Source organism: Numenius arquata, chromosome 11 (assembly GCF_964106895.1).
Source record: "Numenius arquata chromosome 11, bNumArq3.hap1.1, whole genome shotgun sequence".
Taxonomy (NCBI): domain Eukaryota; kingdom Metazoa; phylum Chordata; class Aves; order Charadriiformes; family Scolopacidae; genus Numenius; species Numenius arquata.
Window position 1 is genome coordinate 27,472,060 of NC_133586.1, and position 121,896 is coordinate 27,593,955.

Consider the following 121,896-nt stretch of genomic DNA (forward strand, 5'->3'; position numbering starts at 1 on the left):
TGGGATGGGATGAGGCTTCCAGCAACTGAGATCCCCGGGAGAAAGGAGTGACTACAGATACTAAGCTCCATGCCTACCTTGCCTTCCAGTGAGCACCTCGGAAGCCACCCAATTCTGCCATGGCTCAACACAATTTCTCTGCTTAACACCAGTTTCTTGACGCCTCTTGTGTCTCCATGCCAGGGACACAAGAGTCCCAAGCTTGGCCACCTCTGCCCAAACCTCCCCCAGTTGGAACTGGGACATGGAGCAGCAGAGAGCTGAACCCAGCCCCAGGTTCTGCAGCAGCGACCCTTTGATCACATCTGTCAGTCTCATCACCCAGCAGCCCATCTACATTTGTTGCCTGTCTTCTGCCAGCACGCTCCTGAGGTGGAGGCGGGGGAAAAGCCTGGAGCCAAATACAGTGTCTGGAGCACTTTGCTCTCTGGTGGGATTAGGAGCAGGCCCTCTGCCAGGCAGGGCTGGCCAGAGCTGTAGGCTTCTTCAGAAGGTCTTGGGGAGGCAGACAGTCCCCTAAAGCTCCCTCCAACTCCAGGCAGGGCTGCATCCGCTGCCTGCTGGTATGTTGACAAGCCCAAAATTTGCCATTTGCACATCCCTGGTGCCTTTCCCTTCATGAATTAGAGTTTTTTGGGTGCAGAGAACAGACAACACGGACTTTGAGTTCATCCAGCTACACTCAATTACTTGAGAGCGAAAGCAAATGCACTTTGAACTCCAAGACCCCAAAGTGTCACTACCTGGTGAGGGTGGCCATGTGCCACAGGGGATGCAGGGCTCCAGCTGGTGCCCCATCACATTGTGGCCCAGAAAAAGGGATATTTCTCTGCCATGTGGTTGATGAGATGCTGGGAACTGCCTGACGGACAACTGCGTCAAGGATCCGGGTGGTCCAAATCCTTCCCAAGATGAGAGTCAGGGGGTCACTCACAGAAATGGAAAAGGGTTTTTTTTTTCCCTGCCCTCTTGTTCTATTTTAAGGAAAATTTATGACACAGTATGTGATTTAACATGCTTTACATACCAAAAATGAAGTGAGTATAAAAGAATCATCTGTTTGGAGAGGGAGTCTGCTAAAAAAGGAACCAGCGTGGGGCAAAGGAACCGCGTAAATAGTTAACTTAAACAAGACACAGTTTGGTGCAGCTTGGCTCTGTTCATAACCAACACATGGGAACTCTGGGCAAAACCATATTGCACTAGTTATAGACTCATCTCATAGACTTAGAGATGGAAAAGACTTATTAGGTCATTGAGTCCATCCCACCTGCCAGTGAAGGATTGTTCCCTGCAGAATTTTCTCTATTGCTTTGTACAGTCCAATTTTAAATGATCCAAGTGATGTGGTCCCAGCCACTTCCTCGGGGAGACTCTTGCACAGATATATTTTGTTTAACTCAGTCCTTTAAATGGTTAACCCTTTTCTTCCCCAGTTCAACTCGTGTTTTCACTTTATGTTTCAACTCTATGAAACATGAAAACTTTCATTTTATGTCTCTCATGTACTGTACTTTACTTACACAGTTATGGCCATACCACTATCACTGCTGCCTGCTCTGAAACACAGCATCATATCCAATGGCTAAAAACATGACAATAATGTAGCCAAGAAAAGAAAACAAATTTGCTTTAACCATGTATGCAAATGAGCTCCTCCAAGCCATCAACATTCAGGACATTCCAGTACAACGTGGCTACCAGCATGGCGTGGATGCTCAGCTATGTTCCTGCTTGGTGGACAATTAACTGATTTCGTCTTCATGGGTAGGACATAAAGCCAGTATAGTTCAGAGCCTGAAAACATTTTGAACGCTGGCGAATTCATCTGAGATTATTCCTAAATTCCAATGGGCAAAATTTAACCCAGCGAGAAGACTGGCTTGTATTTTCTTTAAGTAATTCTTTAAGAAAAATAGAATTCTAGCTAGCCACAGGCTTGTGCCAGGTATCAGGAAGAAAAACTCCTGACCTGGCTCCTCAGCATTCCTCTGTCTTTCTCTAATTCCTTTCTTTTGGCATTCCACTGTGAAGTGCACCATAAATACCCATCATTATCTACTGGTGCACGGAGCAGCTTCAGCTGCTGACGCAACCCAGCTCCCATGGCAGCGTGTGAAAATGGACCTGTGACGTGAAGGCGAAGGAAGGGACTAATGCAGGATGCTTGAATGGAGGCTTTGGGGTTTTTTTCTTACACGGCAAAACGCAAATAAATCCAAGCCATGCAGCGCTGCGACTTCAGGAGTTGAGAAAGAGTTCACGTAAGGAGGACGATGTATAGTTTATATAGGAGAGTTCATCCCTGGAACTCCAAGAACGTGACAAAGGAGGGTGCAATACCTTGCTGGTTTCCCACACATCAAAGGTCAGGGATTGCTCCTTTAATCTCATAATCCGTAGGAATTACGGAAATCGTGCAGTGTACCTTTCTGGAGAGAAAGTTTTGCAGAGATAAAGGTAGTATATTTTATCAGACAAACTGATGTGGACGAAAACAACCTACCAAGCCCTTAGGCCTACAGGAGAGGTATGTAGGATATTAATTCTCTATGAAACATTTAGGGTTTTATTCCCCCAGCCCATGGTGGTGGGAACACAACTGCCAATGCTTTGGGACAGGGGTTTTTTCTTACCCTCTTCCCTCACACACAAAGCAAACAGGTCCTTCCAGTTCAAAAGCTTTTTCCTGTAAGTGAGCATCACCAGGAGGAGCAGAGGATAACCTGCGAGGGAGGCAGCACGTGTTCTCTCTGAGGATCTGCAGTCTGGTTTGTGTTTGAAATCTTTGTAATCCATGCGGAAAATTCACACCACGAACAATTCCGGGCTGGTATTTGGGTTTATTGATACAAAGAGGCATGCAGGTTGGGCAAGGGATCAAACAGCTTTGGAAAAGGCACAGGAGCACCAGCCTGACTGTGCAAGCACTGAGCATTGCACCAGGATAGTTAATTCTGTACACAAACACACAATGAGCACAACTGTGGTGATACCAATTGAATTTTCCAGCACACTCTGGGCTGCAGGTTCGTAGAGGAAAGTATCTGAGGGGAGCATTGAGCAGGTCCCCACTTCAGGTGCTTCATGCCTGTAGGGGTTTGATGACCCGACCAAGGGAACACTGGCACAGCCATTGCATAGCTGAATCCATCCCTGCCAGACACTGACCTACAGCAAAAGGCTAAAGCAAGGAGGAAATTAAAGTGCTGCGGAACTTGTAAAGAAAAGCAAGAGGTGGCCAAAGCAACCTAATAACTGGGGCCGCCAGACAGTGAATCATGATCAGACAGTAACTTCAAAGGAATTTGTTCGGCCAATTTTTTCTTCACTCAGGGCTAGTGTGAATAAGGTGAGCGGGAGTTGGGCAGTTCGGTGAGGCCACCACTGCCCACCTCTTGCATGAAAGCCTCCTCACACCCAGCATAGTCATGGTGGAACCTTCTCATGCTATAGAGTCCTTGAGACTCCCACGTTTGCCCACCTCTGGAAGCAGAGACATAGGCTGTCAGAAGAGACCCTGGCAAGATCCAGAATGTGGGATTTTAATATCAGACAAGTTATTTTTCTGAGATATAATATTTATGTACATGCTAATATGTTCAGATTTTGTTGTTGTTCTTGCTTCTGAGACCTTTTCCCCAGCTACCCAGTGGTTGGTCAAAGACTGGAAGTGTCCCACTTAAAGACAATTCTAGTTCCTGGGCATTTCTATGAACATTTTATCTGCTTCCCAACAGCAGATGCCACCTGGAGTGCTCAATTCATCCCATGTTGCTTAAGCCTGTGGAGAACAATGTTCCTTACATCTGCTGAGGTTCTGCAAGCTGGTCTAATGACCACCTCTGAGTTTTGTTGCCTTTACCAATAATGGAGAGCTCACGTATTGCCATAGCTTGGAAGGGTGGGGATGGGAGAGGCATTATGAGGACTGTGCTCCTTCTTCTGCTAGGACCATCTCCAATGACACACACCATGGCCATGGTGAAGTACTGTGGCTTCTGTGTTCTTCACTGGCTTGGTTCTGTGCGATGTGGGCTGTGTCTTTGTGCGAAAGGTGGTTTCTCACCCTTAGGTAAGCGAAAGAACAGCAGTGGAAACCACAACCTTCTGCTGGTTTTCGCTTGTTTGTTTGTTTGGAAACTCCCAAACCACAGAGCCTATTTTTAGAGGAAGGATCAGGAAGCAGAGGAGAGGGAAAGCTGGAAGGTAGGAGTAAGGTGAGAGCTGGGTAGGGGAGGGGACTCCTGGGTGGAGACGAACAACCACGCAAGAGCCAAAGTTTGCAAGAGGGAGCTCGGCCACCGGCGAACACCCGTCCCTGGCTGCGAGGAGCTGCCGGCGGGGGACGGGGCCAGGAGGCCAGCGCTGCAGGAACTGAGCGTCGGGTGGAGAAGGGAGAGGGGAGATGAGGTCAGGGAGGTACTGGTGGGTGGAGTGGGTCCCAGGAGGGAGGTCACATCCAAGAGTGCAAGTTTATACAAGTCAGAGCGAGCGATGAATTATCCTGTTTAGTGCAACACAGATAACAGCGAAGGAGGCTGAGGCTGTCCCTGACTCAGGTTTCCTTATTCTGAGCTTTCTAAAAGATCACCTTTTATTGCCTTGTTCTACAGCCAAACAAATAGATAAATAACCCTATGCCTCTCCCCCAAGCCTTCTTATGATAAGGTTGTGCGTAAGCCTTGGTGCCTGCATCCAAATTCACACTCCCAGCCTCCTGGGATGCCCATCACACTATCCCATTCACATCCACATCCATCCTCAGGACTTGAACATACCCCCACCATGGGCTGTTCCATAAACCCCATACCACTTCCCATGGGAGACCTTCTAGGTGTACCTCAGTGAGTCCTCCTACAGTCAGTGGTAACCTGGTGGGCTCCCATGAGCTACGTAGTCAGAGAAGCCATCTATCAGAGGAAAGGAGGTTCTTAAGTTTAGCAGGATCCTTCTGAACTTCAGATCCAGTTAATGATCAGTTATTAATTCTGTCACCAAGGGGTGAAGATTGCTCATCCATTGACCAGTTTGTTGGTCATCAAGCAGAACAAACCTGCTACAGAGAATCAATCCAACACTTCCCTGGGCAGCCTATTCCAGTGCTCTGCCACCCTCAAAGTAAAGAAGTTCTTCCTCATGTTTAGGTGGAACTTCAACTCTCCTCTTGTGTAAGCCACAGGGCTGCCCATGGGACACTTCTGGGCATTACAACTTGTATTTGAGAGGGCAGGAAGGGCTGAGTGTTCTTCCTTCCTCCACCAAACTCCAGTGATTTTAACACAACTCAGATTTGAAGTATTCAGAAGCCAACCCCTTCATTTGTATGTACAACACCATGTCATAACAAACCAATGGATGACAAGCATGTTGCTCCTGCATTGCAAGTGATGTAGTTAGGAAGACCTATATAAAATTCACCACCCTTCTGCTAGGAGGTACCAACCTTCAGCTGAGATGTAGTGGCAGCAGTTTGGATCCTCCCAGCAGGTACAAATCCAAAGGAAAATGGGATACTACTGTGGCTCAAGGTGCACATCTCCAGTTGCCATATCTCAGCCGAGAAGCCAGGAGTCGGGAGCTCCTGACCTGATGCAAAAAAAAGTGCCAGATGCTCTCGATCCCTTCCAAAGGAAACGGCGGAGTCAGCACAATCCTACCTACACCCGGGCTCCAGCGAGTCAGCCCCGGATTGGAAAATCCCATTACCACCCATTGAGAGGCCGTTAAACAATTTCCCAGATCACTTAGGGGCTGCCGGGGAGCCCGGGCTGCAGCGGCGCTTCCACACTCACGGGCTGTGCCTGCCTGGGTCACGCGGAGACTTTCCAAACCCATTAAATCCACCCAATTCAGTAATGCACCTTCTTGGCCCAGTTGGCCCGGGAAACAAGAGGTCTCAGCACCCCCTACAACCAGGCTTGCCCTAAACCTGGGATTTTTTGGCCTGCTAGAGACTGGACCATGAAAATACCGAACATACCATGCAAAGTGCTGTGCATCTCAAGCGCTTGCTTGGCTTGAGGTAGAACTCTTCCCAAAGCAAGTATTCCAGGCTTGCATATAAATTAAAGCTCATAAATCAGCGGAGGAAAAAAAAAAGAAATCTTCTCTATGGAAATGGCCAACTTGTGAGCAGGGAGTGAAAGGCTACGGAGGGTTTTCAATGGAGCCTTGCTGGCTGTCAAGAATGCGCGAGGCAGCGGAGTTGTTTGGGTTGGGAGCACGAGTCGGATTTTTCTCCCCTCTTTTGAGGACAATGAAATGTAACAGCTTTCCTTCCCCTCCGAGCCACGCCGAGCGACCCGAGTCGGGAGACAACAGCACAGATACGATCTCTGGAAGTCATGCAGTGACTGAAGAATGGCTGAGGAGTTCTGAATAACTAAATAAAGTCCTCTGTGTTTTCTTTAGCAAGTAAAGAAAATACTTTTAGCATTTTAGTGTGACTTTTGGGGTCAAGGGGGAATCTCGAGTCCAAATACAACAAACCGGTGTGGAAATTACTGCCAAGAGTCTGATAGTTCGGCTGGGAGCTTGCCTTCAGGCTCAGATGTGCGAATACCACTCACGGAAGGCAAGCTGAGCTTGAGGTTTTGCTCAGATCATGGGAATCTAGGACTAGCTGTACTTCCTTGCATTTAAAAAGCTGACTGTGCTGAGTGCCCCTCAGCAGCCCATGGAAATGGCAGGTGCCGATGTTCTATCGTTCTCCAGAGACGGAGGAACACCCATGAGACTGGGTCAGGTCTTCCCATCTCACAGCACCCATAGACACATTAAGGACATGGAGCAAAGAGTCACTATTTTGCATCCTACAAACACACCAGCTCCCCAGGATTGTCCCTGCCCAGGACAAGGGGACTGGAACTAGATGATCTTGAAGGTCCCTTCCTACCCAAACCGTTCTGTGATTCTATGGTTCTTGGGTCTGCCTCAGCACACCTGGAAATTTACCATGGGGCAGCATGGGGAAGCTTGACCCACTGCAGATGATGGCGTCACCAGCCAACCCATTACATCATCACTGGTTTGTGAAATCCTTTTAGGAAATGGATAATCAGCACAGAGCGGTGGGATCAGGGTCACAAAGCACATTAAAGGAAGAGCCAGGAGCTCTTCCTCACACATAGGGAGATGGAGATCTGTGTAGGCTGAGCCTGAATATTTTTTAACGGTAGTTTCTGACTCCCATCTTGTTGTTTCCGAAAAAAACAAAGACCCTCCTGCTTTCAGCAGTCTTTGAGGTTTCCTTCTGTGTGTGCTGTGATGAGGGCAGCAACAACTGTGACAGAGAAGTAACAGTGTCTGGGGGGACACCGACACAATAGAGGTGTGAGCTGAGAGGAACTAAAAGGCTCGGCAAAGAAATAGGAAAAGAAGAATTCCTATTTCTGGTCTTCCTGACTTTTGATGCTTTTTACTACTGTAATTGCCATCTCTACCCATCCCACTTAAAGTCTTAACCTTTGTTTGGCTCACACTGCCAAAACAGAGCAAATCTTCCTGTGCCATATTCCGAACAAAGTAAAAATTAACAATTCTAGCTCCATTGAAGAGATTTTTTTAAGTTGTTTGGGTTTTTTTGTCTACTTAGGTAGTAAATGAATATTTGTATTAGCACATCCACCAGAGACACATCAGACCCGGTTCCAATTTCATTTACCCAACGTGTCTTCATCAGCATGGGTGGAACAACCCTGATACCATGAAGACCTGCACTTCAGAAGCACACACCTTTTATTTCTTATGCTAACAGTGATATTGCTGTAGCTGTGATGGGCTTTTGTTAGACCAATATAGCTGGAAAAAACAGAGAAACTTTCAAGCCTACAAGAGCTTCTTCTGCTTTTATGGTATCATCACAGTCAGCCTAATAAAAGATATTACCTCTCTCTTCAAAATGGTCTCTGTTCATGACATTCAGTCATATGAAATCTAGATTACAAGAAATAGCATGCTTATTTTGTCTTATTTTCTCACTACGTTACTATGTATGCAAATGAGGAGCACCTAGGGTTCCCCAGCATCGCCTCTGCCTCTCAGGCAGTTGTACGGCACAGCTTCATCATGGGGCCATCTGCTCCCACGGAGAAAGCCAAAATCTGACACACCATGTACCATGTACCACGGAGCAGCCTCCAAAGGACAGTAGTGGGCAAATGATACCCTGCATCTGTTCTGCTCACATTCATTTCTAGCCACCTCAGGTTTGGCTGAGACAGCCCTGCTAAACCCAAATACATATGTTGGCTTAGAGGCACCATAGTAAAGTAGCCTAACAAACCAAAGCAATTGGTTTTAATAAGAATCTTGGCTTGTTTGGACAATGCACTGAATCTTCATGTTGGCACCGCGAATGTTTTTTTAGGAAAATGTATGCATCTTTGCAGCACTCAGCAACTAAATCCTCTCTTCACTTCATGGAAAGGGTTTCCTGGCTATCCGCTTTCTAATGGATTCCAAGTCCCTCGCAGCTGATTGTTGTCTGGGCTGGAAATATTTTTATATTAAGCTCAACAGTTTGCCCCCGTTGCATACTGTGCTGGAGAGCAGGGCGTGTGGGTCAGACTGCATCCTTTGTGTTTTCCCAATGGCCTCACAAAAGTGTGCCAGGCTAGGCAGGCATGGAGATGCCTCCTGCCTCACATTGATGCAGATGTGTTTGGAATAGCTACGGAAGCGGCTGTCTCCTGCTACCCGGCCTTATTACAGGCAGTAGCAATACTCCCGGAGTTCAAAGGCATTTCATGCTCACTGAGCGTTTTTCAGCAAGAAATCTGAGATTAAGTAAACTTGAATCCTCTCTGAGGAGAAAGCAGAAGATGGAGGGAGAGGAGCTGACTCTCTGCTGCACAGCATGCATCGCGGTGTACCTTGGAAAACACCCAGGCGAGGTGCACCTCAAACCCATGCCTGGCCAGGACCTTTCACTGCTGGGGCCAGATTTATGCCTGCTGCAAGGCTGTGGATTTTAATGGGTTCATGCCAAGGCTGCCAACCTGCTCAAAATCTGAGGTTTTCTAGCCTTTGTGTCCTAACATCTCCAGGCTGACACCCGAGGGGCTTGCTGAGGATGAGATTTACACTGGATTTACAGCTTTTCTTCTATTTTCATCCATGAATGGTGATGGGTTAATTTGTCACCAAAAGAAATATTGAGCTTTTACTGAGTATAGGCACAAGACCATGTCTCTCTAGAAAGAGTAACTGCTGACCTTCTCATTAGCAGAAGACCATATTCTGCTCTTGTGCTAAAGAAAAGGTGCCCAGGGCACACCAGCAGCCGGGGACAAAAAGGTGACTCTGTGTGTTGCTCATCCAGCATCCAGAGAGCACAAGGAATTGAGTTGTTTGATGTTTTTCCTCTCCCTGACAACCCTGCCTCTGTGGGAAAAAGAAAACACTTGAGTCATACAACTGGCTGAAGTGTCATTCCCGCTGGCGAGGGATGTTGATGCAGTCTCAGCTGGTAGAGCACTGCCCTTAGCAAGCTGGAAGTGCCGTTTCTGGGCACCCTCCACGGCCCAAGCCAGGGGTGGGCATGGGATCCCTCTAGACAGCAGCCAATTGAGGTCCAGAGGTGAGACTGCTCCCCAGGAACTGGAGGAAAATCATGTACTCAGTTGCCTGGTTGGGCTCACCATCACCGGGCTTGTAAAGGTGCTTGTGCTCCTAAAGATGCAGATACCTGTGCAAGTGTGTCCAAGAGAAGGGGGCATGGAGACCTACACCCTCAGCGTGCTTCAGTGCTTAACTCCCATCAGCTTCACCCAGACAAAGCCATGTAATACCACCGAGGATCTGAGCCCACTGTAGTTTGGAAAATCCCTCTAGATGCCATTCTTCATCTTTAGGTGACTAAGTGCTTCCAAAATCCCATCCCAAATACCTTCCAAGACTTTAGATGGTCTGCACATAAGTCCTTCCTGGGCTGCCCAGTTGAAGGTCACTATTATGGTGCTGGAAAAGCTCTCCAGGTTAGGCCTGACCTTGAAAAAGCCATCAAGCTCCTAAGCTGAGACTGATGCAGTGGCAATTTGTGCATCTTCTCTGCTGTAGACAATACACTGGGAGTCCAGGACAGATCTAAAAGCCTGAGAGGCAGACATACAAGAGTGTTATGTCCTCTGTCTGAGAGCTGAATCCCAGGGAGGGTGGAAATAGCAATGTAGGACAGCTGTGAGTATGCTTAGTATTAATATCAAATATAATGGTAATTCAAAACAGAGTCTTTTGGTACAGATCTGAACTGCACAAGCCAAGTTATGAAATGATATTAGCATCTGGATCTGAGAAGCAGCTGAGACTAAGCTGGCCAGCATTTGCCATATGTCTCTTCTGCGGAGAATATTTAAATAAGTAAACACAATGAGTTAATAAATACATGAAATAACTCTGCAAGATAAGCACCTCTCTGCGCTAGTGGCATGGCACATTGTCAGAATGATCACATCCAGTGGAAAGTCTGAAAGGGGAAAATTTAGATGGTACAATACTGAGGGTTTTTTTGAGTATTCAATTGACTGAATAGCATAGCCCAGAATGGTGAGCATTTACAACGATCCTTATCTGCTGGCAGGTGAGAGAATCCTGTTGCCGTTGCCAAAGCCTTAACTCATCAGAAAATCAGTGGTTCTTCTTGGAAACATAAGCTGAAACCTTTCAAAGACCTTCTAGCTACATCCCTGTGTAGGCAAAAGGGACTATCATTTTAACAGCATCAAAGGTATAGAAAGTCATGCTGCTTTCCAGTAATTCCCTGATAACACCTAGAGGGTGAAACAAATCCGCTGGTGGTCTAATCTGAACAGAAAGGGGGAAAAAAATGCTAAAAGCTGATTCTGGGAAAGAAATTATTCCTTAAAAACAAGCCAGACAGTTCCAGTGTCCTCATTTCATTTTTATTTTTTGCATGTATCTAAACGACTCCAGTGAGGACTTAACCTAGAGAGGATTTCGGGACTTGGCCCAAGAGAAACCCTTGAGGGACCACCGGAGTTCAGGCTTTTTATTAAGAAATCTCTCCCCTTTGAACAGCGGATCGAGGGCTTGAGCACAAGGTCAATGGCATCCAGTTGCTTGGCCACATCCACAGGCTTCTAAACACATCCAACCCCCTGAGCAGTTCACTCTGACTCTAAATCACATTCTTTTATTGACGGAGATGGGAGAAAACTATTAATTGCATACCAAGGACATTTTTACCCAGATTTTTTTTTTGTAAGCTCAGCATCTCCCTAGAAGATGTCAACAGTTTGATTCTAATAGGCTCTGGCAATGCATCGTGCTATCAGTTTATCAGCCTCAGCATTTTTGCTTTGGGTGGTACAAAATGTTCCTGAAAATTGATGCTGTTATTAACAATAGGTGCTCAAAGTGATCACTTGCAGTAAGTTTTAGAAAAGTTCAAATACTGAGTTTATTTTGGCTCCCCAAAGTGGAACATGCAACATTATTTTAATTTAGAACGGGACCTCGCTTCAGTTCTTGCATGGATGGATACAAACAGGACTGAAGGTCCTAAAGATGCCACAGCTGAGTCCTCCTGACTTCATTCTTGTTCCCCCCTTTTTTATGGAGGACATGATAAATTGAGTCATTCAGTAGAATCAAACCACATACATTGAGGTTTCATGGGGTTTATTTCAAGCAGGTGTAAAATCCCTGTTTTACACACAAAACAGTGGTGCTTCTCTCCATTAAGTCTTCCACCTCTGAGAAATATTGACCCCGGGACAGACAAGGCAGGACGGCAAACAGATGCCTAAAGATCTGATACACCAAAGTGGCATGCATCAAACAAACTATCAATATAACTTTTTCCTTGCCTCTTGCATGTAATTCATGAACAAAGTTAATTTTTATACAGGCTGCTCGTGATGCCTAGTGGATTAAATGGTTAGAGGATAAACGCTTTAGGATTCAGTCTGAGGTATTAGCTGCACAAATACATTCAGTTGCCGTTCCAGCCTTCTTTCCCCATTTTTCTCCCTCACAGGGAGCTGCACATCTGCCAGGCAGGTAAGGCAGAAGAGCTCTGCGCCACGGTTCACTGCACCTTCCCACTTCTCCTGGCTCTTAGGCAGGAACAGGAAGGCTCCATACCCACAACAACTGACTTCAAAGGTAATTTGCACTTCCACCACCTGATTTGAAGACGCAAAGTGCAGCGAGTGGGATTTTGTTAGTGATACAGAGAGGTATAAAATATATTCTAGTGCATGAAACAGGAGGGTGAAACGGCTTGAACCAACTAGACGGAGCAATCAGCCCAAGAGCACAAACACACAGAAATATGATGGGTATGAAATCATTCGGAGCCAATCAGTAAGCTCCCAACTTCTAAAGCAATTTCATAATTGAGTAATGGGACACAGCAGGGTCTGAACTATTGTGTATTATAATCTGAATGGAATGCTGTGAGAAGGCTGGAGCAATCTGATCGCACCGAGCCCTCGCTCACCAGAAATGCCTTTGACATATTTCCTTAAAGCGCAGCAACGAGAGCGGAGTAACTGCTTGTTAATGACACCCTGATGGGTTGTCTGCAGCACTGAAACTGAGATAGCATAGATTGGAAAGCATGTGCCTCTCCTTGGCTGGAGTTAACACACCAGCCCCCACAGACTGCCCACCCACTTCAACCTTAATCGCCGGCGTGCCTGTACAATCACCAGTTTCACTTCACTACATATTTCCTCCCCCAGAACATAGCTTATAAAACAAGAGGCACTAATAAGCCGAGATGATACTGCGCCAGCCTCCTGTCATGGCTTAGTGCTCTTGCTCTGTGCTGGCCAACCCATGGCTATCTGCACAACTATGTAGGCTGGGCTCTTTCCCTTTCCTATTTTTCAGTCCCTCCTTGGATGTCCGTGCATTAACTCCACCAAAAAAATATCCCCTCTTTCTGTTTTTAAAGACGTCGCCCATTCTGCCTCCTCTTCGCCCCTTCTCTTTCCTCTGCTTGCAGACAAGCCTGGAAGGAGACAAAAGCTGGACTCTGGAAGTGTTTGACAGTGATACAGCATGGATGGTTTGGGATCTGGACTCCAAGATGTGCTGTGGGAGGGGGGAAAACCCTCGGGCTGCTGCGAGGTGAAGGTTGGAACATATTCTTCATGCTCAGGTCTGTTTTATAGAGGTGGTTCGCTGTGGAAAAGGCTATTACTGGGCATCAGACCTTGCCCTGGCTCCTGTGTTCCAGGCCAGCCGGAACCACTTTGAGGAGAGGATGCAGCTTTCTGGAGAGCAGGCTCTGCTGGAGAAGGCTGGGGTGACAAGGGTGGGTGCAGCAGCTATGGCAGAGTTTGCATCATGAGAGCAAACCGGGAGACTCCTGCAAGAAGCAGAAAGCCTGCTTGTGGTGGGGACCAGGCTCCCAACCAAGCCTCAGAGGTGATGGGAAGATCAGAAACCAGAAGGGACTTGTGCAACCCCTTGAACAAGCCGTTGAACCTTCTTGGGTTGCAAGAGATCCCCTTTTCCCCCTCAAAGATCAGTCTGTTTTTTCAGGGCTTACAGTGTTTCAAGAAGCAGCTTTGAAAGTTCTTGCTCTTGTTCAGCATTTCCACACTCTAAGAAGACATCTGTTTAGAGATCAGGAGTCTCCTGGCGTCCTCGCCGTAAAAAGGTCCCAGCCAACTCAGGCTGGATGAGGGTAGCCTCAAGGTTGACTCTCAGCACCCCCATGCTCTCAGAAACGGGTGCTCTTGTTGAGTGTGACCTACTGTCAGAAGGGCAATGATGCTGGGCTGCCCATGAACTCATGGGGACCATCCCTGCCCCACAACACACCGCAAACATGAGTGTATGGTGCATGAACCTCAGAGGAACCTTGCCCAGACTGCTGAGATCAGCCATATCCCATGTGTAATTGCAGCTCCTCTCAGGAGCTGCTGTAAAATGTTACCACAGTTGGGTTGTGGGCTGCAAGGAGCCTGACATGCTCCATCAGACCAAGCCCCATTGGACAAAGCACTAGACATGGGAATGAGGGAGATTTTCAAATGTACCTGAGCGCTCCTGAGTTGGTCAAAGGGATTCACTCTTGCAGAACCAGGCTTTCAAAGGTCCCTAAAGACAGAAGAAAGCTCCAACTGGGAGTTCATAAATGGGTTTCTAGCCCTCAAAACTGGTGATACCACACACTGGATGTCCCAGGAGCTCCACTCCCAGCAAGTCTCAGTGCCTCACTACAATGGGTGGGACCTGTGGCCCAGACCTATCGGTGCCCACTTCCTTCTGATGGCTCTGGGAGAGAGACAGCATGGTACTTCCAAGAGTTAGGAGTCAAGAATAAAGCCAACAATAAAAGCTGGAATGGGCAGAACTGGTGTAAGAGAATGGAAAGAAAGTGGGAATTGTGCTTTGAGACTGGAAAAGTACTTTCAAAAAATTTATCCCACATAATTTGAGTCCTCTAAATACCAGGCTCTCTTCTCTCCTCTGCCCAAGAAGTTGTTTTCACAAAACCTGGTGAAAAACATCTTGCTAAATTCTGAGCTTACAAGGATGCTGCCAAAAGCTCACTGGTGCTTATTGCCAGAGGAGTTACCGAATAGATTTGTTGCCTGAACTGACAAACTTTAAGCCAATATTGAAGAGTCTCAGCAAGCGCAATGGATACCTACAGCCAGATGCAAGCATGGGAGAAACCTGTTTCTGAGTAATGCCTGCATCCTTCAAATCAGGAGGTCCACTGCATGGGCCATCCCAGGACCAGCAGGAAGGCTCCTTCTGACTTTAAACAGACTTTAATCAGGCCCATGTGAGCTGTGTGCATATATGCAAGACAGTCAGGATTTGGACTATTGAGCACTCACAACAAACAATTCACTAATAAGCTGCAGACCAAGATTTTTATTTATTTTTTTTTTAGAGATTATTAAAAAAAAAAGTTTCCAAGTAACAAGTTTCTCTGGGAAAAATCTGTCCTTTTCATACAGACAACTCACATACAGGAAAAAAGGCGGCATTAATGACATAAATTATTCATTACGAATTACATACTCGGTTCTTGCCACCAGTGATGCTTTTCCTATACCTGAAGGTGTGGAAAAGCCAAGTTAGCATCACTTCAGAGAGAGCGGAAGGGTCGTTATAACCAGCCGTGAGACATCCAGCCAGCCAGAGTTCACTGTGGGACCTGGGACCCAGTTTGCCATAGAATGAATCATAGAATGGTTAGAGTTGGAAGGGACCTTAAAGATCATCGAGTTCCAACCCCCCTGCCATGGACAGGGACACCTCCACTAGAGCAGGTTGCTCAAAGCCCCATCCAGCCTGGCCTTAAACACTTCCAGGGATGGGGCATCCACAACTTCCCTGGGCAACCTGTTCCAGTGCTTCACCACCCTCACAGGAAAGAATTTCCTCCTAACATCTAATCTAAATCTCCCCTCTTCCAATTTAAAACCATTACCCCTTGTCCTGTCACTACATTTCCTGACAAAGAGTCCCTCTCCGGCTCTCCTGTAGGCTCCCTTCAGATATTGGAAGGCTGCTATGAGGTCTCCCCGGAGCCTTCTCTTCTCCAGGCTGAACAACCCCAGCTCTCTCAGCCTGTCTTCATAGGAGAGGTGCTCCATCCCTCTAATCATCTTCGTGGCCCTCCTCTGGACCTGTTCCAACAGGTCCATATCCTTCCTGTGTTGAGGACTCCAAAGCTGGACACGGTATTCCAGGTGGGGTCTCACGAGTGCAGAGTAGAGGGGTAAAATCACCTCCCGCGACCTGCTGGCCACACTTCTCTTGATGCAGCCCAGGATGCGGTTGGCTTTCTGGGCTGCCAGTGCGCACTGGTGGTTCATGCTGAGCTTCTCATCCACCAACACCCCAAGTCCTTCTCCTCAGGGCTGCTCTCCAGCCATTCTCCGCCCAACCTGTATTTGTGCCTGGGATTGCCACGTCCCAGGTGCAGGACCCTGCACTTGGCCTGGTTGAACTTCATGCAATTTGCACGAGCCCATCTCTCAAGCCTGTCCAGGTCCCTCTGAATGGCATCCCTTCCCTCCAGCGTGTCGACTGCGCCACCGAGCTTGGTGTTGTCAGCAAACTTGCTGAGGGTGCACTCTATCCCACTGTCCATGTCTCTGACAAAGATGTTGAACAGCACTGGTCCCAGTACTGACCCCTGAGGAACACCACTCGTCACTGGCCGCCAATTGGATATTGAACCATTGACCACAACCCTTTGAGTGCGGCCATTCAGCCAGTTCCTTATCCACTGAGTGGTCCATCCATCGAACCCATGACTTTCCAATTTTGAGACCAGGATGTTGTGCGGGACAGTGTCAAACACTTTGCATAAGTCCAGGTAGATGATGTCTGTTGCTCTGCCCTTGTCCACCAAGCCTGTGGCAGTATTGTAAAAGGCCACCAAATTTGTCAGGCATGATTTGCCCTTGGTGAAGCCATGCTGGTTGTCTCCAATCACCTCTTTATTTTCCATGTGCCTTAGCAGAGATTCCAGGAGGATCTGCTCCATGATCTTGCCAGGCACAGAGGTGAGACTGACTGGCCTGTAGTTCCCTGGGTCTTCCTTTTTTCCTTTTTTGAATGTTGGGGTTATGTTCCCCTTTTTCCAGTCAGCGGGAACTTCGCCAGATTGCCACGATTTCTCAAATATGATAGAAAGCGGCTTAGCAACTTTGTCCGCCAGCTCCCTCAGGACCCTTGGGTGGATTTCATCAGGTCCTATGGACTTATGCACCTTCAGGTTCCTTAATAGGTCTCAAACCTGATCTTCTCCTACTGTGGGCAGTTCTTCATTTACAGAGCCCTTGTTTTTGCCTTCCGTGACTTGGGCAGTGTGGTTAGAGCCCTTGCCGGTGAAGACTGAGGCAAAAAAGTTGTTCAGTAGCTCAGCCTTATCCATATCCTGGGAGGCCAGGTCTCCCGTTTCCTTCCAGAGAGGGCCCACAACTTCCCTAGTCTTGCCTTTGTCCCTGACATATCTGTAGAAGTTTTTCTTATTGTTTTTGATGTCCCTGGCTAGATTTAGTTCTGCCTGGGCTTTCGCTTGCCTGATCTGGTTCCTGGCCACTCGAACAGTTTCTTTATATTCTGCCCATTCTACCTGTCCCTGCTTCCACCCTCTATAGGCCTCCCTTTTGGTCTTGAGCTTGTCCAGCAGCTCCTTGTTCATCCACACAGGCCTGCTGGCTATTTTGCCTGACTTCTTTTTTGGGATACACCTCTCCTGAGCTTGGAGGAGGCGATCCTTGAATGCCAACCAGCTTTCGCTGGCCATCAGGATGTGAGGTTGCTCCCCACCCATTAAGTCCATCATTTGCGATGCATGTTCTAATTTCTCCAGCAAACCCAGCAGCAGATGTCCACTCTGAGATCGGGGCTCCTCCAGAGCATTTCATCTGCAGCGGGACGAGCAGGAACAACTGAAATGAGCAATAAAAGCAAAACTCACAACACAGACTGCAGAGAGGCATTTAGTGAGTAACTGAAGACGTTGCACAAGTTCACACCACTTCCATGGGATTGGGATGGCCACAGAGCAGTGGCAGGTCTACAGCGATACAGAGATGAAAGCATCTTTGGGACCCAGTGTGGGAGTTCCCTTGCTGCCCCTTTGGTGACTCTCCCTTGTGCAGCAGCTTCCACTGGGAGCAGCTGATCTGCTGCCTTGGGAGAGGCTTATGGGGAAGGCACAGAGTACTAGAAGCCACAGCAGAAACTGGAAGCATATTTGCATGCATGTTTGCATATAGATGCCTTATTTTGTAGGTCTACAACCCATTGTTGTGCACCAAAAATCTCCTTTTTTGCCCAGCAGTGGTTTCCCTGCCCACCTCCAACCTTCCATCCACATTGAGAGGCAATCAGAAGCAGCCATCCAACATGTTCCCAGCACAGTGTCTTAAAAAGAAAAAAAAAAAGAAAGAGCAGGCAGTATCAAAGCAGGTGATAAAACACCCTTTTATTGAAAGCTTCCCAAGGGACAGTGGAAGCAAAGCGATAGGACTTCATTGCAAAATAGAGCAAAGCTTAGCAGTTTTCCCCCTTGAAATGAAGGTTATCTGCAAGCAGTATCATTCACAATTGCTAGAATACTGTTGTTCACTGTCAATGCCAAAGTCATAACAGAAAACAAACACAGAGGGAGGGAACTCTAGGAGGGCTCCCTTGTCTCAACGCCGTGAAGGCAGCAGCCAGGCTGTGAACCAGCGTGGAACAACTTCCATCTCCCCATCCCAATTTTCCCAGCTCCCATGCACCACCAATGACATGGACATGACAAAGCTTCCTTGCCAGCACACACCTTCCTTGGGGTCACAGCATTACAGGATTTTACAAAACAACAAGGATTGTCTAATTTCAGAGTTGTGCATTTCCTTCTTTGTGCATCCAAAAACGTTCTTATCTACTACCACCATAAATCTATCCCAGGCATCTTCCAACTGAGAAACTCCTAAGAAAAACCCTCCTGTCATGTAATAGTCCAAACACACAACAGTTGAGGAAACCACAGAGTCAGGTGTTATTCTGCATCTGTTGCCTTCCTACATTTTTCCAGTGGAGCCACGGTCAGATTGTCCAGCGTATGTGGGTGTACGTGGTTGAGTTCAGCCTGGACTGAGTTTTTCACAGAAGACAAAGCAGCACGTTATTATGTACCCAAAAGCAGGGCATACATTCTTCTGACTGGCAGCTCTTCTTAACTGTTAAATTATTATTATTTTTTAGCACTTCAAGTATACACTTTAACTAGTTTAAAAGGAATTACTGGAAGTGAGGCAGTTGTGGACTTCAACATGTTTGTTTCAACTTGCTCTGGAGCTGACAACAGAGCAGTGTGGACTTTCAGACTTACCAGACAGCTAAGATCTGTGTGCCACGGCTCTACATGAAATCCCTTTTGAGGAGATTAAATGTCAGTTTGAACCAGCAGTTCCTCCGAACTAATGTTCTCCTTTGGCAGAGGCCCCTCCAGCAGAAGACACAAGCGCACGTTCCAGTGCGTCTGTTCCAGCGAGCAACTCTTCCTGCCATCTTCCTCCTACTTTCGCGCCTTGCATCTGCTTGAAATTTAGAGGCTGATTTAGCAGACCTGCCTTTGGCTCCTAACGAAGGCGTTCTGACTTGTCAATCTCTGCAATGGCTGCTGCGAGAAGCCTTGATAACAACTTGGGTCGCATCCACTCTTAGAAGCCAGCGCCTAATGCTGGGCCATCTGGACACCCACAAAGTGCCAAACACTGTCGTTCTTATTTAGTCCAGCTCCCTGCTCAAGTCAAATGGTATTTTGATGAGTGACTGCTAAAACGCTCAGGGGTTTGACCCTCACATGTTTGCCTCGCTGTCGCCAGGCTCTCTCCAGCAGTGACGATGGTCTGCTCATCAGCTGTTGACTCAGTTTGCAATAGAGCCAGCTGAAAATTTTTCAACAGAGCAATTTCTCATCCAGTGAAGTCTATTCAAAAATCAAAATATTTCTCGGCAGTTTGTCAATTTCAATGAAATTTTACAACAGGAGAATGTCAAAACATGGTGTTTCATCACCGCCGCAGTGGTTCTTTTCAATGGCATTGACGTGCTTCCTTTCATTATGGTCTTTTTGCTTCCACGGCTGCACATAGTTGAATATTGACTCAAACGTTATACAGATTTTGTGTTTTGCACTGCCTAATGTCTTAGTTTTTCCATTTTTGTATAATAGGAAAGTAGAAACAAAACCAATGTCGTTTAAATACGGCCTTTTTTTCTGAATAGTGTCTAAATTTACATTTCATGGGAAACTTCCAAATTTCGCCTTTTCATCTTGATTCATAACAAAAAGAAGTGGGGAGTGTCAGAGCTTCTCCTGGAGCGGAAATTCCACCTTCTGACCAGCTCTTGTTACCGCTCAGCCCTCACCCAGCTGAAACCCTTGGCTCCGTGGGAAGGTCCAAGGTAGATCTGATTCACAAGCCTAGCAACAGCCGGAGAACACAACTGGCAAACCAGCCCTTTGCAAAACCCAATGAATCATCCCGGCTTTGATGCAGCCTGCCCTCCTTGCAAGGAAAATGTACCTCAGTAACAGAAATAAGATCCTAAATCAAATCAGATGCAGCTTGAAATATTTATCTACTGTTCTTCTGGGAAGAGGAATTGTAGTGGAATAAATTCTGAGTTACTTTACTCCTAAGATGGGCGTGAAAAAAATAAATTCTAAACGTAGTTTGACCAAAAATCAGGGAGATACAGGAACGTGAAGAAATTCAGGCCACTGAAGTAATAAAGCCATGTGACATTGGACAGGCAGCCTCACACAGGCTTTGGTTGAGGAGCTAGAACACACATCAGATCCCACCACAAGCAGAGGAAACCCTTCCTGGAGTGAGTCACATCGCGAGATGCTTGTGAAACACAAGACCACTCAGTGCAGAGCGGCACGTCTGGGTGAGATTCAGCCAGTCTCTCCTCCTTCAAAGAAGCACTTCTTTGGATAGAGATGCTCCTTTCTTTCTGAAGGTACCTTCTTGACTGCATGAACTCGTCTGCCATTTGCTTGGGTTTACTGGTTTCAGATGATGTAGCTCCTTCCTGTGTATTTGGTGATCACCTGATGATGCAGTGAAGGAAAAGGTGGGTGGCCATATGGGCTGGTGCATCAGGGAGTGAAAGTCATCTGCAGAAAGACCAAGGAAGCATGAGTTAGCAGGATAACATCCAATCCAAAACGAAGTTGGCAAATCATCCGCTGTTTTCCCCTGTTGACCTTGCAGGTTCCACACTTCTCTAGTGGAGCCATCCCAGAAATCCAGTAGTACCCAGGGGAGTGTTTGCCTTCAAAAAAAAACTTTAGACCTGTTCTAAGGGTTATGCCTCTTTCTAAGAACACCTGTAAAATTACTTCGCCTCTACAAGGCAAACCAAGGGTGGTGTTGTAATCCTAGGAGCTGAAGAACCTTGCCCACCAATGGTAAAAGAATTTAGAAGATCACATAATTCCAGGTTGATCTTGACCAAATTATTCCAATTCCTTTAGCTGTTGCTCCTACACCCACCAATACTTGGTTGTACCTAAGCTGCAGACTTTGGATCACACTCAAGGAGAACATGTCCAGTCTATAACTTGCTCTTCTCTCCACTTTCCTGAGCGCCCTACAGCTTTTTCCACTTGTCATCCAACTGCATATGCGGCCAGTTGTGAAATGACCGCACTCCCATCACAAAGGCAGGGGCACTGGGTTTTTCAGCCCACAGATGCCCACCCCCAGCCGAAGGGCTATGAACTACAAGGTTAGATCATAAGTAAAACAGGGTGGTAACTTCCTAGCAGAGCTAAGAAGCCTCTTAGGTTCAATTTCAGTGCAAAGAAACAAATAATAACGCATTTAAAATGCAATTGGTGTGCAGCCCCCAATATTTGAGGCTGACTGCCCTCAGGCAGAGCCCCGAGGAGCAGAGGTCCCCCCTGAAGCTCTGTGATTAGAGTGCAGTGACCGTGTATGAGTCGGGAGCAGAGAGCCGGGGCCAGGATGCGGTTTCGCAGCTGCACGGCGCTGGCCTGGGCGATGAAATCAGGCCCAGACAGGAAGCAGTTTTCCTCAACAGTAAGCTGCTATTTTTACCCATCTCGCTTCTTTAACCAAGGAGATGCTTGAAGTCAGTGGGATCTGCTCTACTGCAAGTCGCACCAGCCTGCGGAGGTGTCCCCTTGCCCACTGTGGGGCTGGACAAGGGGGACTATTGATAGACCAACCAACACTCCTCTCATCATCGGTGGTGTCTCCAGTCAAGCCAAAAATCCAAGTGGAGATACCTGCCCTGTGTAAGAGGAGGAAGATGGCTTGTGAATGATCTCCCACGGGTCAAGTAGCCTACGGTGAGCACAAGAGCCAGCAACAGGGCAACTGGAGATGTGATAGAGCCTCCTCCATCGCCTCACCAGCCGCTGACCCTGCTGCTGCACCACCCAAGGCACAGCATTAGCCTCAAGGAATTACAGAGGAGGAGCTGCAGGGCACGGACGTGTCCAGTGCTTTACTATCACAGCTGCTGTGTGAATATCTCATGTTGCTATTTATACAGGGAGGCGAGGGTTTCCGATAGCTCCCCGCACGCCCCTGCCCCTCGGTCACGGCCCTGGGTCCCCACCCAGGGGGGCTGCAGCTGGGTCAGGCTCCATCTCCCGCTCCGTGCAAGGTGACAGCCCTGTTTATCCCCCATTTCTCCTTCTCCCCACCCCCCAACCCCGGGCAGCAATGTGGGCTGAGGGAGTGGCAGCACTTCCCAAATCCCAGAGCAATAGATCTGGAGTGAAGTCACGAATAACTGCAGCTTCACGGGAAGGAGCTGGAAAAAAGAGCTACGAGGGGGGAACATGCTGTTTATGCCAGAACCGCTTGACATCTAGTAACACCGAAAAACAAGGGGGGGGGGGGGGGGGAAATATTATCATCTTTTCCTCGAATGGTTTATTTTCCCCCTATTTCAGTGCCTGGGTGTGGGAAATCTGAGTTCAGCTGGAATAAGATGGAGCCAGATAGGCAAGGGTTTGCAGCTCTGGCAAAAAAGCAGCCCCTGGCCCTGGGTCCTGCAGAGGGAGGGTCGGTGGGGGCTGAGCATCTCGCTGAGGATCTGTGCCATCCTCCTCCCCGTTACCCAACATTACACACATTATTTCACCTCTTTGCAGCTTCCCCTGCTCTATCCGCACATGCAGGGCCCGGAGCATCTTGTCACATCGCCGTGACACAGCCACTCTCCTTTATAAGCAGATATTTAACAGGAGAAAATGCCCTGGTCCCAAGTGCTCTTGCCAAAGCTCCAGTCCCATCATTGTCTCCCCTGTTCACCCTGCAGTGCTGCACAGACAAATTGAGAGGCTGAAGACTAGACTTAATGAAAACATATAAATTAACATATACCTCCTAGGGGGGTTGTTAGGCTTAGCTCATTAGTGGTTTAAAGCATATCCAATGCTCTAAGTTATTTGTTTGTTTGTATTTTTGCAGCTGTCCTTAGTTCTCTTAGGTCAAGTAGAGGTGTGAGGTCCAAAATAGCATCGGGATGGCTGAGCTTATGTTTCCAGCCCTGAAAAAACAATGAAGTGCTAATAAAATACAAAAAAAAAAAAAAAAAAAAAAAAGCCTTGTGAGAAAGATTTCACTCCAAAGCCATTCGCAAACAACACACACAACAGCATGGAAATGCAGGAGCCTTTGCTCCCCAGGGAGGGGAGCTGCTGCCAGTTACTTTGGGAGGAGAAGTGGAATCTCGGTGGCCTGGGGAGGAAATTTTGGACACGGACACCAGAGTAAGAGAAGTGACTGCATCCTTACTCCTTATCTGCAGTCTGGCTGAGCAGCTGACATGGGGTCAGAGGAAGCCGTCCATCCGATCTGTCAGGTCATTACCACTGAGGACCAGCTCTGCCTCCACTGGCTCCCCACAGCACCAGGGGAGCATCACCAGGTCCTGCAGTGTGCATGACTCTCTCGAGCAGAGGCACTTCAGCGCAGGCTCATTTTCAGCTCATAAACCAGTGAGGGGATGCATGTTCTCAAAATACAGGGACCATGCTCGGGCTACAGGGAATGGCTCTTCCCCAAGAGAGCTGCTTTCCCCCCATCATCCTGTCTTCAGAAACGAAGAAGTTCTCGAAGCAGATCCAATCCTGTTTTAAAGAGTTACACCTTTTTCCAGCTGAGCGCAGCAGTACAGGTCTGGAAGTGCATGTAACGGCATAAATAAGGATTAGAAGCCTCAAAAAATGATGTTGAAGTGCTATCACCGCTCTCTGGAGTGCATTGAGTGTTCAAAGCAAACCCTGCGTATCCCTGTGCTGCCTCTGAAAGTGAAAAGCTCAGATTTCTTCTCCAGCTGGTGATGTTGGAGTGGACCTGCCTGTCTCCGCATCCTGAGACGGACAAACATCAAACCGGAGGAGAAAATCCACATTTCTGGAGGGAGCAGGGCCAGTTCTCCAAAGGTCTTGGTCTTGTTTGGATGGGTGACTGCACGTCGCGGGTTTGAGATCTGGTGGGTGAGAAGCAGCGCTGTAGGGAAGCAATGACTTAGAGCGCAGCATGGAAAAGGCATGCCAATTGCAGGGCAGCACACGGGTCTGCACGGCACGTTCACCATCAGATGATATAAAATCAGGCTGAGTGCTAAGGCAAAGCCTGCAAACCCACAGCAAGGTTACGTGAGGACCTCCCCACTTGTTTCACTCAACTCCACCAGGGATGTACCATCATTTTTTAGCAACGAAACTCCACTAAAAATGAATGACCCTTCGGCTTGTGATGGACTCTCCATTCCTGGGTATAAACATTGCTGGGAGGTGATGGAAGAACAAACCGTCAAGCAACACTCCGATAGAAACTTTATCCCTGAAAACTACCCTGAGCACAGCAGGAGTACTGCTCAGCATCCTGCCTTTGAGAAGAGTTCAAGGAGAGTCTTCCCACAAGATCCTGCTCTTTCTACAGCAATCATTAAATGCAACCATCTTTGCCGTAAAGAGAAAAAACTGCATCCTTAGAGCCTCAGAGGTAAAAAAAAAAGAGGCTACCCCAGCCTTTCCAGAGAGGGATAAATTGCAGTATGTGATGGGGAGACTTTTTGAGAAGCAGTGAGGCACTTGGACTGTCCTTTTGGTTTAACGACAGCCTCTTAACAAGCAATGCCTTTCCCCTCCCAGGCATTCCTGTCCCGGATTCCCCCTAAATTTGTAATCTTAAAAGTCACAAACAGTGGACTCAGCCCAGGAAAAGCCACCAGCACTTCCATTTTCTTTGGCGGAGCCAAGACCCCACCAGAGGGATTTAGGATGGGGCAAGAAGAAGTTGGCTTCCAAGCCCAAGAGATGGCGTGGGGTGGCAGGAAGAGTCGGATGAAGCCTCAGCCCGGGCTCGTTGGCAAGCTGCACACCCAGCCTTCCAGCCAAGGGGCTCTGCCGCTGCCTCTGGCTGCTGAGCCCCCTTCCAGCATCCAGGACAGAAGTCGGGAGCAGGCTTATCTCACGCCGGTCAAACTCAAGCCCATTCCAGGACAATTTTGTTATTTTGTTCCTTCTTCGAGGGAATGAGCTCAGATGAAACTGAAGCAGGTGCTAATTAAAACCAGGACTATTCTTCAAACTGGGCTTTTAATTACTGTAAAAATATGTCAAGGAAAGTTGCAAAGGGGAAGAAAAATAGTAATTTCTTGTGCTACCTGCCATTTTCACTTGATTACCATCACACTTTTCTGTAGAGCAAAAACATCAGTCCTTCATAACAAACTCCTCTCTTGGGGGCTAGTGTGAATTGAGAGCTGTGAGGCCCTGCCATGGGTTCCAAAACTAGCAGCATAATGTCTGTAACAGACATGCTACCTAATTAAATTGTTAGGGAACAGGCTTTTATATCTTTAACACCTAATTTACTATTGTTTCTTTGAAAGTGTTTGGCTTCCCTGTGGTTTTTTGGGCCTCCCTTCTCAGTTTTACGATGGCTTTTAAGTTTTTCGTGTGTGTTTCAACTAAATAACCATTTTGGAGGTTTTGTTAGGGTCCCGGCTCGAGTCGGACCAAGGGAAACAGGGGCCTGTTTTACTGTTGTTCATGCTGGGTGAGTTACCACTACCGTGCTAATTATGTAATTACCCTATTTTAATAGCTATTGTATACTGCTTTATTGCTAACAAATCTTATTTCCTCTTTCTTTGCTCGCTGATCGAACGGTAAAAGTATAAGGACACACACAAACATTATATTGCACTATAAACCACAATACAAGCCTTGCAAGGGTTAGCAGGGCTCTAGCCGTAAACAAGCATCTTCAAGGCAGCAGCGGGTTTATCTAAACCTCCACGACAGTAGCCATGATATAATTTTCGCTTACCAGGAAGGCGCAAAATTGGATCCGTTTCTCAAATACCAAGTGCTACGCTGCAGTGGCCGTTAGTCTCTCAATGTGAGTTTATATGGTGTTCACCACAAAAAAAAAAAAAAAAAAAAAAAAGCATGGGTTATACCTAAGACGTTTAGACTGTGCCGTACCAGAAATGAGTAATGAACACGTTAATCGATTACTTCCTCCCCGGTACTTGAAGCAAAATGAAATATATGGCCCCAGAGAGGTGGGGGAACATATGTTCCAAAATATTCCTGAATTCTGCATAGTCATTTGGAGTCCGTGGCTGACAGAACACGGTAGGATACCACGCAACACACCAACGATACCAAAACGCAGTGGGGCAGGATGGAAAGGGGAAACGTTACCAAGCTCCTAGGAGGCATCTGAGGGCCACTGAAAGCAGCAGATGTGAAGGATTATGCTTGAGGTAGAAAAGCAAAGCATTAACCAAGGGTATGAAATGAGAGGAGAACAGAATCCAGCATTTGTTGTCCGTAACAGCATCTGTGCTTAGCAGGTCAAACCAAACTGGCTTGCAGGCTCGGACCACTAGGACAGGAGCTGGAAATAGCTGCCGGAATTATACCTGAGGCCAGTACAGCCTGGGGAAGAGTTAAATATCCTCAAAGATGTTGCAGGTATTTAAGGGAATGAGCTGCAGGGTGGTGGGAGGGGGCATGGAAAGCTCCCAGGGGCTTTCCCTCAGGTAGGGGAGACTTTGATGGCAGAATCCAGCTCAGGCAGCAATCCCACATCCTGAGCCCATTTCCTGCAGAAAGAGCAGGGATACATCTTGGGGGAGCTAAAAGGTCCAGAGGGCTGAAATCTCAGCTGAAGGATGCTGCTGTCTTCCTGAGATGGTACCAAGATGAAGTAAAAAGCATAAGGCATCTGGCACACACAGCGATGAGGGAGAACCTCTCCGGGATGCAGACTAGAAGAGGGCAACAGACTGGCAGGGGTGGAGGGGTTTCACTGCACCTCGGGGACCCCGGCACACGGAGCTGAGGAGTGGAACTGAGAGAAGGACATTGTCCAGGAAGGAAATTCACTCCTATCTTGATTTCTGAATGCTAAGCTCTGCTGTTATATTCTGTATCAATACATATATGTACTGATGCTATGATCTCTTAAGATTAAAATAAGCTTATCCCATATGAAATTCCATCACTATAGCAAAACCTTCTTATTTTTCCCTCTCCTTGTTTTTCCCCCTCCTTGTTTTTCCCCACAGCTGGCTCCAGATCTCATCCCTCAGTTTATCTGTAGGGAATCCAGTCTCCAGGCAGGTAAAACGCACATTTAATTCAGTTGGACTTTCACCCACACGATGCTGTTGTTGAGCGCTCTAAACCATCGCGCCTCCTCATTTCCTCTCACCCCGATGAGCCCTCCTCCAACCAAATCCACACCGGGAGGATCTCTGCAAACAGCAGCAAGCTCTGCCGCTTCACATTCCTCCTTAAATCCATCCTTTGCCAGCACATCTACCGAAAAATTGACAGGAAAAAAAAAACAACCCTGAATTGGGCTGCTGGTGTGCTAAGACCACTGTCTATCATACTGAGCAATATTGGCTCATCGTCTCCCTGCGCTCGCTCGCTGTCTGCACCCATCTGCTGCCTCTCCTCTCCTGCTCGGGTTCGGAGAGCCGGGACTGCTTGGCGCCTGGGTCAGGGACAAAAGCTGCAGGATGCTGTGGTGGTAGCAATAAAGACAGCAGTAAGGACATATATACACATATATGTATGTGTATGTATATATGTGTGTATGTATATCATAGAATCATAGAGTGGTTTGGGTCGGAAGGGACCTTAAAGATCATTGAGTTCCAACCCCCCTGCCTTGGGAAGGGACACCTCCCACTAGACCTGGTTACTTATACTCATATGTATATCTATATGTACATGTATATGTATATGCCTATGTTTATGTATGCATATGCATGTATATTTCTATTTCTATTTCTATTTCTACTATTTCTATTATTTTTATTATCTATATGTATTCTGTGGGCTCCAGCCTTTGGCAGTCAGCGCCTTGTTTCTCCTGGCTACGTGGGCAAAAAGAGAAAAAAGAATCCCATCAGAAAACCCAATTTCATTGAAATCGAAATGTCTGCAGAGCGAGCTCTGTTTGAGCAGCTTCTTCCAGCAGGAAAATCAAAGTGTTCCATTTCATGCTGGACCAAGAGACACTTCCAGCCATCGCAGTGGCTCTGGGGACACATTGAGCAATGTCAGCGTGCCCTAATGAAGCACGAGATAATGAATTTGTGTAAGCTCTTTGTGTGGTCAGAATTTTCAATATTCTGAATTTTCACTGGGCATACCAGTGAATGCCCAGATACCTACCGGCATCTCTGTCAGAATGGAGGCTGCAGTCTTCTCTCCTTGGGCTGCGGACAGGCTGGGCTGGAGACCCCGGGCACGAGCTCACCGTCGTGCCCCTCCTGCCTCTCCCCCTCGGGCGCACCAAGGGCCTGACCCTGCCCTCCCCAGCAGGACCGCTGCTTGGACCCCCGCAGCCCACCAGCAAGCCTCAGGTATCGTTTTGTTATTAAAACAAGCTGCCACCATGGAGAGCCCTGAGTAGGACAAACAGCCTGACCCTGGGCTCTTAAGTCAACCTTGATCGGGAAAAACCTTTTTAACGTGAGCTTCACCCAGACAAGGGCTGACAACCGGACCTGTGGCACTGGACGTGGCTCGACATGCTTTGGCAGAGCCATCAGTGTGGCTTTTCACCCCAGAGTGGCTTTTTATTCACTTGGTAACTCTGTGGGTTAAGGACTATCCTGGCTTGCCCCTCTGACCAGCACCGGAGCACATAAGGAAGAGTCCGCTATCATTTAATGACTATATGAGGCAAAAACCACAACAGCCTATTAATACACAGTCATTAACGATCAGATCTCATTCATGCAGGTATAAATTCAGGACTACATTAAAGTTTTAAGGAGCCAGGCTAGCAGAGCAGAAAGCAGAAGCTGACCCCCTCCATCTCCATTTCTGATACCCAGCTCGGGTCTCAACCACTCTCACTGCCTGAAAACACCAGTGAATTTTCAGGAGAAGGTCTGGAGTGTTTTTCCCATGGACTGGGACATGGGCTCTTTCACCTAGCCCAAACCAGGTCGGTAATTACTGGAAGCCGTCTTTGGAAGACCCAAAAGGCAAGAGCTGGTGCGTAGAGCCCAAGGTCACAACATTTTAAGCCTTTGACCAGAAGCATCACCTCTCCAGGTGCTTCTCTGCTTAGTGCTTTGTTGCTCAGGAGTCTTGTAGAACAACCTCATCACCCCGTGTTGGTCTGCAGGGCATCATTGGTGTCACCACACCCACAGTCGTGCCATGAAGGGGCAAAGCCCCAGCCAACATTGCACAACCCACATTATTTACCCACAAGCATCTATCCTGAACTGATGACCACATATTAGTAGTTCACCACGATTTTACAGCTGCTGGCCCATACCCTGGGAGCTCCATCCAGACCAGAAGAGCAGCTTTCCACCAGCTACCGCTGTGAGGACATCGACTGAGATCTATCTTTGACCTCTGTCCTTCAGACCTCTCTTTCATTTCCCAGCCAGGCTTTTAGGCTGCCCCTCAGAAGGGTCAAAACCCGATCAGTTTGTCCCACCCTGTATTCCCAAGAGCTGCATGGATGTTAGGTCTCTGAGCTGAGATACCACCTGCAGAGCATCATTCCCCTTCCCCCACTTCACAAATGGTTTCCACCCCCTTCTGCCTTCCACCCCCTGAAAGAGTTAAGAAGAATTTACAATATTTTTAACTTATATTACTCACTTGTATTGAATTATTCTTGGATCAGATATTAAATGGAGGTTTTCCATATAATATCTGTCACAGATGGAAAAAACCCCATCATCTATGGATGAGTGTAATCCATTCATTGGTTTACGGATACAGCCCTCTCCAGGGATTGTCAGAAATAAACACGATGTCCCTGTTTGCCGGATTTTTGCATTTGGATTGCTGAGCTAGCTGAAAAAATGTGTGAAATCACATGTAAGCCGACAGCTCCCTATTGACTAGGCATACGAACAAGCTCCCATGTGTTATTTATTCCAGCAAGCCCACGGACTGTGTCGTGCACATGAAATGCTAGCCCGCTCTGAAATTCGAGGGGATAATAATCAATAACGCTTTGTTCAGAACGCAGCTTTCATCTGCAAAGCCCGGAGCGGTGTTGGGGGGCGCCGGGGAAGGGGGGAGCTGGTGCTGGCAAGGGGGTTATGGTGGGGGGTGTTGTACAGACCCTCACTCAAAAGGAAGAGCTGGAACCATTCCCTCCAGCCCAGCAAACACCAGGGAGAAGCTGACAAGGCACCTTCAGCATCTCTCAGACATGCTAAATACATGGATTTTTGCTTGTTTGTTTGTTTGTTTGTTTGTTAAGGAAACAGCCTCTGCCAGAGCAGCTTCCCAGTTACCTGCTATGATGTGCTGCAGCGGTTAAAAACTATGTGTTCTTTTGGGAATTCCCAGGAGGAATTCAGGATGCCGGCGTGCCCAAAGCAAGGATACGGTGAGACAGGGAAAAAGCCAAGCCTGTTTCCACCCCAGCCCTGCTAGCGCCTTGTTTTTATTCCTGAAGGCAGGGTCGGCAGCAGCATCCTCTTCCCAGGCTGGTCATGCCGCCTCCCCGGGGGTCACCCCCAAACGGCTCACCCCACTCTCGCCGAAGCGATGTCTCCCCGCTGCGTGGCACGGCTCCAGGACAACATCGCCCTCACCGCACAGCTACCGGCTCGGGGGATAATTAGTATCTCCCCCATCTGCTAGATTAGCTTGGGGAGGGAAGGCATGGGGAGCGCTGCCAGGGTGTGCTTAACTCTTCCATCCTCAGGCGTTTTCAACGCCCCACCGAGGAGGGCTGGGGAAGGTGGCCAAATCCTGCCCCGGGGACGGAGCTGCTCCCCCCTGCGCCATCGAGGGGGTGTGGGAATGGGAAGGGTCCATCCTGTTCCCATGGGGCCACCACCAAATCCCTCCAAAAGCCCATCTGGGGCAAAATACCCTCCATCGTTCCTACCACCTGGAGGAGCAGATTTGGGTTGCTCAGCTGTAAACCCCCTCCCCATACCGCCCCCCCACCAGGGCAGCATCCTCCGGGCAGCGAGGTTTGGGAGACAAGGGAGGATGCTAACAACCACAGCCCGAAGGCAGACGCAGGATTAATGCTGCTCTCGGCAGCAGACTCCTTTCCTGCATTAAAGTCAACACATCACCCAACACTTACTTCACACCCTCCCTGGGGTGGCCAGAGCATTCCCTTTATAAGGTTAATACCTTCTCCTCCCCCAGCCCCCCTAAAGAAACAGGATATTTCCTAGCTAATTTGTACGTGTCTAATTTTCATATCAACAAAACCAAAGTCATGGTTTGGGGCTTTTTCGGCTTTGCTTTATTTCTCGCTCTTACTGAGCCCGTTTCCACTCCTCCCCTCCTTTCCCAGATTCCCGTATCCACAGGTTTCTGGGCTAACAACAAAATAACACAGGCTGGAACATGTTCAGATTTTTTTATTATTATTATTATTATTTTATTTTCTTTAATGTGATTTTTATTTTCTTGCTTGGAAAACCTTTTCCCCTCTCCTTCACCCTCCCCACCGGGGAGTTCAAAGGGACATGTTCGCAAACACGGGCAGCGCTCTCCACACCCACACTTGCCACCTTGAGGGAGGGAGCGGCACGAAAAACTCGCTGGTGAACATTTGTGCAAATATTCACTTGGCATCTGCTAATGTCAAGTCTGGCTGGATTGGGGCTGGGAGCTGTAGAAAAGCATAAACGAGCCGGGCAGACAGCAAAAGCCGAGCTGCTTCATTATGCAAACAGGAGCCTCTCGCAGCAGCACAGAGAAGGGGCTCATGCTCCGCATCATTCCTTTCCTGCTTTGTCCTGCCCTTTAGTCGTGATGACTTTTCTCACGCAAAGACCCCGCTGTGCTAAACCTCCAGCCCCAAAAAATGCTTAATCTCCATAGCCCAAAGCACCGAGCTTTGCACCCAAGCACAAGCGGCAACAGCACCCGAAGGGGGGCTGCTCTTGCCCCTGTCCCTGTGTCTGTCTGGTTTATGGCTGTTATTGCCACGTAACTCTGCAAAGCGGTGCAGGGCTGAGCTCCTATGAAGCACACGGTGCCACAGGAGCCTTCGGTCCCGCCAGCCCCCTTCTTCACCCCCCCGGTTCAGCAGACGATGCAGGCGGCCGCTCTCCTTGGCTTGCAGAGCAGGTACAACACGGAGGGCTCGCTGCCAGCATAAGCAAAGCACTCAAACAACTGCAAATAACCCCACTATCTCAAGCCCTGGCACTAACGGGGCAGCCACAGCTGGGTTGCGTGTCTCATTAATAAAATGTCCTCAAGAAATAACGGAGCCAGGGCGCAACCTGAAAGGCTGGAGTCATCTCCCACTCACTAGCCCAGTGGCAAAGGGCATCAGTGTGGGACCTCATGTGACATGGTCGACCTCCTGCAGCCACAGGAGGGTATTCAGTGCAGAAACTTTATCCCTTCCATGTAAATTCGCCAGCGCAGTGGCTAATGGCCCTCACAATCCGTAATTTACTAGTAAATTAAATATGACCAGTGTCACTTTCTGGAAGTGATACCTGCAGCGGGTGCGGAGGGTCCCGGGAAGGGGGGGTCACAGCGCACCCCATTCTGGGGCTTCAGATGGGTGGTTCGGAAAGACCCCGATGGCAACAGCAGAATTGGCCATGTCAACACAGTCCTGATGCATTCAAAAGCCAAACTTCTCATTTCTGCCCCGCTCAGAGTGCGTGCCACCCTGCCACGGGTGATGCAAGGCTGGGGGCAGGAGGAGAGGTCCTGGCACTGCACGTCTAACCATGGGAAAATTCAGTATTTCTATTTCAAAAGTCACAAAGGGAATAATCCATGTTAGAGCTGGCTAGAAATTTCCACACTGTTACAGAAAAGCAAAAACTTTGCATTAAAGGAAATCTTTATTTTTGTCAAAAGTAGAAAAACTGGGACCTGAAATGCATTCTTTTCACATTTCAATATTCCTAGACTTTGTTTCTCAGCTGGAAAAATGCAAAGAACTTTCCAAGAAAAAAAAAAAAAATTCTGGTTAAAAAACACAAAACTTAATCCTTTAGCTGTACTTCTCAAGGCAAAAAGCTAAAAATTTCCAGTCGCATTTCACCGGACCCCTGGCTAATTCCTGATTTAGTCCTTGTTTAATTGTCTCAGTCCGATCCCAGATTCAGCTCTGGCCTGGGTGAAGGTATCTCCTGGGGTGGGTGCTGGCACTGGGCACCAAGCCAGGATGTCACCAGGCACGACAGGGCAGGAGGCTGCTCTGGGGCGTATGCTGTCATCTCCCTGGTCCTTGTCCTGGGTCCCACCATGAGTCACCAGCAGAAAGGGGTGCAGTCAGCAGCGACTCTCCCAGTAATCCCCAGTAACACTGGTTCCCACCCCGTTCCCTTCACTGTGCAGCTGGGGAGGACTGTGGCAGAGCTCGGAGGCAGCACAGGGGGAAAAAGAGTTAATACAGAGAAACCACCCACTCGTTTTCCAGCTTTGCAATGGGGGGATGCTGAGGAGTTGATGATGTCAATAATATTCCAGTTTGGTGGTTGGAAAAGCCCGACAGGCCCACTGTGCTCATCATGGTGCTGCATGGGAGACCCTCAGCCAGCTCCTGGTCCCCTTTTCTGATCCCCATCACATCCTCGGCACAAAGATCTGCAGCATCAGACATGTGTCAGGAGGTTCCTGCCCCAGAGCAGGACACAGCCCGGATGGAGAAGCCCTGGTAGAAAACCTAAGCTCCTCCAGGGAAGCATGGTGTAGGTGCCAAGCTGAGAGCAGAGGCTGGTTGCTTAATGATACACACTGCTAACAAGCTTGTGGAGCAGGACAGGCAGATGAGCCAGGTCTCCTCCTCTCACCCGCCAGAACATCGATCCCCGGGCTCCCCACCGACATCCCTCCCCACCCCGAGAGCTTCCACCCAAAGCAGCAGGGTCTCGGATTCCTGGGTTTGACTGGAAACATCGGGGAGATGAATCTGGATTCCTTCTCATCAGCCCAAAGACTTCTTTATTATTTATGACTGGGAACGATTCCCACCAGAAACGTGTAGCTGGTTATAATTTAAATGTTTCTTCTAACTCAGGAAATTTCCAGGAAGGTCTAATAGTAAACACAATAATGTGCCCACAAGTTACAAATCAGCGGTCCTGTTTGTTTAATTCATTTGCCCAGAAAAATAATTAATGCAAAACTGGTGGTGGTTTTTGTTTGTTCCCTAAAACAATGTTATCAGTACATGGGCACAGTGCATTTTTACTGCAGTTATAAAGGTTTTTCCAGCTGGAAAGTGAGTCAGCTTAACTTTTTTCTTTTAAACTAATGACCATTTAATGTCAGATAAAAGGTTTAGAGGAAAGGATTAAGTACCACTTTCAACAGAGATGGTGGGAGATAATCGACTCAATTTACCCCTGACATCGGTGCAGGACACACACATGTGCGTACGTGTGTTGAAATAGGGCAGAGCGAGGGACCCCGCCGGAGACCCAGCGCTCTCCCCGGGGGTGGGAGCTCGCATTTTCCCCTCCATCGTTCCAGCCCATCCAACTCGACATCCCTCGCAGGTGTCCCTGTGCCCTCCACGAAATTGCAGCTATTCCCAGACTGGAACTAACAACACCCTTCAAACAGCAGAGGAGAAGTCGCAGGACGGATGTGAAGCCGATAATAAAATCCCCAAAAGTAGATAACGAAACACAATGTTCCAGTTCAGGTATTTGCCAGCAGACACAGGCGTAGCCCTCCCCTGGTTCTCCAACCTCCGGCCACAGCCACATTTTCACTCACACCCACCACCGCTTCTCTGGAAACTTCCAGACCAAATAACTTTTGCTAATCTTTCATCGCCGCATGCTCCTTTGATCCATTTTTCTTTCCCCCCTCTGCTGCCATTTGCAAGGCCTTGGGGTAATTTCTCCTGGAGGGATGTTTTTTGCCGTTTGCCCACATGGATGTGCCTTCGTGCAGGACGTGCTCCTGCAGCGGGGCCACTCCAGGTGCTGATGTTCCCATACACTTGCCACCAAACCTTCCCTGGAGGTTTTTCCCCATGTCCCAGGGGACAGCATGGCCTTTTCCTCAGGCTGTGAAGCTGCCAGGAAAGGCTTTGATTGCTGTTCTGGTGTATGAACCACTTGGCTTTGGTGGAGAGGTGTTTAATGAAGCACATACCATAAAGGTATATGTACCCCATCACAAAGTCCTGCTCCTGGCTCCCTTGCAATGCAGCGCTACACAGGAGCCACCTATAAATTTAAATGTCGTGAATTCCACCTAAGGGCAGGGGTTTGGGTTATTCCTCAAGTCAGTCACTTTTCGGAGGTGACTGTGAGCTGGTATCTGGCTTGTCCCATGCGTTTGCAGAGCGATGCCCCAGGGAGGGAGAAGGGCTTCTCCGGGGCTCGTGGCTGAGCTGGTGGTGGTGGGTCCCACCACCCAAGCTGAGCCACTGTCGGCTTGGAGAAGCCAGCCGGGAAGGGTGAGGGTCTGTTTTCGCTGTCTTCTTCCGAGAGCATGACGTGATCCCAGTTCACACCTTGAAGAGGTACGAAGCAAACATCCAGCCCTGAATCACTTGGCTGCTGCAGCAGATCGTAGATTAGAGCAGCTTGGGCTGGGTTCAGACCACCTACCGCGACGTCTGACGACAGCACCCTGCGGCTGGGCTGGCCAGGCCAAACCCCCTCCCCGAGCAGGCGGTGGAGAGGACTCCCAGTTACTCTGCAGCGCCCCGGAGCCCTCCGAGCCAGACTCACCTCCCACCCGGCAGCTATTTTTTGATGCTTCCCAGCAAATCGTGCCGGGCAGCCCTTCGTGTTCCTGTAGCAAAGGGCCTGCTGCATGCATGGATCTCCTCCTGAAATCACGGGAGGGATCCAGCTGCAACATGCCAAATGGATGGGACTTGAACACCCAGATCCTCCAGGCAATGAAAGATCTCAGCCCCAACATATGCAAGGAACTTGTAAAATCAGGCTCCGAAACACTGAGCTCAAAACTTGCCATGTTCAAGATCAAACGAGTAATCTCAACTTCTCCACCCCTGGAAGGGGACCGCTTGCACTTGGTTGCCCAGCATGGCTGGTGTGAAAGGCAGCAAGGGTTGGAGAAGGCCTGGGTGACCCTGTGAAGGCAGGGGCTGATAGTTCTCCTCTCCAACTGCAGCCAGCTGGCACTGCCTCAATGGTGAGCCAATGGGATGGTGCTGGTGCAATGTGGAGAGGACTTTGGGACCCAAAAAGCACCAAGAGAAAACGCAAGCTAGGGTTTGCAAGCAGGATGGCTGCCACCTGGCCAAAGGTCTCCTTGGGAAGAGGTGCCTATGGAGCTTCTTGTGGAGGTGGAAATGTAATGGGGAGAAGACTGACCCTACAAAGGTCTTACAAGGAGCACCTTTGCTGCTCCTTCAGCCAGTACAGGAGCATGAGAAATGATGGGCCTATGTGATAGGACTGGGAAAGGACCCAAGGCACACCTGGAGGTATCTTGTGCTCTCCTCAGAGCTGCTTAACATGAAGGAAACAAGGACAAACCACCATGGCCTTCACTGAGTGGGATGGGAGAAGCACCCGCCATAAGGGGGTGTGCTGCCCTTCCAAGGCCAGTCTCCAGGCTCTCATAGTCTGAGCCCAAAGGTTAATCACCATGCCATATGTTAATTTTCCCAAGTCAAGAACGGCTCTCTTTCAGCAGTTTTGAAGTTTGCTGCCTTTCATTGAATTTCCCCGCCTGTGTTAGGCGAGCAGGTGAGCGGGAGATCCCAATTTACTTTCTCTGCAGTCTAGACTATTCATTACTTTTCTGTCTCTAAATGAAGCAGGCGCAGTCCTTTCAATACCTCCATAAAGCATTCCCTCACCAGGCCTCTAATCATTTTCATTGTCAGCCTCTGAACACTTATTATTTCCACTATATCCCCTTTTGAGATCAGATATCCAGAGAGGAGCCCGGCGTGTTAGCAAGGGTCTCCTCCGGATCTCTGCTGTGAGCAGGCAGGCTTTCAGAAATATTTCACATCCCTCTCTTTAACCATCCTCATATTTTGTTTTGCTTTCCCGACAGCAAAAAGGAAAAAAGACCCCAGAGTTGTTGCAGATAGCTCAATAAAAGTGTAAATGATTACAATTAATTTGGATGCCGACAACATGCATGCATGGCTGGAATTATTCCTCGCCATGCCTTGCCTTGCAGTCGTCAGGGGTGAATTTTATCTGCCATTGTGCTGCCCATTCACCTAGCTTTGTGTGGTCTGACAATATCTCAACCCAAGGTGGTATATGGTTGCAGGCACTGCCGCTCTCGTTATTTACAATGGCTAATTAAGATCCTGCTACAACCTTCATCCCACCCTTAATTCTTATGAAGCAGCCAACAAAAGGTTTTGATTTCCTTTTTGGCTGGAAGACCTTTTGGCTTCTGCAAAAAGGGGATTAAGAATGAAAGCACATAAAGGTATGTGCACAATCACAAAGTCATAACAGCTCTCCGAGTGCAGTCTCCCAGGAATGAAACGCAGCATTAGCAAGAAGGGCTAATTGGGACCGGTTTAAAGAGTGCACATTGTGTAGCCGAGTCCGGTAACACTTTTGATCAGGCAGACAACGCAGCCACAAATTGCTTTCTTCCCCCTCCAAAATACCTGACCCTGCAGGAAATGGTGTTTTACCTTTCCCAAGCAGCCCAGACAGACAGACAGGCAGATGGACGGTGCGCATGAGCTGGGTGAGCGCCCCAGGTCACACCAGCAGCCTGGACAAGCCCAGCTCTCTGCAGGCAGATGTCCCCCCTGTCCCCCACCCTCGGCCCCAGGGTCCCCAGGTGCTGGCTGTGACGATGATCACCAATGTCGCTGTCATCGCGACATTAGGACAGACGAAGCCGCACACATGCAGCTCACCCAGGCTTTATCTCCGGGGAGTATTTTGGGCACTGCCAGTGGCCACGGGTTGCAGAGCAATCACTCTCCATCTCCTCTTTGCCTTCCAGCAGAGATGGGTGCAGGTCCCCAGGCTCAGGTTGCCTCCAGAGAAGCCTCCCCGTTGTGATCCTTGCACAGGAGGAGGCAGCCCTTCCCGCTGCCTGGCTCTCCTGCGGGTGGGCACCCCTCAAAGGCTCTGCCCGGAGTGTCCCAGTCCCCAGAGCCTGTCCCCAGCCCAAAGGCCTCCCCTCTGAGTCCCTGCGTCACCGAGCCAGCTCCGCGAGCCAAGCTCGGGAATCTGGTTCGTTAGCTCTTGGCAATGCCACCCCCCAAAATGTCATGGCATGCAGAAATCTATGAAAACCAGAGACCCGAGACATGTGTTTTTGTTTGTTTGCATGTGCCAACATTTCCAATGGCTCAGAAATGTGTGCCTGTGAAGGCTGCATGTGTGTTATTCATTTAGGATCATTTTCAGCCCTTATAATAGGAGGCTCATTTTATCCTTTTGAAAGCTCTTGAGCAGAGATGATCACAGCCCTAAAGCCTGCCATGGCTGTAAACAACATTTAAGCTCCACATAGCTGTCTCCCCTTGGAAAATAGTCCCACAGAGGAGTGGAGGGGTTTTCACTATGTGCTCGTGTCAGATACGTGGATAGATAGGCAGCTCGCTCCTCTAGGCTCCTTTGTAAACCCCAGCCAAGATTTTTACATTCCGATTCATGCAAATATGATCATATGATCAAAGTAACATGTGCTACCTCCCAGGAACTAATGCACTAATCGTTGGCGTGCCGCAGGCCATGGTCTATCTCACACCATCGCTTTCCCTCCTTGTTCCTGACACTGCTTCCTCCTGTCCTTGCACACAACATCCCTCAAGCAGACAGCTGGCTCCCAACCAGCTGGGACGGGGGCTGCCTCAAGCCGGCTCTCCACACGGCCTCAGCAAACTCTCGGAGAACCTTCCCTTGCGTCCTTTCTGCTCCACTCATGGCAAAGGTTCTGATGGCGCATCTCTCCCAGTTACCGATGGAGAGGCAGTGTATCCCACAATGGGTCCAGGTCCCCGAGTTGGGAAGTTCTGGGGTGAAACCTCCCAATTGCAAATTTCTCCCATGATTTCCACAGCTCCTTTCATTTGCTTGGGGTGGAAGCAGGTTCAGAATTGCCTCTTTGGGTAAAAAAATGGCCTTTCCAAGCCTGGGACAGCACAAGCTGGCGAAAACACAGCTCAAGGCAGGAGCAGGTCCTCAGCACCCGGCTGGGAAGGGGGAACTGCAACATCACCTGTGGTGCTCCCCCTGGCCAGGCCATGCTGTCCTTCATCCAGGTTATCCCTCAAAATGAGCTGGGAACCTCATGACATTAGTGCTGCTTAACCGAGGAAGCAACTCCCATTAGAGGCTTCGATGTGGTTACATCTTCTGTTATTCCTGGCCGCCGCGGTTGTTTTTTTCAAAACAAAAGCAGTATTTTCTATCCTTTAGACCCAAGCAGACCAATTCATCTCTCTTCAGATTGGTTTGATGTGGCTTGGGAAACTCAACCGGCCGTTTCCCAAGCCCAGCATAACTCGGTTATGCTTCCTGTGGCTTAGCCAAGGGTCCCCCGGGCTGGCAGACACCGGGGACGTGCAGACAGTCACTCTTTTGTCTGCGCCAAAACTGGAAATCAGGTCTTGCCTGGGGAGGTGTCGGCCACCTTCGAGCTGCCCTGGGCGGACTACAACTTTCCATAACTTTCTGAGTAGAAACGAGTCCCACCCAAAACACACATGGCCAGGTACTGCAGCAATGCACGGTCACCACCAGCCTGGAGCTCACAGCTTGTCTTGTCTCTGCAGGCAACCACTAAATCCATGGGTCTTGACCCTTGGGGAGATCCCGGTATGTGCCAGACCTTGCTGTGGTACAGGGACTCTGCAGGTGACACACCGAAGGGGATGCTCATGGTCCACACCTCCTTGGGTTTGCACCTTAACATGGGCGTTGTGAGGTTAAAAAGCCATGGGAGAAAGGAAACAGTGTTATGAGCTTTCTTCCCATCAGTCAGGATTCAGCCTCTGGAGGAAAAGGGCTGGCAGCAGGGGGACAGCAGGAACGGGTAAGACATGGCCAACCTGGAGAATGCTTGGGCTGTGGACCCCTCGGCAGGCTGCGGGGAAAGGCAGTGGGAGTTATCGTCCAGGGCTCAACCAATGGAGCCGGGTGGCATTTGCTGAAGAAACAGCAAACTGCCACAAAAGCGGAGTTTTAGATGGGGACTGATATCTATTTGGAGACTTTGAAAACAGTGTCAACTGAGAAATAGGTAGGTGAGATTTTTTTACACATTGAATATTGCTTTCTGCTTTCAAAGTGAAGCTTCTGATTTCTCTTTTTCTTTTTTTTTTTCCTTTAAAATTACCTGTATTTATGAAGCAAATTGTTAAATAGAGTGAATTAAATGCTTTTGGTGAACCCAAATCTCTCCGCTCAGTACTTTGTCTCACTTAAAAAAAAAAAAAGAAAAGTTTCTGTTTGACCTGATTTTTCTTCCCTAATTTTTCAGCTCACACCGTTGGAAATAACAGAGTCTACGTAGGTTACATCATTCGTGAGGAATCTCCTCTCATCCGTCTCCAAATGAATAACAACAAACATTCAAAAAATAATTGAAGTTTTATATATATCCCTTGGCCATTCAGGTGGTAAGGCTGGCACGAGACATAGGCACTTTAAACAGCTGTTGTGAATCTTAAGTATAAACTTCCACCCTTTGGCGCCACACCAGGAAATTATGCATAGGAATATACCTGCTTTCCCTTGCAGCAGACAAAAATATCGGCGTTTAATACCTTGAGAGTGGACGGGAGAGAAAAGCTCTTTTTCCTGGGGGACACCCACGCTTTGTCTGGCCCTTTCTGGTGCGTCGGACGAGCGGGACTGAGCAGGGCTCTGGGCTGTGCCGAGAAGGGGAAAGGGCTTTGTGGGGGGCATTTACAGCTACAGGGACTCACACATGCTGCCTCCTCCTTCGTCAGCAGATACCTGCCTTGTAGAGTAATTCAGTGCCCTGAAAAAGAACAGCCACCACTCCACACACACTTCTTCACATATTACAACCTTGTTTTTCAAAGGCAGGAGCCAAATTCTCGTATGTTTTCTGTTACTCAACCTATTCAACCTAGAGCCAACTCCGTTTGCTCAGAATCAGGTCTTCCTTGGTGGACAAACTCTCCTAGTCAAGACAAAATGCTAGACCACATTCTCTAGAGGCTGAGGTCCTGGCTGAAATCTCATTCCACTGCTTTTGTGAAAGTAGGGAGACACCAAAACGCTCAGTGAATCTGGGATAGCTGATGGACATCCATGGGGCAAAACACTGCCTGTAGCACAACGCATGTGCCAGTCAAGCCTTGCTGCGAGAGCTGGTGTAGGCTGGGTGTTTGCTTAAACCAGACCTAACCTCCACCGTGCCGTGTTTCTGCCAGCCAAGGTAAATAAGCTATTGCAAAGACCAAGACGATTGGAGGCGGTGCAGCCGGCCAGGGTGAGCCGAGCTCAGGCCTCCCCGTGCTTTCCAAGATCCTCCCCAAGCTCCGCTCCCATGTGCGTATCCCTACAGACATGCTGGGTTCATGGGCACTAGAGCATCCAGATCATTGAGGATATGGCCTTAACTCCAGAAGTCATGGATGTAACAATTTGGTCTTTTCTTCTCGCCACTGAGCATTAGGCCAGCAGCCCTTCCCCAACTCATTATTTTTGTCCCGAGTGCTTCGTCCTCACCTTGCCTCACATTGGGTCCCAAAAGCTAGTACTAATTGTGCAGGTGTCATACACGCTGGTGTGTAAGAGGTGATGTAGCTGAAGGGCTCGATCCCTCTGCGTAGGGGGGCTGCACCTTTGGGCAGGTGGGATAATCCCCCGCTTGCAGAAGGGAGGGCACAGCTAAAACTGGGATCGTGCTCCTGGAGGAGGCTTCCTCGCTGCCTCACATCTGAAAAATGCTCATCTCTAACTGAGCCTGTGAACCAGAGCTATGGAGATGATCCTGAGCAAAACAAGATTGCAAGGACAGCCCAAGACAGCGAGCATCAAGTTTCACGTGCCCATGCTCTTGAAAGGCATATTGCCAAAAGCCAACTGTTGGCAAGAGGGGCAGATCAGGCTCAAACGGGGCAGACCAGGAGCGCCACGGCATGGAGCCTGCAATGGCACCTGCGTTTGCATCAACAAGGTGGAGGTAGAACAAAACTACTGGCTGTGGAGCAGGAAAGATCACACCAGCTTTGGGGCTCCAGCTGTGGGGTTGTCAACTTGGTCAGCTGCTCCCACTCGCTGACAGCTTCATGGTCCAGGAAAGGTCCCTGGTGAGCTGGAAGACACCTTGCACGGGGACCAGAATACTCTTTGTCTTCTCAGCCAGCAGTCAGCCCCACACAGGTCATGACAACGCCATGATGAAAGGCTTGTCCTACTTGGACCCAAGGCAGAGCCCGGCTGAGCTTTGACTGCCAACCCTTCACCATCACAGCAACAGCATAGGCGAACCCACCACCCAGAAGGTCTCACCAAACAGCAGCCTGGTCTATGAAACACACTCAAAGTATTGACAAGAAACTTCCCCGGACCTACAAAGGGGAAGGTCCCTCCTGGGATGGACTCACCTTTCAGCATGCCCGGCGGTGCCTGCGCCTGGCATCACGACAAAGCCAACCACGGCACCATCAGAGCCTGCCACTGTCTGATCTCAGCTATGAAAACATTGCTACAAATCCAGCAGTATTTCTGAAACAGTAGCTACAATATGCTTTTATTAAATCCAATTAAGCAGTGTATTTGTTTAAAATGTGCCCACCCAGAGCTCCACGCACATTAATGCCATCAGTTGCTTCAAGCAATTGTCTACCGTTACACCCCTCGCTGTTGAGGTTATTTCCACAATAGTAATTAAATCCTCATTAACTATTTTCAATTATAAAGTAAATCAAATGTAATAGCCTGCATGGGGCATCTCAGCTCGTATTCAGGGAGCCCGGAGACTTTCTGTAAGGAAATTGAACACTGCAGACAAGCTGCTGCTTTAGTCTGGAGGTCAGTGGAGAGACTTGTCCAACAGGGACGTTGACAACCACTTGCAGCCTCTGGCCTAACCACCAACCACAACCCGGGTGCACAGACACCACGTGCCTGGTGGCCACAAGCACAAGGCTGTCCATCACTGGGCACATGATGGATTTTCCCCTATTTCTGTTCATTTCTTGAACATCTCCTGCCCAGAGCACCCTTTTACCCAACGTGAAGGTGCGCTGAAGGGAACCTGGTGTGAATTCTTCTCATCTTTGCTCCTGCTTTTGTTGCTGTTAATAAAGCCTAAAGAGCAGATGTTCAAATACAGCTACTCAACGCACACCAGCCTCAGCCAACAAACCTCTCTGATGACACCTAACCCAGGTGAGCACCAGTTCTCCTCACCACACTGACTTTTCACAGCCCAAGGAACCCATCTCACTGCTGTCCAGTAAATACTCCAATGATGCAGGTGCCAGAGGACCCTAGTGACAATTGCATGTCCCCTAGTTGCCACGTGCCAGTCTCCAAACCCAGAGGGCATTGCAGGACAGGCAGCAGATCCTCCTTGGTTGCTCTCGGCCTCACAGGAGATCCCTTCTGCCCAGCCTTCTCCGGCAATTGCCACCTCCACCCCTTCGAATTTCCCCGATGGCAAACCAACCCTGTCATTCTGACAGTAAAACCATCAGTGCTATGGGCCATGGTGATATTTCCAGGAGAAAAAAGGCACCCATAAATTCTTTCTCACTCTGGAAACCAACTGGGTTTCTCCTCTTGGAGGCACTAACACAGCAAATCTCCAGCCGCTCCCAGTCCCCCACCCCCAGTGTTCCTCTGAACTTCCCCCAAATCTCTCCCACACGAATCAATCTGAAGGCAAAGCTGGCAAAGCCTTCCAGCCCCCACCAACCCATTCCACCACTGTGCCATCAGGTCCCACTTCCATGCTGGTCTCCAGGTGTGCCAGGAGAGCAGCTCCCAGTATATTCACTGGGAGAGGGGCAGCTCCAGTGACCGCCCATGAAGGCATCACCTGTAAGTCTGCCCAGCTTTTTGTGGAGCAGCACGAAGTGACCCTGTTTAGCACTGTTCATTTTTCTCTAGGCTTGCGAGGTTTGGAGATCGGTTGAGATAAGCATCCTCAAGCTTGCAGGCTTATCTGCACCATCTCCCAAACGGCTTTGATCTGCAGGATTTGGCTGCAGCTCTCAAAGTTATCTTGAGAAAGCTTGTTCTGGGGAGAGTCATTCTTCTGATTAACAAGAAAAAGCTTTCTTAGGGGCTTTGAACATTTGCAGCCCTGGCTGGAACCAGGGAGCGTAGCAATGTCTGCATACAGAGAGAAGGAAAAAAGTCAAGCGAGCTTCTCCTTAAAGCTTCGCTTGGACTCAGTTGTCGTTTCAGCTAAAATTTGAGGTCAGCTATTTCATCCTCCTTTTTGACCCACTCTCTTAGTGCGGCATCACCCAACCCACCGCGTGGGTCAGTCGGTAGATAGAGTCACACCTCGTGGCTTCACATCCTCTGAGTCCTGCCCAGAACCTCCTGGAGGATGGCAGGAGAGTCACCAAAGGGCTGGGAGAGCTCCGCGGGGTGAGGGAGAGGGATTTGATTCGTCTAGGGCAAGCTCTAAAAGCTACAATATCGAGTTAAAAAGCTGAAACAACTAGCCCCTCTCAAAACCTCCAGTGCAGGAAACACAAGCCACACATAAGTACGTGTTAATTGAGTCAGACACTAATTTTCCAGTTTACCTTCTGCTTGGCCACAGCTTTAGGAAATATTCGTTGGACTGAAAAGTATCAAATTTAGCTCCTGCTCTTGAAAAATGCCAGCGTGGATTCCCCCACTCTCAGCCCATCATCACCTCACGCAAGATTTCTTCCTTGTGGGAACAAGGAGGGAGGAGGAGGAGGAAGACGGTGTGAAGGAAAAGGAGGAATTACAGAATTAGCAATGAAGTTTATGCTGGGGGAAACTACCCCAAACACCTCCTGCTGCCCTCACATAAAAGATAAATATGCATTAAAAACACCACTACTCAGGGAGAGGAAAGAAGTGTGAACAGCAAAAATATGTACATGTGTTTTAAATAATTTTTTTAATTGTTGAGGCAGTAATACTTGGTTCATGGAACTGCAATATACAGAGAGGTGAAATAAATAGCTTATATATATATAATATATATAATATAGCTGGTTTTAAAATATTCCCTTATCATTGGTGTACTAGGTCATCTTGTAGTCACTTGAATGTATTTAGCAGCATTCTCCAGAACTGAGCATAATGCAGGATCACGGAGCCGTGACACCTTATGTCGTCAGAAAGGTTACAGAAGATCGATGCGTCGAGAACTCCACGGAAACTCAATCATCACTGCGGCACACACCATCTTGTCTGGGGCCGGCGTGCAGCAGACAATAAATAGATTACTGCAAAACCGGCACTTTTCGGGGCAGGGTCTCAGTAACTTTGGGAAAGAACTTTGGTTTTCTTTGGTTTTATTTATTTGTTTTTAATAATTACTTTTGTTTGTTTGTTTGTTTCTCCTCTGGGGATATGCTTGAAAAGTTGTCCTTTCCAAAAAAGCGAAATAAGCACCTGTGTGTCATCAACAACAAGAAGTCAATTTAAATAGAGCAGTTCATTTTGTTTTCAAGTCACAATAAATCCCTAACAGCTTTTCCCCAGCGTTTGCCATCTAGTCTTTTATTAATTTTTTTTATTTTTATTTTTTTTTAAACACAATGTACAAAAATAGAGCTTCTTCCTTATTTTTAATGTAAAAATATTCCTCTGGTGCAGTTTTTTTTTTTTTTTTTTTTTTTGTGGTTTATTATTGTGACACTGTTTTTGTCTATTTTTAACTGGGGTTGGTGGGTCGTATTCTCTTAGTCCTCTTGGTGACTGTTGTGTACTTGAAAGGTTTCTGTATCTCCACTTGCCCCTTTGGGTACCTCTTCATAAAATGTACGTCTTGCTGGTTTTCCCGGGTCTTGGGCCCTTTCCGTGGCCTCCCTTTTTTGGTGAATCCAACATACCAGCCGGAATATTTTGCTGACATCAGTGCCGTATAGTTGTTTTCTAGGACTTTTTCAATGAAGACACACTCCTTGCTGGTGCCATCAGGCTGAAAAAGAGGAAAAAAAATAAAAAAACCAAAAAAATTTATTATCCAAATGCAATCTTAGTGACCAAAACCCAATTTGGCATAAATTAAATCATCACATCTGGACCTTGGGTTCAGTTCAAATATTAATAGGAGCTGTAACAAACATCAGCTGAAATAGAAACTAATTTAAAAAAAAAAACCAACATGAAAGCACGAGGTCATCATTTCATTTTTTAAACACTCCTACCCAAGGAGAGAAAGATTTTTTTAAAGACAACGGTTAAGTTTATCCAGTCCAGCTCCTTCAATTGCAAGCAAAGCAAGACATTTAGCTTTGCTTTTTCCATTAGGAAAGGAGGATGAATTGAAATCCTGCCAGGGAAATATCATACTCAATCAGAAAAAATAAAAAAAATCAGAATTTCACATGGGCCAAACAACAGCATTGCCACTTCTGCTGCTCCCTTTTGATATGTTTTCTGAAATACTTTATGGGCTCGCATCCGTAACTACCCCAAATCCCACTAAAATCATTACAAGCCTTAGTGTAAGTCTTCCCAGGGCTTTGCAAACTCTTGCCCCGCAGCATCCCGACACCTGGCAAATTAGCCACACGTGGGGCTCTGGGGATGAGCCGGAGGGGTCCCCAACCCCACTCCAGTCCCTGAATCCAACCAGTTGTTCCAGACCCCCATCACACACCCCAGGCTTGGCTCCAACTCACATCCCTGGGCAACTCCAGCAGCAGAAAGGGCCATTCCTACACCAGAGCAGCTTCCCAGACAGGCCGGCATCCCACCGGCATCCCAATTCGATTGCAGCTGGAGGACTATGGGACAGCAGTGTCCTCAGCCACCAGACCCACCCCAGCTCCAGGTGCCCGATTTTACACCCCTGCTCCCTCAGGCTTGGGTTTTGTTTGGAAGAGGGTTTCATCTCAGGTGGCAGAGGGGACGTGGTCCTTCTTCTTTCCCCACATTTCAATCCCAGCCTAATAGCAGCCCACCCAGAGCTCAGGTACCTGGCTTCGAAAACCATGTCCCTGAATGACATTCTTCCTTGCAGAGGGAGCCAGGATTAGACACAGAACTGGAGGTCAGAAGCTCCTGAGCATGAGTGCTGCTCCCCAACCACCCTGCAGCAAAAAGCCCACCCTGCTGGGACTCCTTTCCCAACACAGCCTAGTGCAAACCCAACTCCCCATCACTGCCAGGGGCTGCTAGTTCCCCAGCTGCTCACTGGTCCCAGATTTCAGTAAACAGGGTGCATTGGGTTTGTGTGGCAAGATTTTGGTAGCTGTGGGGCTGCAGGGGTGGCTTCTGTGAGAAGCTGCTAGAAGCTTCCCCTATGCCTAATAGAGCATATGCCACCAGCTCCAAGACGCCGGCTCCATCACTGGCCAAGGCCAAGCCCATCAGCGATGGTGGCAGAGCCTCTGGAACAACATGTTTAGGAAGAGGAAAAAAAACCAACAACTGCACAACAACAACCAGGAGGGAGAAGTGAGAGAAACAACGGTTAATGAAGAAGAAGGAGCAGGAGGTGCTCCAGGCAGCAGAGCAGAGATTCCCCTGCAGCCCATGGAGGTCCACGGTGGAGAAGACATCCACCTGCAGGCCATGGAGGACACCACGCCAGAGCAGGTGGATGCCCAAAGGAAGCTGTGACCCCATGGAAAGCCCACGCTGGAGCAGGTTTGCTGGCAGGACTTGTGACCCCGTGGAAGAGACCCACACTGGATCAGTCTGTTCCTGAAGGACTGCACCCCATGGAAGAGACCTGCGCTGGAGAGTTTTGTGGGGAACTGTCTCCCATGGGAGGGAAGAGCACGAGGAGTCCTCCCCTGAGGAAGAAGGAGCAACAGAGATAAGGTGTGAAGACCACAGCCCCCATTCCCTGTTCCCCTGTGCTGCTCAGGGGGAGGAGGGAGAGAAATCGGGAGTGAAATTGAGCCTGGGAAGAGGGGGGAGGGTGGGGTGAAGGGGCCTTAAGATTTAGTTTTTATTTCTCATTACCCTACCTCGATTGGATTGGTAATAAATAAAATTAATTTTTCCCAAGTCGAGTCCGTTTGGCCCATGACAGTAATTGCTGAGCGATCTCCCTGCCCTTATCTCAACCCAGGAGCCTTTCATTATATTTTCTCTCCCGTGCCTAGCTCAGGAGGGGAGTGACAGAATGGCTTTGGTGGGCACCTGGTGTCCAGCCAGGGTCAACCCACCACGCAGGGTCTGTCTCAGCTTGGAAATCTAGACTAACAGACCCAGAGCCAGACTTTGAAAGCGGCAGCACGTGGATCTCGGGCTGGATTCAGGACTCTAATTTACATGGGGGCAGTTGCAGCATCACACAACAGCATCTCTAAGTGGTTCGGCGCAGAGGAAATTCTTCTTGCCTATAAGTTTCTGCCAGAAAATATGTTTTGTCCTTTAACTGCTGAGTTACTGGTGCTGCACATGGAACATCATGCATCACTGTGCACCAGCACTGTGCTTTATGCCTCAAAAGATATTTGGGAGTAGATACAGGCTCACTTCAGCCCTGGATGTTGTCTCAGCTCTGTGTGTTTTATGGATTCCAGACAGGGATAAGCGCGGTGTGGAGCATCATACAGGACTTCAGCTAATGCTCAGCAAAGCCAAAGGAAGGATTTCCATCATTAGCCCAATCCAACTCCCCACTGAAGTCAAATAATGAGTTTTTCAGCACTGCAGGCCTATGCTTACTGCTATGCCTGCTGTTAAACCCTCTCCGCACAGCCTAAGCAGCATCAGACCCTCTCAGCCATTTCACCCATCCCATCCCTGGGCAGGGGGACAGCAAAGCCACAGCAGCGTGACCAGCACAGCCCCTGCAGCGACGGCTGGTCCAGGCTGCTGCAGCTCTGCTCCAGGGCTCCTCTGGCCACCACGGCTGAGGCGAGGAGCCCAGCCCCGCACCCTTTCCACCCCTTCCCCAAGGCCAGGTCAAGCCTGCTCCTTCCTAGAAGCCTTCCTAAAAAAGTCCCGCACAATCCCAGCAGAGTTTGGTGCAGTCTGTGGGAAGGGCAGGGATTGTGGAACAGGAGGGAAGCCCCCATGCCAAGCTGGCTCAGGCTTCCCCACACCTCTGATCCCCAAATAACCGTGTACGAGCTACAAACAGAGCTGTGAGATGGGAACCACCGGGCACAACAACCCCAGAAGGGGAAAGGCTTCACCACCACCAGCCTCCAGGACCAGCCATCCCTCCCTGAGCACTTTTAGCAGCGCTTCAATTCAATCAGTGCGACAATATGTGATGTTTACCCTAAAATCATTAATGCACCATCCTGCCCTAAAGAGTTTTGTTACCATGGGCAGGTCCTATTAAGAGGGTGGAGGGACCACGGCAACTTCTGCATCAGACATGCTAATCCGTCCATGCTACCTATATGTGTCCCCCGTACGGGGGCAAAGACAGCTCTGCCATAGGACCAGCAATCTCCATAGGGGGCTAGGCACAAAGGTCCTAATTTTATCATCTACAGTTGGAAGCTCACAAACGCTTTAATGAACGGCAGAACTGGGCAAAGCTCAGTGGTTCCAGTTCCTGGGGTCGGGGGGGAAGGTTTTTCTCTGAGCCCTGGGTTTGATCAAAGCCACATGAGTGGGGAAGGGGGAAATCAGTCGACACCATGGGGTTCCACCAGGTTTCAATGGGAAGCCATAAAACCAGCCCCAGGTTGCTCAGGGCTCAGCCCACTACAAACCCTTCCCCAGTGAATGGAGAATTTTTAAACAATACCGTGGCTGAGTTTCAAATCCACCCAAACCCAGGTGCTGATGAACCAACCGGATCCGTACCGCAGGGGGAGCAGGTAATTGGAAGGGCCGTTTCCCCCACGCTCGTGGAAAGGTCCTGGATTTGAGCCCTGACCTTGTTGCTAGGAGAATTAAGGCGTTTTCATGCAATTTGGGAGGTTTCCGCTTGTGCTGCAATGTCAGTTTCTCATGGAAAACGAAGACTGGATGAAAAGAAAACGTGTGTGTAGGAGGGGAAAGTTATTCTATTAATAACAAAAAAGTATTTACTTATACCTTCAAATTTGCCAACAGAGCCTAAGACGGAGACAGGAGGTAGAGGAATAACACGGTGCAACTTCAGGCCAACCTCAGGGCTAATTTGAAGTAAACAAGGTGCATGAGATAAAATAACTTCGTTCTGGAAGAGGAAGAGCTAAACAATTTGATAACATGAAATTACAGTAACACTTACAAGTACCTGGAGATAAATCAGGATAAGGACCTCACTTCCCCAAACAGAGCATTCCTGTACGTGCTAAGACACGTCAGAGACAGACAAATGATTTTCAAATACTTACAAGATGATTTTACAGCATCTGTTATAATCTCCAATAGAATAAATCACTCGCACACGTTACCTATACTACAGACAGCTGGACCCCTGGTAATCTATTAGGGGAAAAAAGAGATTTATAAGGGGTTTCAATAATTTTTATGTGTCATCTTGTTTTCACCAGGTGCCCATCGCTTAAGGTCTAAATCATGTCCTTAATTTAAACGGTGGCAAAATTCTCACTGGGTCTGTCACCCATCCCCTTGTCCTTCCAAAGAGAGGAGGATGGAAGGGACAATGGAGACAGCTTCGGCCGAGCATCAGCCCCTGCTTGCCCTTCCCCAGGAGCTCTCAGGGCAAACACTTGCTGCCGACACGGGGCTGCACCCTCCGCCACCGACGTCAGCCGGGAGATGCTGCCAAGCCGCATTTCACACATACTTAGCTGTCAGGATGCACCTTGCAGAGCGCTCACCCTTCGAAACCTGGAGGTTTATCTTTCAAACTCATTCTTTAAAATAAAGAAGCATTCTTGAAAGCCTGGGAACTGCGCAGGACCCGCCTGGGCCGGTGCGATGGCACTGCCACATGATGGGAGAAGGACCCGCAGCCAGCCCCGCATCCCCATCGGCCCCACAGAGCAGGGCTTTGTGGCCCCGGGGTGTCCCACACGTGCTCGGGTGACCAGCTGCTCCTGCGAAAGGCATGTCAAGTCAGCACCCCCTTATACTTGTGAAGGGCCACGGATGGCCGGATCACCAGTTTGGCTCCTGGGAGCTGGTGTGACAAGGCTGTGCCACCACAGAGGGGACAACTCACAACTCGGCTCTTTGCCCAGAAAGAATTCAGAGTGTTTTTTTGTTTAAACACGCCCCTAATAGCTGTGGGAAGATGCAGTAGCTGCTAGCCAGACTTCTGATAAGCATCTTATAAAATGCCTGATCTGATAAACATCTTATAAAACACCTGATCTAGACACCACCTTCCACAGAAGCCCCTCCGGCATCACCCAGGTCTGCACCCAGGTGAGGGAAAGCACAGGGGGGCCAGGAAAGCCCAGGCAGCATGAAGCACTAGCTCTGGTGGGTCATCTCCAGTAGCTCATGGCTGGGGGCACCAGCCTCAGAGACAGCAAGCATCTGCCCAGTGACAAGGCGGTGGGACCCGAGCGGTGCCAGTCCCTTTTCCAAGCAGGGTTAGAGCGGCAGCAGCCGCCCAAGGGACATCTGGAGCATGGGACCGTTGGCACACCATGGCATGGAGGCACAGCTGAAGGATCTGTGCTGGAGCCAGGGGCTCTCCGAGTGCCCTGGGCTCACCAAGGAGCAGCACCGGATTGTTTGTGCAGAGCATTTGGCGCAGGGCTCTCCAGTATTAAACCTGAAACATGCTGAACTGACACTAAAGCGGAATTACGTGCCAAAGCATTTGCTGCTTCTACAATTACACTCTGGAGCGCTTTGGTGCTCCTGCTCTCCTTTTTTTTTTATGACCCAACTTGGTCTTATTGTAGTTTGGCTTTCTCGTTTCAAGTTCTCCAAATGGAAAGGATCAAAGGGCTCTTTGTTGTCGTAGCAGGAGCGCTCTCCTCCGCGCGAGGCATTACTGCCACTAACAGCTTGCCGCTCGGGGGGAATTCGCGGCAGCCTCTGTGCCACCAGCCCCAGCCAAAGCATCAGCAGGTGCAGCGGCCGCCTCCGCCTTCTCCCCATTAGCCGGCCACGCTAAGCCACCTGAGCAGCTTTTTTTTTTTTTTTTTTTTTTTTTATGGGAACGGGAGGCCAGGGCAGGTTTTCTCATTTATGCTTCACAAATCTGGCTCAGTGGGCACCGGCAAATCCAAACTTCACTCGGCTTTTACAGCAACAATAAGCTGGGGCGAGCGGCTCGGGTAACACCACGGTGCGGGGAGAGATGCCTCCAAGACTGAAAGGTTTCTCTGTTTGCAAAGATGGGGTCACAAATTAAACCTTTTGAGTGATGCTGTGCTAAGCTGCCGTTAGCTAAGCTTATGTTAAAACACTTCCCCCCTCCTCGAAGGAGGCTGCAATTAGAAGCTCTCTGGGTAAGGTGACTGAACACGCCAGTGATGTGCTGCAAATAATAATAAATGCTAAACCACAGGAAACACCCCTGTGACGGCCCAGGAATGCCGGCTTGGCACAGGGCACAGCGAGCCCCAGCCTTTCCAGTGAGATGGGGATGACTCTCCGCTCTAATTATCACCTCTCTGCAAGCTCAGCCCCCCCACCCGGCTCAAACTGTGGAGATAGAAGCTCTCCCTACAAGCGGGATGGCTTCCCTCTGCAAGGAAAGCAAGCCCTCTCTTCCTAAAAATCCTGGCACAGGGAAAGCTACTGCTCAAGGAAAAGGTTGCCAAGAGGTGTATGCACCTAGGTTTTTTAGCAAGGAAAAACCCTCAAAATCAACCATTTCTACATCCCTCCCCCTCCGCAGACAGAGAGAGGGGGTTCCCGAGCACCCTACCGTGCTGGATCTCACACCACCCCCAGGCGCGAGGGACACCCACTGAGCTCTGCAATTATTTCCAAGGCTTGCTGAACACTTCCCGCCAACGCCGGCACTGGGAGAGTCACACTCCGCATTATACAGAAGAACTCCTGCCCTGTATTTCTTAAATTTCGGAGCAGGGACAGCATGGAAGGCTTGGGTTTTCAGGAGGTGGGTGGCTCAGCAGCCCCCGTAAGCCGCTCCTGAAGCATCCCCAGCTGAGGACCCAGCATCTTGGATACCCCCTATAAAGCCCCAGAGCTGTTCACACAACACCTATGTGATTTTTGGGAAGCATATTACTTCTCTGTGGTTTTGCACAAGCCCAGCTCCAAGCCAGAGCTCAGGATGACTCCACATGGCTTCGAAAATCCCCGGTGGAAAAAGGTAAGGCAGGAGCTATGTTAATGTGGCAGCTTTTAGCACTCCCCCTTTTAAAGGCAGGTCAGAAAGCGCAACAAGGAGGTGGATACAGCAGCTGTCAGGTCCAGCAACGCTGTGGGAAATATTTCCCTCTCGCAGGATGGCAAATCTGAGTGCTCTGACTGCTGGTGAGCTCAGCCCAGCCATCCTCCTGCACTTCCTAGGCATTACCAAGACAGATCCATCGTAAGCATCCTGATGTTCAGCATCCTGGATTTATGGCAAGGCATCCTCACCACAGAGACACCTCTTGACCCAAATGCACATTCTTGCTCCTCGACTGGGCTGTAAATCAGGGGAAGGCGCATCTATAACTGCCAAGAGTTACTCAGCCTCGTGCACGTTTCCTCCAGCTCTCTGGCCTCTGAACCTGCGCAATCCTCCGAGGAAAATACTTAGGAGTCATGATGGGCAGTTCAATAAAAGTGTCTGCCAGCGCACTGGAGAGGTTAATTATGTATATACAGGACATCTAAGTGCATTCACAAAGCAGGGGAAGTAATACAAAACCCTTGCGGAGGAGGTTCTCTGAAGAGAGGGTACATCTCCACTCCGAGGCCCAGCTTCAAAGCCGCGTTGCCCATGTTTGCCCCCACTTGCCCATAGGCACTGGGGGTACATCCCATCTCTCCTGAGGGCACGGTCCTGCACGCACAGGATGGGACCCACGGGCTTCGCAGAGCCCTGTCCCTCTTTGTGCCCAACACAGCACAAGCTGCAAGAGCCAAGGAAGGAAGAGAAAGCTTTAAAATTTTTCTTTCCTTCTATGTCTCATTGAGAAATTCCACTTTCCTCACTAATACCTGTTCGGTAAGCCTCACACTGCCCTGGGAGAGCATTTTGTCACAGGATGAACAGGAGGATACAGAGTGTAGGGATGATCCAAGCAAGGCTGAGGCCATGCCAGGACATGCCTCCTAAATCCTGGTCTTTCCATCACAGACACATTTCTTGCCAGCAGGACATATCCATAATTAGAGCAAACCAGGCTGGCTTCGTCTGGAAAGACACACATTTCGTTAATAGAAATTCCTAACGGCATCTCAGAGAACTATGTGTACTTACTACTAATGATGGGAAATGTCAATCAATCACTTTTCAAATGAAATTTATGAAATCAATAAAAAAAATTTAGGAAAATTTAATTTAACTCAAAACTGTGGTTTTCCCGCAATGGGAAGGTACTGCTTCAGGAGATCTGAAACCACAGGCAGGTTTCTGACCTGACATCTGAGCAGATCTAAGACATCTACTGTTACCTGCACCTACCTGATCCAGTTGCACATGTGCTTCTAGGTGCTACCTGTGGTAAGAGCTGGGAAGGCATTTCTACCCATCCCTACAAAGCACAGCCTGTTGATTACACGTGCTGCCACCACCGAGACCCACAGGCTACTCCTGAACCTTCCGTAAAAGCCAACTTAAGAGCAGCAGCATATTTCATGTAGGCTTAAATTGATTATATAGAGACTTATGCCACTATAGGAAAAGTAAAAAAGAAGAAGATTGCTTAAAACATCAGATCTAGACAATGGCAAGGACACAGGACTGTAACAGTTGTTGACCCCATAGCAGGTCTGGGAAACCCCAGGTTTATAAGCATTAAACAAACATACATACACTGACTTTTTAAGTTAACGTTTCAAACGGGTGCAATCCCATTCAGCTGATGTTCCGGCAGTGACACCAGTTTCCCCGGGGCAAGTTTAAATCAGTGGAATTTAGGACCAAGAAAGGTCATTGATTGTCTGCAGGATGACATTACTTCTCTTCATGTCAAATTATATTAGTAAGAAAAAAGAGAAATCCATGATCAAATCAAGTGCCATCCATAAAAAAACGATCATCAAGAATTGCTCCAGTCTGTGAATGACAAAATTCCTTCTGCACACAGCAAGTGCAAGGCTTTTGAGTCTTCTCCTCCTCTAGGAAAACCTAATATCTTTAAGTACCCAAAGACAATGTAAGAAAATGTCAAGAACAAAAATATATTTGAGCAAGATCTACTTTTCTTTGACCTTAAATGTATTGTAATGGCCATATCAAATGGACTATCTTTTGCTACTCTTGGAGCATAGGTTTTATTCTCCACTTCATAACTAGCCTCCATTCTCACTTCACCCCCAAAACCAAATTGAGAGTCAAGTAGAAACAGTCCTTGAAGAGCAGGATCCACCTGAACGTGGATCTCAACTGCATCCGTTAAGGAAGACAAGGCTGCATTGCTTTGTTTCTTGCTGCAAGTTAAACACATCACTGTCTCCGCAAAGTAACATTTAAAAGAAACATCACCCTCATCTTAGAGACATTCAACACCAACAAAAATTGCACTTGAGAGACAAGATGCTCTGAGGAAAGGAATTAAATTTAACTTGATGCAAATGTCAGCACAAGACGCATCCAGCACCCCCTTCTCTACCCAAACAGGGTGAGGTGCACCCAGAGCTCAGGGTTCCCCTCTCAATAATTTCAATTAACATTTAACCTTAAGGAACCGAAATATTCCATCACCACACACAGCTGCAGCCACGAAGAAACACAGGGGACAGGACATTAGCAGCTTTCTGTTGACACTTGCTCCTTGAACACAGAATGGATTTAATTAAATTGTCACGTAGCTTTCAAGAAGGTGACATTTTTTCCCTGGAAGGGGATATACAGCTTCCAGCCACGGGATAAGAAAAATCCTTAGAGGTCAAGCTTGGTCTGCATTGTGAACCTTGACTTTGCAAAACTCCAATTTGAGAGACAGAATAGGTGCTTTTTAAGAATTTCCAATTGAAGTTTGCTAAAGAGGAATCGCTGGAAATCTATAAACCTGTTACATAGACACAGCCCAGAGACAGAGTCCAAAGCTCACATCCTCAGCTGAGCAACTGTGACTCTGTAGGATAAAACTAATATAATGAAGAAATTTATTTTTTAAAACAAAAGGACCTTTTGTTTTATTTTAGAGCAAACACTTAAAGCATTGGGGCTGTGCTGAGAAGCTTAAGTTATCTGGAGATGTTCAGCTAAAATGTGACTACAAGAACCTCTTGACCACCTGGCTTGGCCTGCGAAATGATGTATTAAGCACCAGTCCCATCTCGGATGCTCCTGCTACCATCCAAGGAAGACCTGTTCAGAGGATTCACAGCTCATGTCCCACACAGTTCCTCTACCCACAGTTTGGCTAAAGCCAAACCTCCTGTCCTTGCTCCACCTGAGAGGATCAGCGTCCACCCGGGATGCTTAGAAGATCACAAGAGCTGGTGGCAGCAGAGAATGACTTAGCACAGAGCTTAAATAGTCACATTATAGGATGGTAGTTGATGGCTAATGAACACTGTGGATGTTCTGCCTGGCAAAGCAGCTAAATACGAATCCATCCTCTGCAGCACAGTGTGAGCTTAAATGTGCTTAATAATGTGCTCCATTTATGAAACCCGTGACCAAAATGCATCAGACCATGCAGGTAATGTGTACACACAGCACTAACAACCCATCAGCAAAGGGAAGACGTTGGTAAATGGCCTTGGTTGGTAAATGGTGGCACAAGACCCTCTCCCCATCAGTGCCATGAATCCCACAGTCTTCTGGCTCAGAGAGCCTTCAAGGCTTTGGCATCCAAGCTTACACACACATAGACCACGAGGCCATGAAATGTAAAGAATAAATGCAGTTTCTAACCATTTGTGAACTAAAGGGGTCTTCTCCACATAAACATCTCCCCAACACACAATGAGCTGAAGTGCCACCAGCATCTCCCAGCTATTCCCTCTGCAAACTCTCCCATCTCTCCTTCCCAAGCCTTGAGCCCATTCAGTGTTTATCGGTAGCCACCAAACTGCTCTCCCTCCTCTGAACACACGGAGCTTCAAAATGACCTCTTGTCTCCCTGACACACCGAGATCAGCCACCTGCTGTTCCACACCACCACAAAACATCTCAACTTCTTCCGCAAAATTCATTACCCACATTCACGACATTTTCCCCTCTTCTCCCCACCTCCAGAGAAACTTCTGTGCAAAACACTGCTGTAAGCAAATGGTCACAAGTACAGAAGCAGGACAAGGCCCATTGCTCATCGCAAATATTAGCACTGCAAAGGTCCAGTGAGCTTGCAAAAACTCCTACCACTTTGAAGGAACCACTGCAGCATCAGAGCCTATCCGCTTTTGTGCCAAGGCAGCCTCAGGGCAATAAACACTGGTAAGTAGTTTGACTGGGCTCAACCATGAATGGCTTCTTGGGGATCATCCCACAGTTGCACCATCCAGAGCCAGGAGTCCTGGAAAAGCCGGGCAACGCTCGGTGTCAGCCTCTGCTGAAGGACAGGAGCTGTGCCAGCGGGGCTCCTGCTCGCTGGGTGTGAAAACCCAACGCAGCTGGACCCACCTCAGGGTCCCACCTCACCACACCACCCCTCTGCTGCCCACAGCTTCGCAACGGAGGGCAGAGCCCCCTACAGCCCCCACAGGGAGGTGCACGATGGGGTCTGGCCAGCTCTTAGCACATTACACCCACCGAGAAAAGACATGACAAATGATTGTGTCCACACACCCCAGAGACTGTCTGAGAACAACATCCCTACCGAAACATCTAGCAACCCCTCCTGGGGGAATTCTTCTGATGCATTTCCAGCACTGTAAAGATCCAAAACTGCAACAAATGAACCAGAGGATACCAATTCCACCAGCATCCAGAGAGCTCTGAATGCAATGCTTCAGGTAGCCCAGCAACGGGAAACGAGCAGCTGTGGAAGGTGTTACCAAAAACCTCATGATAATTGTGGGCTGAGAATGGAGGGGGGGAGACTACCGATTTTAGCTTCTGCTTCTAATCTCACGAGAATCTCCGCTTCTAAATTTTCAGAAAAATAATTCAAAACTTTTTACACCAATTGCAGGAAAATCCTAGTTAGGTGAATGCAGAAGATTCAAATGGCTCAACTGAAAGAAAACTGGGTTTGTCATCTCATTGCTTACAAGACCTTTGCAATTCTGCAGGCCCTGACTCAAGACTTTTGGACACTTGAGGCTGGTTTCAGATCAGGTCCCTGTTCGAAGCATGACAGGTCCAAGGTTGCTTGGCTCCAGGTTCCATTGGAGACATTTATTTAGATGACTTAAACTAAAGCAAACTCCCAGGGGAGTGAAAGCCTGGGAACAGTTCACTGTTAAAAAGCACCGATCCCACCCCATATGAAGAACCAGACTACAGTCCAAAATGAGATCTGAGCAAGATCCAGCAAAAGCCATGTCAAGTTTTGCTCTCACGTGAGATGCCAAGTCAGAACAGTTTACGGCTGAACATGTCACAAAGAGATCTGCAAAACGCACACTATTAAACCCGACACCCCACTAATTCTGGTCGTGTCTTTGTTGCAAATTCAGCATCCAGCCCCAGAAACTGTTAGGTTTTACAAGCCCCTTTCAAGAACCCAAATACTGTGCAACTCCGGGAAAAATTCTGGATAAGCATCAAAACCCTGTGAAACTCAGAGTTCTGCCCCAAATCCAAGATGCAGTTAGGCCTGGTTTTAAATATACAAGCTGAGGAGCGTAAACACCTCGTCTGCTGCATCGAAGTCTCAAACTGCAAACCTCCAAGTGCCCCTCTGACCATGCCACCTCCCGAGGTCTTTGCAGCACATTCGGCTGGTGGGACGGACCCTGGTGCAGGCAGGCACCAGGGAATACTCACGGCCAAATGCCATGCAGGACCTGGGCATGCGAAGGCCATGAAGCTCGGAATCATCCCTGAGTCTTCTTGTTTCAGGCTAACACAGACCCCCTGGTTTCCCATCATCGATCTTTAAAAGGTAGCTTTTCAAGAAAGCTCAACCTCAGCCTTGACCAAAGTCAACTGATGACAAAGCTGGTCCAGACACACTGATAAGGCTTTGGAGAACCCACCTGGTGTCTCCTACCCAGGTAAGTCCCCTTGTCCTACAAAGGGTGGCTCTCACTGAACCACCTGGAGCTCCTGTAACACAACACGCCTCTTCTCTTTGAACAACCTGGTCTAGTGCGAGGTGTCCCTGTCCATAGCAGGGGGTTGGAATTCAATGATCTTTAAAGTCCCTTCCAACCCAAGCCATTCTATGATTCTCCTATAAGGCCAGGGGTATTATAAAGGGCCAAGACCACATGCATGGGCCGTAGCAAGCACCTTCACCCTTTGATGCCGTCAGAGTGTTTTTAGCCAACTTTCCTGACTAAACACACACATGCTTCAAGAAAACCCCTATTTTAAAGCTGCAATGTAAACAACCCCAAATTATTAGTATCCCCCAAAGGCTACTGCTGGCAGGCATCAGTGATAAAGCTCTGCCAGAGCAGTCTGGCATCTAGCAACAATTTGTTTGTTGTCCTGCAAGAATACAGAGAGCCTTGCCATATGGTATTAGCAACTTTCTGGTAACATTAAGAAATGTATTGGCTTGGAAAGTGGTTATCACACCAGAACAAAATCTTACGTCTCGGAGGCAGGTCTACACCGTAAGAGGTATGGGCCCAGCGGTGCTGGTCAGAGGTGGGAGAGGTGATGGTGGCCAGCAGAGCCGTGCTACCTCCGGCCCCTGGCACAGCCATGCTTTGGCTAGCAGAGCTTTTCTGCAGGAGCCGGAGTCCTGTGCTCAAGGGCACGAGCTCAGCACTGCTCGCCTGTGCCCCGCGAGCGCCAGGAGGGCTCCAGCACCACAGACACGGCATCAGCAAAACTGTCCCCAGAAAGCACCCGAGTTACCTGTCCTCAAGCTGCAGCAATGCCTCAGCCACCCCAAACGGCTAAGGGCTTCCTGCCTTTCCATCAACAGCTTTTTCCCACTGCTCACGTTAAGCACAGAGAAAGAAGTAGAACCAAACTCATTAAAATGCTTTTTCAAAAATAACGTGTTTATGTTATAATGATTTTCTGACAGCGTGTGTATACCAGCTCACTGAGGATTTTTGAAAGAAAACCCAAAGAGAGATGGCACAGTCAGTATGCGGATTTGGTGGAAAATCACCTATTTTACAGTATCGCATGTTCTCAGGCTTGAATTCTTAGAAGGGGCTGAACTAATGTAAAGAGCAGGGACTTCTCAGGATACAACTTTACTGCTCTCACTCTCTGTAGAGCTGGCAGGGACAATACCTGTGATAGACACCATTCTGCCTATCGCTTTTCTAACTCTGCCCCTATTCCTGGGGTTTTCTCCGTAGCCACGTCCTACCTCAGAAGAAGGACTTGCCCCCATTTATAGTGGTGCAGGAGCTCCCTGCAGACTCGCAGGGTCACAATTACAGCCACATTACGTGGAGCAGCATCACACGGGAGCACAGCACACAACTGACAGTCCCCACGCTGTCCCGACTCTACCTGCACTCCAAGTCCCATCTCACCCCGAAGAGATGGCTTCAGCACCCACCACCTGCTTCTCCTTCCTGGAAGAGCTCAAGGAGTGACTCCGTGCACTGAGAGATGTTCTCAAAATGAAGCCAACAGAGAGAATCAACAGGGAACAATATTGCTGCTGGGTCTGGAAAAGAAGTAATCCACCTAATGCCATGAAAGAACATTAGAGGAATTGCTTGGAGCATCTTCTGAAGAACTTTCTGGATCAAATCGAAGATGTACTTGGCTCTTTCCCCATTCTTCTCAAATCCTCTGGATTCCTTCCAGTCATTACTTACCTTCCCTGCTTCTATATCTTGCTCTGAAAACTGATGTTTCCCTTGATACAGTCTGCAATAAGCAGCCTCTCCTCCCACTTGGCAGCTTTGCAGGAAGCCAAGGTCCATTCCCCTCTGCCCTTGGTCAGTCCAGAAAACAGGCCTTTTCTCTCCTCTGCCTTTAGAGCTGGGAGTGCAAAATGCTCCCGTTACGGATACCTGCTATAACCTTAGTGCTAGTGCTGACCAGGCTGTGGGATCCTCTAAAGAACCACAGGAAAACCCCTGGCAACAGTGCCTGGGGACTAGGAGATGCTCGGATCTGCATGTAGCAGCCCTAGCAGTGCCTAAGGGGAGGAGCGCTTTGGTGATCTCGTAATGGCACTGACAAATCCAGTTTAAGCTCCTCAGAGATCGCTGACCTCTTGCAAATGTTCTCCTTTGGAGGGGACTGGATTGGGGCAGGGAAAGGAAACTTCCGTGGCCTCCTGCAATTCTAGATAGCACAAATTTGCTGTAAGGACAGGCACAGCAAGAGCAGTTAGAGGTGGCCAAACTAATTAACAGCCACTTGCTCACAACCCAGGGCTGCTATTCTTTGCTTAAAAGACTTAAAAGACGTATCTTTGACAGCCTTTTACAAACATGAAGCCCCCACTTACTGACCTCCTTATCTCAATGCATGAGATAAGAGAAGCTGGGGCAGAGAGAAAAACCACAGGAGGACTCACCAAAGAACCAAAAGAACTACCGACCTGTCAGCCTCACCTCTGTGCCTGGGAAGATCATGGAGCAGATCTTTCTGGACGCCATGCTTGGGCACATGGAGGACAGGGGGATGATTCAGGACAGCCAACATGGCTTTACTAGGGGCAAGTCCTGCCTGACTAACCTAGTGGCCTTCTATGATGAAGTGACTAGGTCAGTAGACAAGGGGCAACCTATGGATGTGATCTATCTGGACTTCTGTAAGGCCTTTGATACGGTTCCTCACAACATCCTGCTTGCCGAATTGGAGGGATACGGATTTGATGGGTGGACGGTTTGGTGGATAAGGAATTGGCTGAATGGTCACACCCAGAGGGTGGTACTCAATGGCTTGAAGTCCAGATGGAGAGCAGTGACAAGTGGTGTCCCTCAAGGGTCCGTCCTGGGACCAGTACTGTTTAACATTTTTATCAAAGACATAGAGGGATTGAGAGCACCATCAGCAAGTTTGCAGATGACACCAAGCTGTGTGGTGTTGTCGATATACCAGAGGGACAGGATGTCATTCAGAGGGACCTGGACAGGCTGGAGAGGTGGGCCCAGGTGAACCTCATGAGGTTCAACAAAAGCAAGTGCAGGTTTCTGCACCTGGGAAGAAACAATCCTCAGTATAAATACAGACTGGGGGATGAGGTATTAGAAAGCAGCCCTGAGGAAAGGGACTTGGGGGTGCTGATGGATGAGAAGCTGGACATGAGCAGGCAATGTGCTCTCGCAGCCCAGAAGGCCAATCACATCCTGGGCTGCATCAAAAGAAGTGTTGCCAGCAGATCCAGAGAGGTGATTCTGCCACTTTACTCTGCTCTGGTGAGACCTCACCTGGAGTACTGTGTGCAGGTCTGGAGCCCTCAATATAGAAAGGACATGGACCTGATGGAGCGGGTCCAGAGGAGGGCCACCAAAATGATCAGGGGGCTGGAGCACCTCTCCTATGAGGACAGACTGAGGGAGCTGGGGTTGTTTAGCTTGGAGAAAAGGAGGCTCCGGGGAGACCTCATAGCGGCCTTCCAGTACCTGAGGGGGGCCTACAGGAAGGCTGGGGAGGGTCTGTTTACAAAGGCCTGCAGTGACAGGACGAGGGGCAATGGTTTTAAGTTGGAGAAGGGGAGATTTAGGTTGGATATTAGGAAAAAATTCTTTACCATGAGGGTGGTGGAACACTGGAACAGGTTGCCCAGGGAGGTGGTTGAGGCCCCTTCCCTTGAGATATTCAAGGTGAAGCTCGACGAGGCCCTGGGCAACCTGGTCTAGTTGGGGGTGTCCCTGCTGACTGCAGGGAGGTCGGACTAGATGACCTTTAGAGGTCCCTTCCGGCCTGGACCAATCTATGAATCTATGAATCTATGAAACACAGTTAGGAACTCAGAGCTCTTCCAAAGAGACCATTAGTTCCTCTTCTCCCCTAACACCGAATTACTGCAAATATTCGGAGTTTTTACATTCTACGTGACAAATCACACTGTGCCTTGTCACAAGTGGGCAAGTCACATCATACATCTCCTTCGAGGACAGCTGAACCTTTCAGTCCCCTTTTCCCCTGTGTTTGTAAGAAGCCTGAGATAAATAAACAGTAACAATAATTTCTTAAAAAGACAAAAAAGTTCTTAACAAAAGTAGCTAGTATTCCTGGTTCTGAGTTTTCATATTTTAATCTCTCTCCTTGCAATATAACTCCACCATAAAGTTCAGTGGTACGTAGATAACTTCAGCAAAATCAGAAAACTCAGGACTTAACAGTTTCTACATGTGTATACAGAGAGGCACCAAAATCCCACAGGAAAAAATAAAAATGGTCAGAAGGAAAAAATTAAATTGGAATCTTTCTTGGGCCTTCTTCAACATAACACCAAGAATCAATAAAGAAACACAATCCAATTTGTTTTCCCCCGAGGCTGCTCGCCTTTAACAGAAAAGTCACTCCCTGTACAACACCTGCCCTGCCTCCAGTTTTCATAAGCAGCACGTAGAGCGTCAGTGACCTCAGCAGTTGCATGCTGTGACAATAAATAAAGTGAGAAGCCTGCCCAAAACACCTCCGAGCCCTTTGGCCAACGTTGGCCAAGAATACACATGCGGTAACAACCAAGGGAGGGAGCAAACCCAAGGTTTGGGGCTCCTGAGAAAGCTCCGTCAGGTGGCCTCCGCTCAGAGAAACACTGGTGTAGGTGCAATTTCTGATTAATTAATGAAAAGAGATGCAAAGGCTGCTCTTCTCAGTCCCACGGGTTAGTCCATTGGCCCGCAACACAACCGGCTCTGAGGTGGGGAGCGAGCCCCGGCCCTGGAGCTCCTGCGTGGGTCACCAGTTCCAGCTGAGAGCAACAACAACCTGCTCTGGTCTGCAATACCCTTTGTAGGTGATTATGGCAAACAAAAAGGACTAAATTCAAAGCAGGTTTTCAACTGGGGGGCATCCAAAACTGCTGACTGAGGAGGAGAACAAAGCCAGATGGCATATGCTGGTATTGTTAGGGATTATGCAGTGTAAGGCAATAGGAAATGAGCAGAGAAAGAGACCCGGGTTGGTCCCATGGCTCCTCTCTTGCCAAATGAACATACCGGGGCGACCGTGAAACAATCAGTTTATGGGTTTCATTCCCCTCCACCCCCAGACTGAACTTAAATATTTGTATAAGCCCAGGCGTAACTTTTATCTAATGTTTTCCTTGGGGTTTACTAGCTGTTTAGAGCATTCAGGCTAAAAAGCATTCCCTCAAACTCTTGCCACAAAAAGAACTGAAACTATGATACTAATTAAAACCACACTCTTTGGTATCAAGAAGACATGCTATTATTTTCTTTTTTTGCTCATGAGAAGCTGTTAATATGGGCAACGCGTCTGGAACATTTTCCTTCCAAACGCCATGCTCCGTACCCCCTCCTGCTCAGGTCGGCTGGTTTATGAACTTGTCAGCAGTCTGGGGTGGGAAGGCTCATATTTACAAGAATAGATTTAGTACTTTTTTTTATAACAAACCATTTGCCAACTTAACATTATGAAAAGCACAACAAGAAAAAAAAAAAAAAATGAAAAGCTTTACGCTGCATGAAAGGTAACAAGCTGAAGAACTCTCCTGCCTCGGTGCCCAATGGGCCAAATCAAAGGATTAATTTTGCCAAAATATACTATACGTTTTGAAAAACAGCCTCTGACTTTGCCAGGATGCTCCTGGACACTCAGCGCAGAGCAGGAAAGGATGTGGGTTGCACTGTGTACCTCCCCTGACCCACCCTGGGGTAAGGTCTGTTAAAGAAAAGGGTAAGATTTCATGCTCATTTTACCCCATCTAATTTGGATGCTTCTAAGGTCTCCATTACTGTGGTATCAGCACCTCATAAACATTAACAAAATTATCCTTATAACATTTCAGGGGAAAATGTTATTATCACATTTAAAGGATGGAAAATTGAAGCAAAAAAACCCAAAAGAACACCAAACCCAAGGGCCAGGTTTGGACTCAGTGCAATATTGAAAAACATCCTGAGAGGTCTAAGTCTGGTTAAAAAACCTATTTCCTTGTCCAAGATCAAACGGCAGTGCCTCACGCTGAGCAGTAATTGCACCGCAGAAGAGCAGGAAGCAGAGAGAACCAGCTGCCATGGTCCAACCCTTCCGCGGCACCAATTTCCAAGTCCCCCCCTGGATTTCGAGCATCACCTTGGATGCTGCCCGCTTCCCTGGCGCAGCTCCGGGCTCAGTCTGGGCAGCAGCATCCACCCTGCTCCCCAGGAAAACAAAAGTGGCAGGAGGGATCCTCAGGGCAAGGCACTTGTCCCGCAAGTGTCACTCTCGGGACCACAAAAGTAAATAATTGCTCATCAGAGCAATTTGGTTTCTGGTTTCTGCTTGGGAGAGTGGCTTTCGCTGTGTTGACTCAAAACAAAAGGCGGCTTCCCTTTTTCACAGCCACAAAGATGCCAGATTTTAATTCCTGGTGGTGCAAAGTGCGGGCAGTGAAGGAGGCGGCCTTCGAGGGCTGGGATATTTGATTTTATTTTTATTTTTTGGCTTTATTTTATATTTATATCTTAGCTTTCAGCAAGCTCCTGCCTGGTTAGCAAGCTTCTAGGTTCGCCAACAATACAGAAGAACTGCCTAAGTTATGAAAACAAGTTAATACATAAAAAAATATGACTTCAGCAAAGAAGTTAAGCTAGATGGGTGAACACGCTGTAATTTGTTACATGCTTCCATTGTGTGGGGATCCAAAGTAATAGAATATTCCTGTAATGCTAGAAGCGTGAGGCCCAGCCCCAGCACAACGTTCGGATTCCAGCATTAGCTCTGCCACACCACCCCCTGGGCTCGCCACCCAGAGGAGCCTCATGCTCCACCAACCTCCCCAGCACAGCGCTCCGCTTGCCCTTTCCTTTGGAATTTCACCCCAAAGGAAGACCAGGTCACGAAGTTACTGTGGAGGTGGCTGGGACGCTGGGATGACATCTTATGTCAACGCAAACCCATCACCCACCCGAAGCATCACCAGAGGAGCTCAGGGCTGGCTGCAGGGCTCGATTTTATGGGTGCGGGGGAGGGCTCGGGAAGCCCCACATCCCCTCCCTCCTGCTTCTCATTTGAGGCTGACAGGCGGAGCCCGAACACATCGTTAGGGCCTCGAGGAGGCTGCCGAAGGTAACACTCATGTTACAAATGAATTAATAGGAAACACTTACCTTCCCCACTAGCTTGCCTTTCCTGTTCATGCAAAGGTAGAAGTCTGTCTCCTTCCCTTTGATCCGGACTTGACTGCCAAAAGTGTCTGTTTCCACTAGAAGCTGGGCTTGTAAAGGAAGAAGAAAAAAAAAAACAAGCCTTTACCAGTGTGGTCCCATTAAGTCAGAGCGTGCAAAGCTCATCAACGCCTTGTCCCATTACCTCTACCTGACCCACACCACACCGGGAACAACCCAAGGAACCAACCTCCAGGCTTGGTCACAGGTGGAGATCTGACACGTCCCCACCAACTCCTATGCAGATGCTCCAGATTTCATGCCAGTTTAGCATAAAATATGCATATAAGTGTGTGTGCTCCATCAGTCCACACCAACCCATCACCAGTACAAAGCCAGATGCTCTTCTTTGTGCTGCAGGAGGGTTCTCAAAGGGTTGGAGCATGGATTTTTCTTCTCATGAAAATAAAAGATAAGCACAACAAGAATGAAAACCTTTCCCTACAGCCGGCAGCCCTCAGACACTTCACAGAACTGGTCCAGCCACACACTCATGGTGCAAAACATCTCAGTGATCTCCTGAAGATCACCGCAACAGCTAGCAGGGGAGAAATTTGGCCCTGCTCATTCTCTCTGATGAACACGCACCCTGCAGATGTCCTCTGTGCATCTAGCTATGTTCCCAGGAGGTCACCAATCACCTTCTGGCAGTCCAGGTCCATGTTTCCTGCTCCAGCTGGGAGAAATATGACCAATCTCATAGTGCCTCGCACATTTATTGAGGCCAGAGCTGGTTTCCAGGAGCCACGGTAGAGGACAGATTTCTGCTGCATCTTCATAAACCACCTGCCCCGACACAAATGTATTTGCAGAAGTGGCCGAGCTGCCACCCAGACGTGTAGGGTGCCATCATCATCTTGAAAACCTAGCCACGTCCAAATTCAGCGCTTTATTTTGCCTCTGATCTAAACACAAATTCCAGTCATGCTCAAGGTTCGGATTCCAGGAATTTCCCTGGGGAGGCAGGAACGGGCAGACTGGACATTTTGGTTCAGATCCATCTCCGATAGGGAGGGGGGAGAAAGGAGACATGGTCGAAACACAATGCAAGAATGTGTAAGTGTCAGCAAGTGCAAATCCACGGTCCTGCTCTGGAAATACTCACACTTGTAAGAGCCGAGCCTCACCGTAGAAACACGGCTTTTGCCAAACTCTGGAGAATGTTTGATCTGTGCTGCAGAAAGTCACATTCTTTTTGGCATTCATATTTCAAACTTTAAAACCCTCTAAGAGCAAATATGTTCGCTGTAAGGATTTACCATGGGGATAGAAATAGGAGTTTGTTTCATTTAAACACATTAATATTTTTCCCACTTGTAAAGTCAGCTTTTGGCTTCTGCAGCAGTGCAAATATCACAAACCTTTAACTCACAAGGGCCCTAAACGGAGTTTTCCCTTTGCAGCTCAGTCACATATGCAAGTTCAGGGTTTTCCAGTTACTGGCTGTTTATATTTATTTAGGTATATTTGTTAAACCTGTTATCACAGGGGGTACTTAAAGAACAACTTCTTTCTGACAATAAGTGGGATAACGCCTGTATTATAGGAGAATATTACTTGCAATCACGAGTAAATATGGATATTTATTGAGGTCTTTCAAAAATGCACCATGTTTTTGGGGTACCTGTGGTGGAGAGCAGGTAGAGAGCCCCGGGTGCCGTGGGCTTTCCCTCCACACCTCCCAGGGTGGTATCGAAGCAGCGACTACCCACACACCAGCCAGAAATGTCCCATCATAGTAAGGATATAAAGATGAGCCAGGATGAGGGGGGATGGCGCAGGGTCAAAGATGGGTCTTCAAGGGGAAGACGAGCAACACAGCGCGTAACTTGGTGTATGCCCATGCCTTCAACAAGTTCAGGGAGGCTGCTCAGATGCAACGAACCGGGGAACAGCCAGAGGTAGGGCTATCTTTAAAGAGGTGACTGTGAAAGGTCTTCCCCTCAAATGAACAAGGGCATTAGAGAGGACTGATGGTCAGCCTCAGATGGGGAGAGCAGCAGCCTGTGCACGAGGGAAGGTTATGAAGCCAGCCCCAAAGGTTGGCCCAAGAACCACAGCCAACACCCAGAGCGCAGAGGAGTTGCCCACAGATCTACAGTGTCAAACCCACCCAGGGACGCAAACAGACCCGGGGCCACCCACCAAAGAGGTCAAGCGAGGGCTCCACAGCCTGCAAGAACAGGACACGGCAAGTTCCCGTCTAAGCTGCAAGGCATTCCCGGCCGTTCCAGCCTCAGTGCTGCGACGAAAGGTGCTAAGAATAACCCCGAGTATCTGACAGGGGTTTTGGCCAGCCGAAGTAGGAGCAAAGTCAACAAAGCGCTCCAACATGAGAGCCTCCATCTGCGGGCGACCCGCACCCCTCTGGCACAGGTCCTCCCGGCAGCCCGCGCTCAGATGGACAGACACGGGGCACGCTGGCTCACGCTCCCCACCCCCTCGCTCCGCAGCCAGTATGAGTAATATCCAAGCTGATTTTAATTTGAAAAATATCACCTTAAAAAGATGCCGGTTCCCTGCTGTGAAAATTAAAACCATCTGGATGGAGTGATTTCAAATAATTAATCTAGGTCTCCTTTGACACCGCTACTAATTAAAATATGATACCTTCCTCCCCCTTTTTAAATAAAGAATTTAAATAAAGTTTAAAGATCTAATAAAATAATGTCATTATTTAGAACTAAATGGAAGTCACCTTTCCTGCGGGCTGCAAAGGTTATACCAGCGCTGAGATCCCTCCCGGGCTAGTGCCACAGCACAGACCGAGCAGCAGCAGATGGGCAGCACCTCGTGCGACACCCACACCAGTAAATACACTGGCATCCCTACCCCAGTGCCCCAAGGAGGCTCGCAAGCCCCAGAGATCATCCTGCACCCAACGTCTAGGCGTGGGGAGCAGAGGGAAGGAGGTTCAGCAGATTCTGTCTGCTCCCTGCTGTGATCCTGGCTGCCCAAGTACAGGCTAAGGCCACCTGTAAGTACCCACTTCTGAAAAATCTGAGTCTTAAGATGCTGGAAACATGTTCTTATTTCTAGGGATCCTTGACCTCTTTTCCGACAAGAGAGATCAGTGCGGTTTTAGGGTTGGGTTCATAACCCGGTTGGCTCCCACCTGGTTCCTTACAGCTGATTCTCCTTTTTACAACAGGCATCCCCCTAAATTCTCTCAGGAGCCAAGACAGGAACATTGGACAACACACCTTGTCAGCTAAAATCAGCTCGAGTAAGTCCTAATCTGGCCCAGCAGAAGGGGCTGCTGAGGTCTCCCACCCCACTCCCACGCGGCAGGAGAAGAGCTCAGTCACACCAAGCTGAGCTTGGCTTCCCATCTCATTTGTCTCTATGATAAAGATGGTACAGCCACAACGGAAGCACCAGGGAAAATCCAAGGGAATTTCCACTGAGAGCTCAAGTAAAATATGTCCCACTGAGCTGGAGCAGTGTCCCCACGGCAGTCTGCTGCTCAGGACACCTGACTTCCAGCCCCATTAGTTCCTGGTTACACCGTAGAGAGATTACCATCTTTATTTTCAAAAGCCCTGCACTCCAGCCTTCAGATCAGGTATTATTGTTTAAATTCTTTGACAGCTAGATATTCTGATATATTTTCCAGGGGGAAAAAAAAAAAAAGAAAAAAAGAGCTAGAGAAAAGATGTCTTTAGAGGGTGAGATCTTCTGCTACATGCTTTTGCCTTATTGGCCCATTTAACCTAAACCTTCCTGAAAACTCCCACTGGAAGAGATTGGAATTCCTCACATGTCTAGGTGAAAAGGATTACATATATACGTTGAAAAGCTATCTTCCAGCTAAGAAAACATGAAGTCAGGGAGACATGTGAAGGTGGCAGAAAATATGCCAAATTATCTTTCAAATATTTCCTGGGAGTGGGAGGCCAGGAGCCAGGAAAGCACGGGGAAAGAAAGGAGAAAGAGGGCACCTAAGAGGTGTGAGGTTTACATACACCTATCACAAAAGCCTAAGCGCCAGCCAGTTCCAGATAAACGAAGAGATAAAGGGGAGAACACAATGAAGGTGAAGGAGGACTGGATACGTTGAGTTTACCCACCATTAATTTTTTACATATATTTTTTTTTTAGGGTATAGATCCTGCAGAAGGAGCCACAGAGAAAAAGAAACTACAGCCGCTTGCGCTGCCCACTAGCACCTTGAAGCAGGCCGGCTAAAACAGATTTCCTGGGCAAAAGGCTCTCAGAGGGGACCGAGGCTTTGTTGCTTTTATTGTACTTTTTTTCTGATGCAATTACGAAGTTGGGGAAACCACTCTCAGCACTTGAAACTATTTTAGTTGATGAAGAAGAAAGACGTAGAGACACACCACAGCTGGGACCACAGCATTTGTGATGGAGGGCGGCTTTCCACTTCAGTAATTTGGATGCTATGAACACAGACAAAGCCCATTTCCAAAGTTCACAGGGTATATCGCATCTGACGGGAGGGTAAAATTTACTCTCTGGTAAGACTGAACCTTCCAGTGGGACCCCCGGCATGGCCAAGGGTGCTTAAAACAGCTGAAACCTGCTCAAACACAGCCTGCCCCCTTCCAACACCATGTGAATCCTTTACATGGCTGCAACCTAGGAGAGAATGACCCTGTCTCCACTTCACATCCATGACGTAATGACAAGGGAATAATGCCAAAATTAGGTAAAGTCTGGAGGGTCTAATAAAGCCCGTAGGCTGAGAACGAGTGAGGGAACCCAGGCTGCATCCTCAAGTTTTGTTTACACGCTTGTATATTCCTCCAAACTGTACCATTTTAAACAGCTATAACCCACACAACCCAATTCCCTTCTTAATTATTCAGGTGCAAACCAGGAGTAACTACTGAAATCAATAAGGCTGGTGCTCAGGAGGGCAGAGCTCTGACCCACATACCACTGCAGTTAGCTCATCCAGCCCGTCTTGAGCGAGCATAGGACAGGTATGTCAAATTGTTAAAAGGGATGGTCATGGGGAGGTGGAGGAAGAGCAGCTCCAAGATCCAAGCTCCAGGTATTTTCTTTTTTAAGCCATGGCTTTGCACAAGCAAAGGGACAATGCAGTGTCAGAGCAGGGGGACTGCACGGGGAGCGAGCTTTTAAAAACACCATCTCTCTAAATGGCATCTCTTTTAAATCTCAGTTAAACGTCATATATTTTATTTGGTCAGCTGACGTCAAAAAGACATGATTTGGAGCACACAAGCCCTTCAGAGCATAAACACATCAATATACAGGTGTATATTGTGTGCCAGGCCACACTTCTCCATGCCTGATTTTGGGGTGGGAAGGGAGCAGGAGCAAGGGCTCTGCGTGAACAAAGGACAACCTGCCACCCGTGTAACAGCCTCAGTAGCTCTCAGGAACCAGGCAGGTTAAATATTTGCATGGGAGACATCAGAAGAAAATCTATAATGCAGCAAAGGCCTCAAAGGCACTTACAGTGCAGCAACCTGATCCTGCAAATACTTCCACACAAAGGACTTCACACACATCGGAAGTCCCTGGAGTGCTGATAAAGACCCCTACATGGCTTCAGGGTCCTCCCTCTGCCTCTGGTGGCATGGTTGGACATGCTGGGAGAACAGCTTTGGACACGGAGTTGTGAGCTTCCCCCCTCCCCAGGGCTGTCTCCTTGCCCTGCCTACCTGCAACCACCCCCAAGGGCCTGATGTGACAGAGAAAAGTGCAGGATCACAGCACTTTTAACAGAAACAAGGGCTAAAGTTTTCCTTCCTGGCACGCTCAGGGACACCTTCCTCGGGGTTTCACCTCTGCATTAGCTGGTAAGACCTCCAGGCTCCGGGGGATGCTTTCAGGCACTCTCATCTGCAAACAACCATCGGACACCCAGAAGGTGTCCTGTCCCATTTCCAGGACGCTGAGCTACCCCCTGCTCCGTGCCTACTGGCCATATCTATGTGACACGAGGCCAAGATGTGCAGAAACATCTGCGCTGGTGCCAGCCACGCCAGGCTGTACCCGGCCCAGGACAGATGTGCAGACAGGACACACCGCCCCAGCAGTTAACCCGACGGGGTGCACAGACCGAGATACCCAGGAAGTAAAACATCACGTGCACGCTCATGACACCTCCGCTATTCCAGCCTGTCACACCATCACAGTGGTCTCGCCTGTAGGGACACCCACCCAAACAACCCCACTACCAGTTCAGCAGCGGCTGAAAGAACATGCCCTGGGAATGATGCTGATGCTGAGTGTTCCCCGAGCATCTCAGGGATGATCCCAGGGGGGTCCTGCCTCCCCACCTTGTAGGAGATATGTTGCTTAGGCCAGAACAGCAGAATCAAGGAAAAAAATGAAGATGCTGAAACAAAGAAGTGGTCTTATCAGGACTGCCCAGGCTCCTAAAGGAGACAAAGCTTCCAGACAGTCCCTATTAACTACCTCCACATTCACCACATCTTGAAGATTAAATGAAAATTCGCTAATTTGAGGTGTTTTATCAGTCCCTGCATACGAAAATTGTTTGACAGTTTAGCTGACGTAAGACCAGAATAAAGACCAAAGTAGGTCTTAGAGATTTTGCCCAACAAATAAAAAATTAATAAATCCCTGAATCTGCGATTCTGTGAAAAACAAAAAAATACAAAAAAATATCTGAGGACAACATGAAAAATTTAAGTAGCATATTCCTGGACCAAGCCTGAAGTACCCAGAGTCTGGTCATCGATTACCCACCTGAAAAATGAATGTAAAATACTGTCATTCTGACACTGAGCCATTTGCACCCATTTGTAGATCTAAGAAAACAGGATTAAGCAGTGGGGAATCAGAGTTGGCCTCTTGCAGATGTTTTATACATAATTCACCATAAGAGACACTAAAAATATTTTGGCAGTAGCTTCAATGACAGTGAATAAGCTTATTTAGACAAGATTCAGTAAAACTGGAGGCGATAGGTTGTGTGCTCTAAAAGCGCCTGGGCGGGGAGCGGCAGCGAACAAATTCTGCACTGAACTCTGCCACCTGCACCCTGGCAGTGACTAAGAAGTAGGGCTGGAAAGAGAAACGTTAAAAATGTTAGCACAGAAATTCCTCTATCTCACCAGGGTGTCTTGCTGCCTCCAAACACAGCTCAAGTGGACAGTATTTCTACAGAGGCAGGAAAACTGCTTGACAAGCTGCCAGGCTCCAAGTCTGGAATTAGTGAGGGATGAGCCTCAAAAAAAAAAAAGTTCAGAAGCTCTGTTATGCTTGAAAAAGCACCTAAAATGAAAAATAAAGGGCCAAACCCTGATGCCTTTGATCATTCTCATTTGAATAAATTCCTACCGACGTAGTCAAGCCCAACAGACAAGGACCTCAGAACCTGGCCTGGAGCACCTCGCTGAAACGCATCCAAAGCACTGGAGTCTCCTGGGTCTGGAAACAACGTGAACGTTCCCCATCCCACAGAGGGTTAGAATTACCACAAGAACAAACCCTGCTGAAGTTATTTTGACTCTCTTGTTCCCAGTCTCAGCTGAACCCAGAGAAAATCATAGAATCATAGAATGGTTTGGGTTGGAAAGGACCTTAAAGACCATCCAGGCCCAGCCCCTGCCCTGGGCAGGGACACCTCCCACCACACCAGGTTGCTCCAAGCCCCGTCCAACCTGGCCTTGAACCCCTCCAGGGATGGGGAAGCCACAGTTTCTCTGGGCAACATGGGCCAGGGTCTCGCCACCCTCACAGCAAAGAATTTCTTCCTGAGGTCTCATCTCAATCTCCCTTCTTTCAGTTTAAAACTGTTCCCCTTCATCCTATCACTGCACTCACTGATAAAGAGTCCCTCCCCATATACTGATCCCCAAAATACTGATGTACACAAAAATAAGAATAAGCAGAGAATGACAACTATGGGAACCCCATGTGCCCTCGCTTCTCCGAAGCTGCTTTATCTGTGGCCAGTAGCGTAGGAGAGACCACGCTTACTCTGAAGCACTTGCCCATCTCTCGTGGGTGACCTGGTGGTTGGCTGCTCGTCCTCAGCCATGAAGTAGGTGTGATGTTAGCACCACCATATCCTCTTACCGAGGAGTCCCAAACACATAAATTCTCCCCTGTACGCAAACACCACGATGGTTTCACATACTCCAAAAGTTACTCCATCCACTGTTTTATTTGCGAGTACTCCAAAATGGGGCTAACCAGCAGAAATGCAGAAAGCATTTGCACTATTAGTTGAATTAAGATTATCTTGACGTTAAGTTCTACCAAACAGGTCTCTTACTCTGTGCCAGTAAAAGCTGAAATTATGACAATTAAATTTATGGATAGGAATATAAGCATGCTCACGCATTTTCTCAAAGGGGTTCATTGTAACTTTGCCTTCTTCCAGCAAGTAAAAAATATGCTGAAAATAAAGTTGCAGGATGCTCCGGTATTTTCAATGGGATTCTTGTGGCTCTGGAACCCAGAGGAGCAGAGGCAGCAGCGAAACCTACCAGAAAAAAAACGTTCTGGCACCTGGGGAAAATTCCTCTAGGTTTTAAGATTTTAAACAGGGTTTGCTCTTATAGATGAACACAAACACAATTTCAAAGATACCTGCCCTTTTAATGCTTGTGCTGCTGAAGCTCACTTTTGCCAAATAAAAGATAGCATATCATTAAATTAAGTATAGAAAATTGTCGCTCTTAGATAAAAATATGAGAGTGTGATTATTTTGGGGTAAGGGTTGAAAGAGTTGGACAAGAACTGATCTTCTATAGCACCTGGGGGGACACATCCTCTGGAACCACCTGCAGCCAAAGCGAGTCCCTCGAGTGAAGCACCTTGGAGCAGGGTCCCTGCATCAGTCCCTTTGAAAAGGTGTCTGCCTACACACATAGCACAATTCTTTCAATTATTCTCAGAGCAGTGGCAACAGAAATAACAACAAAAAAAAGTAATCAGGTATCACATTAACTCTGCCTTCAGCACCTTTGGCTTCATATATTTATTTTTGGAAACACATTCATCACGGGGCTTTGCTTAAACTATTACCCCCCCGTCCACAGCATAGGTAAGACTACTTGCCTTTTACTGCATTTTAATTGCATGAGAAGTTTTAAAAGTTTGTTGGTTTTTTTTTTTCCCTGAAGTCATTTGGGACAAAAGGCATCTGGCACTGAGTATTTAAATAAGACCTGTCAGAACTGTAAAATTAGTTTTACGTTTTAATAAAGGTACTTTAAAAATCTCAAATATAATTCTGCATTCAAACCAGAAGTGTTTGGATTAAGAGAAGGAGATCCCATGTTAAATCTTAATATAAAAATAAATCAAGTACAGAACTAAGCCAGTCCTCATCTGTGGCGTTATAAACAAGAGCAGCAAAGAAAAGAGGGGTATCTCTAATAGCTTATTTTGGGGTATTCTGGGTTTAAAGAATCAGCATTGACAGTGTAAAATCTGTGTTATGTTATTTGTTATTTATGCCAGTTCCAGCTTATCTAGAGACCCAGCTCAGCTATAAAGCTCAGGCTCAACCCCATGTTTCCATCCAAAATTTTCTCGGCCCTTTTCCCTCCTCCCTGCGCTAGAGCATCCTTCCCCCCTCTCCCCACCCTGGAGGGGATGGCCCCGTGGTCCCTCGAGGTGGCGGATACCACACTGGCAGGTGACACTGCCACTGTCAGTGTCCAGCCTGTACCCGTCCTCGCACAGATAGAGGTTTGCTTTGGAGGGCTCTTCAGCCAGCTCTTTAATCAGCACATAATTCACTTCAACAGTCTTCAGACATACAGACAAAGGACAAAACCCAAAGGACAAACCCTCCTTCCAGCACTCACTACCCCACCACAGTGACCACATCTCTCCTCCCTACCAGGACACCTTGTTACTCTCCTACTTTATCTGCCTCTACAATCTTCGGAGCAGACAGGAGAAGGAAATTCCCCACCACTATTCATACATGGCAGACTTTGAAATATTTGCAGGCAGTCCTGATGGCCACATCTCCATACCAGGCCTGAGAAGCAGGGCTGACCCTCACCTTTGCCACAGGAGGATTAAGCCACCTTAAAAACCTGCCAAGGTGGCCAAGTGACCCCAGGCATCCTGCTACTACCCGAGCTCAGCCAACCACTGCTGCTGCCAGTGCCCGTGACACATCTCACCACCAGAGTCACCAGCACGAAGGAGCCTGAGGACACACCACAAACCCGTGGGGCAAACCCCTGGCAAACAACACCTAATTGGCAAGGACTTTATGGCCCAGCCACCCTGGGATGGACCCATGGGAAAAGAGAGTCATTTCTCCATCCAGGACCGCAGGGGAGGAAAGAAACCAGCTAACTTGGACTAAGAAAGCTCCTGGTGGGGAAAGCTTCCCCCAAATCCAGGTGCCCACCAGGCCTGACCCTCTACCGAGGTCACAAAGTAAGCAGAGACCCTTTGTGGATGAGGGGAGCAGGAAGGGAAGAGCCACGGGTGCAAGCAGCCTCCAGCCTCCCCAGGACAGCCACCACGCTGCCCTCCTCCTGCCACCGGCGGCCCCGACCCAGTGCGTCACCGCGGGTCCACCTCCGGTGGGAAGAGTTAACGCTCATCCCCCGACAGGCGGGAATGAAAAGGAGGCAAAAAAAAAAAAAAGCAGGATATTGGTGAATGAGGGCAGTGGGTGGCCGGGGGCTCGGCACACAAGAGGCACAGCCGAGTGTGTCTGGCACCAGACAATGATCTCGCTGGAGGTGTGCGAGGCGGGAGCGCCCAGAGCCATTCTCACAGCGAGGCAACCAGCCATGTCGGCGAACAAAACCCCTCGCCGGGAAGCGGCCCTCGCCTTGCTCCCATCTCCTCACCGGGATTTGGGTTTGTTGATTGTTGTTTTGTTTAGTTTTTGGGGTTTTGTTTGTTTGTTTGTTTGTTTTTTCCACCCTGTGTTGTCCTTCCTGCTGGAGCATTTGCAGCACTGGAAAAAAAAAAAAAAAAAAAAGCAGGTCAAACATCCTCAAATGGTGTATTTAGTGCTTCCCCTCGGGTTCCCGGACATTTTCCTACTGGACCTGGGAGCGCAGCAGTATTTATGGGGTAGCGAGCTGACCCCTCGGCTGCGGTGGGTGAGAGTGCCTGACGTTAAGTGCTGCTAATGCGTTTTGCATTTGTGCTCGGGGGCAGGAAATCTCAACTTCCAGTGCCAAGGGTTAATTATAATTTATATAGCAAGGTCTCAGGCTGTGTTGGTTTTTGTTTTTTTTTCTTCCAGCTAATTAAGAGGTATAATTACCTTTGAGAATCAAAGGGATATTTTGGTACCCAGCTCTTAGAAACAGATTACAGGCACTTAAAACGTAAGGACATCTTTGCTTTTCTACGCATGCTTAGTTTTTGATTTAGATCCTTAACAAGAAACTGTCATATTCCCAATCCACCATCACAATGTACTGGAGACCACCTATGGAAGCCATTCCAATAGGGTAAGATATAACATTGCTGCTTTTCCAGTGATTCCTACATTTCCAATGACATGTTTTGCTGACACATCACCTCAGGGCTCTGGCAAAACTTTCTGCTTATTCATTAACAAAGCTTGATGATAAACTTGAGGTGGGTAATACCTAAACAGATCAGTCTGTGCTCAGACTGCAAGCCCAGGACTATTTACTCCCAAGACAAGTAGCAGGTTGACTAATATTATTGCTGTATTAATAACAACTATTAGTAAATTGTCCCAGGCAGGCCTTGGGAACTGGAGCTGAGGGATAATTAGCAGCACCGGTACCCACGGCAGTCAGGAGCACCCAGTGTGGAAGCTGGTAGGCAGCACCCATGGGATCCACCCGGGGCTGAGGGGTTGCTGGGAGCAAACCCATCGCCCCCGCTATCTCCCTCCGTCAGCTCCTTGCCTTCATGTTTGCGCAGAGGTTTAACAGTTACAGGTCTCTCTTTCTCACCACTCTCGGAGGTGTTCGCTGAGCCATTTGCAAAGGGTTCATGTAATTGAATATTCAGACGTAGGAAGAGGGGAGTTTGGGCTAAAGATGGCAAGAAAAGGTTCTGGGGAACCCTTAAAGTCCTGCTCCGGGGAGTCACTAGTTACAGATGCATCACAGACTGCAACCTCAGCTTGACTTGGCACAAGCTGCACAAATGTATCTTCCACCATTCTTTATTTTTTAGGGATGCAGCAGGCTATCTCTCTCTCTATTATTGCCCAAAACACAGCTCCAAGCAGACATGAGGCTGGCAGTGGCAATGAAGACCAACCCTTCCTCTAAAGGGGGGGTCAGCATTAGGACCAAGAGGAACGTCTGTCCATCTGGGTTAGAAATGAAGCTGATGCTGCCCAAGCCAAGAGGGGAGCTCAGCGACTGGTATCCAGCATCAGGCACCCTCTGCCTACAGCCTGATTACACCGCGGTGGGTTTATGGGCCGCCCTTTGATGTGCCAACAGCAGCAACCTCGCTGTGCTGAACCGGTCGCAAAGCACACAAACCAGAAACACACCGTGAGAAGCACTGCTGTTAAATTAGGAGGAGATAACGCAGTCGACACCTCGGCATGGAGAGATGCCGACTGGCACTGCTCATCTCACAGAGGCTCTGAGAAGTTCGTTTAGAAACCTGACAATCAACATACCCCACAGGTATTTCCATCCCTTGGAGCCACTCCTTGACAGGTGATTGCCGGAGAAAGGAAGGGCACATCAGTTGTCATAAGCCATTTTACAAGAATATCTACAAAACTATGCAGAGCTGTACCAAGCAGAGCCTTTCCAGTATTACAGGAGACACCGAACAGAATATTCTGTTCTGCTGCAGGAGAATTAAGTATTTATTCAATGCCTATAAATACTTAAAGGGTGGGTGTCAGGAGGATGGGGCCAGTCTTTTTTCAGTGGTGCCCAGTGACAGGACAAGAGGTAATGGGCACAAACTTGAACATAAGAAGTTCCACCTAAACATGAGGAGGAACTTCTTCACTTTGAGGGTGGCAGAGCCCTGGAAGAGGCTGCCCAGAGAGGTGGTGGAGTCTCTGTCTCTGGAAATATTCAAACCCCACCTGGACACATTCCTCTGCAACCTGCTCTGGGTGAACCTGCTTTGGCAGGGAGTTGGACTGGATGATCTCCAGAGGTCCCTTCTGACCCCTGCCAGTCTGTGATTCTGTGACTAAGCACAAGTCAGGAATGCTTTCCTATGTAAAGGTTGAGAATAACCAGGGTAGAAGAGGGGATGGTATTTTTTAGAGGGTTTATTACAGTGTACAGGAAGGCATCTCTCTCCTCACCAGGTACAGCAATGGGTGCTGGTGCAGGCAAGAGGCTGGGAAAGGACCCGGCTCAGCACTGGGAAAAGCAAGGCAGGGATGACAAAACTGTTGCTTGTAGTCCCAGCATAAGCCACTAACCTGTGTGACACTCAGTGAAAAGGACTTTCACATGCTTAATCAGCAACACGACCCAGTTACTTAGGAAAGAAAAAGAAAGGAAGGGCAGATCCTGAGGGAAATACATCTATACCAGCGTTACCTTTCCCTACAGCTTGCTATTTATTGAAGCAGCAGCAAAAGCTCCAGTGCAGTTCAGAATACAAACGCTGACACGGAAATTCAGAGCCCTGAACCGCTTCCAACAGGGAAAATATACTGACCGCAGTCTGTTTGGAGGTCAAACAAAATCAATAGCCTTTCTCTCCAGTCTGTCTCTAAACTAAGCTTCTTTCAAAGACATCCAGAGAAAATGGATCATCTTTTGTTGTTGTGTGTGGTTTTGGGCTGGGCTTTTTTTGTTTTGCTTTTTTTAAGTGGTCAAACATTCATACGAGTATAAGAAACTCCTTCCTCCCTCAACATACTGAAAGGATTGTATAGAGGTCAAAACTGCCCATCAGTTTTACTACACAATAGATGAGTTATCCACTTCTCAGGGAGGAAACCAAGCTGGAAGCCGCTTAACACTCGGTAAGAGAGGAAAAAATAAATCAGTGTATTCGCTTGATGGGGGTACGTTTAAAGCTGGTTGTCAATTAGTTCAACACAGTTTGCTGTTACAGAGCACAACAATTTAGCCCCAGGAGCTGAAGTTTGCTGCGTTTCCTCAGATTCCTCCTGCTGAGAGACAGATATTGGCTGCAGCCAGGTCAGGCACCGAGGAGGAGGAGGAGGAGTGAGGCTGGAAGTCACAGCCGCAGAACGGGAGCCCGTGATCAGATACAGCAGGACTGGGGACTCCTTCCTTCCTTCCTTCCAAAGCACGCAGTAAAGCAGATTCATGGCCAGAAAGGAGCAGAGATGATAACTGGTTATTGCATGGGTACAAAGTGTGCCTCGCCTCTCCGCAGCACACACCTTTTAAGATAACTATATACCCCAAGGGCTTACATACCCTTGTGTAGATGGTATCATCTTTACAGACATAAGAGGGTCACCAGAAGCTGAGGGAAAGGGCAGAAGAATTAAAGTGGTAGAATGTAAAACTTTGCCTACATCCAATTTTTTAAATAATATAAATTCTTAAAAATCTCAATACAAAAATCACAAGGAGAAACGGGAGGGGCAAACAACAAAAAGACACTTCCTACAGGTCCCACATCCAAAGGATAACCACTGCCTTCAAAGCAACAGATCATTGATGATGTTATCTGCCAGTTCTGTTCTGATAATCGGTGTTGAAAGACACCCTCCAAATCACAAAATGATTCAGGAAAGGCTCTCCAGAGGTCATCCAGCTCAACCCTCTGCTCAGAGCAGGACCATCAGGGCTAGAGACCATCGCTCCTCAGCTGCGCCCCAGCTCCCCTGCAACAAGTTGCTCTCCCCAAGAAACCCGACATCCTTGTCTACGGCCTTGTCTAAGCATTCCTACGGGTACGTGGTCACCATGACCGAGATGTGGCTGGAGAGGGACAGATACGCCCAAGCAAAACTGAGAACCAAGTATGACAGGGGCGAGATGCCCATGGCCACGAGCCTCTGCCGTCCCAGCAGCCACAGCCCATGGAGCCACATGGATTCACGTTTACCTAATGAGCATCCCACCCTGCTGATGTGTTTGCTGCTATCAGTACCTATACTAGTTATATTAAAGCTACTATATGCCTCTAAGTCCTCTTCCACACGCAGCACGCCAGCACCGGCAGGGAGGCGCATCCTGACTCATCCTGCACTCACATATGCTGCAGGAAGAAGGGTCTGTTCCACCAGCCACCAGAAAGGGCACCTCATTTCCGAGAGAACATATTTAGCGCCTTCTTAGCTTCTTCTCCTGCCCACGCAGGTCTAAGAGTTCCAGCACTAGAAAATCCTGGCGAAGCTCAAAGCAGGTTACAGCAATGGTGGCTGTCAAATGTTCACCCAAACTCATTATGGTTGCAAGAACTAGTAGCTAGACACAAGAGTGCAGTTTCTTTGCAATGCTTTTTCTCTCACCTCCTCCAGTTCCTCCCAGGTGGGACAATTTACCCCATGACTATGCAGCTCTTACATTTGCTTGTTAGCACCCCCAAATTAGTAGGTGTAAAGTCAATATCCTTTTGCCTATTTACTTCTAATGAGTCACCAGTCAGCAACTTAACTTGAAAAAGGAAAAAAAGAAAAAAAAAAACAGCCACAGTTACAAATGCAGATGCAAATAAAATAAAGGCAAGAATCACCACTGAGCCAACGTCGCACAAAGGCAAGGGGCAGGGCACACCATGCAGCACCCTACCATTGTCACCGGCTAAAACCTAACAGCTTTGATTTGCCTCCCACGGACTAAAATGGTTTGAAATGCAAGGTCTGAACAAAGGTGCAAGACGCAAGAGGAATGGGAGGCACTGCTGGGCACTTAATCTCCTTTCAGTCTCACACAGGAGCTCCAGCAACGGCTGTGCTGAAGGCGGTGGAGTTTCTTGAGTGTCAGGAAGAGGATAATCAGGCCTCAGTTGTTACAGACATTCAGCCCTGTGATCCCTCCACGCAACCAGCAGAAACGTTATTTGGGATTTATACTGAAGTTCGCTTTAGGCAAGCTCCTTTGCTGCTGGAACCCAGGACAACATCACTGATCCCAACAGGACAAGACCAGCTTTAAGCAGCTGTGGAGTTCACCCTCTGCCTCAACACAATGTATGATTTGGAATTAAGTACCCAAAGCACCCTCAGCTTGCTTCAATACACATCCCTGTAAAACCTGCCAGAGCAGCAACAGGGGTTTGTGGTGAGGATACCCCCCTCACACCCATACCACCTGGGGACATAGACACATTGTGAGCCTCACAACTGGCCCTGGCCAAGCGTTGAGGCCATTTGAACATTATTTTTTTAGATTTATCTTGTAATTACCACCTTCCTATTCTTAGCCCTTCCCTGCTGCTTCTCCACGCTGAGGGCTTTACCACCTCCAGCAGCTGTGGGTGATGTCCCCTGCTGCTAGAGCTCCCTTCCAACCACCCGTTCCCTCTTCTGCTTCTCCTTCCAAAAGTACTTGAGAACATCAGGTATAAACCAAACGATACCAGTCATGTCAACTTGAAGCCAGGATCCCAAGCTTCCCATATGCTCAAACACCAATGGCTTGCATCACCATCCGCTCCTCCTCCATTCCACCAGCTGAGCTCTTGGATGAGGAACAGAAGCTGCCAAGCAGCATCAGAGAACAAGGACTCCTCTCCACAGCACTACCTAGGGCCGGATCCTTCCAGCCGGCACAGCTGCCATCCAGTTGTGATCTCCGGGAAACTGCTTGATGGAGAAGACCCAAAACTCATTACAGCTAGAAGACTGGGTCATGGCAGATGGCAGGATTTTTTTCTTATTGCTGTGGGAAGGCAGGCGCCCTTTTTCGGCAGCTGCAAATGCAGAGGAGGAGAAGGCCTCTTAGGCACTGATTTCAGATCTTGGAGATGAGGGCATAATAAATTTGAGGACTACCCAGTGATTCTTCAGGTTCAACCACCCAGGTAGCACCAGCAAAGGACAGGCACATCCCCAAAGCAACTACAGCAGAAGTCAGGGACAAAGCTCAAGAGACATTTAGAAGGTCTCCGCTCCTACATCACCATAAAAGCAAGAATTGCCTGTTACGGGCATCCAGAAAATACTTAAAATTCATCAGGGACCAAAGCATGCACTATTTATTGCCGGCACAGCTCATTAAAAGGGATGCTCACAGAGTGCAGCCCCGCGACCATCTCCCTCCAACCCAAACACCCCCTCTCTTCCTCACAGTAAGAAGAAAATGTGTTGGTTTTTTTTCACTGGGTCTTCTCACTCCCTTTACTTCCAGCTCGCCCTCCCCTTCTTGCAAGCGCTGAGACCGCAGACGCTCTACACGTGTTCTCCTCTGCATCCGACTGGCAGGCAGTCTGGAAAATGCCAGTATTGGAACGGCCTGAATTCAGCGGTTTCTGAATGCTGATCGGACACTATTTCGTTCAAGCCACAGATAGTCATTTTTGGGGGGTATTTTCAGCTCCCTTTTTGGACTCCTCCAGATTTCCAAGCGTCATGCATCAGCAATTTCTCGTCTTCGGAGCTTCATTATTTTTCACCTTTCCGCCCAGCCTGAGGCTCGGTGCAGTTTTGCAGGGGACCGGGCTCTTCCCTCCTCTCCCAGACGGTCACGCAATGCTACTGGTGTTGTGAATGTTTGCTGTGCTCCACCTCGCAGCTGTGGAAATTCCTGACTATCTGGTTTTTAAAAGAGCTGAGGTGAAATCTGAGCGATTAAAGTGCCCTTTTTTTTTTTTTCTTTATAAAGTCCAACACCTTTCTTGAGGAAACCCCAACCTGAAAACAGAAGTGGTCTCACAGCATCTAAAAACACCAAATAATTATTTCTAATGTGGTGCCCATTCCCACCATCTCTTTATCATCTCTCCATTTGCAATGCTTTAATCCTGATGGCACACCTAGGAGGCGAGGGAATGGTGCAATCCTTGCTTTGGAGATAAGAGAGGGACACACGAGGAGATTGAGAGGCTTAAATTCATGCCACTTCGTTATACGTGAGGAGCAAAGGCCCTTCTCTTTCCACTGTCTAGTGGGTCCAGCCTCAGTGTCTCACTGGGCAAAGCGGAAGATGCTCCAGCTGAGGGACCAGACTACACCACCAACATTAAGTTTCCAGCAAAGCAACCTTTGCTGTCTCTCAAAGTGAGATGCCATGTTCTCTTCAAGCAGAAGCGTGCTCTTTACACACCAAGTTTTGAATTTCCCATCCTGTCTTTAATTAGGCATGTTCTTAATAGGTTTATTGACATTTTTCATTTCCTCCAAACATTTCTCATGAAGGACAAATCTCAGTGGCCACTTGACAACACACATGGTAATGTACACCAAAGCCAAAACTCACAAGACAGCTTGTTGACAATGTTTTCCTTCCCCTCTCTCCAAAGTAAAAGCAATTAAAAAGCCCTTTCAGAAACGCAGAGTAGCCTATTTGCAGGGTACTTTTAATTGCATCACAAGAACTGACTTGAATTCATGACTGGCCGAATGCTTAGATATGGGAAAACCTCAGGTACCAGGATACAAAGCTTGGTAACAGGCACTAAGATAAAACACTGCCATAGACTCAAAGGAGCTCTCTCAGGATTTGTGCACAGGATCACTCATGGCCTAGAAATATTTTTCAAATTACACAAACTTCATCCAGAACTTCATCATAGAATGGTTTGGGTTGGAAGGGACCTCATAGATCACCTCCCGGTATCCACCCAGCAATCCCCAGCTACAAATTTCAGATAAAAGTGATCTTTGTACCAATACGCACAGCGCGTTTTCAGAGTCACAGAGGAGAAAGGAAAGCCCTAACTTTGTTTCTGTGCTATTTCATCGCAGGCAGGGAAGAACATTGAGCAAAGCAGCTGCCTGAGCTTCATGGGAAAAAAGCGTAATCACAGCAAGGCAGGAACAGATAATATCATATTGACCTGTCTTCAGGGTCTGGCATTCACATTTTCATAAAGTGTCTCGGAAGATGAATCACTATACTAATAATATTTGTATTGATTATCTAAACTGAAGCGGCAATCGACTCCATTGTCTCACTTCCTCTTAAATTGCTCACAGATGGGATCCTATTTCCTATTCTGCATTTCTAATGGGAACACTTAAATCACAGCACAGAATTATATACACACACAAACTGTTAACAAAAACCCTTTTATGGCTTGCACGAAAATAAAGATTTTTTTCACTTTGTAGCTCGCTTTCCACTCCACACAGAAATTAAAAATGACAAATTATCAGCAGACCTCTAAATTACTTCTCCTCGTTATTTCTGCGTCCCTAATACTTACTGACAGACAGGCCTATGTTTTCTAAACCCTGATCAGTGATTATGGAGACCTGAAGTTTAGACACAGACCTAAAGGTGATACTTTTTTTTTTCCATCAAAGCTCTTTAAACTATCTCAAGGTCTAGAAGTAGGGAAATAAAAAATAACGATAGTGTCAGAGGAAAAATAAACAGCAGCTCCTGCTGTTGTTGTCCCAAAGCTCTAAAGTACATCACTTACTACAGACACAAAACAGGGACTGCTGCAGAAAGCTGAACTTCAGGTGTGAACCTGGCCACAGTGGGACTCTGGGGTAGCTGCTCTCCAAACCCAAAGTAAAGGAAATTGGCAACAAATACATTGTTTGAAATAGGTTTGCTGTGAATCGGAAAGCAAAAGGCTTGGGTTTTCCTTCCCAAACTTTTCATCCCGCCTAAGCAGAGCTTTCCCCTACCCTGGCGCGGGCACAGGATAGGGCAGAATTAAAAAAAAAAAAAAATAAAAAAAAAAATGTTTTAAATGTACAGATGGTTCATCGAAGATGATGGTTCATCGAAGCGCATTTCAAATGGCTGCCGAACCTGTCAGAGCCACCTGGAAGGTGAGGGCAGCCGAGGTTCCTCCCTGCCCACCGCAGCCTGGGACCTCCAGCCCCATCTCCAGCCCCACGCCTGTGTCAACCTAGCAGCCCCTCAGTCCATCCCCACGCCTGCTTTCAAACAAAAACCTCGCCACTGCCTCACTGCAAATGAGAAGGGGAGATATTTTAAGGAAAAAAAAAATAATAAAAAAAAATAAAAATAAATAAAGCAACAAGGGGATATTGGGCAAGGAGGGGAAAAAACCCGGAGCCACAACACAGCAGCTGGACGGCGAAGGTTTCTCCGGCTCAGGCTGGTCCCCAGGACCCATCTGACTGTACAGCTGCCACGGTGAATGATCATCCCTAGCGCTGAGGTCAGCTCTGCCCCCGGGCGAGGTAAGTGAAAATAAATGGTGGAGAAGATAAAAGGTCTTTAAAAAAAAAAAAAAAATTTGTCTTGTTGTCATGTCAAAACTGTAATGGGAAGAGACTGGAGGCAGCGATACGTCGCTTAAATAGGAAACAGCCATCCTGATGGTTCAGCAGAATAAATTACAAAGCAAATCACAGTTCATGAGGGGTACGGGGCTGGGCTACCCCAGGACGGACAGGCTCTTTGCACATACCTGCTTCCTGGGAAGAAAAGCACATTTCTGAATGTCCAGCCAGTGGAAATACAGCTATATTTAACTAAATCCAATTGCTACTTGGGCTACATCTCCCATATTTCTTGCAGCTTAATTCTGCGCCTTCCCGTCACAACGAGTTTAGGTTTTTTCCCTTCCTGATCTTCCCAGGAGGGGGATCAAAATTGATTTTAACTATTCTAGGAGGGGAAAGGGTTAATCAGGTTTCCCAAGGCAGCTTGCTGTTAAGGTGCCAGAAATACTGAGGGGAAAGAATGACTTGCTAAAGATGGGACAATGGCACTGGTATTTTGCATTTTTTTCCAGGCTTTGAGATAGAACAAATGGGAGTCATTAGTGAAATGAGTTTAGGGAGTTCTAAATTAGCTGTCAGGCTGCCAAACCCGAAGAAGTGCTATGTCAGCTCATTAATTCTGGAGAGCCCAGGATTACCCAAACCTAGGAAGGAATCCTGCAAAATTTAGAGTCAATTAAAGGAGGCTATTTTGCTATAATAATATTTTCCACACATATTACACCTCCTCATGGAACCGAGCCCATTTCTACCACAAATGAAAATCTCTGGCGGGCTGGAGTGTGGCTGATGTCTAGACAGCTGTAATGTGCTCTCCATGGGCTTCTCCACTGGCATCCCTGGGAAGCTCCAGCTAGAACAGAAGGCAGGGACACAAACTGCAGGGCACATCACCCAGGCTGGGGTGGCCCCAGGAAGGAGGCACCCATCTCCCCGAGTCCCTTGGTTTCCCCATACCACCCAAAAAAGCACATCTGTACAGGGCATGATGTTCTGTACTAGGAACGTCCATGGGACATGGAGGTAATGCCTGGCATGGTGCATGCACACCACCTCTTGAATTGGCTTCCCCTCCTTGGGCTGTCTGACCCCAGATTTGTCAGCACCCTTCTAGTTAATCTCCCCAAACCTCCTCTCTCAGGGGCATCTCTTGAGTCCTGACCTAAACCCCCACTGAACTCAAGGGAAGTCTTCGAGAGGACTTCACCACCTCAAGGTCCATCCCCCTGGGATGCTGAGAAGGAGAGATGTCATACCTTAATAGCAGCTTTCCAGTATCTGAAGGGGACCTACAAGAAAGCTGGGGAGGGACTTTTTACAAGGGCATGTAGTGACAGAACGAGGGATAACGGCTTCAAGATGAAAGAGGGGAGACTTAGATGAGATCTCAGGAAGAAATTCTTTGCTGTGAGAGTGGTGAGACCCTGGCCCAGTTGCCCAGAGAAGTTGTGGCTGCCCCATCCCTGGAGGGGTTCAAGGCCAGGTTGGACGGGGCTTGGAGCAACCTGGTGTGGTGGGAGGTGTCCCTGCCCAGGGCATAGGGTGGAACTGGATGATCTTTAAGGTCCTTTCCAACCCAAACCATTCTATGATTCTATACCTGTGTGCTGCCCCTTGCATGGGGTGTCCTCAAACAAAGCCTCCCATGCTGTAAGACTGGAAGGTTTATAAAGCAGATGGTTTATAACCTCCTAGGGGACTCAAGAGTTTTTTTAAACTGTGATAGACTCAGTCAGTGGACAAAACACCCCTGCAACCTGACTAGTGACCTACCCGCACAGAGCGCATCCCAGCCTTTAGGACACCCAAGCACTCGCTGCAAATAAAAGTTACCTCCGCAGAGAGGGCAAGCCCAAAGACCTCTCACACCCCCCTCGCCTCTCTGCTGATGGCTATCACTTCTCATCGCCCCGCCGGACAGCAGTAGCCGGGGACAAATTAAAACAAAAATCACATGGCTGTGAAATACAAATGAGGCAAAAAATGCCTTCACCCAACCAAGAGAGCTCTGTCTCCCCAACTGCGCCGGATACAAAGATCGTGAACAAACAGGATAGAATGTCTTCTGCCTTTTGTGAAATGAAAATAAATGAAAGGATCTAAGGTTTCAGGTCACTGATCCCTCTCTTCCCTATCTGTACCATTTATCGGAGGTAGAATATAAGGGTTCCAGGTCCTTTTCTTTTTTTTTGTCAGCACTTTAATGGTTGTTTTTCCTCCTTCCCCCTTTCATTTTCTGAATGAAAGGACCACTTAGGAACCTGTAAAGTAATAATAAGCTTATAACAGGAATATTGTTTTTCTGGGCCAGTGCAAACTTCTTCTGAATAGGTTGAAGAGATTAAAGTAAAAATGCAATCTGTAAATAGATCAGTCTTTTAATTAGTTTATAGTCTGTTAAGAGATAATATTTTGCTCACATAGATCGTCTGTTATCTAAAGATCTCAGAGCACTTTAGGAACATCAATTAAGCCTTAAAAAAAAAAACCAACCTTGGGAGATAGGTAAGTGTATTTAGATTAATTAGCGTTGCTGTGAGCAGCAGGCATTATTATTAGATTTAATTTAGTCCAATAATTGACTTATCTGTTAATGGATTCTAATTCATCTGAGAAGGGATCAAATCCATCTGATTAAAAGGATTACATCGACTCAATTAATTCTATTAACTGACTTAATTTGCCATTTAATAATTTGACACATGGGGCCAGATCTTGGCCCTGAAGAACACGTAAACCAAAAAATAGATACCAGAATTATCATGCCAGCAAAACTACGCATTGCAGAGCATTAATTTTTCCTTGCACAGGGCATTTGCAGACCTGGATAAAACATTTAGGGGGGGCTTCCTCTGGCCGGATTCCCCCAGCCCTGTGGTATCTTCTCTCCCTGACCCAGGGCTGCTTGGTCATTTTGCTGTACTCACTGGTGGCTGCCTGGAAAGGAGCAATTCCCTGCCTGAGATCTGCCACCTCCCCTCTTTTCTGGGCATTCTCTTCAACCACAGAGGTGAGAAGTTTTACAGAAGTCAATAAAACCTTGCAATAAAACTAACCTCCCTTCAAAGGCAGGGCGACCCTCCCACGCCAGCCATTTGGATGCTGTATATGTGCAAAAAAAAAAAAAAAAAGAAGAAAAAAAGAAAAAAAAGCATCTCTTCACTTGGACATTGATCTTTAACCAGTTGTGAATGTATGGGAGGAGACGGGAAAGAGGTGCTAAAATGTTATTAGCTCCCCCATCCTTAAAACTGGCTAGTGCTAATTGCTGGTGATGAGTACTGTGGACCTTCACTACAGCCTTGCTGCTACATTAAGATGGAGTCTGCGCTGTCCCTGCCTGATGTCACCTTCTCTTAATGGGACTGAGCTGTTGGGAGAATTCAGGGAATTCTCACGGGCACCTTTTCCTGCATCTCTTGCCTTTTCTCAGCTTTCGGCTCTTGCTCGTCCTCCCAAGGCCTTCCCCGGGCTGTAATCCTCAGGACATGGCTCCACATCACCTCCACCACCATCTCCTCTGTCAGTGGGGACAGGGTTAAGAGGGTGGAGAAGCTGTGGGAGACAGGGCACCGTCTGCAAGGGGGAGGTAGCCAAGAAAGGAGCTGGGCGCTCCCCGGCACTCAGCATCCTGCCAGCCCACAGGCAGCGGGAGAGGGGAGACGAGAGAAAGGACAGGAGGAAAAGCAGCCATCTGCTGCACCGGAGGAGAGGTGTCCTCCCTCCTTCAGATCCGACCAGCGAGAACGGAGATGGGGATCAAAAGTTTGCAACTGTTGAGATCCCCAGACCTGGTTTAAGCCTCTCTCTGGTCTTGATCAAAGGTTACTCCATCATAATGCCTCGGGGGGAGGGGTTCCCAGCACATAATGAATCCTGTGTCATTGCCTTTGTATCCAGTTTTGGCTGTAACGCAGATGGTTCTCACTTCAGTAACTCTGACATCTCTCCCCCCCTTCATTATCACAGCTAGGAGCTCTGCGTGGTCACATCCTGGACCTCCATGTCCCACCTCACTGTCTCCCCGATTATCATGCTCGAAGCGTTCCCGTGCCAAGCAAGACGACAAACAGATTTCCATAACCTTTCAGCAGGGCTAGGGATGGGAAGGCTTTGCAGCTTGACGCGTCAAGGAGTTTTATTAGGAGCTGGGGGGGAGGGAAGCAGGCGGAGGCGGGGTGTCAGCAAATGGCCTCCAGGGCCGGAGCCCTCCAGGTTGCGAGGACAATTTGTTAGAAGAGAGGATTTTGGTGGCGAGCAGCGAGGGAGGCAGTGGGGAGCTCCCCGGATGGGAGATGTCGGGCTCTGCGATGGCGCAGCATCGCCACCGGTCACCGACACTGGGATTCGCTGTTCAGGCACCGTTGCATATGTATGAAGGGGACAAGATGGGCTTTGACACATAAATTAGCACTTGTCAGCTGCTCACGGGCACAGTTCCCTGCTGCACCCCACTGTAAATGCTGCCTTCTTTTATGGGAAGGGAAAAGCTACATCACGTTACCTGACAGTCACTGCGGGCAGGAGTGCTCCCCGGGCAGCCAGCAGCCAGTGACTAGTTTACATATCAAACCTCAAGACGATGAATGCAATAAAATGACACAATAATTAGCAGCCAAGTGGCACTTTCCACTCTTGTTTTATCTGGAAATTTGAGAATGACAAAGGACAAGGTTGATGAGACCTCGGGGCAGGGCTTTCCCTGAGACATAGGGCTACACAACAGCTGTGGGCGTTCATTTCGTTCCAGCCAGGTGCTTTCTAGCCATCACCTCCCCGTGGCACAGGTTACCCCGATCCTCCTGCTCAGCACGGCGTGTACCTCATCCCACCTGAAGGGAAAACCGGACCCAGATCTTGACCTGCCATCGTAGCGGCCCACCTCACCCGTGTAGTCAGCTTCACGTGAACCTGTACGCTGGCCACCACGTACACACACCTCTGCAGCGACGCATGGACGCACGGGGCTGGACATCCACAACAGAAAAAGGACCAGTGCTCTGAACGGCCCTAAAATCCTTCCAGCAACTGTATCTGTGCCACAACTATCTCAAAGTGTACCAGAATTACAGAGCTTTTTCGTACTTCAGGCTGCTAGCACATTGCCTGCATGCAAATCACCGTGAGAATAGTTGAACACTCTGCTGGCCCAGGGGAAGTTCAATTATTTGCGTCCCCGCAGGACCCAGATGCCCCAAGATACAACCGGGGTACTCTCAAAGCTCCAAAGTCTGCTTAATTTCAGCTCAACCCAAACATCCCCCCCCCGTGCCTAGAAAGATGAAGCACTGGATTCACCCAAACTCAAGCTCAAAGTTCATGGGGAAAGAACACCCCCAACCACCAACCTGGGTATCATTTATGAATTAGAATAGACACACTGTGAACTCGTCCGTGGGGCAGAAAAAGATTCTTCTCTTCAAGCACCATCATACACTAATAAACTGGGGCAGGACAGTACTGTGGGAACTGCATGCAGCTGGGAGCCAGGCTGACAGCCTGCTCCAACACAACAAAACCCATGTTCTTAACCTGGAAAGTTTTTTTTTCCCTTTTATCCTGTTTTTTTTTTTAATTTCTCTTCTTATTTCTCTCCCAAGAGGTTCTCAGCCCAACATACAGGATTAAAGCCTTTGACCTGGAGTGTGGGGGACCCCAGTAAATATTCTTACCATATTTATCTCCATCTTCTCCTTTGGCACTGATCCTCCTGCCGAGCACTTGGATGTGCTTCCCACTTGTCCTGCTGTAGAGCTGATAGAGCCGAAGCTGCTTCCTGCTCACGTCGTCCCTCGCTCGCGTCTGGTTCTCCACATGTATCCGAAAATCTACATTCTCCTCAGCAGCGAACATCTGAGAGCAGGTGGGGAAGGGGAGGAGGGGAGAGAGAACAGAACAGACCGTGAAACCAAACAAGCACCTTGGGCAGAAAGAGGGCACACCAACCTGCCCAGGGGCACATGGCACAAGAGGACTGGGATTTGGCTGCCCTTCCCTTGACAGCTGCGGCTGCGGTATCAGGCACTCCATGTGTAATTCTAGCCAGAGCTGGCTCTCGACAGCAATCCAAACCTGGGTTTTTACAATCAAACTGTGGAGGGTTTTTTTTTTTCTTTTTTTTTTTCTTTTTTTTTTTTTCTTTTTTTTTTTTTTTTTGAGTAAAAACTTCTGCTCAGTCCTGCTTTGATTGAATCCTGGTCAGCCATGCTGGCCATAAATCAGGTGTTCCTTTGCACGGGCATCGCCTCTATCCAGGTTACAGGGACACGTATGGGAGAAAGGGGATGGACAACTCCATTTCAGAGAATTTGTGCTTCACCTTCAGCCGCTGCATTGATTCCCTGGATTAACTGCAGGGAAGAAGTCAAGGGGTTTATCTATTTATGCTGACGTTAGCAGACTGGACTCCAGTTTCACACCAGCATAAAATCTACTACGATCAAAGTGTCATCTGTACACGGGCACTCTTCAGCCTAACTTTTTTGCCAGTGCTGCTTTTCAGTGAAACCAGCTCATTGGTGACTGTCTATGGATGCATCTCTGTCTGCCTCAACAGGGCCACAGCTTGGGGAGATGCTCATGAGAGCCAGCAAGAGCCAAACCAGCAGGTCCAGCCACAAGGCCATTATCAGCAGGGGTCTGATTGCTTGAGCCATTTCAACTGGTTTTTCTGGACGATGGATTAAACTAACCTTAGTTCACTTCAACCTTAAAATATCACCAGAAACGTTCTCTGACATATCTGCCCTTCTCTGGAGATCTTGCTTCCTATCTTAACTGTTGCCAAGAAACACCGAAACAGGATTCCTGCTTTTGCATCCAGAGAGTTATCCCACTTTGCCCAAGGCCAAAGGACCAGACAACCCAGACATTCTTGAGATGCCCTCCCAAAGGGGAGGCTGAGCAGCACGCACCCAAAAGCACTTCATGCCCAAACAATACAAAAGCCCAGAAATCACTCCACAATCCATCCCTGTGAGCGTTTGCACCACAACATCCACGCTGCACACTCCAAACTCACAGACAGACAATATTTCGGTGGCAGACTCCCTTCACAGGACAATAAGTTATTTGGAAACCAAAAGGAAAAGGTCATCGAGTGGCACACACGCGACACCACCGCACAACAGGCTATATTCAATTTGACCACGACAAAGACCACTCAAGGTCTACTTGCTGCTGGTGAGCTCTAATGTTGTGTACCATTTGTGTGCAAGAGACAAAATGCACCACAAAATAAGAATCTCATGGGAATTTAAAGATGCCTACGTTTGGGACTGGCAGAGGAACGACATTTACTCCTAGCAGGGTTACTACCTCTCCTCCTAACACATCCCCACTACAGCATGCCTGTCCTCTCAGCCTGCAAGCAACAGCGTTCTGATATATTGGTGTGGGGATGGAGCTGGCAATGCAAATGAAAAAGGGTCAATGAATCCTCATTCAGGTCCATTCCAGGCTAAAACATATGAGAGCAAGTGGCCACAACACACAAAACAGCCCCACTTCAGCCTCCTGGCATGTGTCATCTCATACCAGCAAATATTTCGAAGCTGAATGCTCCCTGAAAGTCAAAACCTCAGAAGAACTTTTTAGCATTTCAGGTTAACGAGTAGACCCACAGATCTGCAGCAGGAGGAAAACTTTGGGCAGGCAGCGCTGCTTAGCACCAGACCTTCACTAAGCAACCCAAACAAAAACATTATATTCAACACAGTGGCAACAGCAATGAGGTTCACGGGGATGTTGCAGGATCATCTTTGCTGCCCTTATTAAACGCTGGGATTATGCTATTTGAATCCCAAGTCTTAGGAGAGAAAGCTATTTAACTGCCTTACGTTACTGTCAGAAGTCAGGAGGAGGCTGCAGGAGCTAAACAGGCTGAGCAAAAGGAGATTCAGGGCAATGCTGGGTCTAAACAGGCATTCAAGGTGACAACAGAGGTGGCAGGCAAAAATGACACAGTTAATCGCAGCAATATTTCCCACTCTCAGAAACCAGTGCAGCAAGAAGCTGTGACCCAAAGCCATGGATGGGAGAGGAGAAGCAGCCCTGGCACCTGCCAGGAAGGCACCAGGGGATGCTTTGGGCATGAATAATATTTATTTTTTTTTTCTCCCTACATGTCTTCTTACTTTCTTTTCAAATGCTGTTGTTGCGAAGGATGCTAAACTACTAAAACCAGAGATGTTCAAGTAATGTTGACGGTCTGCCTCGTACCCACAAAAGCGAGGCTATTTGTAGTTAAGATTCTGGCTCCGTCATTTTAAGATTTAAAACAGATTTTAAATCAAGATGACGTCGTTACATTGCTTTCACCACATGTTAATGAATTTCACATTTTTCTAGGAAAAAAAACAAAACAGGTGGGATCTGAAGTGGGGGGAAGGGCAGGTTCCTCTGCTTTCTTAGAAACTTCAAACAGAAAAGGCAATCCCTTTTCCAAAGCATGTTTTAATTCTCTGTTTTAATTGTCTCTGGAGCAGTCATGCCGCAGAGGCCCCAGCCCACAGCCACAGTGCCCGGGTGGACTCTGGAGCACCCCTGGAGCCATCCCACGCTGTGGTCAGCCTTGAACATGCCACAAACCCGTCTGCACATGTTTGTCACAGTTCTCCTGCCCAAGATCAGCTAATTAAGTGTCTCCTCCCTTGGCAAGGAGAGCACAGCTGCAGCCCAGAGGGATGACATCTCCTCCTCCACCAGCCAAGGGCCTGGCTGGCATCACCCACAACCCCAACACCTTGTCCAAGCCCAGCTGGGACCAGCAGGGGACACTGACCCTGGGAATAAAGTCAGCCCAAGCCTGTATCACTCCATCACTTCTCCAGCAATAGCTCTAACGCAGGGAAAGAAATCCTGGAGGAATGTGCTAGAGGTTCTCTTTGCAGCTGACCTATCCCTTGGTCAAGCAGCAGTGGTCCAGAGCAGCAGTGAAATCACCAGGGTTTAGCTGCCTGCTTAAAGATAGGCATGAGCTTAACCACGCTGTTGAAACAGGATGCTCTGCTGGACCCTGGCCAAGGTGAATTAGCCGTGCCAGCCTGAGCTGCATCTGGCCCACAGCAGAGAGTATCAATACTCTAAAATAAAATTTCATGCAGTGTCGATTGCACAAGATAAAGCCTATTTGATCATCTCTGAAATCCATTCTCACAGTTTCCCTGCCCTAAAGAGTATACTCCCTCAAGCAGCTAACTTTACTGAGATAAGAAAGTCCATTTATATATACCATAAGAGAGACTCTCTTTCATAAATCTCAAAAAAATTAGTAACATATGCCTCCTTTGGTAACTGATCGCCAACACTCACTCCAGAAGGTCACCTAAAACCAAGTCCCTCCACCCCCAAATACATTGCCGTAACAATCACAACACACAAAAACGAATGCAGAAATGTCTTTAAGTCCCAGCCCTGCTTGAAAACTTAAAGGCTTCCACTTCTGTTCACCAAAGCAAAAAAGGAAATCTCTTTTTTCTCTCCCTCCCTCTTTTTTTTTTTTTTTTTTTTTTTTACTATTAATATGTTATTACTGCATTTAAAAACATCACACACAAAATGATCACTTTTTGGGGGGGGCTTTCAATCTCATCATCTGTGTATCCACGATGGAGGTAGCAAAACCTCCAGACTCTGGCTCCAGAGTTCGGCACAACAGGTCCCTGAAACAAACAGCTGCTCCCGACCAGCCACGTGCCATGTGGGACGCTCTCTGGGGACAGGAAAAGGATTTCCTCCATTACTTTATCTCCTCCAGCCTTTTGGTGGGATTTGGGGTTGTATCGTGGTCTATTCTGCCAATGCACCCAACTGGTATGGGCCACTGTCTATGCAGGACAACTTCAGCATCTCAGGAGAGCGGGTTTCATACAGCTCCATCTCGTTCTTTGCCAATGATTTATAGTCTGCAAAATCCCAGTCGTTAAACACAAGCATCGAATTTGGCTTCAGTTTTATTCTTGCTCTCTTTTTCTTTTCAATCAGTTCCTCATCTATTTATTATTTATTTACCACTACCTCTTTCAGTGACAATATACAGCTATAAAGGCATCCCAAGAGTACAGTTGGCAAGATAGAGCTTATGAAAGGGAATAAACAGCATTCCTTTAAAAAACAACCATCACCTCAAGCAACTGATGCATGAGAAATGCTTCACTCCTGAAAAGCAGCAGCTCTCCCTCCTCCCTGTTGTATGATTCAAGGTAGGTGCATTCAGTCCCACCTCCTCTCCAAACAGCCACAGAAGCCAGAGACGACATCAGTCTTCAGACAGCCCACACCGGGAGATTTTTCAAGTGCTTTTTTTGCCGAATGATTCTCAAATAGTGAGTGGATTTCATTTTAAATGGCTTTACAATGATCCCTCAGCTTAAGGAATGACCCTCCTATCTGTTAAATCCCAGATGGAGGGTGAGGGAAAGGCCATTTTGCTGATGCAGCCAGAGGTCTCACCATGAAGCAATCCAAGAAATGCTCAAGAGCGGCAAAAGCCTCCCACAGCAGCACTGGGATGTTAGTCCTACACCAGCTCCTGCCACATCTCTGCAGACACGGATGCCTTCTTGTGAACGGGAAGCACTCACAGTCCCATCAAGGTCACCAAATCCCTTGCAGTGCCAAGCCACATTTGCGGGATTTGTCTTTCCACCCATCCATCCACCCAACCAGCCCCTGTGCACTTTGAGTCCAGCTTTGGAGTCCTCAACACAGGAAGGATATGGACCTGTTGGAACGGGTCCAGAGGAGGGCCACGAAGATGATCAGAGGGATGGAGCACCTCCCCTATGAAGACAGGCTGAGAGAGCTGGGGTTGTTCAGCCTGGAGAAGAGAAGGCTCTGGGGAGACCTCATAGCAGCCTTCCAATATCTGAAGGGAACCTACAGGAGAGCCGGAGAGGGACTCTTTGTCAGGAAATGTAGTGACAGGACAAGGGGTAATGGTTTTAAATTGGAAGAGGGGAGATTTAGATTAGATGTTAGGAGGAAATTCTTTCCTGTGAGGGTGGTGAAGCACTGGAACAGGTTGCCCAGGGAGGTTGTGGATGCCCCATCCCTGGAAGTGTTCAAGGCCAGGCTGGATGGGGCTTTGAGCAACCTGCTCTAGTGGAGGTGTCCCTGCCCATGGCAGGGGGGTTGAAACTCGATGATCTTTAAGGTCCCTTCCAACTCTAACCATTCTATGATTCTATTGTGAGCTCTCCAGTAAAAGGGGATGTTAATCTGTTATTGTTCATGTCATAAAGCGTCACAGCATGAGATGTCTGAGACCCATGGCACGGCCAAGTTAGCTGGGAGCTGGACTTCAGAATTTCCTGGTTCTTTTGCTTTTTATCCTTGAGAGCCTCCAAGCCTCATCAGAGAGCAAACCATATGTCATTCCCCAAACCAAACGAGGAATACAAAATCCCTCTCGCTAAGGGCCGTACCGATTGCAAAAGATAAACAAATCAAGCTATTCAAAGCCCTTTCAAACCCCATCTGATAAGCAGGAAATACTTATTACCTTTCAGCCATCAAATCAACCTAATATTAATGATTTTCTCCATGACCTTCGAAACACATGAAAGTTAACTCGATAAGGTCAACAAGAGGATATCCAAAACAGATCTCTCTCAAGTCCGCAAAGGCAAGTAACAAACCACTTTGCTTCCATCACTTTGGCAAAATTCCTCTATGCCAATTACAGCAGGATTTGCTGGCTCACCATAACAGCCGTCCTTGACGTGCAGCGAAACACAATGCACCCCTTATTCGCTGCTTTTTCCTCCTCTTCACTGCAAAGTCAATCCAGCGCCAGGATACTGTTACCTCCAGGTTACAGAGCCCAGCTCGAAGCCAGGCAGGAGTGGATGTACACTGCTTTGGAATATTCACTTCTTTGGGCTTAGAAGCACATTCGAAAATTCATCTAACACAAAGTGGGTCCATATTCAGGTGCACAGCGGGAACCCGGAGCGAAGGGAGAGGGCACCTCAGGGTGAATCTCTGTGCATCCAATGGAGAGAGGCTATGGAGGGACACTGCAGAACTACACAAGTGTCACTAAGCCTTTCAAAATAACAGAACTTCACCCTTTGTTTTGGTGTTTGCTTCTCCTGCCATCCACAGAAAAATATTTTCTCCTTGAGAAATAAATATCCAAAAGTCTAAGTTGCACTCTGAGTCTTGGGTGGTGATGGTGTACACTCCAGGAGCCTCTGTGAGAAAGGCCAACGCACCACGGAAGCAATTGTTCAAAATGATGCAGACATTAGACGCCCAAACTCCACAAAAGACTCCACCAATGGCAGTTACAGAGTATTTCACTCGAAATGCTTTTTGATATATTTTTTTTGGTGGGGAAAAAAAAAAATATTTCACCAGACAAGCATGAATGTCCTACTTAAAACCCAGATTGCAAAAGATCTCATCCCACACGAGTTGTACCACTCTGTAGCCTGCTCATAAATCGAGTCATGAACTATCTTTTGTCTTTGCTTCCTTAGAAGGCGGTTTCAGAAACACATCCCTAATGCTGTCTGCCTTAATTTTCTACCTTGTATATTTACACCCACTTCACATCTGTTTGTTCTTGTACCAACAGTGTCCGTCAGCTTGAATAATGCTTTTCCCCCACTTCTCCTTGCAATGCATTCAGGCTATTCCCTTTCTCCGCTCCCTTCCCAAGCACCATTATACCATGCTGGGAAAGGAAGAGAACTAAGCACCAGACCACCTCCACCTCCCCTCGTCGCAGAGGAGCTCCTGCCTGCACCGAGGACGGGTGCTGAGCTCTCCCTCGGCATGGGCCCATGCAGGAGACATCAGGCCACCACATGGAGAAACCCTGAGCTCTCCTCGCTCCTGCACAGATATGCTTGGAAACCGAGCCCCTCATTTCCTTGACTCGAGCACTTTCAAGTTGCTGCAGTACGTGAAATTCAATGATGCTTTCTCTCTGTTTAATGCACTCCAAGAGAAGCGCACGTAGGGATGGAGCTGGAAAGAAGGAAATGGGGTGATGAGGGGGTCGAGCCTGCCTGTCCCTTTGGATTTCAGAAATGTTAAACAACACCCAAAGAGAAGACATTTCCAGGGCTTGGAAGAGGGGACATACAGCTCAGCGAGGTGACACATACTTGGATCCAAAAGCTGCTCTGCAAGCGGAGACTCCTTTTCTCCGGAGAGCTGCCTGCTGCATTCAGAGAGGCCACATATTAAATCTCCTCGGGCAGCGTCAGACCTTCGTTCCCTCTGGAACACCCACCCCCCGAGAAATAGGGCTCTCGTTCAGCCAAACTCCCCAGCATCTGCCCAAGATCCCACCAGCTCTCCAAGCCATGCACCACTGCTATCTTGCTCCCCTAAAGCAACATGTCCATCAGACAGCAATGTTACTGAGCCTGGTATGAAACCACGAGGAAAGCGGGAGGGAGTGCCAAAAGACTGGAACCTGAGAGAGTTTGAGGAAACGTATGTTTTATGGCCCATCAGTCAGTATTTGGCCATTTTCTAGAGAAAGATGATGCCACCTTTGAGAAAACCAAATTTCTCCTTTTGATGATGGAGCGAGCCTTCGCCAGAACTGTGAAAACACACCATTTGTGAGATGGTGACATTTTAAACTTGTTCCACCCTTGGGAATGGTTCAGTCTGGGGAAGAGCAGGGTTTCAGCCTTGATTAATGATTTTTGAAACCCCAGCCATACCCATGTGCAAGCAGAGGAAGGGAAGGGACTTCCAGCCAGCTCTGCCCACCAGTACAAAACCCAGCACAAGGGAGCTGCTGAGGGGCTCCAACACCCCCGTCCTCCACATCTCCACTCACTGAGCCAGAACCACGTCACTGGCTGCATCCCCCAGGTCATCATAGAATAGTTTGGGTTGGAAAGGACCTTAAAGACTACCCGGTCTCACCCCCTGCCCTGGGCAGGGACACCTCCCACCAGACCAGGTTGCTCAAAGTCCCCTCCAACCTGGCCTTGAACCCCTCTAGGGATGGGGCAGCCACAACTTCTCTGGTCCAGGGTCTCACCTCCTTCTCTGGGCAACCGGGGCCAGGGTCTCACCTCCCTCAGAGTGCAAAATTTCATCCTGATATCTAATCTAAATCTCCCCTCTTCCAGCTTGAAGCCATTACCCCTCGTCCTGTCACTACCTGTCCTTGTAAAAAGTCCATCCCCAGCTTTCAGATACTGGAAACCTCCTATAAGGTCTCCCTGGAGCCTTCTCTTCTCCAGGCTGAACACCCCCAACTTTCTCAGCCTGTCCTCACGGCAGAGGGGCTCCAGCCCTCTGATCGTTAATAGAATTAATGTGAGCAACAGCAGCTCAGCAGCCTGCAAGGGGGAGCCCACCCCTCCAGCATCCACCTTCCCCCCTCGTAGGACCCTGTGTCCTGCCATGGTGCAGCAGCACCCAAGGGGCCAAGACTGGCCACCTCCCAGCACCAAAAGGCACCTCTTTCCCAGTGGGACCAGTTCCTGCTACCTGTGCTAGCCAAAGCAAATCACACCCGGGCATCTCAGCTGCAGGGGTGCCTGCAGGATGCTGCCTCTCATCACGAGCTTTTGACAGTTTTGATTCTCTGGAAATACAACTCAGACCTTAATTCTTTTTCTTATTTTTCTCCAGTTGTATACTTTTTTTAAAAAAAAAAAATAATCGGGACTGGTATTATTTTACCACAGCTATCAATCAGGCAAGCAGCAAGCAGGGCCTTTTCTTTCTTCCTTTCTTTCTTTGTCTGTCTTTCTTTTTAATGCTTGTTATATCTCTGCTACATACTTCCTCTCCACACAGAAATATCCCTTCAAAGCTTGATATTATTGAGCAGCTTTCAACCATGCCCAGCAGAGCCATGTATTCTCTGCATTTGTCTGGCCTTTGTTTCTAGGAATGAAATACCAATGGCTGAACAGTGTGACTTCATTTCACTCCTTCATTCCAATACTTGTTCTATTTCTATCCCACTGGGTCAAACTCACCTATTGTGAGACCTCACCGATTTCAATTACATCAGGGATTAATTTGTTCCATTGCGTTGAAGCTGTTAATACAATCCTGGCTGGCTCTAGACGAGAAAAGGCACGGTGGAGACCTCCCTCGCAGGCAGTGTGTTTAACAGCGGTCTTGATCTTCATTTTTGTTCAGCGGTGGGGTTTTTTTTTTTCCCCCTTCCTTTTGTGCCCCTTTGCCCCTCTTTTCACAATCTTCCCCTTCCTTTCTAAATTGCCCTTATCAGAACTGGGTGGTCCTTCTGACTTCCACTGCAACTGGCAAAACGTTGCCTCTTCCAAAGCCGCTGCCCAGGGCTTGCGAGGGAGGTGGGCGCTGGAAGGAAGGTCTGACCCAAAGGCTCCTGACACCACGCAGACGTGTCTGCTCCAGCTTTGGCACCTCTTCTCCCCCAGGATGATTTCCAAGGGTCGCTGCAGGTCCCCACGCACCCAGAGGGATCTCAGTTCTGCAGCTCTGACTATTGGCCGACCCTCAATCGACCAAGGTCTCCAGGGGAAAACTCGAGGGGATCCTCCGTGTAGCAGATGGACACACTGAAATGCACATTTGTCAAGTAACTCTGGTTGTCCTTTCTGGGGCTCCCAAACTGGGACACATGATCATGACAGAGCTTTAAAATGTCCAGCACTGTGGACTCATAGGACATCTGTGATATCAGCCTAAGGCGATCTCAGCAATCCTGACTCCAGGTTGTCATTTATCCACGTGATTTTGTCTCAGGAAATAGAGATATTGATGCAGGGAGACTTAGGGCCCACACGGGTGCAAAGCAGTTTAGCTTTCCTTGAGTGCTACAACTCTGTCCCACTACTTTTCCATTTTAAAAAAAATCCAACCATATCTTAGTGAAACTACATTTTTAGGAAATAGCGTGATGATTCCAGAATAGTAAGAACGGGAGTTTCAAAAAGATAAGTAGGCAAAAAAATAGAGGATATTAAAAAAACCCCAAACAAACAGCTCAACAAACAGATTACTCCCTTGTATACTGAAATACGTTAAAATTCCACAGTGGTTTCATGAGCCACCCACTCAAGTCTCATCCCCTTTGTGCCACGTATCGCCTAAAGAGCACTGCCTTGTAACTACACAGCCTGGACCTGACGGCATACAAGCACGCAACCCAAACCTTGGTGCCACCAGAAACCCTCGCGCCTGCCCAGGACTGAGACCTCACTGCACGTACATTGCTCTGGACACGACCTACCATGCAGCTCAAACCCACCCTGAGACACAAAACCCACCAAGAAAAGACAGGAAGGGCTCTGGAGGATGTCTTACACTACAACAGCCTTCACAACAGTCCTGATCTGCAAAAATCACTGCTGACACAAGCCTAAGCTTTCCAAAATATTCCCCTTTACTGTCAAAATCTCCTACCATGGTTTCTCCCCATACAGTTTTGGGGAAGAGCTAAGTTCCCATCCTTACCACTTTGCTACAGCTATTTCCAACACCATCAAGTTAAATGAGGGCAAAACAAACCAACCCCAAAACAATTCCCCCCCCCCTTCCCACCGTGCCTCCCAAAGGGCACACTCTGCTCGGGGAAGCTTCAATATTCATTAATTCCCCAAACCAGTGGCAACGTCCTTCAGGCTTCACATGGGCCATGCATGACCCAGGGTCCCTGCATGGCTCTGTGCTACTGCCACTGCTAGCACCAGGACATAAATATCTTTCAGAAGTAGTTTCACGCCCATGTCCCTCCCCACAGCACGGGTGTCGCGGCAAAGAAAACTACAACAAGGCTTTGTAGAACAGCCCCAACCCACCTCGGTGAGATCATGGATCCACAAAGCCAACAGTTGGATTCAGGGAGCGTGACATGCTACAACCACCTTCACTACCTTAACAAAAAAAAAAAGTTTCTTTTCTTTGTGGAGAAAATACTCCTGCTGAAATAAACCACCCTGATACGCAGGAATTTAAGCCATTCAAACTGACACAAGTGGTTGTCTGTTAGTGTTTTTGAGCAGTGGAAACAGGCATTCAGGAAACAAAACCTCGAGAGGAAACCATAAGGTCTCTCCAGCCCAAGACACACCAAAAGCAAAGCAAACCAAACCCAATGCCCAAGAAGGCAGCAGCACAGTAAGCCGTCTCTGAGCAGACATCACCCGCACACCGAGGCACCGAGGAGGTCCCTTGTGAAGCAGACCCAACAGCAGCAGCCAACCTTCTCCCCAACGACTTAAAAGCCTTTGCCCAAAGCACATGGAGCTCTGCAAAGGTGAGAAAAAGGGTGAGGGGGCTGTCCCTCCCCTGTCCCCGCTGGTCCCCAGGATGCTGCCAGCCCAGCACACCGTTTGTCCCCATCGCCCTCCGCTCCTTGCCCCGTATCACACCCAGCACTGGAGGAGCCCAGCTTGGCCACGGCAGTTGGGTTGCAGCGGAGACCAGGGTTGTCCTCCCAGCAGGGTGCTCCTGGGACAAAAGCTGCAGGCACCCCACTAAAAATACTTACCGGCAATTTGTTCATCTCTTCAAACGAGACCTGAGTCCAATTACTGAAAAACCCACCAGGTTCAAAGCACTCCTGACCTTTTCTCTCCTTCCCTCTATCATCAGCATCTTCCTCCTGGGGCAGACGCTCCAGCTGCAAGCCCTTTTGGCCACAGCAGCAGGGCAGAGCCGAAACCCCAAACCCACTCCCCTGAGACTGGTCAGGGGTTTTCCAAACCCTGGAAAAAGGCAGAGTCGTTCACCCCTAGGACTTACAATGCTAGTTTAAAGCATGGGCCCATCAGGTCCAAGGTGACATCTCTGGCTCTTCTGCTTGAAGCCCAGCCAGGACCTCCACAAAAACAGGAGCAAAAGCACAAGACATGGGAAATCCAAGCGATACTCAGGAAAATGTTGCTGTCAGGAGGAGACAGAAGGTCACCAGAAACCGATCTCCTCGTAAAAGAAACAAACATTTGCAGTGGCAGCACCGCAGCCGCGATCCGATGTTTACCCTGGTAGCTCCTTTCATCCCGGTCCCCTGACATAGTCCAAGGAACACACAGATCCCGGCTCCCACTGCAGAAAAGCAACTCCCTCTAGGGTAAAACATGGCAACTGCCGAGCAGCGAACACAAGCTCAGGGTAGGATTTCCAAAACACCTTTTTCCATTGCATTTGCAAAGAAAATAGAGGTGTGGCTAACAACTATCTCCCTGGACAGTAGCTCCCAAGCACTGGTCTCACGTGGAAGGTGACTTCTCCAGAAGCACACAGCTGATTCAGCAGAGATGCCTGGAGACCCATCGTATTATCCCATGCCACTTTTGCTCTGTCAAATTTCCTCTCTGGAAACCTTTTACTAAGCTCCAACTAGTCCTGCTCCTTCTGGCAAGACAACAGCTAGTGACCCGACACGGGAACGGTGCCAAGGGGAAGGGGACCTCCTCAGGTGTCACTGCTCACTCAGCCCACGATTCGGCAGCCTCTACGGAGGGCTGGGATGTAAGAAAATGGTTGTGACCAAGGACAGGGAGGTTAATCCATCTAACAATAACTGGAGGCCGGGTGGGGGATTTACCGAGATTGCAGGAGTCATTCCGCTGGGAATGTTTGTGCTGCTGATACCTCAACTTCTGCCTCGCGTCCATTCCCACTAGCCCGCCTCTGGTTTTTTCATGGCTGCTTTTAGGACTGGCTGACATCAGCTGTTTGAGACCCCAAATTCCTCCGACAGCTTGCACCCTCTCATCCTACATTTGAAAGTTTGTCTTCATCATTCACCTGAGCATCTTCTTTGCTCCCACTGTCTCCAACAGCACCGCTCTGAAGGGAGACGTTTGCGGGTTAACAGCAAGTATCAAATCCATGTTATGGAAACTATGGAAACTACCAAAACATCACTGGAAACTGGTAAATACACAGCAGCCTCAATGGTTACATGCCTCCCGAATACCAGCCTGCTAACATTGGTTGTGGAGGGGGGAAAAGTCCTGTCTCTCTGGGCTGAGCTCTATTTCAGAGCCTAATTATGACACCTGATAGGGACGCCCAGGTTGGGGGGAGCCTTTTTGGGCTCTTCATCCTGACCCAGTGAAATGAAGCCTGTGACAGCAGGGCTGGTGTTGCTGGACATGGCTGACACATGACAGCATTATGAGGGGTTGCTGTGGACCTGCCCTTCACCAACCACCAGGCTGAGCCAAAGCTTTTAGTGTCAAAACAGGAAAAGGAGTTGTACGTAAAGAATATCTCTGCAAACTTCAAGCTATGGTTGACAAAGACAGTAACGCCTCCTCAGGTGTAAAAACCCAGTAAAATACCAACCACGACTGGGCATTTCCTTTTCTCCTCCCAGTTCCCACTCATCAGGGATGCTGGCAATATGTAACGACATATTCTCTGTCCTTGGACTTCACCCACTGTATCCAAATAGTCGATCAGACCAGCCCTGGTTTGGGATACTGTTGGGAGGGCCAGGGACACAACCCTTACTTTTTAAAAAGCAAAGCACACAGCTGTACCAAAACCCAGAATTCATAGAAAGGGGACAGAGGGGACACAAGATTCACCTGCCCTGTTCACGCGGGGGCCCAGAGAGGCTTGGTGCTGCCACAGAGAAGGCTTAGGTTTGGAAATGATGTTGGAGGGAACTGGGACAACAATAGCACAGTGCAATCCAGCAGGAGATCAGCTGCCAGGAACAAGCCACTGGAGCGCTCTGAACCCACTGGGACTTATTAAAGGCAAGGTCCTGGGGTAACAGTGTTGACGAAGAGCAGTCAGGGTGAAAAGCGGAGCAGGTCAGCAAATCACCTGAAAATAAATGGCAATTTGTGAAATCACAGCCAGGGAGATGAGCAGCCCCTTGTCCGTCAAAGAGCCTTTCCCCTTTCAGTTGCACACTTTGCCAACACGCTGCTGACGAGTTTCCTTTTCCTCTCCCCAAGTTACCATGACCAAGCACCTGCAATATTAGAGCTGTTCCTGCAAGTTCTCTTCCCATGTATGTGAAAAACATCTTGATTTACAGAAGTCTTGCGAGCTATTTCTGGAACAGGGCTTTCCAGAGATGATTTTGATCAGTAATTCACTTATTTGAAACATAAGATGCAAAATTTCCTTCGCCTCTGCAAGGGAGATATTTTCTTTTGATGTTGCTTTATGCTTTGCTTGCCTTGCAAAGCCTATTTCACAAACTGTAAGGCAGGAAGGTGCTCTCTGGATGTCCTCTAACCCCAAATGTATCACCACGGGAGCCCTGCTGATGCAGGAGGTGGACAGAACTGGTTTCCATTTGAAAATGTGCTACTTAAAGTAAATCTCTTAAAATCAACTTACCCGGGAAGACCCATTTTTATTTAGCAAAACTCAGCTAAAGTCATCATTAACAACAACCGTTTCCACTTCCTTTCTCTAAGGCGGCCCTACCTGAAACCATGCTCTGGGATGCTGCATAGCAACATGCTACAAAACTTCCAGGAATGATCAGCAAAGCCTGATTTCACACCAAAAACTTCCCCAAAGTAAGATCAAAATGTTCAAAAATGGCTTAGAAGTTCACATTCAGTGAACAAAACGTATGGCTGCCTCCAAAAGCTCCAAGAGAAAACAGAAGAGACGGGAACCACCTCTGTTTCAGTGTCGGCACCCAAGATGCTCCTCATCAAGCCTGCAGAGAAGTTGCCAACCCGTTCCCTCCATGCCCTGCCAAAGGTGGGCAGCAAACCGAGGACTTAAAGGAGGGAAGCACCGAAGCTGGGCATCCCCTGCACCCAGCCCAAAGGCATGTTGGAGATGTATTCCTGCACCTCCTGATTCGCTGATGCCCTCCCCAAAACGATGCTCCTGTACCATCACTACTGCTTTCAGCCCGCCGCATGCTGCCATGCACAGTGGCAGAGCCCTCTCAGCTACACGTGGTGACAGGCTGCAAGACCTGCCGTCACCGTCCTGGTGACAGGAAAAATCACTTTGGAGCAGCGGACATCAATTCTGCTTAAAGAAGTCACCCCCGATGCAAAACCCAGCCTGCTGTCTTGAGCTCACCGGCTCCATGAGCGTTTCCACCCTGACTGATCAGCTCCAGGCTGCTCCATGGAGCACCCACAAAACCCATCAGCCATTAAGAGGGAGCAATAAAAAAAAAGAAATATCCCTGTTGGGTTAGTCTGTAAAGGCTCTTCCTCCACCGCAGCCAGCCATCAACTTGTACCTGCCAACAGCCACGAAACTTCTCCTTCCCCAAAAAGTTCTTTGAAATACATTCTCGAGCCCTATTATCTCTCCTGTTTATACCGCACTCCTTCTATTATTGAGAAATCTCCCAGTAATTTATAAACCCACAAGCTCCTGCGCTAACAGGGCAATAAATCACATTTATATACCCCGTCACCTACTGTTCGGAGGGCCACGGTGCTGAGCCACCACGGGGCTGGGCGAAGGGAGGTGGCAGGGAGTAGCCACTGCTTTCCCCAAACCCTCCACCCTCCGCAGCACACGATTTGTTTGGAGGAGAAAGGAGTTTTGTTCCGCGTTGGCCAGACTTTTTTTTTTTTTAAGTATCCAGAGAGGATTCCAGCCTGTGTCCCACCTCACTGTGTTATCCCCATCCGACACCAACACAAGCACACAAAAGAGGGTTTTTTTCTTTTTACAAAATCAAACCAAAAGGAGGAGGATGTTTTTGGCTATTTTCCTTGAGGAAAGAGGTTGCCCATCTAATAATCCCTAAATGGGCAGTGGGTTGTTGGGCTTTCATGTGTGCCTCTGAGCCTCCCCTCGCTGTGCCAGGTCGCTGGTTTGCTTTTCCACGGAGTTGCAAAACCCCTGAATAACACGGTTTGTGCATGGAAGTGCTGACACAAACCTTAACTACAGCATCCTGAACATGATACCAGAATAAGGACGCTCCCTGTGTGGCCCAGCCTATGGATAAATAAAGCATTTCAGCAGCCAGCGCCGACAGATCATAAACCTCCACGAGCATAAATACCAACAACAACCCAAAAAGATTAGAGGGCTTACGGGCGAGGCAGGCTGGGATGATTTAGAGTTGGGGTGGAAGGGTCATTATTGCTGAATAGGTGGGGGCGAGCGGGCCAAAGAAATCAATAAACCATTCTGCTCCCAGGGAAGGAAGGGGCCATGCTAATTGTACAAACACACATTTTCCGTTTGAGGCTGAAGATCTTGGGCTCACCCAACAGGGATGGATACGGGGAACTCGCACCATTTTGCTGAGAGACCAGGGCTTCACCCCACGACACGTGCCCCAGGAGCCCCATCACTCACCTAAGCACCTCGCCGGGTGCCACTCGCTGCTGGAGGCAGCTTCAAACGAATGCAGACCCAGGCAACGTTCATCTCCAGCTCCATTTGTTTCATTTTTTATGAAGTTAGTAAATAGTTGGAATAAGGATCTCAGTTGCTTCCAGCATCACTGTCAAGTCAGAGCTTTTCCAGTGCCCGGTTCTAGCACCGTACAACCAACGAACAGGTCCTGCCTGCACTGGTTATCTTCAAGCGCCAAAGACAAGCTGTGGGACCAACTTCACCCCTGACAAAATAACCACGTTTGCAAGTTGCCACACTTGCATCGGAGGTGGAGGTGGCCCCGGAATTAGCCATAACAGATCGCTGCATCCTACAGCGAGGATGGACACAAAGCTTTGCAGCCAGGTTTCCAGGCACAAAAACTGCCGAGCCACAGAGTTCAAAGGCAACAAGCCATTCCTCCTTTGCCTCTTTTCTCCTTCAGTCCTCCCCATTCCCAATTCTTCTGCCTTTTTTTCCCCCACTTTCTTTCTAGGGAAATGAGCAATGACAAAAGGCACCAGCTTTGGAGAGCAAAGCCCATTTGTAAACAGAATAAATATATACTATACAAACGAATAACTATTTGTACCTAATGGGCCAATGTACCTAACAGCCCATCTTCGGGACATACCGCAGGAGGTTGGTCAGGGAACCATCGGACAGGGGTAACACCAGTTATTCCCATGAAGAAACCCAAGCTGACCAGCACATACAGGTGCAAACGGTGACGATCTTCATTCCCAGTTAACTACAACTGTGAGCTGATGCTGGTGGTAAAAGCACAGGAACCTGCTCTGGTCCCTCTGGGTGAGCCAGTCTCCTCCTCTGCTGCCTTTCCAAAGATATTTAAAGAAAAAGCTCTTTATAGCAGTTAATAAAATACCTCAAAACCTGCCCAGGTCATGTCCAGCTTACTGCCTGCAGTTAATGGATTTCAACTTTACTTGGGATCTTGAGTGTTTTTAAAAATCAGTAATTTCATCTTCCCTCCAGAAATAAATTCCTCCATGGTTTCACTGCAAAAATACTCCTAGAAACGGACAATTCTGCTGCTCACGTACTAAAGACTGCACACACACACACACAAAATTATCAGATTAATATTGAGCCTTATCAAAAGTATGGCATAAACCATGTGTTGAATTTAATCCAAACCAAACTGTCAATCTGCCGTCAGGATCAGATATAACAAACAAGTCAGCCTAGGGCCAGAAATGAAAAGCAGGGTTTGTTTTCTAATAGAAGATTTGTACTGATCTCTATTAGCTGCGCTCCCGCATGGAAATCTTTACACTGCAAATGCCGGACAAATAGGATTTCTTATCTTTCTGCTTTGTTGGGTTAGGGAAAAGTTTCATTTGGTTTTAATTAATTTAGATTGCAGGTTTCCCATTTTCAGGGAACAATTCTCAACAGTTTTGGAAAATAAATCCTTTTTGAAACATTTTAAATCAGGGAAAAAAGAAAAAGAGGCGTTACAATCACTAAGGCACCTTCCAAGGTTTGGGCTGCTACATCCCCGTACAGCTCAAGGGTACCAGGGAGAGCCCAAAACGCCTCGCTGCATCCATCATCAGTCACCAGCAGTGGGAAAAAATGCTGTTGGGGGGGAATCCAGGCCAGCTGTGGGCAAACAGGGAAAGGAGGCCTTGTGACATGAAGCTGGAGATTCTCCAAGAGCCCCTTCTTCTGAGCACCAGGATGCTGTGAAGCGCCGTGCCTCAGTCCAGACATTCCCATCCCCCTGCCCTCCGAGCATCCTTTGGCAAGGGGACCTGCTGGAGCAGGCCAGAGCCTCACGAGCCCCCAGCACACAGATGGTGCCAACAAAAGAGTAAGAACAGTTCCCCATTTGGTCTGGAAACACGTATAGCTCCCGTTTGGTCTGGGAATGCCTATAGGTCCCCACCTCCCCGGGCCTGGCACACGGCTGAGAGCAGCTTTGCCAGCTCAGCCTCACTGGCCCGGTGTCAGTGTTAGCACAGATTTTCTTCAGAAGTGAAACCTCGCAACTCATCCTGGTGTTCTTCAGCTTCTCGGCACGCGGGGTGATGGTGCAGGCTGGGGAAATCAGGCACCCAGAGAGAAATGGAGAACTGCGCAAATAAATTCCATTTTCTTGTTTGCTAAACTCAAACAGCAGTTAAATTCCTATTACCTACTCTATCAACATAAACAGCACAAAAGCAAGCCCTCTGCCTCTCTGGCAGACAATCCCCACGCGTTTTCTCCCTCTCCAAATCAACAAATGTTGCCTTGCCAAGGCCAGAGCTGGAGGCTCCATCACAATGCTCACGGTATGGGGTCAGGAGCGAGGATGATGCTCTCAGGGTGCCTCAGGGCCAGCCCAGTCTGGTCCCCAACCCTACCAGTGCTTTGGTGTCTCAGCTGCACCTACACAGGTTGGGGGGGGCAATCCCAGCAAAGGACTGGAGGAGGGACCCCATTTGCCACCTCCACATCTGCAGGCATCTGCACATCTCTAAAAATTCAGCCCTGCGATCTAGCTATCAATTTTGCCACAAATCGGTCAAGTTTGGCTTGAGAGAACTCAGAAGAGTTCTCTTGTAGAGGGCTGAGATACAGCTATTAATAAAAATAAAATACTCAAAATAAAGACACAATATAACCCGGGCGGACCCTCTGTGCCTGCCCGATCGAGCTGCCCTCGCTCCTCCCTTCCAGCCTGAGATGGACCGGCTTTGCTGATCATCGAAAACCCTGATGGAAAAACGTGCCCGTTCCCTTTTGCGCTGCAAAGATTTCCATCCCCGACTGCCCCTTGGTTAGGCTGGCTTGTCCTACAGCAGAACACCCGACACGGACTTTCCCATCTAATTTTAGGTGAAGTTTATAAGAACTGCCTGTTCCCCGGGATAAAAACACCACATGTCCGCAGCATCGAGCATTATTCCTGTAAAAGGCCCCAGCAATCAGACCTGCCAGTTTTTCTATTGATTTGCTGGGGGGCTGTTTGCTATTCTGATCTCAGCTGGTCGGAAGTCTCCCCAATCACCGCAAGGTCGCGACCACGGGGTCAGAAACCTGCACTACATACATCATAATTTATTTTACAGATAATCAATACCGCACTGCGCTGGGCAATCTTACAGTACAGCCTCACGTGGAGGGACTGACGCTCCTACAGGATCGTAACCTTATGGCCTGGCAGCTTAAGGGGGCAAAATCAGCTTTCCTTTTACAGTTGGAAATCATGGCTGGAAATAGAGCACGCACCCCACTCGCTGTTGGTCTGTACGTTCGTATAACTGAGTCAAATCCTGCCTATGGTTCAAATCCAACTTGGGAAAATAAATATGAGTACGTGCTCTGGGTTATATCTGACAGTTCGGCAGGAGAAGCCCCAGGAGCAGCACGGGCAGCAGATTGCCCAGGGTTTGGAGGGAAGGCGGTGACCCCAGTCCCACCTGGGGGTGAGGGAACCCCTGCCACCGCAGCACACCAGACCAGCCCTCCCTTCACATGGATTCACAGCAACAGAGAAGCAGCAAAATGCCCTTCCATCAATACTATCCTTCATCCCATTTTCTAACTTATATCCCCAGGGCTTCACATCCCGCCAGCCATGCCCAGGGTCACCCAGCACGCATGCTGTGAGCCCAGTGATTTACCAGGCTCACCACTACTCCCTGCTTCTTTTCTGTTAATTCTGGATTTCTGCAGAAGGGTAGCTCGGGGTATTCCAAAAGATACAACAGCTTTTTAACAAGCTGTCCTTAAAAACGATGCCAAAGATAGTATTTTAGCAGGAAAGAAAGGGATTTGAAATATGCAGCAGGAGAGAAAGGAACTGAGAGGAATAAAGAGTGCTGGAAATACCTTGTAGGAAGAGCAACCCGTTATTAATTAATTGCTGCATTCTGCTATTTGTATCCATGCAATGTGCAGTTCCCAGGGACCTTCACCAAGGTTTAGCATCCGTCAATCTCAACGTGATTTGGATGATAAAACATTAAGAGAGGAATCACAGGGCACAGCCTGCCACCCTGCTTCCCCTCAGTGCCATCCCCTGTTGTTTGCAGGATCAGGCCCATCAGGCTGGCCACAGCCTGCGGGGCTCAGCAAGCCCTGGCACCCCCCTCCTGCCCCGGTGAAGCCTGGACAGCACGGCCTCACCTTCTACCTCAGCACGGGGTGAACCCGAGGGTCTGATTCTGCCCCATCTTCCATCACCACTGGCCAGATGATGGGGAATGGTCTGGTTCCCCACCGCCCGCTTTTTATCCCACTTCAACTTGTCCCCCAGGGCAGGGGCTGTGATGACCCACCACCGGAGCCTCACACCTTCCCCCTTGGGAAGGTGGGCTCAACGGACACACATTCGGCTCCAGCCATGGAGCAGCACCACACCGAGACAGGAGGATGCTGTTAGACGCTCCTATTGCACTCAAAGGTCAATATGCTAAAGGCATTTTGGATTTCCCAGCAGCACAGCCCCTTTTCCGCTGGTTGCAGCAGAATAAAGCAGACAAACCTCACAAAAAAAGCAAATCCATGCCACGAGTGGGGTCTAAGTGGAGTTTGGTGCTGTGTCTGGGAAGGATGGGCTGTTGCCACATGGAAAACACTGCTCCGTAGCCTGAAATCCAGCTGTTTTGGGGGCAAAACAGGCAGGGAGATGTGGAAGTGTGGTCTGGGGAGCCCAGCCCTGCATTGAAGGGAGCTGGCAAGCCTGGCGCTGGGGGCATGAAGCCCCAGCCTGCCCCTGGCCAAGCGGGGAAGATTGGCGCATCGGCTCCCACCCACCGCAGCCCCCGGCGCGGCGAGGAGCTCGCACAAAGGGAAACACATAGACCATGACAGGCTAAGCCTCCTCCTTCCCCTCTTCTCTTCCCCTTTCTTTCTCTTCATGCTATGGCGAGGCTGCTGAATGCCAATAGGAAAATACTTTGGCAGAGCCAGACAGTCTTTTCTATTTTGGGGGTTTTGTTGGTTTTGTTGTTGGGTTTTTTCGGGTTTTTTTTTTTTTTTTTCTTACTTTCCCTCCAGCTGCTTCACTGGATGCCTAATCTTCCATGGACATCTGGAGAGGTACCAGGACACAGAAGCTACATACCGGGTAGGCAGCGTAATGCACAGCTCTGCGTAATTTCTGGTTGTACCTGCTGTTATGGCACAACAGGTGATCAAAACACAAAAAAAACAGGGAAGGAAAAGAAAAAATAAGGTCTGGACCTGTCGGGGGTGCAGATTCCCACATGGAAGCCCCCCTGATCTCAGCAGCAGAGTACGGGAAGGTCATGCTTTGCAGCGGAGCATCTTTCTCCAAAGCATCTTGGGGGCTCCCAGGCTGCCATCCCCATCAGGGCTGCGCACTCGGCTCATGAGCGGGAGGGTATTTAGGTCCCTCCCTGTGCCCAAGGCTTGGCATGACTACCCCAGCCCCCCTGGGACTGCAGCAGTCCACAGAGACCCCAGGCAAAGGCCCTGGCAGCTGGTATCCTTCCTCACATACCCTCTCCTGGGCACCAACAGCAGCCACTCCTATTTTTCCCTTCTTAAATCACGCTGTTCCCTGAACATATTTTTCACCTGCTGTTATCACAACTGATACCTAAAGTGTCCATATCTGGGGAAAATCGAAACAAAAGCAGCTATTGCTCAGCAAGGGTGGAGGGAGGAGGGGAGAGAGCGCGACAGGGGTCTTCCCAGCTCCTAAGAAAAGGAAGAGACCCATAAAAATACTCCCAAGGATCCAGGAAGTAGCTTTATAGATCCAAAAAAATGATTTTGAGCCCCAGGGGAGTCTTTAGCTTGAGCTCAGACTCCCACAGTGGAGGGAGATATCCGCTCGCCCGACTGACCAGGCTTAGTGCTATCAGCTTACAGCAAAATCAAATATTCTGAGTGGCCACCTGAGTCCCCCTCTGCTGCTGCTCATCCTACCTGAGCCCCCAGCAGCCCTCGGCAGTCACCCCCGCCTTCCCCTCACCAAAGGACCTGTCACCAGCTACATCACCACCTCCCAAATGCACCCGTAGGGCTTAGGAAGCTTCACCCTTCATTCTGCTCTTTTCTTTCCTGCCTTGGAATGCTATGGCCAAGCTGCTCTACAAGCAGAAAACGAGTGGGGTTTGAGCAGGCATCCCTCCTGCAAAACCCAGCACTGCTCCAAGCCCAGCATCGCTCGCCTCTGCCCGGTCTTGAGCATGCCAAGTGCAATAAGAAAAGCAAAATAGAAATTAAATATTACAGCCACAACGCACCCAACTATCTCAAACAGGGGAAATCTGAACGCTGCACCTACTATGCCCTTCTATGAGCTCTCCTCAACACCACTCAAGTGCTTCTCTGTTTCTGAGGCACCTTGCACCTCTCTGAGCTCTGAAAAGGCAAACTGCAGCACATGCATGTGTGTGGATCGAAGGCTCCAAGCAGCAGCTCTGCTTTGCTGCCCATTGCCACAACGCACCCCAAAAATGCCAAGCCCCCACATGCTAAAGGAGCTCACGTTTGTTTTCTGCCTCGCTGGGATGGGAATCTGACCACCAGCTTTGTCCTTGCAAACTTTCTTTCCTGCTAAACGTGTGTTTGAGGAGTATCCTGGCAGAGGACCTGTCCCAGCACACTGAAGGTCTGGGGGCCGTGGGAAGCAAAGGCAGCATGAGCCCAGGGCAGGCTGCCTGCTCCCATCAGCGTAGGAGCAAGACCCACATCTGCACTCACCCCGTGCTAATCTCAGTCTCGCTCCTCCCACGGGAGAACCAGAGCGTGCATCAGGATGAGTACCAGGCCACTGATGCTCTATGGGGCCAGGCTTCCCTGCTCCAGCCCAGGCAACCGCCCCGAGCTGTCTCCTCTTCCTCCACCAGCCTGAGCTCTCTGGAGACCGGGAGGCAGAAGCAGGACACAAGGGGCAGCTTCAGGACACAACATTTCATAGACCAGTGCAATGAGTCAGCAGCGGCGGAATAAAAATCCCTTGTGGCAAGCAGCGTGGTTGTTTCCTGAAGAGCAAGAGGGTTTTGAACGGGAACAAACGATGTAATACACAACCAAACCCTGCCTCTGCGGGTCACAGACCAGCGGAGCCACAGGAGCAGGCACTGCATCCACCGCCACGAGTCCAGCAGCAGCACAGACCCAGAGCCATGGACCATCTCATCAGCTCCAGCCCGTGATGGGGTCATGCACTTCATCAACATTGCTGAGCTCCTCCTCTAATTGAATCAGGCTTTGCTTATGCAGTGTCTCTTGTCTTCTCACAGCCTAGTAATTAAGTCAGTTGCTATCAGAAAAATCAACAGAAAACTTCCCAGCCTTTCCCAGAACACCTTTGCCGTATTTTGTCCTTCACAGCATCACTTCTCCAACCCGCAGGAGTGCAGGGTGGGTACTGCAGCACGGCAGGAACCACAGCCAGCCAGGGCTGGAAAGCGGAACTCACGTCAGATGTTTTCATGGAGGAGTGTTACCTTCATCTGAGGAGGTTCAGACACTCTCGTGGAGCAGGAGGTAGGTGCTGGCACGGGGACGCTGCACCGAGGACTTGGTGGTCCTGGTCCAGGCTGAGCGGAGACGGCAAGTACAGGATCTCCCAGCCTGGGGGCCACAGGGCACTGGGCCCCTGACAGCTCTTGGCACACAGGGCTTTGCTGCTAGGAGCGGAGCAGTTCAATGCATTGAAGAAGCACTTGCCCCATCCCACAGTGTGGTCTGCAAGAGCAACGCAGCGATGCCCGAGTCCCAGAGCCTCCACACCCTGGCAGCGCAGGCAGCCTTGGCCACTATCTCAAGAGAGATGCTCGTGCCAGCCAAGGAGGGTGAGGGCAGGCAGGTGCCCATCCACAGGGAGGGCAGACATGAGAACAGCCCCACTGGGGCTGCGTGGTCCAGCACCCCGCCTTCGGTGCCAGGAGGGCGAGGGCAAGGCAAGCAGGGACCCGTGACTCCAACATCTGCAGAAGGGGTAGCCAGGAGCAAGCCAGGGTGGGTTGTGACAAGGACCACGCTCTGGCTTGTCAACAGCGGCGTCCCCGGTGCCCTGCGGTGGCACTCGCGTCAGAGCCCCCCCGGGGAGGATGGCTGCGGAGGAGCAGACGGGGAGAGGGGAGGGAGCCGCTCAGCCATGCTCACGCCTCCGACATGTGCTGCGCGCAGCCTCGCCAGACCGCAGGATCTGGCTCACTGAACGTGTGGAAGCAACACTTCTCCGTGTCTCACTTTACAAAGCCCCAAACAATAACTGTCTGTCGCTGCACAGGAGCTTAGGAGAAACATAAGTTGCTATTGGCATGGCGCGCGGCAGCCTTCCTCTTACACAACACCAGCAGATGTGAAAATAGCCCGGTGCTGCCTTGTGCGCTCCTCTGACCTCCTGTTTGCTTCTGGATCAGATTCCAAAGCTGGATCTTAACCTACAAGAGCCATAAAAGCAAAGGATTTGGCCCTATCAGGGATCTCTTCATAATCTAAGACAGATGCACTCCATGTAGAACACACAGAGGTTTATCAGGGCAGGGAAGAGGCTGAGGCAGCACACCAGCCTCGGCTCTAGGGCACAGCTGGGACAGCCCGTGCCGGCGTCGCCCCACACTCCAGCTGAGGATGCGCTGAAGGTGGTCCAGAAGAGCTGGAAGCTCTTGCAAACCAAGGCAGCACCCAAAAACCTCATATCCTCCTGCTCAGCCTACACCAAAGCCTCCTCCAGCCCCCACCTGCCCCCAAGAAGGGGGACCTCTGAGCTCCTGAGGTTCCATGTCTCCAACCCTAATGTCCTAAGGGTCACCAGGGGTGCCAGGGCTGGCACAGCATGGGACATCCCCTTCATCTACCCAAGGTGCTCTTAGGGTTTTTCTTGCCCACGTGAAGAGCAGGGACTGACTCCAAACCCAAAACTGGTCCGGGACATATGGAGGAAAAAAGCACGTGGAGGACACTGCTCCTGGAAGTGTGAAAAGGCAGTGGGAGAATTAAACTGAAGGATGCTAAAGATAAGCTATAGAAGGAGAGTTTAGCAACCAGCAGTGAAAGGTCACCCCTAAGAACAACCTGCACAAATAAATTAATCTCTCCAAGGATATCCAGTGTCCCTGCTGCCTTTGGGACTGCAGCAACCCCAAGCAGCAGAGGAACTTTCCAAGCTGCAAGAGAAGAAAACAAGACGGAGACATTGCTGCCATGGGGGAAGGGACTGGAAAACAGGCTGTCCTCCTTGCAGCCCTGCAAGGCAGCGGGCTGCTCTCACAGCCTTGCCGGTGCTCACCCATCGCCTGCGCTCCAGCAGCGCTCCTCTCTCACCTGCCATACACTATTCCCCAGTGTTCCTCGGTGGGAATGTCACCCAACAGCACAGCCCTGGAGGAGTCAGACTCACCCGGGAGTCTAAACCCTGCTCCCAAAAACCCCCATCCCTCCGACTGCCCCACGGTCGGGGCTGGGGAACACCTCTGCGGTGCTGCCACAACCCACCCACGGGTGATGCTACACCCGACGGGGTCACCTACGGGCTCGGAGCCTACGAGAAAGCTTTTAGCCAGCAGCTGAGCTACCACAGCACCTGACTGCAGGCAGCTGGCACATCAACACATCCCAGCCTCTGTACACGAGTAACTAACATAAGATACAAAATACCTGAGCCGTGGTATTTTGCCCCAAAATACCTCCATCCTCAAAGATGGAGGGATTTCTACCTTTGCACACAGAGCCACAGGGTAACAGTCAGCAGCAGAGGAGGGTAATTCTAAGACTAACACGTGGGACGACCCGCTGATCATGGCTTGCACGGGAGGGCGAAAGGCGGCCTTAGAATATAATCCATTTCAGGCGCTCTTAAATCTCCCCAGTACAACACAGAGCCCTTTAAGCAAAACTAAACAACTTCCTTTAGCCTAAATAAATATTAAACCTAAGTGATGCATTAATTTACTCCAGTTCACCAAAGGCTAACTCCTACCCAAACTGATCATTATAAAAGAAATCCTATAATCCCTTGCTCCCATTCAGGCTCAAAACATGTAATCCCGTGAATAAATCCAGAAAGAGAGTGTAACAAAATGGGCAATAAAAACTTACAGCATTCACATCTTTTCATCTACCATTAATACTGTAAACACTCACTCGAAGGCCCTTGAGTATGACTAATCTAATGTTTTGGCTCCCAACGCTAATCGCCGAAAGAGCTCGCCTCTCGCTGTAACACCCAGCGAGCTTCGCCACCCCTCCAGCCGGGGCCCAGGACACCTCCGCAGCACTGGAACCCCCGCCTCAAATCCCGGAAAATGCTGCAAAATCAGCACGAAAGGCAGCAAGTATGGTTCTAATAGCACCAGAGCGCAGAGCTCTTCTCTTTTTTTTTTTTCCCCTTTTTTATTTTTTTATTATTTTATTGCTTTGGAAGCCTGCAAGCTCCAACTGTATAAATGCCAATAACTTCCCAAGTTTTAAGGCTGCTGAAGTAAGAGATCAGATTTTAGCAAGTGCTTTCCAGGCAGCCAGCCAAACTTTTTCTGATTCACTAAAAGCACCAAAAGGGAGGGGGAGAGGGAGGGGGCTGGAGGGTTGATTAACTTCAGTTACCGCACAAGCGCAAAAAAATGTCTCCCCGCTGCAAAGGGTGCCGTTGCTGCGAGCCCTGCGCAGCCTGTTATTCCTGGGGCTTGAAAAAAACCACCAAACACCCAACACACCGGAGAAATACGGCAAACGCCTTCCAACCACAGGGTAATTTACAGCTGCAGATCCTCTCCCGATGAGGAGGCTGCTCTGCCGAGGGGAGGTTCTACTGGTGTTAGGTTCAAGATGTAATTTTCAGAGGGGATGAGATAAAAAAAATGTGAGCAGGGATTTTTTTTTGAGGGGTGGGGGAGCAGGGGATGGGGCTGGTTGGGGTTTTAGCTTGGCTGGAGGGATGGAGCCCCCTCCCAGGCTGCGTCTGTTCTCATCTAGGACCATCCCTCGCTGCCATCAGGTATCTGCAGGAGGACAAGCAGGTGCAATCCCATCCAAAGCACCATGCAGGGCCAAGGGGATGGCACAAGTGGCCCCTGGCCCCAGTGGGATGGAGCCACCAAGGCAGTAGAACTTGCTCTACCCCGTCCTGCAGGTGGGTCTGCTCCGGGATGCCCAGCTAAAATCCCCATTCCCAGGGAGGTGCGTGGCCCTGGGGCTGTTGGGGGGCAGCGGCCACCCCGGCACCCCCAGCCACCCTCCCCATCCTGTGGGCGCCTGGGCTGCAGAGCCTCGCCGCTCAGGGTGTTCCTCCAACGGCTTCATTCCTGCCGAGGCAGGATCAAAGGCAGGATCTGACTTGGACGGCTTTCTACTGAATAATGGGGAGGGAGCATGCAGCCTCCTTCTCCTGGCTAGGGCAACTCATGTTTTTCAAAGTATCAGTTTTTGGGAGCAAGTTCCCTAGGAGGGGAATAAAAAAAAAAAAAAAAAGAAAAAAAAGAAAGGGAAAAAAAAAAATAATACGGAGGGCGAGCAGGAGAGCGCCTGCTCTTCCAAGGCAAGTGCATCAATCAACATTGTGCGAGGAGGAGAGTCCAGCACTCCCTTCTCACATCATTAGCCAGGCTAATGCACTCCAGAGGATCCCGCTACGGCAGGGCAAGGCTACCGGCGCACCCAGCCCACACCGGGCGCCCGCCGGTGCCTCCGCACCAAGCGGGCACCGAACAGCAGCTTAGCGAGCGGGGCAGCCCCGTTCCAGGGCCAGTGACACTCCAGCATCTGGCGCGTGGATTGGGTTAATGCAGCTATAAAAACTAGAGGGGGGGGGGGAGGAGGAGAAAAAAAAAAAAAAAAAAAAAAAGAAAAAAGTGAAAGCCCTAGCCAAAACTGCCTGGCACTGCGAGGTCAGCACGCCGCCTTTGTTTCTATTTTACAACCAAAAGCGAAAGAGGACAGAAAGGACACGTACCTGTACCTGAAAGCACAGCAGCAGGAAATGTAAACATCTGGAGAGGAGAAAAAAAAAAAAGCAACAAAAGATCAAATGATGTGGTAAAATGGTTAAAGTTGATTTATTTTTTTTTTTGCTTTGTTTTTGTTTGCGATTTTTTAAAGGGCGCAGAGCGATGCTCTGCTTATAAAAAGGCTCGGGTCCCGATTAACCACCTGATTGCAAGGAAAATGCAACCGGAGCCTCCAAAATGAAAGTTTAAAAAAAATTAAAAAACGATTTAAAAAATTTTAAAAAATAATAAAAAAGATGCCATAATCCTTACAGGCAAGTGCAGGCTGAGAGCAGTGAATACATCGCTGGGCGAGGAGAGGGGGGAGGTCAGTGGCTTCGGACTAGCGGAGTGCAGTCCCCCACCGCCGCCCTGACATGGGAGCGATCCGGCCGGCGAGCTCCGCTCCGCGCCGCCCCGCGCTGCTCCGCGCCGCCGAGAAGTTGTGGTACCGCCCGCTTTGCCTCCTCCGAGTGACTCGCTTAGGCATCAGCTCTCCTCTCCCCCTGTCTCTCCTCCTCCTCCTCCTCTCCCTCTCTCCGCCTTTGGGGGGGATGAAGGTGCTTATTGTCAGTAACTTCCGATCATCAGCAAGTGCCCCCCCGCCGCCCCCCCGAGGCGGATAAAGCCTCTCCGCGAGCCCCGCGCCCCGCTCCGCGCCCCGCTCCGGGCGGGAGGCATGGCGATGCGCGGGCGATGCGCGGAGCGGGAGGCGGGACCCGCCCGGGCAGCCCCCGCGGGGGCTGGCACCGCCCGCGCGGATGGGGTACCGCCTGCGCGGCCCGGCCGGGAAAGTATTAAAAATATAATAATAATAAGGAAAAAATAAATTTTTTAAAAAGGCGGGGGGGGGGGGGGCGGATGGGAGGGGAGGGCAGCGCGCCGCTCTAGCCCCCTCCACGCCCCCCCCCCCCCCCCCCACGCCGTGTCCCGACGGAGCGGGTTATGCCGTCGCTCGCCCGAGAGGCGAGGGGTAAACACCCCCCCCCCTCGACAGCCCCGCCGCTCCGCGCTTATCCGCGGTACTCTTACCTCCGAGCGGGCAGCAGGAGCGCGTCC

At 48.8% G+C, this 121,896-nt stretch overlaps 1 protein-coding gene across 1 annotated transcript; it reads right to left on the reverse strand.

The window, feature by feature from the left end:
• Positions 1 to 45,673: 45,673 nt before the first annotated feature.
• FGF18 (fibroblast growth factor 18) lies at positions 45,674 to 121,367 on the reverse strand. The gene is made up of 5 exons (XM_074156026.1): positions 121,111 to 121,367; positions 120,804 to 120,840; positions 92,329 to 92,509; positions 66,379 to 66,485; positions 45,674 to 46,063 (listed from the first exon to the last, which is right to left on the reverse strand). The coding sequence occupies exons 1-5, from the start codon at positions 121,140 to 121,142 to the stop codon at positions 45,797 to 45,799; spliced, it is 624 nt and encodes a 207-aa protein (XP_074012127.1). The 5' UTR covers positions 121,143 to 121,367; the 3' UTR covers positions 45,674 to 45,796.
• Positions 121,368 to 121,896: the final 529 nt, after the last annotated feature.

Coding starts and splice junctions, on each gene's coding strand:
- FGF18 (XM_074156026.1), bottom strand. CDS start 121,142: ATGTATTCACTGCTCTCAGCCTGCACTTGCCT. Junction 120,841..121,110: donor CTCTCAGCCTGCACTTGCCT/GTAAGGATTATG, acceptor TCTCCTCTCCAG/ATGTTTACATTTCCTGCTGC. Junction 92,510..120,803: donor TGCTGTGCTTTCAGGTACAG/GTACGTGTCCTT, acceptor ACCTGCTCTCAG/ATGTTCGCTGCTGAGGAGAA.